The sequence below is a fragment of the Argopecten irradians genome, chromosome 5 (genome assembly GCF_041381155.1).
Source record: "Argopecten irradians isolate NY chromosome 5, Ai_NY, whole genome shotgun sequence".
In the NCBI taxonomy this organism is placed as follows: domain Eukaryota; kingdom Metazoa; phylum Mollusca; class Bivalvia; order Pectinida; family Pectinidae; genus Argopecten; species Argopecten irradians.
In genome coordinates, this window is record NC_091138.1 from 2,332,136 (window position 1) to 2,476,314 (window position 144,179).

Consider the following 144,179-nt stretch of genomic DNA (forward strand, 5'->3'; position numbering starts at 1 on the left):
ACCTTCTGTCGCTGTAATAAGAACAATCCCCTAACCTTCTGTCTGTGTAATAAGAACAATCTCCTAACCTTCTGTCTCTGTAATAAGAACAATCTCTGACCCCTCTGTCTCTGTATTAAGAACAATCCCCTAACCTTTGTCTCTGTAATAAGAACAATCCCCTAACCTTCTGTCTCTGTAATAAGAACAATCCCCTAACCTTCTGTCTCTGTAATAAGAACAATCCCCTAACCTTCTGTCTCTGTAATAAGAACAATCCCCTAACCTTCTGTCTCTGTAATAAGAACAATCCCCTAACCTTCTGTCTCTGTAATAAGAACATTCGCCTAACCTTCGTCTCTTATAAGAACAATCCCCTAACCTTCTGTCTCTTTATTAATAACAATCCCCTAACCTTCTGTCTCTGTAATAAGAACAATCCCTAACCTTCTGTCTCTGTAATAAGAACACTCCCCTTACCTTTGTCTCTGTGTATTAATTCTATAGATCTCAAATTTCACGCATTGCTTCTATTCTCCAATTACATGATCAATTTTGGTTATCAACACCATGGAAATTATGAAGAACAGTAGTGTGAATAAGTTCAATTATCACCTTATCGTATTCTATATAAGATAAAAATATCACCTAATCGTATTTCTATATAAGATCAATTATCACCTTATCGTATTCTATATAAGATCAATTATCACCTTATCGTATTCTTTATAAGATCAATTATCACCTTATTGTATTCTATATAAGATCAATTATCACCTTATCGTATTCTATATAAGATCAATTATCACCTTATCGTATTCTATGGTGGCACTCCCTCTGGGAGTTCTCCTATATTTACATACCGTACAATACATGTAATTACAATTCACAGATCCCATCAATAGAGAATACATAGCCAATGTCTTAAAAATAGAATTTGTATTTTGGCGAGGGTTAAGAAAGACAACAGTGGGGAGACTCTAGTGAGCCTCTTTTGTCTCTGTCCTGAGCCAAACTACAGCTCAAGTATTACAGGACACTGACCATGTATTCTTTTTATCCTGCAACACTACAAAACATGCATAATGTGATTTTTATATTTTCGTATTATAATGTTCAACACACATGTCTGACTTTCACACCATGGATCAACCAATAGGAGATCGATGGATTTGGCACATGTGAAAAAATACAGCCGTTTCCCTCAGTGGCGGGTACAGCAAAAATGTATGTGGTAGGTGTATTCCAACAATACCGATGCTGGTTGCAGGATAAATATGCTTTTGCACACTAAAGGAAATACATTACTTAAGAGTATATGGTAGGTTTAACATGTTTAATTACACATTTCCTTTGCAAAGGTCACTCCATCGTAGTGTCCTTGGATACGTTGGAGCTGGACAAGTAAAATATACAATTAACACTTTGTACTTACAATGATATAACAGGTACAGTTATCAATAACTACGTTAATCAAGTCCTGGTTCATGGTGCTTGTCACACAACAATGGATCAATGCAGCTTAATCATCGTCCCTGATAACCTGGAGAAGCAGCCCCGATCTTAAGATACTAATAATATAATAATCAATGCTTTGTCAAAGGTTTGGTATCGACAGCACAGCCATGTTAGCCTTAGAAACTGCCAATTATTCTTAGAATGTATCATTATCTACCAGAACCAGAATCACATAGCACCAGTCATCAGTGAGGGAAACTTAAGGTCAAGCCATCAACAGTTTTTTATCTGTGATGAGGAATCATAAAAGTGCTTCGACGGCCTTAAGCTCATCCCTAGTCAGGGAATTAAGGCTGAATCCTTTAGCATCCTCTTTGTGTTCCAAGTCTCGGAGTTTGTTCACTTTCGGCTTCAGTCCTTTGGTAACCTCAGAGATCTCTGTATCTAGTCCATTGAAATCTGAAATATATGAAATAATGTACACATTACAACACATGTAATGTGAAAAGAACAAAGATATCAGAACCCTGAAAACTATTTAAAAGTATGTACATGTATTCAATTAATATACAGCTAGTATCTGTTCATATTTAAGCATTTTGAATTCCTGTTCTTTTAGTTGTGATAGATAATAAACAAAAGGCCAGCTTGACCAACTTCTGCTTTCTAAGGGTGGCTTAACTGCTTCTCTGCATCATTGTTTTCTGAATGAAGTTAACAATATGTCAGAACTTAAATGTGATAGTACAAGTCTGTATAAACTACTACTTCTGAATTTGCTGTTAAAGATCTATCTGCCTCTGCTGATTTTTTAAAAGAAGTTGCTGAAAGCTAAAAACTTGGCAAGAAGTTTGTCTGACACACAAACTAGGTGGAAGAATGGTTTGACAATAATACTTGTTTAAGTAAACCTTATAATCATCTGGTCTCAGGATCATGAAACAGACTTAAGTCTAAAACTGTCATAATTCTAGACAATCAAAGGTGATGTTACAAAATGTTACATCAATTATGATTGGTTAAGTCAAAACTCAAGTCCAAGATTATTTTGTGATCCTAGAGGTGAGTAAACATTACGGATAGATACATTTCGGCAGAACTCATTTAAAAATGACTTCATTTGTAAGCACCTGGAGCTCCTTATGAGTCGACCATGGTAGTTAATATCCCGGGTGTGAAAAGGTTATTGTGTGATCACAACCTTCACAGATTCTGGGGTAAAGTCAGTAAGTTATTATAGATTATGAATGTTTAAACTACTCAAGGATGATAAACAATACCAGGAAGTAAACAGATACAACAATAGTAAAAGCTGAATAGTGGTGAAATCAATGTAGGAACATAAATATTTGTGCATTCTGACTGGAATCTATTAGTAAAGTTCATAGTTTTGTGAACATAGAATTACTGTGAATGACATAAGCAACTGTTAACAGAGATAATGGAGAGTTTTATCAATAATACATAACTCCGGCAGTCTGTATTGAACATGTCATTTAGCTCTTTGTACACTGTCCTTAATATTGACCTTGTAAAGCTCAATAATGTGTTGTCTCCTATTCATTTCTTCAGGCAGTTGATGAAGTCAATATACAGGTTCAAGAACCTGGTTTTCAGACAATCTGAACATATTCCTACTAAATTTGATGAAAATTATAGCTGAAATTTACTTTGAAGGTCAAAGTTCAAAATATAGGTGACAGTGACCTACTTTTTATATATATTAGACTTGTGTGTTGCTCAAATGTAATCTTTATTGGTGTTTAATTGGTTGTATTATCGGAAATGGCATTGAAGGATTGAGAGTTGACAGCCAGTTAATGTACCAATGTTGATCAACCAAATTTATGTTGATACTCCATACAACAAGAGGTCCAGAGGCCTGTATTGCTCACCTGGTTTGTAATGACAAGTAATGTTCTGAATACAGGTTCACAATGTTTCTTTTCTGAAGGAATGTGAATATTTACCTCTAATTCCCCTATTTGGCCCCACTCTTTCTGCTCCAGGGTTTACCTCTATTACCTATTGGGCCCCAATCTCCTGCCCCCAGGGAGTGAGACCCAAAATTTAGGCAAAACCTATTCCCCTTCCCTCAAGGATGTTTCTAACCAAATTTGGTTACATTCCATGCAGAACTCTAGGACTAGTAGTAATTTAAAGGATTTACCTCTATTTCCCCAATTGGGCCCCGCCCCTCCTGCCCCAAGGGGGTCAGAGCAAATTTTCCCTATTGGGCCCCACCTTTCCTGCCCCCGGGGGGCATCAGAGCCAAAATTTACACAAACTGTTCCCCTTCCCCCAAGGATGCTTCTGGCCAAATTTGGTTACAATCCATGTAGAACTCTATGACTAGTAGTGATTAAAGGAAATGTTGATTGACGGAGGATGGGCCAGGTGAGCTAATAAGCATATCTAAATACCAAAACTAATGGTTACCACCAGGCCTTGTACATAATTGTAACCTTTAACGATTTATTACTTTCACTTCAATCTTCATTTTCTCTAGTCCATTCTAGGGGCCGCGGTGGCCGAGTGGTTAAGATTTCCCGACATTTTACCACAAGCCCTCCACCTCTGGGATGCGGGTTCGAATCCCATGTGGGGCAGTTGCCAGGTACTGACCGCTGGTCGGTGGTTTTTCTCCGGGTACTCCGGCTTTCCTCCACCAACAAACCTGGCACGTCCTTACATGACCCTGGCTGTTAATAGGACGTAAAAATAAATAAACTCTAGTCCATTCTGATCAGAAAATGCCAAAGTACTAATATAATTGTTAGCTTTCTTTGCCAGCAAACCAGACCATCTCTTTCTCTATCTTTTAGCTATATAGGTATTAAAAGAAAAATCTCAAAAACACACAACTCCCAAGCCTGGATGGTAAACTCAATCTGTTTCAGATCATAAGGCGTTGAACTTAGAACATGATACAGAATAAATAACTCCCCATGTTTATTCTTAGTACAAACTGATTCAGAAACTGAAAAGTACACATCGATAATGTTTGGGTCAATATCTTACATAACAAACTAATTATAATATAGTGGATTACAGAAGATAATTATATCATACTGGATTAGGGAGAGATGATTATAATTTACTGGATTGGGGGAGATAATTATAATATACTGGATAAGAGGGAGATCATTATAACATACTGGATTATGGGGAGATAATTTTATACTGGATTTAGGGGAGATAATTATAATATACTTGGTTAGGGGGAGATAATTATGATATACTGGATTAGGGGGAGATATTTATATCATACTGGATTAGGGGGAGATAATTATAATATACTGGATTAGGGGGAGATAATTATAATATACTGGATTATGGGGAGATAATTTTATACTGGATTTAGGGGAGATAATTATAATATACTTGGTTAGGGGGAGATAATTATGATATACTGGATTAGGGGGAGATATTTATATCATACTGGATTAGGGGGAGATAATTATAATATACTGGATTAGGGGGAGATAATTATAATATACTGGATTATGGGGAGATAATTTTATACTGGATTTAGGGGAGATAATTATAATATACTTGGTTAGGGGGAGATAATTATGATATACTGGATTAGGGGAGATCATTATAATATGAATAAGTGGGGATCATTATAATAGGGGGAGATAGTTATAATATATTGGATTAGAGGGAGATCATTATAATATACTGGATTGCGGGGAGATAATTATAATATACTGGATTAGGGAGAGATAATTATGATATACTTGATTAGGGGGAGATAATTATAATATACTGGATTATGGGGAGATAATTACAAACTGGATTAGGGCGAGATAATTATGATATACTGGATTAGGGGGAGATAATTATAATATACTGGATTAGGGAGAGATAATTATAATATACTGGATTAGGGGAGATAATTATAATATACTGGATAAGGGGAGATAAATATAATATACTGGATTAGGGGGAGATATTATAAATACTGGATTAGGGGGAGATAATTATAATATACTGGATTAGGGGGAGATAATTATAATATACTGGATTAGGGGGAGATAATTATAATATACTGGATTAGGGGGAGATAATTATAATATACTGGATTAGGGGGAGATAATTATAATATACTGGATTAGGGGGAGATAATTATAATATACTGGATTAGGGGGAGATAATTATATATATACTAATTATATTAGGGGGAGATCATTATAATATACTGGATTAGGGGGAGATCATTATAATATACTGGATTAGGGGGAGATCATTATAATATACTGGATTAGGGGAGATAATTATAATATACTGGATTAGGGGGACTGGATTAGGGGAGAATATAATATACTGATTAGGGGAGATAATTATAATACTGGATTAGGGGGAGATAATTATAATATACTGGATTAGGGGGAAATTATAATATGGATTAGGGGAGATAATTATATATACTGGATAGGGGAGATAATTATAATATACTGGATTAGGGGGAGATCATTATAATATACTGGATTAGGGGGAGATAATTATAATATATTGGATTAGAGGGAGATAATTATAATATACTGATTAGGGGAGATATATAATATACTGATTAGGGGGATATATATACTGGGGGGAGATAATTATAATATACTGGATTAGGGGGAGATAATTATAATATACTGGATTAGGGGGAGATAATTATAATATACTGGATTAGGGGAGATAATTATAATATACTGGATTAGGGGGAGATAATTATATATATATACTGGATTAGGGGAGATAATTATAATATACTGGATTAGGGGGAGATAATTATAATATACTGGATTGGGGGAGATAATTATAATATACTGGATTAGGGGAGATAATTATATATACTGGATTAGGGGGAGATAATTATAATATACTGGATTAGGGGGAGATAATTATAATATACTGGATTAGGGGGAGATATTATATATATACTGGATTAGGGGGAGATATTATAATATATGATTAGGGGAGATTATAATATACTGGATTAGGGGAGATATATAATATACTGGATTAGGGGAGATAATTATATATATTGGATTAGGGGAGATATTATAATATACTGGATTAGGGGGAGATATATATATATACTGGATTAGGGGGAGATAATTATAATATACTGGATTAGGGGGAGATAATTATAATATACTGGATTATGGGGAGATAAATATAATATACTGGATTAGGGGGAGATAATTATAATATACTGGATTAGGGGGAGATAATTATGATATATACTGGATTAGGGGGAGATAATTATAATATACTGGATTAGGGGGAGATAATTATAATATACTGGATTAGGGGGAGATAATTATAATATACTGGATTAGGGGGAGATAATTATAATATACTGGATTAGGGGGAGATAATTATAATATACTGGATTAGGGGGAGATAATTATAATATACTGGATTAGGGGGAGATAATTATAATATACTGGATTAGGGGGAGATAATTATAATATACTGGATTAGGGGGAGATAATTATAATATACTGGATTAGGGGGAGATAATTATAATATACTGGATTAGGGGGAGATAATTATAATATACTGGATTAGGGGGAGATAATTATAAATATACTGGATTAGGGGAGATAATTATAATATACTGGATTAGGGGGAGATAATTATAATATACTGGATTAGGGGGAGATAATTATAATATACTGGATTAGGGGAGATAATTATAATATACTGGATTAGGGGGAGATAATATATATATACTGGATTAGGGGAGATATTATAATATACTGGATTAGGGGAGATAATATAATATACTGGATTAGGGGGAGATAATTATAATATATGGATTAGGGGAGATCATTATAATATACTGGATTAGGGGGAGATAATTATAATATACTGGATTAGGGGGAGATAATTATAATATACTGGATTAGGGGGAGATAATTATATATACTGGATTAGGGGGAGATAATATATGGATTATAATATACTTGGTTAGGGGGAGATGATTTTGATATAATGGATTAGGTGGAGATCATTACAATATACTTGATTAGAGGGAGATAATTATTATATAATGAATTAGGGGGAGATCATTATAATATACTGGATTATGGGGAGATAATTACAAACTGGATTAGGGGGAGATAATTATGATATACTGGATTAGGGGGAGATAATTATAATATACTGGATTAGGGGGAGATCATTATAATATACTAGATTAGGGGGAGATCATTTTAATATACTGGATTAGGGGGAGATCATTATAATATACTGGATTAGGGGGAGATCATTATAATATACTGGATTAGGGGAGATAAATATAATATTCTGGATTAGGGGGAGATAATTATAACATACTGGCTTAGGGGGAGATAATTATAATATACTGGATTTGTGGGTGATTATTATAACATACTGGATTAGGGAGAGATAATTAAAATATACTGGATTCAGGGGAGATGATTTTAATATACTGGATTGGAGATAATTATAATGTACTGGAATAGAGGGGAGATAATTATAACATACTGGCTTAGGGGGAGATAATTATAATATACTGGATTTGTGGGTGATTACTAAAACATACTGGATTAGAGGGAGATAATTAAAATATACTGGATTCAGGGGAGAAGTTTTTGATATACTGGATTAGGGGAAGATAATTATAATATACTGGATTAGGAGGAGATAGCCAGGTGTCCTTATCATGATTCAGGCTAAGAAAGAGGATTTGTCTGCAGTGGCCTGTGGTCAACGACTCAACATGGTGTGATGCTCCGTTGCTTATCCTACAATAGCGGGGTGATCAATGAAGCCTGGCACCAAGTGATTTTCTAGCTTTGAGTTTTCCATCATGTGAGAGGTGAAGCACTAAGAGATTAATTGGCCACACTTTTCCTTTGTGAGAGGTTGAAAGTATGCAGTAAGGTCTACATTGTCACACACCATGCCCTATATGTTACATCACTACCCACTGTTACCCCTAAATCATTAGATTAACTTGTCCTCATCAACTGTGTATTGGCTGTGGAACTCCCTGTAGACTACATCATTATTATGTATACTCCCTGTATACTGCATGTATACAAGTCTGAATCACCACCTGACACACTTGACCAAGCACTAATCAAACGTGACACAAGAACATCTGGTCCTTTCTCAAAAGTGCTGTTCATAATAAATTATGCTACCATAATAAATTATGCTACCATGATAAATTATGCTACCATAATAAATTATGCTACCATGATAACTCCACATAGAACTTTTAATGATGATGGTGTAGAAGAACTGGGGAAAGACATACATTCCAGTATTAGTTGACCAGGAATCGAACCCACATCTCCGGAGTTATAAACCAAGATGGCTTGATCCACTGAACCAAAGAAGATCCATCCGCCTCTTACATCAATAACATAAATAACTTGAAGCACACATATACATTAAATATTTCATACTCCACAACATCTTAAAAAGTTATTTATATAGCCTTCATTATCACAATAATTGTTTTCCTAATTAGAAATATGAGTCATTAATTGATGAAGTGCATGAAGGCATATCATGTTCACAAGGTTCAATAATTATTATTGCAAAGGGCAATAAATCTTTAATTAAGTTACTGTTGAATCAAGCTGATTTTCAAACTCGTCCCAAGATCTTTCCAATGTTAGTTTACATAAAAAGTTTCATTAAGCTCAGTTTATATTTACTCAAGTTATCGTGTTCACAAGGTCCGATAATTATCATTGCAAAGGGAAATAACTTCCTAATTTACAATCGAATCAGGCTGATTTTCGAACTCGTCTGAGATCTTTCCAATGTAAATCTACATACAAAGTTTCATTAAGCTCAAAGCATATTTACTCAAGTTATGTTCACAAGATTCAATAATAATGATTAGTGAAAAGGGCAATAACTCTGTAATTTAGAGTCAAATAACGCTGGTTTTGGAACTCAATCGAGATCTTTGCAATGTTAGTCTTAATACAAAGTTTCATTAAACTTGGTTTATATTTACTCAAGTTATCTTGTTCACAAGGTATTATAATAATTATTAGTGTAAAGGGCAATAACTATGTAAGTTACGATCAAGCCAGGCTGTTTTTCAAACCCATCCAAGATCTTTCCAACTTTAGTCTAAATACAAAGTTTCATTATGCTGAGTGCATATTTACTCAAGTTATCATGTTCACAAGACCCAATAATAATTATCAGTGCAAAGGGCAATAACTCCATAAATTACACTTGAATCAAGTTGTTTTTTGTTGCCGTTTCGAGATCTTTCCAATGTTAGTATATACACAAGTTTCAATAAGCTTGGTTCATATTTACTCAAGTTATTGCACTCACAAGTAAATGTTAACGGACAACACATGACGACGGACAAAAGACTATCGCAATCGGTCACCATGACCTATGGTTAGGTGACCTAAAAATTGTATGAAATCTAGCACTTACTTTTTTTTTGTTTACCTATGTACTTTTTAATTTTCTCTTAAAAAAGCTAAATGACACACACAAGACCAAATTGTTTTCTTTTGTTTGATACAGGATATATAAAAATTAGTATCTAAAGGGAAAATAAAAACTGTTTTTATTAATTATAGTCAGGAAATATTATAGCATCCTGTTGACTCTTATTTAAAGCTTATCCTTGGCGACAAGATACAGACGGATCTTGTGTAATGATTATATATTATACAAACAAGGTAAAAGGAAAGGAGGTGATAATAAATAAACAACAGTAATAGACCATGACTCAGATCTGTCCACGCTCGGACGATTATCGCTTCATCCTGTTGACGTCTTTTTTTAATCCATATCCTGGACGACAATTTAAAGAAAGATCCTGTGAATGATTATATTTTGTTATAAAAAAACATCATGAAATAATTACAAACAAGTAAGAGTCTATATTAGATAAACAGCAATGATAGACTGATCTGTCAACACTTTACGATATCCATGTTTAAAAGACAAATTCTGAAGCCTACAGACAAAACAAGTTAATTAGCTACAGTAAAATCCCAGAGGGCTGACGAGCCATACCTGGACAGTTGTGTCCAATATTGTTACTTAATCAGCCTGACTAAGTACCTGGACAGTTGTGTCACTGAGAGCCAAGTAGACCAGGTTGGTAGTGGTACAGCAGCTGACACATGGCCTGGAAGTCGTACACCTTGGAGCGGTATATAGCAGAATACAGATTGTGTTATCAATCAGAGAGACAGCTCTACTGCCATAGGTCATACACATCAGCCAGTAAAACAGTTTCATTTTCACAATTTAGAGGATATAATCATACAACAGGTGATTTAACAGATGTATTGAAGCACTCGGATTTGTGGAAATATTTAACAGTGGTCAAAACACATCAAATCGTGAAGTGGTGAACTTACGGCTATAAACAGGATTGGAGAAATGTATGTTATCTTAAAACTGTTTTATAAACACTTCAATTTGCAGCTTTTGGAGTTTTGTTGTGGAAAGATCACCGTTTAACAGTATGTGATCAAAATGCATTAAAGCAGGAAGAGTCTATCAGCGATAGTTAGGAACAGTGCATAGAAATGTTAAAGTGAATTTTAAAAACGAAAATTTACTAAAATTAAACAGTAAAAAATGATACACTTGTCATTTTTGAGTACCACCCAATGCGGATGCAATAAACGTCTGAGGAATTGGTCATTGAGTTTGATAAGGTGATGGTTTTAATACCAGAGATAAGCTGTAGTGATATCAGCAACACTTCACAGCCTGGAGTCTGGAGTAAAGCCAGTGTGAGATTCTGACAGCCACTCTCAGCACAGGCAAGTACTGTTTACTTTATACTTGTATAGGAAATAATTAATCCAGGTATGGCAGATACTTTATAGAGAAACAACAACAGTTTAATAGAGATCTGGTATTAATCGTACAGTTTAATATAGATGATGTTAAGCCTATTCATTATAGCTGTCCAGAGCTATTAGAGTTAGATGTATCAGGAGATTCCTGTTGGCCTGGAACATATACGTAGGTGTAAAGATGTATCATACTCACTATTCCTGGAAATAAATCCTGTCATATTGAATTATCACAGACATAAGGAGTTCGACCCATATTAAAGGTGAAAGAACCTACGTCAAAACTGCATATAAACATACCACTTGTACACAGTCTAAAGAAACAATGTTAGAAATTTTAGTATATCTTTAGGTACCATTAATACAGTATGTATATGCAGTAATTAGTTGAATAACAATTATGACTTGTTTTATGTACAAAAGCTCTACAATCCTCAGATTTGATAAACAAGAGATCCCAGAGGGATCTTGCCACCCACCAAAGAATGATCTATGTCTGACCATGGAAAGAGGTATCTTTTCCCTGCTTTTCAAACTTTTTCAAACATATACTACATATAAAATTTGAGATAGATCGATTCAGTACTTTCTGAGAAATAGCGGTAACAAACTTCAATGATGAAATCCAAGATGTCGGCTGGTTGGCCATCTTGTTGACCGATCAGTCCCAAAAGGCATTATGCACAACTAGGGCCCAAGAGGATCCTACGTATGGAATTTGAGAGAGATCCCTTCAGTAATTTGACTAATTTTTGAGAAAAAAACTAAATTTTTAGATACCAGGTATAAGTTTAAAACCATTTGATTAAAAAGATTTTGATTGTCTTTTTGTTTTTCTTATGTCCGGTCTAAGTACATTTTATCTGGAATGACAATTCTGTTATTCTGATTTTGTTTATTGGTTTGACGTCCTATTAATAGCTAGGGTCATTTAAAGATGGGCTTCACTTAGAATATAAAATAATGACCCAAAGGTGGAGGGCTAAATGTGGTAATATGTCGGGACATGTGTCGACCACCACAGCACCCCTTTCTGATTTAGAATGATCCTGATAAGTAAAGATCATACTAAAGCTTTGTTTACTGTTTATGTGGCATTCATAGCCAGGGTCATTTAAGGACATAACAGCATGGTTGAAGAGTACTCCAGCGATAAACCACCACCCTACAGCCAGAGGTGAACTGGTAGTGTGTTGGGACATCTTTACTACTATTGCCTCAATAACAGAGTTTCTTGCCTTTATATTGAATAGAAATCTAAATGTAGAACACAACTGTTGATGGGTTTCTGATAAGGTTTCTCATGTAAACATCAACTATAGGCCATACTTTTGGCAAATTATCCTCATTTTGTATGAAATATAATGATAGGCTGGGAGTATTGGGTGTAGGGAGGGAGGAGGGGAGGGGGAGATACCAAGTGATGGTGGCATGGTAGGGGAGGGAGGTTACAGGGGATATGGAAGGCACATAGGTAGAGAGTAGAAATGATCATCATGTTTCCACTAAAATATACCTACTTTTATGGTATTTTGAAATAGCTAACAAAACATTTCCAGACACAAATGCATGCATTCCATATGTTAAGGTTTTGTTTAGTTTTCTTTTTATAATTCTAAAATAATCTATAAGTTATGAGTGATTATAGTTCTTTAAAATCAGCCAAAAAATAATACAGCACATAAATTTGCATCAGTGAATTAAGTTAATTTGATATTCATTGAACTCTGCCTTAGGTTGAATGTGATTTTATGTTCCAATAATCTTTTTATACCATTTTGAAGTAATAATTGACAATCTTTTGTTTCAATCTTACTTTTTCTTACACAATCAAGCCCCTTCACCCACTCAGTTGCTCTAAGCCTAATACAGCAATTCTTTATATAGTTCAACTCATGCATGAGCAAAGGTTAGACCATTCACTATGCAGGCTCCAAATACAGCATGCATTTTGATGTGAATCAATGTTGCAAAAAATAAAATTACACTTTATATTTAAGATAAAAAGAGAAGAGTTTTCCATTTCAACTGGATTCCAATCACCATAAAATCAGAAAATTTCTATTAGCTGTTCCCAAGACACTCAAAATTTTCTGACTGGAAAATATTTTGATACTGAAAAAACTTTTAAAGCCCGAGAGGAGATTGGAAATATATATTTTTTTGTGATGAAGAAGATGTGTTTTTTTGTGGTGGTGGTGGTAGTGGAATAGGGTATGTAGTGATTGATGATTGACTAGTTCATGACCACCACATGTGGTAGATTGTACATAACACTTATATCATCTCTGTTAGAGGGAGCTCTGTAGGCAGCAGAGAGAATCGGTATTATATACACTTTCTACCTGAGAGTTGTGTAAGTACAAACGATTAGTACGAGTTTGTTAATAACAGACCTGTTACCAAGACATTAACAGTAAATGATACAACTGAGGTTTACAGGGTCAAAAACACTCTTCTAATTACCGACAGTCTGCCAATATGGCATTCATATAAAACAGACATCACAATACTCAACAGATCCTAATGACTGTTTTTATCTTTCCAGCAGTGATAGCCTTTAATAATGAATTAGAAAACTTCAGGGAGAAAAAGGTCAACGACAAAACAAGGAACAATGAGAACATGGATCAAACAACAAGGTTCTGTGCCAAGATGTGATATGTGTCAGATATCTCATGATTACAACAAAAATCTGGACTACATTTGTTGAATAGTTGCCATAATCAACTCATAATTTTCAGCAATTATGACTGCCAACGCCAGTGAAGTTTTTTTCACCCTTCAGGAGATATCGGACGTGGAGTCCAAACAAAGACTGCCCACGGTTGTGTATTTGTGCATACTCATTGTCCTTGGTGTCCTAGGAAACAGTGTCGTTTTATTTGTGTACCTATTTCAGCACAGTCGCTCCGACCTACGGCTGTACATCCTGTGTCTAGCAGTGCTGGACATGCTTGCTTGCTGTGTAAGCATGCCCGCTGAAGTGGTCGACAACCATTGGCCATACATGTTTTACAGCGATGCATTCTGTAAAATACAGAGATTTATCGGCAATGTTGCTAAGATCGGTTCAGCTTTTGTTATTACTTTGATGGCGATCGAGCGTCACCGTCGCGTCTGTGGCCCTGGGTTTACCTGTATGCCCCCTAAATACACCTACTACTATTGTGGCAGTGCCATTGGCCTGACTCTTCTGATATCCTGGCCCAAGGCGGCCATCAGTGGCACCATTATAGAAAAGTTCCCTGGTAATATCACCGGGTATGACTGCTCTATTGCGGACAGTGTGAGAAACACCAAAATACCGTTTATCTATACCGTGATCCAACTGGTGATTTTCCTGCTCAGCTTTGTGTTACTGATCATTCTGTATTCCCTCATAGTGAGAAGTTTGTATCGTCATTCCACACGACCCGCTCATATGGGCAGTGAAAGAGGCCTCAGACTGATACGAACAAGTAGAAAAGTCACTAAAATCATGATGGCCATCTCCATGGCATTCCTCGTGAGTTATCTCCCTCATTTTGTGATAACGACCTTATCAACCCTGAAACAAACCAAGAACCTGTTGGCTCCGAGTCAGTTGGTCCTAGGCGCAATGCCCCTTCTGTACAGATCATACTTCATCAACAATGTCGTTAACCCAATCATATATCTCGTAGGGGACGAACACTTCCGCTCTATCTGTATAGACAATTTCTACTGTTTACTTTTGTGGAAAAAACAAGGAAAAGGTACAGTATTCAGACAAAAGGAGGATGGTATTGTACGAAATGCCATGCTGCCAGTAAAGAAAGATGAAGAAACTTAAACAAAATTGGTGTGGAAAATTTCAAAATAATTCTAGGAATATACTATTGACAGTGATGATATAAATGGCCACTTAAAGAGGACAACACGTGTTATAGTATTATATATATAATTAATGTGCCTTCATTATTGTAAATGGTAATACATTTTTGTACATGTATATGCAAGCTTGTTTACATTCCAGGAGTGAAAACAACATAGATAATCCGAGTTCAGTACCATAGTAGAATCTAAAATTAACTCAGTGACCTTGACATTTCAGTCAGTATAAATATCTGAAACCTACCGTTATTGTTTTAAATGTGATTCTTGGAGCCTAATCAAGACTTTCAATTTTGTTATTTTAAAACAACACAAATGTTTTAATTAATATATATCTTGTCTGTTTAAATGAAATGTTTGTGGTAGTTTTGATTTAGTTTTAATTTATATCTTAAGGAGGAGGCATTTGTGTCTAATAGATTTCTAGTTTCCTTCAACATATATGTAACCCTGGTCAATTACTAGCCACGATAGATCCCTCGAGAGAAGGCGACATTCTCTTTAGCTCTTTCGGGTGAATATCAGACTGGTATTGACCAGGACCCGATTTCTCGAAATAAACTTAAGTCCAAAAATGACTTAAGTCTAAAGTTTTCATATAAGTTACATAAGGAGAAAAACTTAAGTTTTGACTTAAGTCTGCACTTTTGTTTCGAGAAATCGGAGCCAGAGGTCCTGAGTTTGTTTTATATTTGATGTACAAAGAAACATTATAAGTGAATTACAAGGAGCAAGCTGTAGCTTCTGTAAGCATAATATTATTTTGACCAAAGCTTCAATGTCCCAATAGCCTCCTAAATCATCACAGTTATGATGCACTGTCAATGAGATTTAAGTGGCCTCTTGTATAATTAAACAGCCAGGAAATCAGCAGGATTGTTTTGAATTATTTGATATGTTACAAGATAAGTGGCAATGCTCATCTTAAATTCTGAGTGACTAAAATTTGTACCAACTGGTATCAAGCATTTTTATGGAATATTTCCTGCTTTACATCAGTAAAACAATTGAGAAAGTTTAAAACATGTTTAATGATGCAATGCTGGGTGCATTACATAAATCTGGTACATACTTTCAAGTGTCAGGAGATCATCAAATTATTTTCCAGAATGTTAAATTATAAATAAAACAATAGAAACTCAACTTCAATATAAGATTAGTAAAAGATGATTAGAATTAATTGGTATCATTAAATAACGTACAAATATCTTAATCACTACAGTGTAAGGAATACAAGTATTCATCGCTGATTTTTATACATTTATCAATGTTTAACAATTACATGTCTACTGCTCCCACACATACCTCATCCTGTCTGCGTGGTAACGTTTTATCAACATCATCAGCATTCTCTCGTTATCACTACAGTATTTCCCTAGGAAGATTCAATGATGACTATTGTACCGCTTAAATCAAACAGCATAAATAATTTAATGGTCCAATGGTGTGGAACCACGCACAGCTGAATCAAAACAATTTGTTACATGCGAACCATGTCAAGATATTATCACCAAATGAATATTGGAGTTGTGCGCTTGTCAGTTGGGCATACTATCTTTATTGTTTATGTAACAGGAAAAACAAATATGAAAATACTCTCATCATTAATTGTCTCTCAATACTTGATTTGTCCATGTTTTAAACATCAAAGTACACAAAATATGAAAGCTCAACAAAATCCACATATAACTACATCTTAACAGCAATTACTCTGTAATTATCCATTAGGTTTTCTTTATAATGCAGGGCAGCATGCTTCACGTACTTTTTACTATTATTTTTTTTATGAATTTCTTTATTGTTTGTGGCATCTAAAACTTTGGACCTCTGGAGACCAACAAAATCACTTTATTATAAACCATAGTTTTGTTATACATCATACATCTTGTTTAGGAACCGTTGATTAACCAGGTTTGGCGTGTTCATATAACATGGGGGGGGATTTTATTGTTCTACAGTTTATAACCAGGAATCTGTTGTAGGCGTGTTCATTATAAACATGTTTTAGTGTAGATTTCTATTGTTCTACAGTTTATAACCAGGAATCGTTGTAGCGTGTTCTATAGAGGCGTGTTCATTTATAAACATGTTTTAGTGTAGATTTCTATTGTTTATAACCTTAACAAAGGTCAATATAAGGTGGTGAGACAATAACAGACAAAATGAAATCAAAGTGCAATATGTAAACCTTGATTGTTTTTTTTATTTTTTTTTTAATTCAGTGTCATTAAATACTATTCAGGGCTATTTCAGAAAATTAGATTAAGACATTAGTGCACTATCAAAATTGAATGCAGCTTCCATGAAAGTATTAAAATGAAAATATTTTCAGTTAACTATTAGACATATGTAAAACCTAAGCATTGACAACCATAATTATGATGTACGTCATACAAAATGTACATAACAGGACTTCAGACAAATAATCATTATAAAGTCATTGACATTTTTTACAATTTGTTTCCATTCCTGTTCAGTGTGTTATACTCTAAAACAGAACAAAATGATGTTTTATTTACCTCTATTTCCCCTATTGAGCCCCGCCCCTCTTGCCCCCGGGGGGTCAGAGCCAAAATTTATACAAGTTCTGTTCCCCTTCCTCCACTGATGTTTGTGGCCAAATTTGGTTACAATCCATGCAGAACTCTAGGACAAGTAGCGATTTAAAGGATTTACCTCTTTTTCCCCTATTGAGCCCCGCCCCTCTTGCCCCGGGGGGGTCAGAGCCAAAATTTATACAAGTTCTGTTCCCCTTCCATCAAGGATGTTTGTGGCCAAATTTGGTTACAATCCATGCAGAACTCTAGAACAAGTAGCGATTTATAGGATTTACCTTATTTCCCCTATTGGGCCCCGCCCCTCCTGCCCCGGGGGGGTCAGAACCAAAATTTATGCAAGTTCTGTTCCCCTTCCCCCAAGGATGTTTGTGGCCAAATTTGGTTACTATCCATGCAGAACTTATGACTTGTAGCGATTTAAAGGAAATGTTGACGGACGGACGACGGACGACGGACGGACAGACGACAGACGACGGACGCTGCGCCGTGACATAAGCTCACCGGCCTTTTGGGCCAGGTGAGCTAAAAAACAAAGCCAAAATTTAGATGTTTCTGGCCAAATTTGGTTATATTCCATGCAGAACTCAATGACTAGTAGCGTTTTAAAGGAAATGTTGACGGAGGAACGCAACGGACGCCGCCATGACATAAGGTCACCAGCCCTTCGGGCCAGATGAGCTAAAAATTCTTAACTTCTGCTCAGCAACAATCATAACTTCATTGCTGGCCAGTTAAAAATGAAGGCATGATTATAATACAAGTATAAAGTTTCAACAGCAGCTGCACAAATTATAATTAAGAATTAAATCATTGTAAATATTCTTGGTATTTTTAACAACATCTGCGAATGGTATCAATATCTAGGGTTGTATGTAGGGTTGATTTTAACTTTTTTCAGCAGCCTTAAGTTACGCATCAGCTTGGGACTTTAAAAAATGAATGATATACATAAATTGATGATCTTCCTAAATGTCAATTTGTCTGTGGTAACTAGATGTCAAATACACACATAGGAACTGATATTAACAAAATGATGATCAATATAATACCCTCTCTATATTATACACTAGCATTTCTCTTTGTTCTATATACACCCCGGTAACATGTCATGTTAGTATCCAGGCTGTCTCCAACACCCCGGTAATATGTCATGTTAGTATCCAGGCTATCTCCAACACCCCGGTAATATGTCATGTTAGTATCCAGGCTATCTCCAACACCCTGGTAATATGTCATGTTAGTATCCAGGCTGTCTCCAACACCCCGGTAACATGTCATGTTAGTATCCAGGCTATCTCCAACACCCCGGTAATATGTCATGTTAGTATCAAGCCTATCTCCAACACCCCGGTAATATGTCATGTTAGTATCCAGCCTATCTCCAACACACCCGGTAATATGTCATGTTAGTATCCAGCCTATCTCCAACACCCCTTTAATATGTCATGTTAGTATCCAGCCTATCTCCAACACCCCGGTAATATGTCATGTTAGTATCCAGGCTGTCTCCAACACCCCGGTAATATGTCATGTTAGCATCAAGCCTATCTCCAACACCCCGGTAATATGTCATGTTAGTATCCAGGCTGTCTCCAACACCCCGGTAATATGTCATGTTAGTATCCAGGCTATCTCCAACACCCCGGTAATATGTCATGTTAGTATCCAGGCTATCACCAACACCCCGGTAATATGTCATGTTAGTATCCAGGCTGTCTCCAACACCCCGGTAATATGTCATGTTAGTATCCAGCCTATCTCCAACACCCCGGTAATATGTCATGTTAGTATCCAGGCTATCTCCAACACCCCGGTAATATGTCATGTTAGTATCCAGCCTATCTCCAACACCCCGGTAATATGTCATGTTAGTATCCAGGCTATCTCCAACACCCCGGTAACATGTCATGTTAGTATCCAGGCTATCTCCAACACCCCGGTAATATGTCATGTTAGTATCCAGGCTATCTCCAACACCCCGGTAATATGTCATGTTAGTATCCAGGCTATCTCCAACACCCTGGTAATATGTCATGTTAGTATCCAGGCTATCTCCAACACCCTGGTAATATGTCATGTTAGTATCCAGGCTATCTCCAACACCCCGGTAATATGTCATGTTAGTATCCAGGCTATCTCCAACACCCGTAATATGCCATGTTATATTCAGGCTATCTCCAACACCCCGGTAATATGTCATGTTAGTATCCAGGCTATCTCCAACACCCCGGTAATATGCCATGTTAGTATCCAGCCTATCTCCAACACCCCGGTAATATGTCATGTTAGTATCCAGGCTATCTCCAACACCCGGTAATATGCCATGTTAGTATCAAGCCTATCTCCAACACCCCGGTAATATGTCATGTTAGTATCAGCCTATCTCCAACACCCTGGTAATATGTCATGTTAGTATCCAGGCTGTCTCCAACACCCCGGTAATATGTCATGTTAGTATCCAGGCTATCTCCAACACCCCGGTAATATGTCATGTTAGTATCCAGGCTATCTCCAACACCCCGGTAATATGTCATGTTAGTATCCAGGCTATCTCCAACACCCCGGTAATATGTCATGTTAGTATCCAGCCTATCTCCAACACCCCGGTAATATGTCATGTTAGTATCCAGGCTATCTCCAACACCCTGGTAATATGTCATGTTAGTATCCAGGCTGTCTCCAACACCCCGGTAATATGTCATGTTAGTATCCAGGCTATCTCAAACACCCCGGTAATATGTCATGTTAGTATCAAGCTATCTCCAACACCCCGGTAATATGTCATGTTAGTATCCAGCCTATCTCCAACACCCCGGTAATATGTCATGTTAGTATCCAGCCTATCTCCAACACCCCGGTAATATGTCATGTTAGTATCCAGCCTATCTCCAACACCCCGGTAATATGTCATGTTAGTATCCAGCCTATCTCCAACATGTAATATGTCATGTTAGTATCCAGGCTATCTCCAAACACCCCGGTAATATGTCATGTTAGTATCAGCCTATCTCCAACACCCCGGTAATATGTCATGTTAGTATCCAGGCTATCTCCAACACCCCGGTAATATGTCATGTTAGTATCCAGGCTATCTCCAACACCCCGGTAATATGTCATGTTAGTATCCAGGCTATCTCCAACACCCCGGTAATATGTCATGTTAGTATCCAGGCTATCTCCAACACCCCGGTAATATGTCATGTTAGTATCCAGGCTATCTCCAACACCCCGGTAAATATGTCATGTTAGTATCCAGGCTATCTCCAACACCCCGGTAACATGTCATGTTAGTATCCAGGCTATCTCCAACACCCGGTAATATGTCATGTTAGTATCCAGGCTATCTCCAACACCCCGGTAACATGTCATGTTAGTATCCAGGCTATCTCCAACACCCCGGTAATATGTCATGTTAGTATCCAGGCTATCTCCAACACCCCGGTAATATGTCATGTTAGTATCCAGGCTATCTCCAACACCCCGGTAATATGTCATGTTAGTATCCAGGCTATCTCCAACACCCCGGTAATATGTCATGTTAGTATCCAGGCTATCTCCAACACCCCCGGTAATATGTCATGTTAGTATCCAGGCTATCTCCAACACCCCGGTAATATGTCATGTTAGTATCCAGGCTATCTCCAACACCCCGGTAATATGTCATGTTAGTATCCAGCCTATCTCCAACACCCCGGTAATATGTCATGTTAGTATCCAGGCTGTCTCCAACACCCCGGTAATATGTCATGTTAGTATCCAGGCTATCTCCAACACCCCGGTAATATGTCATGTTAGTATCAAGCCTATCTCCAACACCCCGGTAATATGTCATGTTAGTATCCAGCCTATCTCCAACACCCCGGTAATATGTCATGTTAGTATCCAGCCTATCTCCAACACCCCGGTAATATGTCATGTTAGTATCCAGGCTATCTCCAACACCCGGTAATATGTCATGTTAGTATCCAGGCTATCTCCAACACCCGGGTAATATGTCATGTTAGTATCAAGTCTATCTCCAACACCCCGGTAATATGTCATGTTAGTATCCAGGCTATCTCCAACACCCCGGTAATATGTCATGTTAGTATCCAGGCTATCTCCAACACCCGGTAATATGTCATGTTAGTATCCAGGCTATCTCCAACACCCCGGTAATATGTCATGTTAGTATCCAGGCTATCTCCAACACCCCGGTAATATGTCATGTTAGTATCCAGGCTATCTCCAACACCCCGGTAATATGTCATGTTAGTATCCAGGCTATCTCCAACACCCCGGTAATATGTCATGTTAGTATCCAGGCTATCTCCAACACCCCGGTAATATGTCATGTTAGTATCCAGGCTATCTCCAACACCCCGGTAATATGTCATGTTAGTATCCAGGCTATCTCCAACACCCCGGTAATATGTCATGTTAGTATCCAGGCTATCTCCAACACCCCGGTAATATGTCATGTTAGTATCCAGGCTATCTCCAACACCCCGGTAATATGTCATGTTAGTATCCAGCCTATCTCCAACACCCCGGTAATATGTCATGTTAGTATCCAGGCTATCTCCAACACCCCGGTAATATGTCATGTTAGTATCCAGGCTATCTCCACACACCCCGGTAATATGTCATGTTAGTATCCAGGCTATCTCCAACACCCCGGTAATATGTCATGTTAGTATCCAGGCCTATCTCCAACACCCCGGTAATATGTCATGTTAGTATCCAGGCTATCTCCAACACCCCGGTAATATGTCATGTTAGTATCCAGGCTATCTCCAACACCCCGGTAATATGTCATGTTAGTATCCAGGCTATCTCCAACACCCCGGTAATATGTCATGTTAGTATCCAGGCTATCTCCAACACCCCGGTAATATGTCATGTTAGTATCCAGGCTATCTCCAACACCCCGGTAATATGTCATGTTAGTATCCAGGCTGTCTCCAACACCCCGGTAATATGTCATGTTAGTATCCAGGCTATCTCCAACACCCCGGTAATATGTCATGTTAGTATCCAGCCTATCTCCAACACCCCGGTAATATGTCATGTTAGTATCCAGCCTATCTCCAACACCCCGGTAATATGTCATGTTAGTATCCAGGCTGTCTCCAACACCCCGGTAATATGTCATGTTAGTATCCAGGCTATCTCCAACACCCCGGTAATATGTCATGTTAGTATCCAGGCTATCTCCAACACCCCGGTAATATGTCATGTTAGTATCCAGGCTATCTCCAACACCCCGGTAATATGTCATGTTAGTATCCAGGCTATCTCCAACACCCCGGTAATATGTCATGTTAGTATCCAGGCTATCTCCAACACCCCGGTAATATGTCATGTTAGTATCCAGCCTATCTCCAACACCCCGGTAATATGTCATGTTAGTATCCAGGCTATCTCCAACACCCCGGTAATATGTCATGTTAGTATCCAGGCTATCTCCAACACCCCGGTAATATGTCATGTTAGTATCCAGGCTATCTCCAAACACCCGGTAATATGTCATGTTAGTATCCAGGCTATTCCTCCACACCCCGGTAATATGTCATGTTAGTATCCAGGCTATCTCCAACACCCCGGTAATATGTCATGTTAGTATCCAGGCTATCTCCAACACCCCGGTAATATGTCATGTTAGTATCCAGGCTATCTCCAACACCCCGGTAATATGTCATGTTAGTATCAAGCCTATCTCCAACACCCCGGTAATATGTCATGTTAGTATCCAGGCTGTCTCCAACACCCCGGTAATATGTCAGGTTAGTATCCAGGCTATCTCCAACACCCCGGTAATATGTCATGTTAGTATCCAGGCTATCTCCAACACCCCGGTAATATGTCATGTTAGTATCCAGGCTATCTCCAACACCCCGGTAATATGTCATGTTAGTATCCAGGCTATCTCCAACACCCCGGTAATATGTCATGTTAGTATCCAGGCTATCTCCAACACCCCGGTAATATGTCATGTTAGTATCCAGCTATCTCCAACACCCCGGTAATATGTCATGTTAGTATCCAGGCTATCTCCAACACCCCGGTAATATGTCATGTTAGTATCCAGCCTATCTCCAACACCCCGGTAATATGTCATGTTAGTATCCAGCCTATCTCCAACACCCCGGTAATATGTCATGTTAGTATATCCAGGCCTATCTCCAACACCCCGGTAATATGTCATGTTAGTATCCAGGCTATCTCCAACACCCCGGTAATATGTCATGTTAGTATCCAGGCTATCTCCAACACCCCGGTAATATGTCATGTTAGTATCCAGGCTATCTCCAACACCCCGGTAATATGTCATGTTAGTATCCAGGCTATCTCCAAACCCCCCGGTAATATGTCATGTTAGTATCCAGGCTATCTCCAACACCCCGGTAATATGTCATGTTAGTATCCAGGCTATCTCCAACACCCCGGTAACATGTCATGTTAGTATCCAGGCTATCTCAAACACCCCGGTAATATGTCATGTTAGTATCCAGGCTATCTCCAAACACCCCGGTAATATGTCATGTTAGTATCAAGCCTATCTCCAACACCCCGGTAATATGTCATGTTAGTATCCAGGCTATCTCCAACACCCCGGTAATATGTCATGTTAGTATCCAGGCTATCTCCAACACCCCGTAATATGTCATGTTAGTATCCAGGCTATCTCCAACACCCCGGTAACATGTCATGTTAGTATCCAGCCTATCTCCAACACCCCGGTAATATGTCATGTTAGTATCCAGCCTATCTCCAACACCCCGGTAATATGTCATGTTAGTATCCAGGCTATCTCCAACACCCCGGTAATATGTCATGTTAGTATCCAGGCTATCTCCAACACCCCGGTAATATGTCATGTTAGTATCCAGGCTATCTCCAACACCCCGGTAATATGTCATGTTAGTATCCAGGCTATCTCCAACACCCCGGTAATATGTCATGTTAGTATCCAGGCTATCTCCAACACCCCGGTAATATGTCATGTTAGTATCCAGGCTATCTCCAACACACCCCGGTAATATGTCATGTTAGTATCCAGGCTATCTCCAACACCCCGGTAATATGTCATGTTAGTATCCAGGCTATCTCCAACACCCCGGTAATATGTCATGTTAGTATCCAGGCTATCTCCAACACCCCGGTAATATGTCATGTTAGTATCCAGGCTATCTCCAACACCCCGGTAATATGTCATGTTAGTATCCAGGCTATCTCCAACACCCCGGTAATATGTCATGTTAGTATCCAGGCTATCTCCAACACCCCTGTAATATGTCATGTTAGTATCCAGGCTATCTCCAACACCCCGGTAATATGTCATGTTAGTATCCAGGCTATCTCCAACACCCCTGTAATATGTCATGTTAGTATCCAGGCTATATCTCCAACACCCCTGTAATATGTCATGTTAGTATCCAGGCTAATCCAACACCCCTGTAATATGTCATGTTAGTATCCAGGCTATCTCCAACACCCCGGTAATATGTCATGTTAGTATCCAGGCTATCTCCAACACCCCGGTAATATGTCATGTTAGTATCAAGCCTATCTCCAACACCCCGGTAATATGTCATGTTAGTATCCAGGCTGTCTCCAACACCCCGGTAATATGTCATGTTAGTATCCAGGCTATCTCCAACACCCCGGTAATATGTCATGTTAGTATCCGGGCTATCTCCAACACCCCGGTAACATGTCATGTTAGTATCAAGCCTATCTCCAACACCCCGGTAATATGTCATGTTAGTATCCAGGATATCTCCAACACCCCTTTAATATGTCATGTTAGTATCAAGCCTATCTCTAATTTCAATGTTTTATTGATGAGGTACACCGTTACTACATTGTGGATTGGAAGTTGTCATCTATAAAAGAATAATTTTAGGATCAAAAGGAAGTTAGAATGCCAAAGTCTGATGTCGGGTGCTGGGAAGAGACTTGGTTACATCATGTTAGCTATCTGAATGAAATGTCTGTCTGCCGAGTCAAGTCCAGAGGAAACTTGGGCCACATATGGGTCATCCAAAAGAAATGTCTAAGTGTGGTATTAGGGTGAGAGGAAACTCAGACTACACCAGCTATCCATCTTTTATTAAATATGTCCAAGTGTGGTATCAGGGTGAGAGGAAACTAAGGCTACACCAGACATCTATTCATTATTAAATAGGTCTAAATGTGGTACCAAGGTGAGAGGAAAGTTGGGCTACATCTCCCAATAATCCATCAATCTGTAATTAAATGTCGGAGGTCCAGACCTGAGGAAACCTGTTGATTTTATATGACAATTAGTAAGTCTTAATTCCCAGAAGACTTGCATACAATTAATGAATATTAATAAATGGATCAATTTATTATTCCAGATTCTGATATACCCCCCGAGAGTAATGGATTCCAGGCTTTCTAGGCTGGAAGTGTTCATATGAACCTGAAGTTTGGGGACACGTAATGATGGAGAATTCAATATTCTCTTGTTGTTCCCCAACCTATCAAAACAGAAACAGATCAAACAAATCAAAAACACATCAAAAGTTATAAGGCAAGAATCCTGTGTATATATTTTTCATCTTTCTCATTATATTTGAAAAGTCTCCATCAGCTGCATACACAAACGCCATCTTTTTCAGAAATATATTTTGCTATTGAGATGCCATGCTAGATGGAGTATCTCCTAGTAAATGATTTTTAACTTTTTATGTAACAATGAATGTACCGGTATATAATATATTGTAAGCATTCACTGACAGGGCAAATGTCAGAGCATACAGAAAATGTGGTACCCCAGCGGTTTGATTGACAGCTAGCAAAGCATCAATATGGAAGCACATATTGAGGATAGCTGTACCGGTTATAAATAGGGATGCTATTTAGGTAGAATGTGGTATCGTTTCTCCCAAGGATCATATCATCCAGTGTACATTTGGTTTGGTTTATTTATTTTTACGTCCTATTAACAGCCAGGGTCATATAAGGACTCGGCCACCGCGGCATGTACATTACAAGACTGCATGGTCAATATAAGGGCAAGGTAGACCTCCAATTACAAAAACATTGATTACCGATAATAACTTGTCATTGGACATCAGTGTCCACCTTATGTCTATAGTGTAGTTTGTTATCGTGTAATAGCCATTTGTGGATTTTTATCAGTGGGATACTAAGAATCAGTTGAATTATATATACTAACTTGAAGCCAAATTGCTGAATTTTAATTTAGTTTTATGTCCACGGCCAGCCCATCCCTTGAGTCAGTATAAGGTTGACTGTAATATAATCTATCTCCAGTGGCCAGATCTCCTGTATCCAGTAATGGGACACCATTATAGGATTATAGTCACTCACCTGATCTGTAACTGAGAGCTGAAGTAGAAGATCAAATATTACCACTGATTCAGTAATGTGATCATTAACCAATGTTTGAGCTTACAAACATAAATATTGAAGACTATATTGATAAACACTAGACCATACTGATCCATTTTCCTGTCCTGTATCATTTGGTGGCCAACAGAATATTCACCAAGATCTAATATTATTACATGTATTGAGTGATCTTTGTAGGAGGTAAAATGTTACCAGACCTGAAGTGTCTGCCAGTAGGATATTACATAGTTACCAGGATATTGCATTCTCAGCTTCTGTTATGTATAATTCCAATCAGGGAACATATCAAGTACTTTTAACAAATATATTACTCAATTAAAATTCAAGTTGTGTTTTTTTTTAGGAAATTCAACAAACTACCACGAAAAAAGGTACCAAGGGAATCTTGATCTAATGATGTCAATCATCATTGAAGTTTGATGCAGCAGAATGATTTTTTTTTCTACTTTTCATTTCTTTCCCTTTTCTACTAATATATACTGCACATGAAAACAATATAGGGAAACTATACATGAAGTAAGCATTATTCAACTTCATTGAAATAACATAAAGCCCGTTGATATTTTTGCAATTTTGCAGTCATTGCTATGATTGCGAAAATTTGATCCGATTGTATAAATATTGACAGATATCAAAAAAAGGTTGAGTCATATATCCTTAAAGCAGATTATAAAATTTTAAACCTGCAAAAATTTAATTTAATTTTTTCTATTTCAAATCACAAAAAATTTAGACTTGTGAAGATAACCGTTACTAAAATTCAATATGGCTTCTCGCCTTCTCGCAAGTCATTTTGATTGTCCATCGGTTCCGAAATACAACATTGCAATATAACCAACGAATGAAATTTGGGGCAAACTCTCCAATATTTGAAAAAGAATCCTACAGACTTACTGAGCTATATATTGGTAACAACAACTGTAAATAGCAGGAAGGACAGACATAGGCAAGATTAAGTGAATGGATGCATAGAATGAAAGGACAAATGAACATGTCCCTAGACTAGAGCTGTATGATACATGAATTAGATCAAAGGTCATTTAAGTCACTGTTTACCAATGAATCAAATTTTCCCTGACAAGACATTCCAATTAAATGGTGTTTATGACAGCTGAGGGTAAAATCACCAATTATGCACATTTTCACACAACATTCACTCGATCACAATCTTGGCAGCTTTACCGCCATGTGAGGGGTGACATAGTTATGTATAACAGATCCACACGCAGGGTTTATCCAGAACTGGAAGATCTTAATACACTGTTAAAGGCACAACATCATTATGTCTGCCAAGTTATGGTGACACATTCTGTCTCATTTCTGAAGAAGTTGACAGATCACGATTCCAAGAGTAATTTCTGGTTTCAAAACTCTCACAAAAGCATAAGATAAAATATCTATTTGGAAGAAAAACAAGAGGCCTTCTGGGCCTTAACGGTCATTTGACTATTGGCACAATACAACACATCAAAGAATATAGTAGTGGCAAACAATTTAGGTAACACAAAAAAACTGTTTTAATAGAAGAAGTTCAGGTTCTAAACTTATGATGAATTAGACCTTGAATGAATGAAGATCAAGGTCATTTATTTGAAAAAAAACCTAGTTGGTAGCCATTTATCCCAGTATGTCACTGGCCCAATATCAAGTCTCTAGACCTCTTAATTATTCACAAAAAGTTGTTTAAGGTAGGTCCATACTTTTGAAAACAGCGCCAATTCATATGACGCTAAACCGGAAGCTGCCGAGGTTGTTTTGAATTCCAGAATGGTTTCCGATGCGCTACGACATTCCACTTGGATATTTTTTCAATAAGTGAAAATTGTCTACATATAATATCAAATGTTTGAAATCATTAAATAAATCAAATAAAAGCAATGAAGTGAATATAACATGCTATCTCTGAGGTTTTTGCGGTCCCTATCGTAAATGGGAATGGACTTTTAAAACCGGAAGTAACGTTCGTCGCAATAAATCATAAGAGGGGACCCGTCCGGGCTGAAATTCTGGAATTCTTAAAAAAATCGCCTGCGGATTTTCTTAAAATACAAAATTTGGAGAAAATCATAAATAACCCCAGACATAAACCAGATAGAATATGACAAAAACATATGAATTGATGTAGAATGTTTTTTTGTGGCATGATTTTCAAAAAATAGTCAAATATGACCAATCTTAGCACTGGATGAAATAAGGGTAGGGTTGTGAGTTACAAACTTTAAGCTTACAAAATTGTGAAAATTTGATCGAGGAACCCATGTTTTTATATGATATTTGAAAAATATATTACCTTGGACATATCATATACAAATATTGTGAAATTGACATGGGTTTACATTTCTTTTTTTGCCTATTCATTGTTTTTTCAGGGGCGAAAACATGGCAAAACATGATAATTATGTATAGAAACGGTCCTCAGAAATAAAGAAAATCAGTTAGCATTTGAAAAAATACAATAGTTTTGTATATCGTTTTATCGTTAGAAATTAATGACAAACAAGAGGCCCAAAGGGCCTTAACGGTCATCTGACTACATTGGCAATAGTAAAATTAATTTCATATGGTGTCACTTTGTCAGGACCATGTCAGGATCATTTTCCATTTCTTTCAACAAATTTTATTTCAAACAAGAGGCCAAAGGGCCTTAACATGTAGGAAATTAATTAGATATAGTGTCATGGTAGCCATCTTCGATTTGGGATCAACCAGAGATGTAACAACACTTTGTCGGGACCATGTCAGGATCATTTCATGCAAGTTTCAGCCAAATCGCACCGGTAGAACTTGAGAAGAAGTTCAAAATGTGTTTTCAAGATGGCGGCTTTGGCGGCCATCTTGGATTTCGCATCGACCCGAAAAATAGCAACACTTTGTCGGGACCATGTCAGGATCATTTCATACAAGTTTCAGCCAAATCCAACCGGTAGAACTTGAGAAGAAGTTCAAAATGTGTTTTAAAGATGGCGGCTGTGGCGGCCATCTTGGTTTTCGGATCGACCCGAAAAATAACAACACTTTGTCGGGACCATGTCAGGATCATTTCATGCAAGTTTCAGCCAAATCGCACCGGTAGAACTTGAGAAGAAGTTCAAAATGTGTTTTAAAGATGGCGGCTTTGGCGGCCATCTTGGATTTCGCATCGACCCGAAAAATAACAACACTTTGTCGGGACCATGTCAGGATCATTTCATGCAAGTTTCAGCCAAATCGCACCGGTAGAACTTGAGAAGAAGTTCAAAATGTGTTTTAAAGATGGCGGCTTGGCGGCCATCTTGGATTTCGCATCGACCCGAAAAATAGCAACACTTTGTCGGGACCATGTCAGGATCATTTCATACAAGTTTCAGCCAAATCCAACCGGTAGAACTTGAGAAGAAGTTCAAAATGTGTTTTAAAGATGGCGGCTGTGGCGGCCATCTTGGTTTTCGGATCGACCCGAAAAATAACAACACTTTGTCGGGACCATGTCAGGATCATTTCATGCAAGTTTCAGCCAAATCGCACCGGTAGAACTTGAGAAGAAGTTCAAAATGTGTTTTCAAGATGGCGGCTTTGGCGGCCATCTTGGATTTCGCATCGACCCGAAAAATAACAACACTTTGTCGGGACCATGTCAGGATCATTTCATGCAAGTTTCAGCCAAATCGCACCGGTAGAACTTGAGAAGAAGTTCAAAATGTGTTTTCAAGATGGCGGCTGTGGCGGCCATCTTGGATTTCCAATCGACCCGAAAAATAACAACACTTTGTCGGGACCATGTCAGGATCATTTCATGCAAGTTTCAGCCAAATCGCACCGGTAGAACTTGAGAAGAAGTTCAAAATGTTTTTTCAAGATGGCGGCTTTGGCGGCCATCTTGGATTTCGGATCAACCCGAAAAATAACAACACTTTGTCGGGACCATGTCAGGATCATTTCATGCAAGTTTCAGCCAAATCGCACTGGTAGAACTTGAGAAGAAGTTCAAAATGTGAAAAGTTAACGCACGGCGCACGGCGCACGGCGGACGGCGGACGACGACGGACGAAACATGACGACTATAGGTCATCCTGACCCTTCGGGTCAGATGACCTAAAAATCAACAGGATTGAGACTACATTCACCCTAATATTACGGAAAACATATTTTTATGAATTTTTCTTTTTGCGGCCAGCAAATTTGTACTGATGGTATATTTCAAGCTCAAATATCTCAAAAAGTAGTTTGAGAACCCCCATTTTTCTATACAGATTTGAAATCTACATGAAAAATGCAAGAACATAAGCACTATTAGAAAAAAATGACATGGGTTTTACCAAAAGTATGGAGCTACCTTAAATATATTAGCCTATTTGACCCCTAGCTGTGTTTATCCTGTGACCTTGAATAGATCAATGTTTATAAAATGTTTTGGACTGTATCATGAATGATCTGGCAGGTTTGATGGTCTAATGAATGATCTGGCAGGTTTGATGGTCTAAGAAATTAATCCAAGGAGACTGTCATCGACGTACAACAAATCATGGATGACGAACATTATGTATTTCTAGCAAGAAACGGCTGTAACGTTAGTTTTGAATGACGTTCCCAATACAAATACCAAATTTCTGACGTGACACCAACTGTATCTTTGGTTTCGACGTGCCCGGTTTACATTAATTATGGAACACTTAAGGCATTACATCATCACATGTCTATAAAACAATACTACAGGGCTTTCTGGTGTTTAAACTAATTTTCCTTATACAAACATTGACTGGAGTTGATTCGAGATGATTTAGTATATTCCATATTTCACGCCAATTGGAAATCTCGTAAAAAATGTAGCAGAACAAACTTTTTAATTATCATCAGAGATTTATATTACATGATCAATGAAGTGATAGAGGATATGTGTTACATGTGGGCTGACCTAGATCACTAACATAACAGAAAACTGATCATGTCCAGATGTCCCTTTGTATTTCCTAGAGGACGAAGAAGGTAAACATGGAACGCGGTACACGATATCCGAGTCTAGTGGTATAATGAATGTATATATACAATATAGGGTGTTTACTTGGTCAAACAGTTCCATCTGATTGATTGTAATACTGAAGGCATATATTGCAGACCAATGCGTGATTTATTGAATAGATATAAAACTAGACCACGCATGCATGGGTATAGTCAAATACATAACAGTAGAGGACTTCACAGTAGAAACACAAACCCAAAGGTATGCCTTTACATTTATCTGGACAACCAGTGAAATTCTATAGAAAATATTGTGGCTTTCTGGGGTCACTTGGGATTTGGATTCCTCCTACACAAAGTTAACATAGCCGATAGACACCTCTGTCCATTCTAACAACAGAGTAGGTAGATATCAATATTTACAATCATTGTGAGTACTTTATAGATTTTCCTGTTGATAAGACAAAGTAATAGATACATTGTATGACCACAAACTTCACACAAGTTTAATTATTCTGAACTTGACATCCCTCTGAAGACAGGATGACGTCAAAGTCTACACCACATAACCTTATCCCAATAACACAACATCATCAGTTACTAATGATGTGATATCACTGATCGGAGGACCTTTACAATAAAATATAAACAAGAAAGTGTGGGCTATCATTTAATACTCTAGCGTGTAATTACAGTAAAGAGATTTACCAACACTATCCAAAGTTTGTAGTTAAACTTATTGATGATTAAATTTGCAGTTCATTGTGATAAAAAGATGTAGATAATACTACATGTATCTAAGAGTGGGAAATAACATAATTACTCCTCATTTTGGAATGTAACTTGGAATGATTTACCAACAACATCACTAAATGAAAATCAGCTAAATAGCAGGTAGAGCTGGGATTAAAAAGGAAATATTTTCTAGATTCTGTTAGTTTAAAACTGGGGGTTTATTAGTTTAACGTCCTATTAACAGCCAGGGTCATGTAAAGGTTAATAATGTGTGAGGAAAGCAGGAGTACCTTGAAAAAAACAACCGACCAGGGGTCAGTACCTGGCAACTGCCCCACATTGCATTCAAACTCGCGACCAAGAGGTGGAGGGCCTGTGGAAAATATGTCGAGACATCTCAACCACTCGGCCACCGCAGCCCCAGTTAATTAAAAACTATTGGAATATAACAAAACATTTACAAATTATTATATAAAACCTCTTTTCCTAAAACAAATTAAGGATATTTACATGCAATTGAAATATATTTCAGCCTGGATTGCAATTCGGTACACAAAAAGGACAAATAACATTACAGCAAAGAAATATTAACCAGAGCTCAACTGGATTTGCACTCTTCTAAGAAGAGAAGTCTTCTCAGAAGATATTCCAGCTTATAGACGAAAGAGCTTTCAAAAGAAGAAGAGCTACAATCGAATGAACGAAAGGTATATTCTGGAAGTAGAAGGCAAATTGAGTTAGACTTTGGGTAAAATTAGGCATGTTGTAAGGGAAACAACTCCCATCAAATGTTGTTGAGCAAATTGGAAAATATACCAGGTAAATTACACACAGAGTCACACCAACATTGAATCTAAGCCTTTCTCCAACCATACCTACATGCACATGTACTATAACATTTCAATTAGCTGGTACAAAGGAACTGACCTTTCTCCAATAACTTCTTGGTATCTGCCACAGGTAACTTGATGAACATGTTTCCAAAACACACCCAATTTTTCTGTGTTTTCTTATCTTTTGACAACAACCTAAAATAAGAACTTATCAGCATGAAACAACTTATATTATACATTTGCTTTTTCTTCTTTCCTTATCAATGAATAAAAAATTATATTACATGCAAGGGGAGGTTAGAATCCGGGATTATAGACAGGCGTCCTTGTAGACAATTAGTCATTATAAACAGGGAGTCTTGAAAGTAGATTTGAATGTATTTATTCTTAAAGGCCCACTACCTTTCCGAAACGGTTTTTGATTTTTAAAATGGGAATGTAAAACGAGATTAATAATTTTGTCGCGTGGCAAAAGTTATTAACTTAACGTTAATACTAGACTTATTGTCACCTCCTAAACAATTTAATTAAAATAAATAAAATGTTAATTTTCATAACGCGGGTCGTCTTATGTTTTCCCCGTCGTCCTAAATACCGCGCGGTAGTTGACTATCACTGCGGCAGACGGTAAAACAGCGAAATGACTCTCCATTGTTATCATATATTATGCAGGAAATCTTGCATATGTTTGGTGTTGTAACCTCATCTTAGGCCATCGGTATATATTTTCTGAGGTAATTAATGTTTTTAAGAAATCTTTATATTTTGTTCCGGAAAGGTAGTGGGCCTTTAACACTGATCATCACTACAAAACAGTTATGCAACTTAAACAAATAAGTTTTGATGGCAAGATGTAAGTACATGAGGACTGCTAAGACTTGGAAGAGTGCCAGGAGAAAACCACATGATCGATCAGGTGACGGTCGACACCTGACCTCTTCACATCCGTACTGAAGATCAAACCCTGGCTGGCTAGATACAAGGCTTAGAAAACATCAACATCCCATAACCAAACCTTCTATATAGCAAACAAAATATTCTAAAAAGCAATTTGTTAAAGGACAAAACAAATTTTATTGCTAAATTGTAAAGTTATTCAACAAATGAAACTTTACGGTTCTTTTTTTTAAACTTTCCTCATTGCCCGTCTTGTTTTCTGACTTTTTTCCCCACTTCTGCTTTCTCATGTCAAAATAAAAACATCCTCCTACCAAAGTTGTCTCCCTTCGTTTGACTATTAATACTTTTCTTTTTTAATACCTTAACTTTTTCAGTTTTCCATGCAATACATAAGTGTTTTCCTTATAATGACTAGCCTCCCTTAAATGCTTAATAAACGTATCTGTCTAATTTTATTCATGATTTAGAAGAATTTTGAAAAAAGAAATCCTGTTGTAAATCATGCAGAGACAGGAATAGACCGAAGTCAAGATGAGCAATAATGATTCAGAAACTTTTGATAAAAAATCAAACAAATATTGAACATACATATCGCTAGGTAGTTCCCATTTAGTCAAACAAGCCAAAGTTAGCTGACATTGTAACGTCATTGCCAAGAAACTCACGTGACTATCGTTACTACGTAACGTCTCTAAGAATTCTTCCGAGAACGGGTCATGAACTTTCCGACATCCGTTCGGAAATAATCGTAACTTCTATGGCGACCAGTTTAAAATGAAGGCATGTTTACAAGTATCGACTGTCAACAACTGCTGTACCAAAGTTATTAAGAAATCATTATAAATATTCTTTGATCTCACTTAATTTTAATTACATCTACAAACACTAATAACATAGGCGTCAAATCTAACTTGACATTTTGTTGATAGTTAGTTATAGTGTGATTTTAAATTTCAATGTATAAGTACTATTTTCTTTCAATCACATTATATTTTCAGACAATAAAGCTATGATACTGCATTATTCTAATTGCCTCCCTTCTTTTCTGATACTATAATTGAACTGTTTACACTGTTTATCTGACAGCAAATGCTAGTGTAAAAAGCTAAAAAGCAATGCTGGCTTTTCAAATGTCCAGTTCTACCAATGATTAATACTTACCTGATTGCCTCCCTTGTTTTCTGTCGTTTTTTGTCCAGCTCGACCATCTGGTGTTTATCGGAGATGATGTCTTCAGCCAGTTCCTCAATCTCTGCCATATGAAGCAGCAGCTTATTGGTCTCCATGTTGGATCAGGCATCACCCGAGGAAACCTGATAATACTGCTGGTAACAAATAGGTATACTTTATAGTCAAACTGGGCAAAAATTCATTATTCAATGTGATATAAATCAGTACCTCATATGACGTCCATTGTATACAGCTGCAGGGCTTTTTATCTAGCCTAATTTCCCCATGGCAAATCCTCTTAATTTTTCCCAATTTAAGCCCTAAATTTCCCAAAAGTTTATTGAAGACTATCCAAAAACATTGCATGTACTTAGTTGGCTAAGGCTTTAGCTATTTGTGAATTGGCTTCAGAAAAGTACATAAACTACACTGGAAATGAAAAGTCTTATTTGTTATGCTTTATTTCATATTTCATAATTTTCCCCAAATCTTGGATTTGTTGCACATTTTCCCCAAATTCAAAGCCACGGGCCCCATTCCCAAAGGAATGAAAAAAAGCTCTGAGCTGTATGAACTGTGGATAAGTACATTCGAAGATATAAATGTGCATTAAATTTTTATTCACGCTTTCTAAACTCAGCCCATTTAAAGCTTACCAACACTTTGGTTTTATTCTGACTTTTTAAATAAACACATGATTGCCTTATGGTTGTGCAGACTCAGAGCCTGTCAATGTGTTAATATGGTCACTGGACTGCTTCATTGAAAAAGAGGTCCTTAGGGGTTTAACGGTCATCTGACAACCTTGTCAGCATTAAATGGAAAAAGAAGTAAAAAGTTTTTCAAGATGGTGATTTTGGTACTGTATTTATGAAAATGAGAAAAAGTTCAAAATTTATTTTCAAAATCGTGGTTGTGGTGGCATCTTGGATTTTGCTTCAACCCGAAAAATAACAACAACACAAGGTCAGAACCATATCTGGATAATTTCAGCGGTCATGGCGGCCATTTTGAATTTCTAATAGACCAAAAAATAACAGCACATTGTCAGGATCATGTCAGCACAAATGTTTTTTTAAGATGGCTGGTGTGGTGGCCATCTTGGATTTTGGACTTATCCAAAAAAAATTCAGCACTTGATCTGAGGCAAGTTTAAGCTCAATCCCATTGGTGGAATTTGGGAAGACGTTGTATCAACAGCTGATGGTAGAGAACAAGGGACAAAGCCTGATGACTATAGGTATCCTGATTTAATGACCTAAAAACCTTCAGTACAGATCAGGTCATATAGTCGGCAAAGCCGTATTTTTTCATGTCAAAGACTCAGGTTTGATTCAAGTTCAAGGCACTCGACAGGAATATGAAGTTTGCATGATAGAAATGTGAAGTCTAGTCTACATACATGTATATACTGTACATCAGTAAAAACGTTTATGTTGCTGGACACACTAACACATTGTAGAAAAGAGTCAGTGATCAATAGTGCTTGAAATTCTGACAAAAATAAACATACTGTCATTTAAAAAAAGACTTATTTGATAGTAATAGGCTTATTTTTAATAAGCTATAATGTTTTATCGCACCATGGACAGAAATGTCCCCGAATGATTGGCAGAGAGCCGTCACGTGGTGACCCCCTATCACTTTATAGGGGGTCAGTAAATTTTATTATGGTGCAATATGGCGGCTCTCGCCCTCGCTTCAAAATTTAAACACATTATCTTCAACTAAATATACCACTTCATTACCATAAAAACTATATATTACTTGTTAATTTTTTTGTGTAAAAATAACTTTAATCGTTTTAATACTTCAAATTACATGAAATGCATTTTTTTATATACGAGTTGCTTCCCCTACGCCAGTTTGAAAGTTGATGACGCGGCGAAAGTCAAATGTAACAATTCAAGCGTTTTCTAGACTATGATTATAAACAAATGGAGGTGTTCGTACCTACAGATTAATCTTCACTCTACAATCAATTTATCGGCATAACTTTTAAGTGATTATCTCAGCGAGAATGCACAGATGATCAAGGAGATTGTGCTTAAAATGTTAGATGGATGTTTGTGTCACTCTTGTTTGTGATGCTTTCAAAATACAGACGGTCTGGTGTCATATTGAAGTAGGCCTACTGTGCACATAGGAATGCCGAAATTATTGTTGAGCAGGTTCCTTATACAGTACATTTGAAAATTCTTGAAAGAAATACAAAGATAAATATATAGCCTAGGCCAATTATTTTAAAAGTGGCGATGGTTTGTTATCATTCGCGTCAGTATTATTTAAGTTTTATTTCAGATTCTTGACCAAACAAATAGGAAACAAAGAATTAATAAAACAAATAAATGGTCCTCGTTGCGATAAATTCGTTATATAGACTAGTCAGTTACTATGGCCCCATATAAAGGCATAGAGGGTCAGTAGGAAGTATAGGAGGCTCGGGCTACGCCATCGCCCTATAAATCTTACTGACCCTCTATGCCTTTAAAGGGGGTCAGTAATTGACTATATAACTAATAATAATATTTCAGTAACACTTACTGTACATAATGTACAGTTAGTACAATATTAGAACTTCAAACACTTGTGTTTTGATCATTTACATATACGAGTAACAACACGAATGGAAATATATGCATCAATTGGTTTGTATTTTAGATGACGTACCTGTTGTGGTCTGGTGATCGTTCTCGAGCTCCGTGCAACTTAACACAACGTGTGTGCCGCCATTGTAACCTGGAGAATCACGCGTAGCTGTTATAATGCCTTAACTGCGTTAAATGATATCGTTCTACTTTCACTTTCGTTTAGCATCATCAGCTATACACGTTTTTAGTTCGACAAACATCAGAAAAATGTTAAGATTTAATACACTGGAATCATGTACCCTATAATTTCATGTAGGAGCGATATAGCGATGTGCAATCAGCCGGGAACGAACCCGCGACCACAGACTTCAGAAAATGCACACTTACTAATAGGAGTTGCTTCCCTTAGACTGAATTGATATCGACAACATGCAAAGTTACGGCACACTATATCTTTTGTGTAAACATAGAATGATTTAATTCTCGCAACGGGTGTCCCAACAACTGAAGGGATCTATTACTACAAGAAAATTGCCTATATCATAGCTAATATTATGCTATATCATATTTCTACAACATCAGTCCGATATAAGCCTGCCTATATCATAGTTTCTACAACATCAGTCCGATATAAGCCTGCCTATATCATAGTTTCTACAACATCAGTCCCATCTAAGCCTGCCTATATCATAGTTTCTACAACATCAGTCCGATATAAGCCTGCCTATATCATAGTTTCTACAACATCAGTCCGATATAAGTCTGCCTATATCATAGTTTCTACAACATCAGTCCCATATAAGCCTGCCTATATCATAGTTTCTACAACATCAGTCCGATATAAGCCTGCCTATATCATAGTTTCTACAACATCAGTCCGATATAAGCCTGCCTATATCATAGTTTCTACAACATCAGTCCCATATAAGTCTGCCTATATCATAGTTTCTACAACATCAGTCCCATATAAGTCTGCCTATATCATAGTTTCTACAACATCAGTCCCATATAAGCCTGCCTATATCATAGTTTCTACAACATCAGTCCGATATAAGTCTGCCTATATCATAGTTTCTACAACATCAGTCCCATATAAGTCTGCCTATATCATAGTTTCTACATCATCAGTCCCATCTAAGCCTGCCTATATCATAGTTTCTACAACATCAGTCCGATATAAGTCTGCCTATATCATAGTTTCTACAACATCAGTCCCATATAAGCCTGCCTATATCATAGTTTCTACAACATCAGTCCCATATAAGCCTGCCTATATCATAGTTTCTACAACATCAGTCCCATATAAGCCTGCCTATATCATAGTTTCTACAACATCAGTCCGATATAAGCCTGCCTATATCATAGTTTCTACAACATCAGTCCGATATAAGCCTGCCTATATCATAGTTTCTACAACATCAGTCCCATATAAGCCTGCCTATATCATAGTTTCTACAACATCAGTCCCATATAAGTCTGCCTATATCATAGTTTCTACAACATCAGTCCGATATAAGCCTGCCTATATCATAGTTTCTACAACATCAGTCCCATATAAGCCTGCCTATATCATAGTTTCTACAACATCAGTCCGATATAAGCTGCCATATATCATAGTTTTCTACAACATCAGTCCGATATAAGTCTGCCTATATCATAGTTTCTACATCATCAGTCCGATATAAGCCTGCCTATAGCATAGTTTCTACAACATCAGACCGATATAAGTCTGCCTATATCATAGTTTCTACAACATTAGTCCGATATAAGTCTGCCTATATCATAGTTTCTACAACATCAGTCCCATATAAGTCTGCCTATATCATAGTTTCTACAACATCAGTCCCATATAAGTCTGCCTATATCATAGTTTCTACAACATCAGTCCGATATAAGTCTGCCTATATCATAGTTTCTACAACATCAGTCCGATATAAGTCTGCCTATATCATAGTTTCTACAACATCAGTCCGATATAAGCCTGCCTATATCATAGTTTCTACAACATCAGTCCGATATAAGCCTGCCTATATCATAGTTTCTACAACATCAGTCCGATATAAGCCTGCCTATATCATAGTTTCTACAACATCAGTCCCATATAAGCCTGCCTATATCATAGTTTCTACACATCAGTCCATATAAGCTGCCTATATCATAGTTTCTACAACATCAGTCCGATATAAGTCTGCCTATATCATAGTTTCTACAACATCAGTCCCATATAAGCCTGCCTATATCATAGTTTCTACAACATCATCAGTCCATATAAGTCTCCATCTAATATATAGTTTCTACAGCATCAGTCCCATATAAGTCTGCCTATATCATAGTTTCTACAACATCAGTCCGATATAAGCATGCCTATATCATAGTTTCTACAACATCAGTCCGATATAAGCCTGCCTATATCATAGTTTCTACAACATCAGTCCGATATAAGCCTGCCTATATCATAGTTTCTACAACATCAGTCCCATATAAGTCTGCCTATATCATAGTTTCTACAACATCAGTCCCATATAAGTCTGCCTATATCATAGTTTCTACAACATCAGTCCGATATAAGCCTGCCTATATCATAGTTTCTACAACATCAGTCCGATATAAGTCTGCCTATATCATAGTTTCTACAACATCAGTCCCATATAAGCCTGCCTATATCATAGTTTCTACAACATCAGTCCCGATATAAGTCTGCCTATATCATAGTTTCTACAACATCAGTCCGATATAAGCCTGCCTATATCATAGTTTCTACAACATCAGTCCGATATAAGCCTGCCTATATCATAGTTTCTACATCATCAGTCCCATCTAAGCCTGCCTATATCATAGTTTCTACAACATCAGTCCCATATAAGTCTGCCTATATCATAGTTTCTACATCATCAGTCCGATATAAGCCTGCCTATATCATAGTTTCTACAACATCAGTCCGATATAAGTCTGCCTATATCATAGTTTCTACAACATTAGTCCGATATAAGTCTGCCTATATCATAGTTTCTACAACATCAGTCCCATATAAGCCTGCCTATATCATAGTTTCTACAACATCAGTCCGATATAAGCCTGCCTATATCATAGTTTCTACAACATCAGTCCGATATAAGCCTGCCTATATCATAGTTTCTACAACATCAGTCCCATATAAGTCTGCCTATATCATAGTTTCTACAACATCAGTCCCATCTAAGCCTGCCTATATCATAGTTTCTACAACATCAGTCCGATATAAGCCTGCCTATATCATAGTTTCTACAACCATCAGTCAGTCCGATATAAGCCTGCCTATATCATAGTTTCTACAACATCAGTCCGATATAAGCCTGCCTATATCATAGTTTCTACAACATCAGTCCCATATAAGTCTGCCTATATCATAGTTTCTACAACATCAGTCCGATATAAGTCTGCCTATATCATAGTTTCTACAACATCAGTCCGATATAAGCCTGCCTATATCATAGTTTCTACAACATCAGTCCGATATAAGTCTGCCTATATCATAGTTTCTACAACATCAGTCCCATATAAGCCTGCCTATATCATAGTTTCTACAACATCAGTCCGATATAAGCCTGCCTATATCATAGTTTCTTACAACATCAGTCCGATATAAGTCTGCCTATATCATAGTTTCTTTCATATAACTAACATAGTCTACACTCAGTCCATATAAGCCTGCCTATATCATAGTTTCTACAACATCAGTCCGATATAAGCCTGCCTATATCATAGTTTCTACAACATCAGTCCGATATAAGTCTGCCTATATCATAGTTTCTACAACATCAGTCCCATATAAGTCTGCCTATATCATAGTTTCTACAACATCAGTCCCATATAAGTCTGCCTATATCATAGTTTCTACAACATCAGTCCCATATAAGTCTGCCTATATCATAGTTTCTACAACATCAGTCCCGATATAAGCCTGCCTATATCATAGTTTCTACAACATCAGTCCGATATAAGCCTGCCTATATCATAGTTTCTATCAACATCAGTCCGATATATAAGCTGCCTATATCATAGTTTCTACAACATCAGTCCGATATAAGTCTGCCTATATCATAGTTTCTACAACATCAGTCCGATATAAGCCTGCCTATATCATAGTCCCATATAAGTCTGCCTATATCATAGTTTCTACAACATCAGTCCCATATAAGCCTGCCTATATCATAGTTTCTACAACATCAGTCCGATATAAGCCTGCCTATATCATAGTTTCTACAACATCAGTCCGATATAAGTCTGCCTATATCATAGTTTCTACAACATCAGTCCGATATAAGCCTGCCTATATCATAGTTTCTACAACATCAGTCCGATATAAGCCTGCCTATATCATAGTTTCTACAACATCAGTCCGATATAAGCCTGCCTATATCATAGTTTCTACAACATCAGTCCCATATAAGCCTGCCTATATCATAGTTTCTACAACATCAGTCCCATCTAAGCCTGCCTATATCATAGTTTCTACAACATCAGTCCGATATAAGTCTGCCTATATCATAGTTTCTACAACATCAGTCCGATATAAGTCTGCCTATATCATAGTTTCTACAACATCAGTCCGATATAAGCCTGCCTATATCATAGTTTCTACAACATCAGTCCCATATAAGCCTGCCTATATCATAGTTTCTACAACATCATCCATATAAGCTGCTATATCATAGTTTCTACATCATCAGTCCATATAAGCCTGCCTATATCATAGTTTCTACAACATCAGTCCGATATAAGCCTGCCTATATCATAGTTTCTACAACATCAGTCCGATATAAGCCTGCCTATATCATAGTTTCTACAACATCAGTCCGATATAAGCCTGCCTATATCATAGTTTCTACAACATCAGTCCGATATAAGCCTGCTATATCATAGTTTCTACAACATTAGTCCGATATAAGCCTGCCTATATCATAGTTTCTACAACATCAGTCCGATATAAGCCTGCCTATATCATAGTTTCTACAACATCAGTCCGATATAAGCCTGCCTATATCATAGTTTCTACAACATCAGTCCGATATAAGCCTGCCTATATCATAGTTTCTACAACATCAGTCCGATATAAGTCTGCCTATATCATAGTTTCTACAACATCAGTCCCATATAAGCCTGCCTATATCATAGTTTCTACAACATCAGTCCGATATAAGTCTGCCTATATCATAGTTTCTACAACATCAGTCCGATATAAGCCTGCCTATATCATAGTTTCTACAACATCAGTCCGATATAAGCCTGCCTATATCATAGTTTCTACAACATCAGTCCGATATAAGCCTGCCTATATCATAGTTTCTACAACATCAGTCCGATATAAGCCTGCCTATATCATAGTTTCTACAACATCAGTCCCATATAAGCCTGCCTATATCATAGTTTCTACAACATCAGTCCGATATAAGCCTGCCTATATCACTAGTTTTTTTTTTCTTCAGTCCGATATAAGCCTGCCTATATCATAGTTTCTACAACATCAGTCCGATATAAGCCTGCCTATATCATAGTTTCTACAACATCAGTCCGATATAAGCCTGCCTATATCATAGTTTCTACAACATCAGTCCGATATAAGTCTGCCTATATCATAGTTTCTACAATCAGTCAGTCATATAAGCCTGCCTATATCATAGTTTCTACAACATCAGTCCCGATATAAGCCTGCCTATATCATAGTTTCTACAACATCAGTCCGATATAAGCCTGCCTATATCATAGTTTCTACAACATCAGTCCCATATAAGCCTGCCTATATCATAGTTTCTACAACATCAGTCCGATATAAGCCTGCCTATATCATAGTTTCTACAACATCAGTCCGATATAAGCCTGCCTATATCATAGTTTCTACAACATCAGTCCGATATAAGCCTGCCTATATCATAGTTTCTACAACATCAGTCCGATATAAGTCTGCCTATATCATAGTTTCTACAACATCAGTCCCGATATAAGCCTGCCTATATCATAGTTTCTACAACATCAGTCCCGATATAAGCCTGCCTATATCATAGTTTCTACAACATCAGTCCGATATAAGCCTGCCTATATCATAGTTTCTACAACATCAGTCCCGATATAAGCCTGCCTATATCATAGTTTCTACAACATCAGTCCGATATAAGCCTGCCTATATCATAGTTTCTACAACATCAGTCCGATATAAGCCTGCCTATATCATAGTTTCTACAACATCAGTCCGATATAAGCCTGCCTATATCATAGTTTCTACAACATCAGTCCGATATAAGCCTGCCTATATCATAGTTTCTACAACATCAGTCCGATATAAGTCTGCCTATATCATAGTTTCTACAACATCAGTCCCATATAAGCCTGCCTATATCATAGTTTCTACAACATCAGTCCGATATAAGCCTGCCTATATCATAGTTTCTACAACATCAGTCCCATATAAGTCTGCCTATATCATAGTTTCTACAACATCAGTCCGATATAAGCCTGCCTATATCATAGTTTCTACAACATCAGTCCGATATAAGCCTGCCTATATCATAGTTTCTACAACATCAGTCCGATATAAGCCTGCCTATATCATAGTTTCTACAACATCAGTCCGATATAAGCCTGCCTATATCATAGTTTCTACAACATCAGTCCGATATAAGCCTGCCTATATCATAGTTTCTACAACATCAGTCCCATATAAGCCTGCCTATATCATAGTTTCTACAACATCAGTCCGATATAAGCCTGCCTATATCATAGTTTCTACAACATCAGTCCGATATAAGCCTGCCTATATCATAGTTTCTACAACATCAGTCCGATATAAGCCTGCCTATATCATAGTTTCTACAACATCAGTCCGATATAAGCCTGCCTATATCATAGTTTCTACAACATCAGTCCGATATAAGCCTGCCTATATCATAGTTTCTACAACATCAGTCCGATATAAGCCTGCCTATATCATAGTTTCTACAACATCAGTCCGATATAAGCCTGCCTATATCATAGTTTCTACAACATCAGTCCGATATAAGCCTGCCTATATCATAGTTTCTACAACATCAGTCCGATATAAGCCTGCCTATATCATAGTTTCTACAACATCAGTCCGATATAAGCCTGCCTATATCATAGTTTCTACAACATCAGTCCCATATAAGCCTGCCTATATCATAGTTTCTACAACATCAGTCCTATATAAGCCTGCCTATATCATAGTTTCTACAACATCAGTCCGATATAAGCCTGCCTATATCATAGTTTCTACAACATCAGTCCGATATAAGCCTGCCTATATCATAGTTTCTACAACATCAGACCGATATAAGCCTGCCTATATCATAGTTTCTACAACATCAGTCCGATATAAGCCTGCCTATATCATAGTTTCTACAACATCAGTCCCGATATAAGCCTGCCTATATCATAGTTTCTACAACATCAGTCCGATATAAGCCTGCCTATATCATAGTTTCTACAACATCAGTCCATTAACATGCCTATATCATAGTTTCTACAACATCAGTCCGATATAAGTCTGCCTATATCATAGTTTCTACAACATCAGTCCCATATAAGCCTGCCTATATCATAGTTTCTACAACATCAGTCCGATATAAGCCTGCCTATATCATAGTTTCTACAACATCAGTCCGATATAAGCCTGCCTATATCATAGTTTCTACAACATCAGTCCGATATAAGCCTGCCTATATCATAGTGTCTACAACATCAGTCCCATATAAGCCTGCCTATATCATAGTTTCTACAACATCAGTCCGATATAAGCCTGCCTATATCATAGTTTCTACAACATCAGTCCGATATAAGCCTGCCTATATCATAGTTTCTACAACATCAGTCCGATATAAGCCTGCCTATATCATAGTTTCAATACAACATCAGTCCGATATAAGTCTGCCTATATCATAGTTTCTACAACATCAGTCCCATCTAAGCCTGCCTATATCATAGTTTTTCTACAACATCAGTCCGATATAAGCCTGCCTATATCATAGTTTCTACAACATCAGTCCGATATAAGCCTGCCTATATCATAGTTTCTACAACATCACCCATATAAGCCTGCCTATATCATAGTTTCTACATCATCAGTCCTATATAAGTCTGCCTATATCATAGTTTCTACAGCATCAGTCCGATATAAGCCTGCCTATATCATAGTTTCTACAACATCAGTCCGATATAAGCCTGCCTATATCATAGTTTCTACAACATCAGTCCGATATAAGCCTGCCTATATCATAGTTTCTACAACATCAGTCCGATATAAGCCTGCCTATATCATAGTTTCTACAACATCAGTCCGATATAAGCCTGCCTATATCATAGTTTCTACAACATCAGTCCCGATATAAGCCTGCCTATATCATAGTTTCTACAACATCAGTCCGATATAAGCCTGCCTATATCATAGTTTCTACAACATCAGTCCCATATAAGCCTGCCTATATCATAGTTTCTACAACATCAGTCCGATATAAGCCTGCCTATATCATAGTTTCTACAACATCAGTCCGATATAAGCCTGCCTATATCATAGTTTCTACAACATCAGTCCGATATAAGCCTGCCTATATCATAGTTTCTACAACATCAGTCCGATATAAGCCTGCCTATATCATAGTTTCTACAACATCAAGTCCCGATATAAGCCTGCCTATATCATAGTTTCTACAACATCAGTCCGATATAAGCCTGCCTATATCATAGTTTCTACAACATCAGTCCGATATAAGCCTGCCTATATCATAGTTTCTACAACATCAGTCCGATATAAGCCTGCCTATATCATAGTTTCTACAACATCAGTCCGATATAAGCCTGCCTATATCATAGTTTCTACAACATCAGTCCGATATAAGCCTGCCTATATCATAGTTTCTACAACATCAGTCCGATATAAGCCTGCCTATATCATAGTTTCTACAACATCAGACCGATATAAGCCTGCCTATATCATAGTTTCTACAACATCAGTCCGATATAAGCCTGCCTATATCATAGTTTCTACAACATCAGTCCCATATAAGCCTGCCTATATCATAGTTTCTACAACATCAGTCCGATATAAGCTGCCTATATCATAGTTTCTACAACATCAGTCCGATATAAGCCTGCCTATATCATAGTTTCTACAACATCAGTCCGATATAAGCCTGCCTATATCATAGTTTCTACAACATCAGTCCGATATAAGCCTGCCTATATCATAGTTTCTACAACATCAGTCCATATAAGCCTGCCTATATCATAGTTTCTACAACATCAGTCCGATATAAGCCTGCCTATATCATAGTTTCTACAACATCAGTCCCATCTAAGCCTGCCTATATCATAGTTTCTACAGCATCAGTCCGATATAAGCATGCCTATATCATAGTTTCTACAACATCAGTCCGATATAAGCCTGCCTATATCATAGTTTCTACAACATCAGTCCCATATAAGCCTGCCTATATCATAGTTTCTACAACATCAGTCCGATATAAGCCTGCCTATATCATAGTTTCTACAACATCAGTCCGATATAAGCCTGCCTATATCATAGTTTTCTACAACATCAGTCCCATATAAGCCTGCCTATATCATAGTTTCTACAACATCAGTCCGATATAAGCCTGCCTATATCATAGTTTCTACAACATCAGTCCGATATAAGCCTGCCTATATCATAGTTTCTACAACATCAGTCCGATATAAGCCTGCCTATATCATAGTTTCTACAACATCAGTCCCATATAAGCCTGCCTATATCATAGTTTTCTACAACATCAGTCCCATTAAGCCTGCCTATATCATAGTTTCTACAACATCAGTCCGATATAAGTCTGCCTATATCATAGTTTTCTACAACATCAGTCCCGATAATAAGTCTGCCTATATCATAGTTTCTACAACATCAGTCCCATCTAAGCCTGCCTATATCATAGTTTCTACAACATCAGTCCGATATAAGCCTGCCTATATCATAGTTTCTACAACATCAGTCCGATATAAGCCTGCCTATATCATAGTTTCTACAACATCAGTCCCATATAAGCCTGCCTATATCATAGTTTCTACAACATCAGTCCCATATAAGCCTGCCTATATCATAGTTTCTACAACATCAGTCCCATATAAGCCTGCCTATATCATAGTTTCTACAACATCAGTCCGTATGCCTATATCAAGTTTCTGCCTCAGTCCGATATATATCATAGTTTGTACAACATCAGTCCCATATAAGCCTGCCTATATCATAGTTTCTACAACATCAGTCCCATATAAGCCTGCTATATCATAGTTTTCTACAACATCAGTCCGATATAAGCCTGCCTATATCATAGTTTCTACAACATCAGTCCGATATAAGCCTGCCTATATCATAGTTTTCTACAACATCAGTCCCATATAAGCCTGCCTAATATCATAGTTTCTACAACATCAGTCCCATATAAGCCTGCCTATATCATAGTTTCTACAACATCAGTCCGATATAAGCCTGCCTATATCATAGTTTCTACAACATCAGTCCGATATAAGCCTGCCTATATCATAGAGTTTCTACAACATCAGTCCGATATAAGCCTGCCTATATCATAGTTTTCTACAACATCAGTCCCATCTAAGCCTGCCTATATCATAGTTTCTACAACATCAGACCGATATAAGCCTGCCTATATCATAGTTTCTACAACATCAGTCCCATTCTATTTTTAATGGGGGTACTCTGAGAGTTGTGAATATTACCCGGCTTGTCTTCTAGAAAAAAAAACAAAAAAAACTCACACACACATTCGTCCCTTACACCTGTAGTTAGTACATGCCATTGGCGAAGCTTCCTTACGATCCTCTAGATCTAGCATTTGTAATTGTTTGTGACGATACCTTGCAGTAATGTAAACTGGGAAGCCGTCCTGACATGACAGGCTGTTGCAAACAAACATTTAGCCTCTATTCATCACGCCACGCACAAAATGTACTATTGCCCTCAATATTCCTTGGTGTAGTACAATCAAACATTTTAAACATCAACATCATCTTGAAATAAAAATGCTGACCATATGATCGTTAATTGTTTGTTTGTGTCAACTCTCAACATACGTTGCTTTGTTGATTTAAAACTTACGTGATCTTACCCGCCAAATTACGTAATAGTCTTGTATAGAAAAGGTCAATCAGTCCCCACTGTTTAATGCGCGGAGCGTTGTCGTCTCGTGAGTTAGGCCCGACGCCAGGTCCTGAGACTGGACTCACGTGATCTTTGTAACTTAAAACAATGACATTTTTACAGCAGACAGTGGTTTGTATGCGTTGGATTGATTTCTCATCCAAACAATCGGCTCAAAGTTAGACTATATTGTTTACTGTAGACTCATCAGACATAGTCCTGGTATACGATGTCTGCCTTCAACCAGGGAAATGTACAAATGTTTTGTTCACAAGAGTAACCAACATCAGCCCTGCAGGTAGGGCATTAGAATTGTACCTGCTGCCCCTATTGCATGATCGTAAAAGGCGACTAAATTTAGGATCTTATCTTTTCTATTCTTCCTAACTAACTTTATCTTTCCTAATGCCTCCCTTGGCACCGCCTCATTTTTGGCCTTGAGTTGAGCGTTCGCCCCTGTGAGGAAGGCTCTGGGTTCTGTCCCCTGGCCGAGACACACCAAAGTCTATAAAAGTGGTAGTTTCTGCTCCTGCTTAGCGCTCAGCAAAAAGGGAGTTGGACGACTGGTTCGCCCGTTGTCAGTATAATGTGACCGGGTGGGGTGTGTTGCTTGGTGTCTTCGGCGGTATGCTCCAGTGATATAGCACTATAAAAAGGGCAAAAGTTCCTCTATACAAGAAGACACTACATGAATATACCGCAGTCTCCGAAACACGCACCTCGCACAACATACACGCGGCACACTGCATGCATGGGAGGCCGTCCTTACATGACCATAGCTGTTAATAGGACGTTAATTAATCAAACAAACAAACAAACAAACAGTTTCATAGTCTTGATTTAAATTTAAAATGGGGAAATCCCAACGTTCCAACCTAACATGATTAAATATCTGTGAGCAACAATAATAATTGCAGATATTCCGAACGTTCTAAAATCTTTGATATCGTCGACCCTGATTGCTATTTTCGGAAAAATTTGAACATTGAGCAAATTAAAGTGTGTATCTTATTTGTTATGTAGTTATTCTCCCTTACTCGGTTACCTTGCCTCGAAATTATTTTCCACATTGAAGTTTTACGTGTGTGCGCATGTCCTATTTAAGATGTATTTCTAGCTTCCCCGAATCAAACGATATATACATACAGGTAGATATTTTTACGTGGAAAGCTGTGGTTTTACTAAAGTCAGACCTTCGATGAATAATAGATGAAGATCACTGTCAGAAATCAGACGTATCATATATCAAAACAGACTTTTCTTTATAAAAATTTTAAATGTCCGCAAGCAATGTTCGAAACATTAGGTCAGCCGAGAAGAGACACACTGTCACCCGTAAGCAGGACATTGAATCAATGTGCTACACAGTGATCTACTTGTAAAATGTAGATTATTATATCGATCTACTACAGCTTTTGGTTTTTACGTAGTTCTCTTTCAATTAAGTTTAGCGTTGTTTTGTTGTATTTGAATTTTTTCCTTTTTTTTTTCTCACACGATAAGCATAGATCAATATAGATATTAAAGATTATGAAAGTAGAGATTATTTTCCTCTATTTCAGCCTTTCTTTGAGCATTGATTTTGGAGTACATTGCTTTGCTTCGCTGACGACGATTCCTGTAAGGAGACGAAAGTCGTGCCATATGGAAGACGAGTTGTATGTAGTCCCTACCACCACCACCAATGCGATCTAGTCGAAAAGGAGGGTGTCAACTCTACCCTAGACTATAAAGGGGAGTTCTATGGTGTCAGTAACACCACACAAGGGAAAAGAGACCAGTTGGACGCGGACTAGATTAATCATTGTACCTTTTAACAGCGCTAAGGGAACTTAACCAATGGGTCATAGAAAGACCAAACATCTGTGCGGCGTCCCCTGATATTTGTGTTGAGTTCCAGAAAGACAGTTGTATGATAATGTCGCAGTTGGTCACTGAATCACACACTCGCTTTTTTGCTCACAACGTGTTTATATCCAAAGGGTCGTCTGGAATGGTTCTCTCCAAATGACTAGTTATGTAAATGAAAATATCTCTTTTGTAAAGCAGACATACTTCCATTGATATTTTGAATTTTGAATTCTCTCAGGGCTTAATATTTTGAAATAGCAATTCTGTTATGTATTTATTCAATCAGACTTTGTCAGCTATGGATTTTTATTGTAGAAATCACAATAAACTGACCGATTCTATATGAGGGATTTGAATAATACGTGATTGCGCAATGAGTATGACAAAATGTGGAGAATACTGATTGTCTTATGTAAAATATTTGTGACAATGCACTGCCCGCGTTTAATCCAACAAATAATCAAAAACCAAAACAAAAGGAACTTTTAGCTTAATACTTTAGCATTACATTGTTTAACTTGATAATCTCTTGGATGATAAAACGCTAACTACACAAAGGCTTATTTAATGAAGCGTGCTTCATGTTCAAATTGTCGTTGCATCCCATGACTGCTGGGGTGAAATTGTAAGTGGTCAGTAAGTGTGGAACTTATGCAGTCTTCTGCGTTTGGTAAGAGTTACACAATAGGGATGTGTTGAAAAAGTAAATATTAAATAATCGTGACAAACGTAAAACCAGATTATCTACATATCACGTATCATTTCAAAGGCAGAATTAATTGGTTCTCAAACTATTCATGTAATGTAATTGATAAACACTCTTTCTTAAAATATAATTTCTGTATTTTCCTGAGGATTACAAAATGATATTGATTAATGATCATATTGAGTATGTATGATCTAGACATTAACACCGATGGGTGACCACCCATCACATTTAATTTGGAAGAACGTCAGCTGTCAAGCACCATTTTAATGCTACTATCAAGCATTTCCTCATATGTTAACCATCGCGGACGCTCTCCTCCGAGTGTTAATGTCGGGCGTTGAGTTACAGAAAGCACCATTATCAGAACTGTTCAATCTATCCCTACGCCTGTGAATGTCCTCCACTGGCGTGGACATCTCGTAACTCTCGTTATCCCCACTTTGGAACTGAATCTCGAGTTCGTCCGCACAAAGTGAGGAATGATTATGTTTAGAATCTTTTGGATATTCTTTTGGAACCGGAAGTTCAGCGTCGATCATTTTCTTAAGATCGCATGCGCTTACACACTGGAGTTGTCAGTGCATGCGTCTTGTGAAAATTTGCAAAATTTAAAATGTAAGCACCCGATTTATTTACTTTCGTCCCCTAGCGTATCGAACCTGTGGCCCCACAATATATCCCAAGGGAGGAAAGAAGTCTGGGCCTGAAAAGGCATACTGGTGGCAGCCACGGTCCCGTCCAGGATCACAACAAGCTCACAGTTATACCGTTTGAGGTCATCACGTGACAAAGTCCACAATGGCGACTTCTCATCTATCACGTGGACAAGCTGCGTCGGCCACGCGAGAAGATCTGCAGACTACTGTCCTCACCTTTGAACGTCATAGGATGGTATTTTTACTGGATAGCTCCTTTCCTGATTTGGCTGCCTTTTGGAAGAAATAGCCTTTTACCTGAACATTGAGTATGAAAGACTTTCTCATGTCACCTACTCTAATTACTAATTTCATCTTGATCGTCTTCCTCTACTATACACGCTACGGTACTGAACAATATTTGTTCTCGCCCTCTTTCTTAGCTCTCCTAATCTTGGCTACGACTAGACCTGCGAGAGCCGCCTGTAGTCCAGCACCCACAATGGATTGTATGAAAATACCCAAGGTATACAACGGGACAATCCTCCGTAACATATCGCGAACCATAACCAATGGTGGTCTGGGTCTCAATGGAAAACAAAAACGTAGATGCGAAAGATTTTACATCGGTGATGCATGGACTCCATTCAGGTGTCGTATAATTTATGAAATCACCATGTAAATGACACACTAACCATAGAATAGTCCGAACAGTAACCACGACGTGATTGTAAATTTGCGATCGTAATCACGTGGCTATACTTTTTTTTTTTCAATTCGTTTTCACTAAATGACTTTAGATCGATGTTGAATATTTCATGTGAATCTTGACATGATCTGCTTCAAACGATATTACATCCTAGAGTCACACGGGGTGGGTGACGAGGATAAATAAGGTTATATTCAATGGATGGTATTATCTGTCACCTAAGCACATTTTTCATATTTAAATTGTTTTACGAGAGACTCACAAGCAACTCTTTGTTACATATACTACAAGCAGGACCCTGTGAGGTAGTCTCTGGGTTCTGTTCCCTGCCGTGACACACTCTAGTCCGTAAAAGTGACAATTTCTGCACCTGCTAAGCGATCCGCATACAGAGAGTAGGACGACTGTCAGTATAATGTGACCAGGTGGGGTGTTTGCTTGGTGTCTTCGGCCCTTTTTATAGTGCTATATCACAGAAGCATGCCTCAGAAGACACCAAGCAACACATCCCACCCGGTCACATTATACTTACAACGGATGAACCAGTCTTCCAACTCCCTTAATGCTGAGCGCTAGGCAGGAGCAAAAACTGCCACTTTTATAGAGTATAGTGTATCTCGCCCAGAGGAGAGAACCCAGAGTCTTCCTCACAGAGGCGAGCGCTCAACCGAAAGCCAAATGTGAGGTGGTGTCAAGGGAGACGTTAGGAAGAAGAAAGTAAGGTAGGAAGAAAGAAAAGATAAGGTCCTAAATTTAGTCGCCTTTTACGTTCATGTCATAAGGGCAGCAGCAATAAGCTTCAATTTTCATATTTTCACTCGCTTTTGACCAATCGGAATGCAGCATTGCTAGTGCTAAAAAATACGACGTATTAATCACAAGGGCAAATGACTCTGTAAAATATAATGGCGCTATAACATTTGGGCGAAACTAGTAGTGATGATCTTCTGTAAATGGAGCGGGGAAAATGTAATAAATAGAATATTCCTTGTTTCTTGATGAATACCGGTAATATATCATCACGTGAAGTGGAAACTTCGATGTTTTTCGCGGGACATGTTTCCACCTCACTCGATGAAGTACATGTATAACTGTATTAATCAAGAGACAAGGAATATCCTCTATCAATTGTTTTTGCTACATTCACGCAATTAAATTCCAAATTTAGTCGCCTTTTATGCCATGCACAATTCTAACATTATTATTGCAGTGTTTGTGTTGCTTGAGATTCTCTCATCAATAAAAATAAACTGAAATATTTTAAAATCCCGTTTTATACATGAAATCCCCCCTTGAAGATGCCCAGCCCATGTTACTCATCATCTTAAGAAAATCATGTCAAGTTCCATATGCAGCGTTGAAGATCAATTTCAAGCTATCAAAAAAAAAAATGAATAAAAAGATCGAAGAAGTCATGACATCATGATCCAAAATAATCGCCTTTACGTTAGTTGGACATTAGGCTAAATTTTAATATCCTACCCTCATTATATGGGGTGACCGGGGGATGAAATCATCTATGAAGAACGCATGAAGTGCTAATTATCAATTTCAGAGCTATCAAATCGCAATTCAGTAAAATTATTAAATTTTCATGCTAAAAAAGAAACAAATGCTGATGTCCTGCGAAAGAGGATTAGGGCCACGTGTATAGAACAAAAAAAAATCGTTTTTTCATGTAAGTAACTCGAAATTTCGAGATACGAACTCGAAATTCGACTTACTAACTCGAGTTACTTACTTGAAATTTCGACTTTTTGATTCGAAACTTCGACTTTTTAATTCGAAACTTCGACTTTTTAATTCGAAACTTCGTCTTATTAACTAGTTACGCTTGCTGGATTGTGTACTTCAGTTTTTTAATTTTTATTTTTTAATTAATTTGCAATATGCACTATCCTTATGAAAAAACGTTACTGACGTTATTTTTCTCAATGAAGGTAGTCGTCTCCATAATGACATATACGCAAAAAAATATGCGCAGTATGAATTGCCATTCAAGTAGGCTGGTCGCAAGGGAGGTAACTAAGGCTGGAATAATGCCTCCACAATTTTAGTACGTAAGGCGAAATTTTCGAATTAGTATGTCGAAATTTCGAGTACGTATCTTGAATTTTCGAGTTTATAAGTCGCCATTTCGAGTAAGTTCCTCGAATTTTGGAGTTTATAAGTCGCCATTTAGAGTTAGTAAGCCGAAATTTCGATTCAGTAACTCAAAATTTCGAGTTAATAAGTCGAAATTTCGAGTTAATAAGTAGGAATTTCGGGTCACTAACATGAAAAAAGCGAATTTATTTTTTATACACATTACTCTAATCTTTTTCCGTGGATGTCTATCCTTTGTGGTACAATTCTTGTAGCAGCACCCTAAGTGTAAAACTAGTCAAATTGTTCTTCCGATGGCGTATGTATCTTTTCATGTGCACGATATTGTCTAAAACATAACTAACAAAAGAGTCTGCTAGATATTTGTTTCTATGGTATACCTTACGGGAATCAAGCTCGGGTATATATATAGCTATACGATTAGGAATTTCAATTTAAATCACGAACAGTGCCGTGGAATTTGTCAGTCAATATATTTTTCATATAAAAGGATGTAGAACAATAGTTTGATACAGCAGTTTACTTCATGCTTATGTGGCAATAATTTATTTCGCCTTGTTGGCCCTTCAAGCATATCCGCTAGAATGTATGTAAGACTGTGATTTGGAGAAAATCGTTTGCAAGTGAACACAAGCAGATATCAATGAATGCCAGCCCTATACGGTCATTGGTTCTACTGAACATTAGAAATACTATAATTAAAATACTTTTTGAAATGATCGGCTAACTGAACACAAGGTAATGTCAAGATACGCACACAGCAGCTGGTTGAGACCGATTATCACATTTATCACATTTCTCGGCTTGACTGTTATAGTAACATTGGGCTGTGGTTGAGTAAAAATTAATAATTACGTCCATATACCGTGAAATTAGGTAAATAGTTGTTACAAAGCATAACCAAAATTAGTATACTACGTCAGCACCGATTACAGGGGAGGCCATCATTAGATGACCCTGGCTGTAAATTGGACATGACCTTTATTACAGCATTACTTCACTGTCCCCCTACTTTCTTGAGTCATTGTTTGTTTCTACCTGTCTCTGGTTTGTAGGGTCACGGTGGGAATACTATACATATATTCTCTATTGATTTTCACACGCTATCTCCGATCAACATTAAAAATTTATGTATTTGACTACTTATATATTCTATAAGCATAAACAAAAACACTGATCACACCAAGATAAAAACATGCAACTGATAAAATGACACCATGCTTAACGTCTATAATAACTGAAGGCTCATGAACAGGGCAACGATCAAGTATTAGTCTTGTCTATTGTTCTTCCTAGAAATAAAAAATAAAACTTTTGTCTTCTTAACAAACACTATATGTGTGTGTGGGTGTGTATGCGTGTGTGTATAAAAGAAGAGAGACAGACTGTGAACACCTGTCACAAGTGGGATAAAAACACTACTGTGTCAGATTACTAATTATAGAAATCTACCGAAAACGTTTTAAACACAACAAATGCTTATTACCATTCAGCCAAACCCATACACCTGGGACCATTCGAGTGTGTTTGCAAAGACAACCACACATATAAACATATATATTGCATATATATATATATCTTCTTCGCCATACACACAGCTTACCTTTCTAATGAGAAAACAATAAATCCAACTTTACACCTTATTGACAATCATATCACATCTTTTAAGAGAACACTTTTGCGGAACTGACTGTTTTGTACAAATATAGACTAATCTACGTCCATACTGCGAATCCCCTACAGACGATAGCCAAGCGATCGATGGTTGTGTGTTTGGTAAACCCTCAATAACGTCCGATCATCGACTAGCTCGACATTGGAGACCCATTGATTGTGTTTAGATGCTCACAGTTCGAGACCTGTCACGACTGGAACCAAATATCACGCCTTAATTCTCTAACAATTCAAGTACGTATACTTTGTTTCCTTCCAAATCAATGATGTTGGTCTTTCACGGCGAGGATCTCTTTGTAAACTATATTATTTATAATGTACCTATAACGTAAGGCTTTTCAAAGATCGTACACGGGGAGATGGCATAACACTACAAAGAAAGGTATTAGCAATGTTGTTTGGAATAAACTCGTTTGGCCTTTTCTAGAAATGTTAACGATTTTTACTGGAGGTTGGGGTGGGGCGAAAAACAATAATAACCACAGGGAAATACAACTTGAAGGAAGAGTTCTGAAAAACGAGTGGGGCATTTACACTTCTATTGAATGCTCAATCATAGTCATTGTTCAAATCGATAGAAAGAAGAGGGTGTAGGAGAACAACAAGGCCATGTGATCAGGAAGTCTAAGCGTCTCCCTGCAGGTAAAGGGTTAGCATTGTATCTGCTTCCCCTATTGCATGATCGTAAAAGGCGACTAAATTTAGGATCTTATCTTTTCTCTTCTTTCTAACTGACGTTATTCTTCCTAATGTCTCCCTTGACATTGCCTCTCTTTTGGCCTTCGGTTGAGCGCTCGCCCTTGAGAGGTAGGCTATGGGTTCTGTCTCCTGGCCGAGACACACCAAAGTGTTAAAAAGTGGTAGTTTCAGCTCCTGCTTAGCGCTCAGCATACAGGGAGTTGAATGACTGGTTCGCCCGTTATCAGTATAATGTGACCGGCTGTGGTGTGTTGCTTGGTGTCTTCGGCGGCATATAGTGCCAGTGATACAGCACTATAAAAAGGGCAACAGTTTCACTATACAAGAAAACACAACACGAACATACCACAGTCTCCCAAAACATGCACCTAGCACTACATACGCGTTGCACACCACATATATGGAAGGCCAAACAAACACACTTCTGGTTCAACGAGGAGTTATTTTATGGACCCAGGTATGGATGGATCGGCCTGTTATATTTGAAAAATAGTTGGCATGATGTAGAATAAGGACATGTCCTAGAATTATGAAATAGCTGTGCCCCGGATATCCGAATGCTAATCTTACATTTTGTAGTTGGGTAAAAACAGAATGTGTTGTTTTATATTTCTCTTCAGTCTTTAGACTACAACGATCGTCATTACCAACACACGACACTGCCATGGAGACAGTGTTATCAGGACAGAAATAGACACCAATATTTGGAGAGGCAATTATCGTTCATACGAGCTTGCTCTATCACCATATTTGTTGTATAATGCTGTAGTAAGAAATGATTAGATGGTTATTTTTAGCAATTTAATGATAGTTCTCATTATATTACTGAAAGATCAATGGTGGTTTTTTGTCTAATCGACGACTGCCCATACATTGTGTACTGATTAAAATATGTCCCAAATGTCTTTGATCACGGAATAAAAGATCATATTAAAGACTTCGATGAAAAGAAATGAATTATGTGCTTGAAGATTATCAAAATTATAATTGATTTAGTTTTTGTTAAGAGCGTAACGCTGAGTTTAAGACCAATTGAAATCATTATTCACCCGCTATCGAACTAACAATTGGTTTAAAAAAAATTCCACCTACACCACATGTATATATTATATCAAACATAAATATCTAGATAAGACGTCTCTCACAATAATTCCGTTGCTAGCTCAGAATAGACATACACTTTTTGTATCAGATTTAATGACATGATTTCTAACCTTATGTTTTTGTTTTGTTTCGGTATATATGGGCGAACAACATGCCAATTCTTTCGAATAAAACGATTGCCATGGTAACAAAACGGAGGCCTCTGGCCAACATTCAGATGTCGTTCTGATATAGGGAATACTGAACGATGTGAGAACATTATTGGTAAATTCTGATATCCCCTTAAAGGTCCTATGGATTTTCATCACCTATTGGCGTTATAGTATATAATTGGATAGATAATCACTCAATCACAAGATCACGAGGTAATCGGTGCAATACACCAACAAATCATGTGATAGAATAAAGCCATGGTTAAAGATGAAAAGCTCCAACAAATTGTAACAGAAATGTTCCAACAAATTGTTTGACAGAATAAAGTCATTATTAAAGATGAAATACACCAACAAATCGTGTGATAGAATAAAGTCATGGTTAAAGGTGAAATGTTCCAACAAATCGTGTGACAGATTAAAGTCATTGATAAAGGTGAAATGTTCCAACAAATTGTGTTACAGAATAAAGTCATGGTTAAAGATAAAATGTACCAACAAATTGTATGGCAGAATTAAGTCATGGTTAAAGATGAAAAGCTCCAACAAATTGTGACAGAAATGTTCCAACAAATTGTTTGACAGAATAAAGTCATTGTTAAAGATGAAATACACCAACAAATTGTATGGCAGAATTAAGTCATGGTTAAAGATGAAATGTTCCAACAAATTGTGACAGAAATGTTCCAACAAATTGTTTGACAGAATAAAGTCATTGTTAAAGATGAAATACACCAACAAATTGTATGGCAGAATTAAGTCATGGTTAAAGATGAAAAGCTCCAACAAATTGTGACAGAAATGTTCCAACAAATTGTTTGACAGAATAAAGTCATTGTTAAAGATGAAATACACCAACAAATCGTGTGATAGAATAAAGTCATGGTTAAAGGTGAAATGTTCCAACAAATCGTGTGACAGAATAAAGTCATTGATAAAGGTGAAATGTTCCAACAAATTGTGTGACAGAATAAAGTCATGGTTAAAGATAAAATGTACCAACAAATTGTATGGCAGAATAAAGTCATGGTTAAAGATGAAATGTTCCAACAAATTATGTGTCAGAATATAGTCATCGTTAAAGATGAAATGTTCCAACAAAGTCATCGTTAAAGATGAAATGTTCCAACAAATTATGTGTCAGAATATAGTCATCGTTAAAGATGAAATGTTCCAACAAATTATGTGTCAGAATATAGTCATCGTTAAAGATGAAATGTTCCAACAAATTATGTGTCAGAATATAGTCATCGTTAAAGATGAAATGTTCCAACAAATTATGTGTCAGAATATAGTCATCGTTAAAGATGAAATGTTCCAACAAATTATGTGTCAGAATATAGTCATCGTTAAAGATGAAATGTTCCAACAAATTATGTGTCAGAATATAGTCATCGTTAAAGATGAAATGTTCCAACAAATTATGTGTCAGAATATAGTCATCGTTAAAGATGAAATGTTCCAACAAATTATGTGTCAGAATATAGTCATCGTTAAAGATGAAATGTTCCAACAAATTATGTGTCAGAATATAGTCATCGTTAAAGATGAAATGTTCCAACAAATTGTGTGTCAGAATATAGTCATCGTTAAAGATGAAATGTTCCAACAAATTGTGTGACAGAATAAAGTCATGGTTAAAGATGAAATGTTCCAACAAATTGTGTGACAGAATAAAGTCATGGTTAAAGATGAAATGTTCCAACAAATTGTGTGATAGAATAAGTCATGGTTAAAGATGAAATGTTCCAACAAATTGTGTGATAGAATAAGTCATGGTTAAAGGTGAAATGTTCCAACAAATTGTGTGATAGAATAAAGTCATTGTTAAAGATGAAATGTTCCAACAAATTGTGTGATAGAATAAGTCATGATTAAAGATGAAATGTTCCAACAAATTGTGTGATAGAATAAAGTCATGGTTAAAGATGAAATGTTCCAACAAATTGTGTGATAGAATAAGTCATGGTTAAAGATGAAATGTTCCAACAAATTGTGTGATAGAATAAAGTCATGGTTAAAGATGAAATGTTCCAACAAATTGTGTGATAGAATAAGTCATGGTTAAAGATGAAATGCTCCAACAAATTGTGTGACAGAATAAAGTCATGGTTAAAGGTGAAATGTTCCAACAAATTGTGTGACAGAATAAAGTCATGGTTAAAGGTGAAATGTTCCAACAAATTGTGTGATAGAATAAAGTCATGGTTCAAGATGAAATGCACCAACAAATTGTGTGATAGAATACAGTCATGGTTAAAGGTGAAATGCTCCAACAAATTGTGTGACAGAATAAAGTCATGATTAAAGGTGAAATGTTCCAACAAATTGTGTGACAGAATAAAGTCATGGTTAAAGGTGAAATGTTCCAACAAATTGTGTGACAGAATAAAGTCATGGTTAAAGGTGAAATGTTCCAACAAATTGTGTGACAGAATAAAGTCATGGTTAAAGGTGAAATGTTCCAACAAATTGTGTGACAGAATAAAGTCATGGTTAAAGATGAAATGTTCCAACAAATTGTGTGACAGAATAAAGTCATGATTAAAGGTGAAATGTTCCAACAAATTGTGTGACAGAATAAAGTCATGGTTAAAGGTGAAATGTTCCAACAAATTGTGTGACAGAATAAAGTCATGGTTAAAGGTGAAATGTTCCAACAAATTGTGTGACAGAATAAAGTCATGATTAAAGGTGAAATGCTCCAACAAATTGTGTGACAGAATAAAGTCATGGTTAAAGATGAAATGTTCCAACAAATCGTGTGACAGAATAAAGTCATGGTTAAAGGTGAAATGTTCCAACAAATTGTGTGACAGAATAAAGTCATGATTAAAGGTGAAATGCTCCAACAAATTGTGTGACAGAATAAAGTCATGGTTAAAGGTGAAATGCTCCAACAAATTGTGTGACAGAATAAAGTCATGGTTAAAGGTGAAATGCTCCAACAAATCGTGTGACAGAATAAAGTCATGGTTAAAGGTGAAATGTTCCAACAAATCGTGTGACAGAATAAAGTCATGGTTAAAGGTGAAATGTTCCAACAAATTGTGTGACAGAATAAAGTCATGGTTAAAGATGAAATGTTCCAACAAATTGTGTGACAGAATAAAGTCATGGTTAAAGGTGAAATGTTCCAACAAATTGTGTGACAGAATAAAGTCATGGTTAAAGATGAAATGTTCCAACAAATTGTGTGACAGAATAAAGTCATGGTTAAAGATGAAATGTTCCAACAAATCGTGTGACAGAATAAAGTCATGGTTAAAGATGAAATGCTCCAACAAATCGTGTGACAGAATAAAGTCATGGTTAAAGATGAAATGCTCCAACAAATCGTGTGACAGAATAAAGTCATGGTTAAAGATGAAATGTTCCAACAAATCGTGTGACAGAATAAAGTCATGGTTAAAGATGAATCCAACAAATCGTGTCATAAAGTCATGGTTAAAGATGAAATGTTCCAACAAATCGTGTGACAGAATAAAGTCATGGTTAAAGATGAAATGTTCCAACAAATTGTGTGACAGAATAAAGTCATGGTTAAAGATGAAATGTTCCAACAAATCGTGTGACAGAATAAAGTCATGGTTAAAGATGAAATGTTCCAACAAATCGTGTGACAGAATAAAGTCATGGTTAAAGATGAAATGTTCCAACAAATCGTGTGACAGAATAAAGTCATGGTTAAAGGTGAAATGTTCCAACAAATCGTGTGACAGAATAAAGTCATGGTTAAAGATGAAATGCTCCAACAAATCGTGTGACAGAATAAAGTCATGGTTAAAGATGAAATGTTCCAACAAATGTGTGACAGAAAAACAAAAGAAGTCATGGTTAAAGTGAAATGTTCCAACAAATTGTGTGACAGAATAAAGTCATGGTTAAAGTGAAATGTTCCAACAAATCGTGTGACAGAATAAAGTCATGGTTAAAGGTGAAATGTTCCAACAAATTGTGTGACAGAATAAAGTCATGGTTAAAGATGAAATGTTCCAACAAATCGTGTGACAGAATAAAGTCATGGTTAAAGGTGAAATGCTCCAACAAATTGTGTGATAGAATAAAGTCATGGTTAAAGGTGAAATGCTCCAACAAATCGTGTGACAGAATAAAGTCATTGTTAAAGGTGAAATACACCAACAAATCGTGTGACAGAATAAAGACATGGTTAAAGGTGAAATGTTCCAACAAATCGTGTGACAGAATACAGTCATGATTAAAGGTGAAATGTTCCAACAAATTGTGTGATAGAATAAAGTCATGGTTAAAGATGAAATGTTCCAACAAATCGTGTGACAGAATAAAGTCATGGTTAAAGGTGAAATGCTCCAACAAATTGTGTGATAGAATAAAGTCATGGTTAAAGGTGAAATGCTCCAACAAATCGTGTGACAGAATGAAGTCATGGTTAAAGGTGAAATGCTCCAACAAATCGTGTGACAGAATAAAGTCATGGTTAAAGATGAAATGTTCCAACAAATCGTGTGACAGAATAAAGTCATGGTTAAAGGTGAAATGTTCCAACAAATTGTGTGACAGAATGACGTCATGGTTAAAGGTGAAATGTTCCAACAAATCGTGTGACAGAATGACGTCATGATTAAAGGTGAAATGCTCCAACAAATCGTGTGACAGAATGAAGTCATGGTTAAAGGTGAAATGTTCCAACAAATCGTGTGACAGAATGACGTCATGGTTAAAGGTGAAATGCTCCAACAAATCGTGTGACAGAATGACGTCATGGTTAAAGGTGAAATGCTCCAACAAATCGTGTGACAGAATGACGTCATGGTTAAAGGTGAAATGTTCCAACAAACTGTATGACAGAATGACGTCATGGTTAAAGGTGAAATGTTCCAACAAATCGTGTGACAGAATGACGTCATGGTTAAAGGTGAAATGTTCCAACAAATCGTGTGACAGAATGACGTCATGGTTAAAGGTGAAATGTTCCAACAAATCGTGTGACAGAATGACGTCATGGTTAAAGGTGAAATGTTCCAACAAATCGTGTGACAGAATGACGTCATGGTTAAAGGTGAAATGTTCCAACAAATCGTGTGACAGAATGACGTCATGGTTAAAGGTGAAATGCTCCAACAAATCGTGTGACAGAATGACGTCATGGTTAAAGGTGAAATGTTCCAACAAATCGTGTGACAGAATGACGTCATGGTTAAAGGTGAAATGCTCCAACAAATCGTGTGACAGAATGACGTCATGGTTAAAGGTGAAATGTTCCAACAAATCGTGTGACAGAATGACGTCATGGTTAAAGGTGAAATGTTCCAACAAATCGTGTGACAGAATGACGTCATGGTTAAAGGTGAAATGTTCCAACAAATCGTGTGACAGAATGACGTCATGGTTAAAGGTGAAATGTTCCAACAAATCGTGTGACAGAATGACGTCATGGTTAAAGGTGAAATGTTCCAACAAATCGTGTGACAGAATGACGTCATGGTTAAAGGTGAAATGTTCCAACAAATCGTGTGACAGAATGACGTCATGGTTAAAGGTGAAATGTTCCAACAAATCGTGTGACAGAATGAGTCATGGTTAAAGTGAAATGTCCAACAAATCGTGTCGAATGGTTAAATGGGTGAAATGTTCCAACAAATCGTGTGACAGAATGACGTCATGGTTAAAGGTGAAATGTACCAACAAATCGTGTGACAGAATGACGTCATGGTTAAAGGTGAAATGTTACAACAAATCGTGTGACAGAATGACGTCATGGTTAAAGGTGAAATGTTACAACAAATCGTGTGACAGAATGACGTCATGGTTAAAGGTGAAATACACCAACAAATCGTGTGACAGAATGACGTCATGGTTAAAGGTGAAATGTTCCAACAAATCGTGTGACAGAATGACGTCATGGTTAAAGGTGAAATGTTCAACAAATCGTGTGACAGAATGACGTCATGGTTAAAGGTGAAATGTTACAACAAATCGTGTGACAGAATGACGTCATGGTTAAAGGTGAAATGTTACAACAAATCGTGTGACAGAATGACGTCATGGTTAAAGTGAAATGTTACAACAAATCGTGTGACAGAATGACGTCATGGTTAAAGGTGAAATGTTACAACAAATCGTGTGACAGAATGACGTCATGGTTAAAGGTGAAATGTTCCAACAAATCGTGTGACAGAATGACGTCATGGTTAAAGGTGAAATGTTCCAACAAATCGTGTGACAGAATGACGTCATGGTTAAAGGTGAAATGTTCCAACAAATCGTGTGACAGAATGACGTCATGGTTAAAGGTGAAATGTTCCAACAAATCGTGTGACAGAATGACGTCATGGTTAAAGGTGAAATGTTCCAACAAATCGTGTGACAGAATGACGTCATGGTTAAAGGTGAAATACACCAACAAATCGTGTGACAGAATGACGTCATGGTTAAAGGTGAAATGTTACAACAAATCGTGTGACAGAATGACGTCCTGTCTTGGAATGACATACACCATCACACATAATCATACTAAAAACGAAAATGAAAAAAATGTTCCAACAAATTGTGTGACAGAATGACGTCATGGTTAAAGGTGAAATGCTCCAACAAATCGTGTGACAGAATGACGTCATGGTTAAAGGTGAAATGTTCCAACAAATGTGTGACAGAATGACGTCATGGTTAAAGGTGAAATGTTCCAACAAATCGTGTGACAGAAAAAGTCATGGTTAAAGTGATGAATGTTCAACAAATCGTGTGACAGAATGACGTCATGGTTAAAGGTGAAATGTTACACCAACAAATCGTGTGACAGAATGACGTCATGGTTAAAGGTGAAATACACCAACAAATTGTGTGACAGAATAAAGTCATGATTAAAGGTGAAATGTTACAACAAATCGTGTGACAGAATGACGTCCTGTCTTGGAATGACATACACCATCACACATAATCATACTAAAAACGAAAATGAAAAAAAATGTCCTTTGATTGTACAAACTTATATTTTCACGGGTTCCTTTCCAGACAGGTATGTAATTTTGACCATTCTACTATCTTAAATAATACATTAATGTTTATTCTAAGAAACCAATTTGTTATATATTTTGTTTTATACTATTTATTTAAAGTTAGTCTTTGACAGGAATCGTTTATTAATTTTATTATACAATGCAATGGTTTGACATTAATAATAACGATTACATAACCGTATAAATATCCATAAACGTCCACTTTACACAGACGAAACCACTGCGTATCCATATTCAATAGATATAGCCAAATTCAGTGATATGGACACGACGTGTATTGATAACGGAAATATGGAATTACTATCGGAAGTAACACCAATTGACTGGGAGAAGGAATAAACCAGACATTTAAATTGTATCCCCATACACATGTGGTAGTATTAGTTGTCTTATTTATACCATTCACAGACTAAATAAGGTTAGATGACATCAAGGTAAATACATCTCATGGTTATACATATAATTGCCAATAGAAAGGTGACGACAAGAAGTATACAGATGTAAAGGCTCCAGAAAATAGAAAATTAAAAAGATAAATTTGTATATTTCCATGGAAACAAAAGGACATGAAGATAAACCAAAGGAAAAATTCACGCATCTCTCCTATTCGTACGAATTCATAAATGCACATTTTTGAAACTCATGAAAAATCTATCAACCTTGCCCTATTTGACAACTACACATGAATGACACCAGGACCTTCATATTGTAGTTATAGTTAGGAATGTGAAGTGTACAGCTGGAAAGGTACAAGCAAGAAGTTTAAACATATGTGTACATGTAACAATACAATGGATGAAAACATTTTGAGGTGAAAAGGTGGACCCGAAGGAAGTTTGACCTAGTCTGTAAATTATGTAATAGATAAAGCTAGACTCTAGATTTCTCTTCGTCCTGGCACTAGTCGTATGTTGATATTCACATAGGAATTTAGTGACAACATAGACCACTAACTACATCCGAGAATGTGTAACAGACCCGACCAGCCCATTGTAATGTGTTTGTTCACTGATGTATCGGACTTCTAACTTCTTTCTGTATTTAGAAGTGTGTCGCCATTTTTAAAATCCATCACTTGGACTAAAATAACAATAACCATAGACATCTATCGACACATAGTCTATATCTTATGGGAAATACCATTTGAATAGCTTTATCTACGTGCTTACTCAGCTACTGGGAAATACAACATGAACACAAACGTAAAGTATACGTCTAACTGCTCTATTGTGAGGACAGAGTAGGTTGGATAGGTATGATACATTAGGTTTTGTTATGTGCATCTTTACAGGAGTGTAAGTGATTAAGTTTTAGTTAATTAAAGTGGTAACATGCTCAGGATTTATATGTAGCACACCAGCTAGATACTAGCAGCTTTCAAACCCATCAAGCTTATAGAATCAATCTGATGAAGTCTGTTTGTAACGACATCTAAGAGTAAACTAGAGATAGCTCAAACATCTACGTAAAGTATTACTCCAAATGAGTCCTAAAGGGACAAGACATTTCCGAGAGACATTTAGAAATATAATTGAATCTCTAAAAGTCCATATACTGTCCAGCGTATAAAATAGATAGCAGATCTATCAATACATCGGCGATATAAAATTAACTTACCTGTATTTCACCTGTAAATCCACTGTATAAGGAGTGTTTTGTTGTAGTCTGTAAGATGATGCTCTAGTCCGCTGTTAAACCTGCTTTTGGTACACATGTCTCCTGCCGCCTATTGCTGAGCGACCTTCACTTTATGCTCCCTAAACCTGAATACGGGTACGACATTAAAATACCCTAGATAAACCGAGCTGGACTCAATGGGGCATTATGCAGCCGTGAAAGCAAACACACCCGGTAACAACGTGTACATGTGTTTATATCCAGATGTACTGACGAGGAATGTAAACAGTCTATACTCTAGACTCTACTACTTAATGCAGTACACCCATGCCGGGTTCTGGGTCACCCCATGTATGGCCTACTGTCGTAGTATAACTTGTAGGCATATATTCTCTCCAGCTGTAATAGTTATAATTAGAGAAACTATGTATACAATAGGAAGCCAAACAGCTCTTTTCTCGTCAAATCGGTCAAGTTGCACCAAGACACAAGATGTACACAGATTCCCTGATGCTATTGATCCTTGTATATTTAGATAGGGTTTCCGATGTCATCATCCTATTCTCGTGTATGGTAGAGATTGTAATAGGCTGGTATGACTGATGTCGTTGATAGAGAACGGTCGCTATTTGGGGACACCTGGTCCTACTATCGTATGTTTTAGATATTTTCATTCTTAAAAATTAATCTTTAGTTTGGATCGTAGCTTCGTTCAATAAATAATCTTGAAACCAGATCACAACTAACATACAAATCAACAATTCAGGTAAACAGACATCTCGATTTACTTCGTGTTTACACTGTACTCAAACCATTGACATGTTTATTTATAAACTAATCACAGGAGTAGAGTATTAATATCTTGCGACAAATTGCTAGTTTATATTTTACAAAACTAATTTTCATCTGGAGCGAATTATACAAGACTTTTACTTTTGCACTGGATTTCTCTTCTTCTTCAACGACGGTATCCGACAGACACATCTATTCTGATTGGGGTTCAGTACTGTTTTCAAAGCATCAACGAATTTACTTGACTTTTACTGTAAACATAAATAGTTCATTTAAGGCTCTAGAACAGGTTATGATAATCACTTAGCAGGAATGACGTGAATTAAACGTATATATTTATTTTATTCTTTACAATTAATATGTGCTCTGCCGTGTACAAAAATAATGTTTTTGTTATGATTAGTAATATTGCAACGTTCTAAAATCATAGTTTGTGATGATAAACATGTTAAGATCTATATAGAATTTGCATTAGGTTAAAAATCATGACAACAGCATCATTAGACATCTTTTAATGTAGGTAAAATAGTCGTGTATCGTCATACGCGGTGTACTTACAGCACTGAAGTAAATACCCTGGTTTTATATAAAATAGTCGTGTATCGTCAAACGCGGTGTACGTACAACACTGAAGTAAATACGCTGGTTTTATATAAAATAGTCGTGTATCGTCAAACGCGGTGTACGTACAGCACTGAAGTAAATACCCTGGTTTTATATAAAATAGTCGTGTATCGTCATACGCGGTGTACGTACAACACTGAAGTAAATACCCTGGTTTTATATAAAATAGTCGTGTATCGTCATACGCGGTGTACTTACAGCACTGAAGTAAATACCTTGGTTTTATATAAAATAGTCGTTTATCGTTATACGCGGTGTACGTACAACACTGAAGTAAATACCCTGGTTTTATATAAAATAGTCGTGTATCGTCATACGCGGTACCGGTGTACGTACAACACTGAAGTAAATACCCTGGTTTTATATAAAATAGTCGTGTATCGTCAAACGCGGTGTACGTACAGCACTGAAGTAAATACCCTGGCTTTATATAAAGACAGTATATGTAAAGTTACTAATGACTTAGTTAAAGACATACTCCTATGGTTGACCTACAGACCACGGAAGCTGTTAGTTCAAATGCACATATGGATGTACATCGTAACCAGGCAACCTTTAGACATCTGCAGCATCTTCTTTCGTTTTATATATTAGAGTCTGTCAACCGTAACGTCTCGTGACTGGAAAATGTTATAAATAGTTCACGATGGTTATATAAAAGGCATTAAGATAAAAACCAAACATTTTAATTTTTTTTTCAACGTAAAAGGTTATGGAGCAAAGATACAATTAGTCATGAAACCGTCAAACCCCGTTGTTCTTAAAATACAAGGTAAATATATATCCTATTCAAATAGAGGATTTCAACGCCAAGCTCTAGTTGAAGTAATCTGGATTTACAATATACGATTACAAACGATTACATAACAAGTGAAAGTGGTAGAAATATACAAATATATACAAGACTACCTCACCTCTATTACCACAATAATTTGTTTAATGGAACATGATGTTGACTAAAGTATTTGATTTACAGATAAGTGAACATATCATCAGTCGTAAGTGCACATATCATTACTCCCACAGGTTAACTTCAATAAGTCTAATTATCTATGTATGCCTTAAGTTCACCAATACAAATCACAAACCTTATAGTGATATAGTTTTGACTAAGCACCGGTATATTACCTGCACTTGTAAAAACGTTACTACCTCGAATCACAGGTATAACTGTACTAAAAACGTTACTACTCGAATCACAGGTATAACTGTACAGTAAAAACGTTACTACCTCGAATCACAGTGTGTAAACCTGTACAGTGTAAAACTTACTTAAAAACATTACTACCTCGAATCACAGTGTAAACCTGTACTGTAAAAACGTTACTACCTCGAATCACAGTGTAAACCTGTACTGTAAAAACGTTACTACCTCGAATCACAGTGTAAACCTGTACTGTAAAAACGTTACTACCTCGAATCACAGTGTAAACCTGTACTGTAAAAACGTTACTACCTCGAATCACAGTGTAAACCTGTACAGTAAAAACGTTACTACCTCGAATCACAGGGTATACCTGTACTTGTACTCAGTTTTTTACACGAGTTGAATCTTATATTTCATATGTTCTATATAAAACCACATATATTACAGCTAAAGAGAAATAATTCTAACTCTGTTGATATATAGTGTATGTCATAAACACTAGTTTAATACTGGATAATACAATGTGCTATTGCAATTACTATTTCCATGCCGAAGACTGGTAAGTTTTTCGAAAGGAGGGACACATTGAAAGACAGTTGACTACATGCCAAAATCAGCAGCATAGCCAAGGCCATCTCCACGTCCTCGGTAAGTACAAAGAGGTTGGGTTGACAAATATAGCCAAAAACGAAAAATCCCACAAACGCCCATGGGAATCAAGTGTTATGAATAAATGTACATAGGAATCAAGTGTTATAAATAAGATGTGATAGAAATCCATAACTAAAAAATGAAAATAAGAAAAATAGAAATAGTAAGAAAAGAAATAGCTAAAGAAGCATAAATCAAGTTAGGACATTGTACTCTAAATGTAAGAGTTGTGTCCCTTTTTACTTTGGAGTTGTTGATGAGCACTATTGAACCTTTAGGCTGTTATCTTTTAGTTACCAATTTTATTGCTATTTCCCCGTTTTGGTATGTGGCTTTAGATATCACAATGATTCATCAATAGCACTACAACTGTTCTGAGATCAAAATTATAAGTATCGTTTAGGAATTTAGGATAGAGGACATTTTGAAACCGAAACTGAACTAATCTGTATTTCTGATACACGGAATTAATAATAATCAATGATCTACTGGTATGAAGCAAGGGGCCTCTAATGTGACATCCGAATGAAATGATAACGTCTTAATTAACGTACATGTATTAATCATCAATATGTCATATAACACATCATTTACTTGTCGGCTAGGTGGAATAAAAAGATAAAAATAAAACAATCGCATTCATATTTATATTTAAATTGTGCAAAGCGCAAATTTAACTTTTTTTTTATTAAATTGATTCCTTCTTCTAAAGAAAAGTTTCCATAAATATTTATACGTTTTTACAGTATTTGTATATATATGTTTGTTTTATTTCAAAATGCAGTTGTGTTATCATGTCGGTATTCACAAATCATAAGCAATTCTATGTGTCTATCCACCGTTTATATGAATTATCTATAATGTCATGTCGTAAACACTAATGAGGATAACTCACATGTGAATGGCAGCACTTTGAGGAGACACACTTGGACAATCATGATTGGAAAGGTCTGATGTTGTGTACCTGATGCCCCTATTGTATGATCGTAAAAGGCGACTAAATTTAGGATTTGATCTTTTCTCTTCTTCCAAACTGACTTAATCTTTCCTATTGCCTCCCTTGGCATCGCCTCACTTTTGGTCTTTTGACCTTGAGTGGAGCGTTCGCCCCTGTTAGGAAGGCTCTGGGATCTATCTCCTGGCCGAGACACACCAAAGTCTATAAAAGTGGTAGTTTCTGCTCCTGCTTAGCGCTCAGCATACAGGGAGAGGAACGACTGGTTCTCCCGTTGTCAGTATAATGTGAACGGGTGGGGTGTGTTGCTTGGTGTCTTCGGCGGCATGCTTCAGTGATATAGCACTATAGGCCATGGGCTAGGGGGGTCGCATGTAAAAAGCTAGGGGGGTCCCACATGCGACCCCCCCAAACCTCCGAACCAATATTTTTCGTAACCCTTATGACCCACTGATCACAAATCAAAATGTTAACATTGCATAAATTCGGATGAACTTCCGGTTATGACGTCATCAAGATGGCCGCCATCTCAAATTTCACTAAAAAAATGAAAAATAGTCATAACATTGACATTTTTCATCCGAAGTAGACAAATGAGGTATCAAAATGACCACAATAGAACACGAAAAACATATAAGGACCAAATAACCAAATATATGTAGTGATTTTTACGCAGGAAGTGAAAAAAATAGGAATTTAAGCTCAAAAATGGTAATTTTTTAGTAAATTTTCATATTTTACTTGATTCAGCAAAAATGTTTTCCAACAGCAAACTATTATTTTTATAATTGTTTTTTTGTAAACTTATAAATCAGTTTAAATAAAAACAACAACAAAAACCAATGTTAACATTGTATAAGTTCCGGTTATGACGTCATCAAGTTGGCCGCCACCACGAATTTCGGTTCGGTATTCGATATGAACGGCCCAACATCGGGTGATAAAATTACAATCCATGATTGGGCAAACATGTAAACTTAGACTGTTTATATGTATACTACCTTTGAGGATCATGGGGTATTTACTTGGTGGATTACCATGTATACAACCTTTTGCTGGATCTAGTACTTTGTGGTGACAATTCGAGCGTTCAAATAACATAATTTGCTCACAAATAAATTTACACGTTTTTGTCCACACGTATCTTACCCGGTTTACCCCGCACCTTAATGGACACACCATCGTTTATGGTCATTGAATGCTCTGAGACATTCACCCATCCTTTCAACTTCAATCTCATATCATATTTCCCCAACACTCCTCGGCTTTACGGAAACACCCAGAGTTCCTGTTTTGATTGGGGTTACCAATGCCCAGATCTGTCATCCAACGGTAATGCACTGGCCTATACAAATGTGTTTCAAGTGTAAAAAATATAGGTTAGTTGGCAACATTATGATTACGTTACAAAAATAAGTCTTAAAACTCGTTATTACTGTCTTACTTATAAAAATGTTATTTGGACAGGTACATCTCCGTGATTTTAGACATTGCTGAAGGTTTTCAAATGTACATAACTTTAATCAGTGACGTTTAAAGACATTATAGTGATCTTAATATGCTATGACAATTTACCTATTAATAAGGTACAAAATGCTATCGTCGTTCGCAGGTATGTGTTTAAAAATACGTATTGCATTTTGTTTTCATTTGAAATTTTGTGGTTTTTTACTTTCACTTTCAGTCGTTACTGAATGACAAATACGGAAGTTAAAACAACTACTTGTAATAGCTAAACCAGTTTAAAATAAAAAATAGTCGTGTATCGTCATACGCGGTGTACTTACAGCACTGAAGTAAATACCCTGGTTTTTATAAAAAATAGTCGTGTATCGTCAAACGCGGTGTACGTACAACACTGAAGTAAATACGCTGGTTTTATATAAAAAATAGTCGTGTATCGTCAAACGCGGTGTACGTACAGCACTGAAGTAAATACCCTGGTTTTATATAAAATAGTCGTGTATCGTCATACGCGGTGTACGTACAGCACTGAAGTAAATACCCTGGTTTTATATAAAATAGTCGTTTATCGTCATACGCGGTGTACGTACAACACTGAAGTAAATACCCTGGTTTTATATAAAATAGTCGTGTATCGTCATACAGCGTACCGTGAAAATACCTGTACGTACACACTGAAGTAAATACCCTGGTTTTATATAAATAGTCGTGTATCGTCAAACGCGGTGTACGTACAGCACTGAAGTAAATACCCTGGCTTTATATAAAGACAGTATAATGTAAAGTTACTAATGACTTAGTTAAAGACATACTCCTATGGTTGACCTACAGACCACGGAAGCTGTTAGTTCAAATGCACATATGGATGTACATCGTAACCAGGCAACCTTTAGACATCTGCAGCATCTTCTTTCGTTTTATATATTAGAGTCTGTCAACCGTAACGTCTCGTGACTGGAAAATGTTATAAATAGTTCACGATGGTTATATAAAAGGCATTAAGATAAAAACCAAACATTTTAATTTTTTTTCAACGTAAAAGGTTATGGAGCAAAGATACAATTAGTCATGAAACCGTCAAACCCCGTTGTTCTTAAAATACAAGGTAAATATATATCCTATTCAAATAGAGGATTTCAACGCCAAGCTCTAGTTGAAGTAATCTGGATTTACAATATACGATTACAAACGATTACATAACAAGTGAAAGTGGTAGAAATATACAAATATATACAAGACTACCTCACCTCTATTACCACAATAATTTGTTTAATGGAACATGATGTTGACTAAAGTATTTGATTTACAGATAAGTGAACATATCATCAGTCGTAAGTGCACATATCATTACTCCCACAGGTTAACTTCAATAAGTCTAATTATCTATGTATGCCTTAAGTTCACCAATACAAATCACAAACCTTATAGTGATATAGTTTTGACTAAGCACCGGTATATTACCTGCACTTGTAAAAACGTTACTACCTCGAATCACAGGGTATAACTGTACTGTAAAAACGTTACTACCTCGAATCACAGGGTATAACTGTACTGTAAAAACGTTACTACTACCTCGAATCACAGGGTATAACTGTACAGTAAAAACGTTACTACCTCGAATCACAGTGTAAACCTGTACTGTAAAAACGTTACTACCTCGAATCACAGTGTAAACCTGTACTGTAAAAACATTACTACCTCGAATCACAGGGTATAACTGTACTGTAAAAACGTTACTACCTCGAATCACAGTGTAAACCTGTACTGTAAAAACGTTACTACCTCGAATCACAGTGTAAACCTGTACTGTAAAAACGTTACTACCTCGAATCACAGTGTAAACCTGTACTGTAAAAACGTTACTACCTCGAATCACAGTGTAAACCTGTACAGTAAAAACGTTACTACCTCGAATCACAGTGTAAACCTGTACAGTAAAAACGTTACTACCTCGAATCACAGGGTATACCTGTACTTGTACTCAGTTTTTTACACGAGTTGAATCTTATATTTCATATGTTCTATATAAAACCACATATATTACAGCTAAAGAGAAATAATTCTAACTCTGTTGATATATAGTGTATGTCATAAACACTAGTTTAATACTGGATAATACAATGTGCTATTGCAATTACTATTTCCATGCCGAAGACTGGTAAGTTTTTCGAAAGGAGGGACACATTGAAAGACAGTTGACTACATGCCAAAATCAGCAGCATAGCCAAGGCCATCTCCACGTCCTCGGTAAGTACAAAGAGGTTGGGTTGACAAATATAGCCAAAAACGAAAAATCCCACAAACGCCCATGGGAATCAAGTGTTATGAATAAATGTACATAGGAATCAAGTGTTATAAATAAGATGTGATAGAAATCCATAACTAAAAAATGAAAATAAGAAAAATAGAAATAGTAAGAAAAGAAATAGCTAAAGAAGCATAAATCAAGTTAGGACATTGTACTCTAAATGTAAGAGTTGTGTCCCTTTTTACTTTGGAGTTGTTGATGAGCACTATTGAACCTTTAGGCTGTTATCTTTTAGTTACCAATTTTATTGCTATTTCCCCGTTTTGGTATGTGGCTTTAGATATCACAATGATTCATCAATAGCACTACAACTGTTCTGAGATCAAAATTATAAGTATCGTTTAGGAATTTAGGATAGAGGACATTTTGAAACCGAAACTGAACTAATCTGTATTTCTGATACACGGAATTAATAATAATCAATGATCTACTGGTATGAAGCAAGGGGCCTCTAATGTGACATCCGAATGAAATGATAACGTCTTAATTAACGTACATGTATTAATCATCAATATGTCATATAACACATCATTTACTTGTCGGCTAGGTGGAATAAAAAGATAAAAATAAAACAATCGCATTCATATTTATATTTAAATTGTGCAAAGCGCAAATTTAACTTTTTTTTTATTAAATTGATTCCTTCTTCTAAAGAAAAGTTTCCATAAATATTTATACGTTTTTACAGTATTTGTATATATATGTTTGTTTTATTTCAAAATGCAGTTGTGTTATCATGTCGGTATTCACAAATCATAAGCAATTCTATGTGTCTATCCACCGTTTATATGAATTATCTATAATGTCATGTCGTAAACACTAATGAGGATAACTCACATGTGAATGGCAGCACTTTGAGGAGACACACTTGGACAATCATGATTGGAAAGGTCTGATGTTGTGTACCTGATGCCCCTATTGTATGATCGTAAAAGGCGACTAAATTTAGGATTTGATCTTTTCTCTTCTTCCAAACTGACTTAATCTTTCCTATTGCCTCCCTTGGCATCGCCTCACTTTTGGTCTTTTGACCTTGAGTGGAGCGTTCGCCCCTGTTAGGAAGGCTCTGGGATCTATCTCCTGGCCGAGACACACCAAAGTCTATAAAAGTGGTAGTTTCTGCTCCTGCTTAGCGCTCAGCATACAGGGAGAGGAACGACTGGTTCTCCCGTTGTCAGTATAATGTGAACGGGTGGGGTGTGTTGCTTGGTGTCTTCGGCGGCATGCTTCAGTGATATAGCACTATAGGCCATGGGCTAGGGGGGTCGCATGTAAAAAGCTAGGGGGGTCCCACATGCGACCCCCCCAAACCTCCGAACCAATATTTTTCGTAACCCTTATGACCCACTGATCACAAATCAAAATGTTAACATTGCATAAATTCGGATGAACTTCCGGTTATGACGTCATCAAGATGGCCGCCATCTCAAATTTCACTAAAAAAATGAAAAATAGTCATAACATTGACATTTTTCATCCGAAGTAGACAAATGAGGTATCAAAATGACCACAATAGAACACGAAAAACATATAAGGACCAAATAACCAAATATATGTAGTGATTTTTACGCAGGAAGTGAAAAAATAGGAATTTAAGCTCAAAAATGGTAATTTTTTAGTAAATTTTCATATTTTACTTGATTCAGCAAAAATGTTTTCCAACAGCAAACTATTATTTTTAATTGTTTTTTTGTAAACTTATAAATCAGTTTAAATAAAAACAACAACAAAAACCAATGTTAACATTGTATAAGTTCCGGTTATGACGTCATCAAGATGGCCGCCACCACGAATTTCACTAAAAATGAAAAATATTCATAACATTGACATTTTTCAACTGAAGTAGACAAATGAGGTATCAAAATGACCACAATAGAACAACAAGTACATGTCAGGACCAAACAATCCAATATATGTAGCAATTTGTACGTAGGAAATGAAAAAATAAGATTTTAAACTCAAAATGATAATTTTTCAGCAATTTTTTCATATTTGTCTTCACGCAGCAAAAATATTTCCCAACAACAAATTATTATTCGTAATCAGTTATTTGATCTCTTATCAATCAATAAATCAATGAAAACACTAACAAAAACAAAACTATATAGAAATGCAAAAGATAATTATTGTTATACCCTCATTAGGTTTACAAAACATCACCAGGTGCGTACAATGGGCATATGCTATTTTTTAGAACAAAAAACCGCTGACGCTGACCAGCGTCTCAAAAATAATTATTACAGCACAACACCTAATGATAGAGTAACAAATGTAACCTAAGCCTGTGTTTCTGTTTATACCATTTTCCAGAACGTTTGTGTCTTTGAAAATGAGAACATTCATTGTTTATTTCCTATGCATAGCATAGGCAAAATGTTAGATGGTAACTACAGTGTCACATATGTGAGCTGATGTGACAGTACATTACCAGTGTTGTTCTATCCTGTCATCTTTCATAACCCATCCTTGGCCAGAGTTCATATCAGGAACAATAGGTTCAGAGATGTAGGATCTCCCTCAGATTCTCACATATCGTATATGCTGTTCCAGACTTCTTCGGCATAATGGAAACTACATCAGATCCACATTATTCGAATGGTGGAATTGGTTCTCCTTAGCTCCCATAGCTCCATAATTTGTATGAAGTACCATTCATTAATCTCGTGGAACCTCGTGCGCCCATAAATGGCACAGGTGATATCATCGAGGTCATTAATGAGGCCATTAAGGTTCAATGTTTTTCATTGGTCTGACCTTTCCCACTCCCTTGAAGGTGCTGGTTGTGTCACATCTGGTGTATGCGTAAAGAGACCATTGAAGACTCTCCATAAATAAAGTTTTCTATAGTGCTTTTCAGACTTGGCAAACAGTGGAACTTCACTGCAGACCTCATTTATGACCTCAAAGAATCCACCTGTGCCATCTATGGTCACTGAAGGTTCACAAGAATGAGGAATCGTGCTTCATACGAAATAAGGAGAACCAGCTCAAACCTTTGCAGAATGTGGATCTGATATTCTGGAACATCATATACGATATTTGAATCACTAGGTTGGAAGCAGGAAGAGCTCCAACATCCCTGAAACTGATGTTTCTTATGTTAACTCTGGCCATAGACGGCTGACAAGCTACAACCACGATAGCAACCCGGTAATGTAATGTCACATCAGCTCATCAGCTCATCGCTATCGAAGACAAAGAACTAGTGAAAGAAATATATGACACTGTTAAGTAACCATCTGACATTTCCTGACGTTATACACAGGAAATAACACTGGATGTGCTCATTCTAAAAGGCACAAAACGTTTCGGAAAGTGTCATGGTATTTACGGTATGATACCATATAGCTATTAGTTGGCATTTAGCTGTAATAATTCAGTTTGAGACGCTACTAGTGTACAACATTTCGAACATGATATTTTATTTACTTAGATATTCAGCCAACTTAAAATTCTTTGTTAGGATTTAAATTTTCAATAGCCACTGTTATATTCAGAAAATTCTAAGACACCAGGAAACTGTAGTGTCGGCAGTTTGGGAAAAATACACTATTATATGACCTGTATACGCAAACGGTGATGCTTTGTAAACCAATTGATGGTATAACAATAATTCTCTTTTACATTTCTATATATTTTGTTGTTGTTTTAACTGATTGACAAGAGATCAAATAACTGATTATGATCAATAATAATTGATTTTTGAGCTTAAAATCTTATTTTTTCATTTCCTACGTACAAATCGCTACATATATTGGATGATTTGGTCCTGATATGTATTTGTTTTTCTATTGTGGTCATTTTGATAGCTCATTTCTCTACTTCAGTTGAAAAATGTCAATGTTATGAATTTTTTTCATTTTTTAGTGAAATTTGAGATGGCGGCCATCTTGATGACGTCATAACCGGAACTTATACAATGTTAACATTGGTTTTTGTTGTTGTTTTTGTTTAAACTGATTTATAAGTGGACAAAAAAACAATTAAAAATAATAGTTTGCTGTTGGAAAACATTTTTGCTGAATCAAGTAAAATATGAAAATTTACTAAAAAATTACCATTTTTGAGCTTAAATTCCTATTTTTTCACTTCCTGCGTAAAAATCACTACATATATTTGGTTATTTGGTCCTGATATGTTTTTCGTGTTCTATTGTGGTCATTTTGATACCTCATGTGTCTGCTTCGGTTGAAAAATGTCAATGTTATGACTATTTTTCATTTTTAGTGAAATTTGAGATGGCGGCCATCTTGATGACGTCATAACCGGAAGTTCATCCCAACTTATGCAATGTTAACATTTTGATTTGTGATCAGTGGGTCATAAGGGTTAAGAAAAATATTGGTTCGGAGGTTTGGGGGGGGTGCATGTGGGACCCTCCTAGCCCATGGCCTACTATAAAAAGGGCAACAGTACCAATGTTAAAGGAGACCCAACATTGATATACCGCAGTCTCCCAAAACACGCACCTCGCACAACATACACGCAACACACCTCATACATGGGAGGCCGTCCTTACATGACCATAGCTGTTAATAGGACGTTAAATAATCAAACAAACAAACATATGTTGTGTCAAGCATGTCGTCGGCACGCATGGTTTGCCAAAATCGTCCTTCAATTTTTTTCTGGTGAAACAAAACCTTCTCTCGCTTGAACTCCAACGATTCGACGATTCCAAGCTCCTGACATTTAATATAATATAATATACTTCCTGGTGGTTGAGTGGGGGGGGGGGGTCCTTTAATCATGTTGATATCTAATCTACGCATACATAAATGTCATCAATAAGATAAAAAGGTTCTTTCAAAGTTACAAAGTACTTTTATCTTTAAAGTTCTAATTCCGTTGAACTAGACGTGTAGAAATGTCATTATCTGTTTTGTTGTGTTTTGTTCTTTTGAATAAGAGAGGCAAATATCGGGTGCATCGTAAATATTGTTTTGCTTAAAATGTTACATTTATATTAGTTATCGACAGGTTATTAATCACGTGGATATATATAACATCCCTAGTCACATAAAAAACTTACAAGTATACGAAGCAATGTTTATTAGTAAGAATACAAGTTTTTATATAATACATAATACCATACAATGTACCCAGTGTAAATGTAGTTTGTTGGTAATTGAGAAATAATCCGGACACCTGATACCACTATAACCAGACAATAATATTTTTCTTTCTTTTTTTTGTAATTTTTTATTTTTTCAAATTTTGTAACACATTTGACATGACAAACGAGGACACTTTCATTCTTCACATACATACACATACACCTTATACTATCAAATATACACACAGTGAGACGAAAAACAACAGAAAAGAAAAACAAAGAGAAAGGAAAGAAAGAGAGAGAGAGAGAGAGAGAGAGAGAGATATAAAGGGGAGGGGTAGACAGAGAGATGGTATTTAGAGTGGCACGTACAGAAAGCGAAGATCGAAGAAATAAGAAGCTATACGGCAAAAACAAAAAAATGATATTAAAAAAAAAATAAATAATAAAAAAAAAAAAAAAAAATCTAAATATATATAAAAAAAAAATAAAATAAAATTGTATACATCTATGATTATCATATTGCGAATATTATCTTTTTCTTTCTTACCTACAGGTGTAATACTGGCTGGTCTCGGGCAATACATGTATGGCGAATCGACCTGCAGGCGCGTATTTTTTTTATTTAGTTCAAAATGGCGGATAATAATATTTATAAAATTGCATATAAAACGTCTAGACATGAGAGAAAATACTCATTCATACGTGGTTATGAAGGATAGGGATATTCTACCCTCTGGATCACAAAATGTTGCAAACCCCTCGGCAAGCATTTTGTGACCCTCGGGTAGAGTATCACTATCCTCTTACATCTCATTCTGACAAACTAGTGTATTTATATAATCAATTAAAATGTTTCTTGTTTTTGAAAATGTAAACCACGCACATCCACTGTGAACATTATCAGATATAGACATCTGGTGCCCCGAACTTAATTAGTATCTATCAAGCTGAGCGTGTTAACCCTCATTCATTTATTTATATAAAAACGAACCTTCCTTTGAATTTCAATGCAAATCTATTATTTTCTCTCGTTTTGTTGATTTTATTTAAGGAATTACTTTTATTGTTTGTTGTTTACTGGTGTGTAAACTGCATTTTTGTACAGATATTTTAAATGACATTTTGACCGACCATTTCATTAAAATTCAAATAAAAAAAGGTTTTTTCAATGTTATATGATTGTTGGAACAGCCGGTCAATTGATGGAATCCCGGAACAGCTGGCTTCAATTTGGCGGGAAATATTGTGAAATTCAGAGAGTACACAAAATATAGTTCCACATTAGCATTATCTTTTTTCATTCCATTTATACAATATTTGTTAAATATTTTTTTTGCTGATATATAATTAAAGATTTACATTACATTCAAACTTGCAGTATATTGAAGATTTGTCATACAGATACAATAGGCATAATCGGATGCCCATTCACACTACTTGCAGAAGTCATTGTTCCGGTGTGTGTATTCTTTCGCGGCAACCACTTTGTTTACGCAAGTGTATACAATTTCGCAGTTGATAAGGTTATATAGCAAAGAGAAAACGGAAATGTAAATATTTTAAAATTAGTTTTACTACAGCTTTGCTATTCTGTTAGTATTTGACAGTATTAACAAAACAAACAAACAATTTTATTTTTTTAATATTTTATTCGTAATTGAAATGTAAAATGTCTATATGATGAACACATTATATTGTATATATGTGCACATATCAGGCTGTAAAATAGAATGTTAGAATGAATACCGCTATTACCAGAAGTATACCAACAACACTTCCGACAGTTATTCTCCTGTGTGAACTGATACACGAACAGCAGCTCCGTGTGGTCACGTGATTATACACATGATCAGGCTCGGTATTGGCATTGGTCCGCCTGGTATCCGTAGATGACTGAATGTTTATTACGATATCATTTTCGTCAATGACCTTTTTATCGGAGGTCGCGTCGCCTCGCGTAACGCTGAGAGCATGTCCCGATATACTCGGTACGTTAGCTTCAACTTCCGATGGAACATTGTGACCATTTGTCAACCCCTCGGTCAAGGTGAAGCTCAAGTTATCATACTGTATTGGTGGTGACTGAAAGTTCTTAGAACGCCTTCCGGCTGAACTATCATTGGCCTCCGGTTCGGGTATGTCGATATGAACGGCCCTTTCGGGTGATAATATTACACTCCGCTTTGGTGGGAGCACCGCACTCGGCACAGTGTATACAGACCTTTGAGGATCTGGGGTCTTTGCTGGTGGATTACCAGTGTATACAGACCTTTGAGGATCTGGGGTCTTTGCTGGTGGATTACCAGTGTATACAGACCTTTGAGGATCTGGTGTTTTTGCTGGTGGATTACGTTTTGTTATTTTCTTTGGCGTCCTCATTTTTTTCCACACGTATCCACCCGGGTTACCCCGCACCTTAATGGAAACACCATCGTTTATGGTAGTGAACTTGCTCGGATTCACCCATCCTTTCACTACTTCAATCTCATAGTCAATGATCCCCAACTCCTCGGCTTTACGGAACACCCAGAGTCTCCTGTTGTCACCAGTGTACCAATGCCCATTCCGCCGCGTTACTGTCATCCTCGGTACATCATTTTCCGTGCACTGGCCACTTATAATGTCGTCAAGTGTTTCGCCTATAGGGCGGCCATTATGACTACCGCAACTGAAATAACACGCTATACTGTCCTGACTGTACCGTATGTTAGATGGACGGAGGAACATCTCCGTAGTGACTTGCTGGAAGGTTTCAAATGTACATAGACTTTAGTAGTAGACGTTTAAGACATTAAGTAGCAGACGTCTCCCTAATGCTGTCCTATTACCTATTAGATAAGGTACGCACTGCTATATCGTTCGCCAGGTATGTGTTTTATCGATTATATGTTTGTTTTCATGGAAATTTGTGGTTGTGGTTTACTTTCACTTTGCAGTCGTTACTGATGCAGGTATGCAAATAATGGAATTAAAACAACTACTTGTATAGCTAACCAGTCGAACCTGCATTTTCTCAAGCTGCAGTGTATATTTAAAGATATTAATTTTCTCTCATTCTTACGGATGTAGTACTAGTTTTTCTCATGTCACCAAAGGCTGTATTACACGCCTGCGTCATGGTTCAAACGTTAATGCTAAATTAAGTAACCAGGCTAGTATTATTGTAAAGGATGAGAACAGTATTTACGTTTTAAGATAATGCAGACAGCGTTTCATGCTTAGAAAACTGATATGCATTCGCGCTCATAACGGTCAAAATCAGAATGGCGGGATATCTTTTATAATAGCATCGACGTATGACTCTTTCATATGTGGATAAGAAGGATAGACATATTTTATCCTTAAGATGACAAAAACCCCGGCTTTAATAACATTTTGTTACCCTCAGGTATAACACTTTTCTTCATATCCACCTATTAAAGAGTATTATAATGTACTAAATCTGTATTGCCCTTCGCTGCAATCATTGCAACACATACTTATGATGTTTTAATTACATGATAATTTTTTCCTGTCCGGCCTTGGCATTTTCAAGATAGGACAATTTCATTCCAATCTAGATTTTATTTACATGTTTTTAAAAGATAAACGTTTCAAGAGTGGCGGAGTTCCAGCATCTGGAGCAAAGGGAACGTGGAACAGTGCAGGATTGGGGACCTGTCACACCGACAGATGGAGGCTTTAGTATATTACTTCATTTATGTTTTTTTTATTTAAATGTTATTTAATAACATTTAGTTTTTAATTTCTAAAGCAAACTTTTACATAGTGAATACATTTGGTAGCACAGAGTAAATTAGGATGCTTCGGTTTCTGAGCATTAATTGTATATACATACCAACTGCTAGTTTTGCTAACTCTAATCTTATTGATTGCTTTACAGCTTAGATGTTATTACATATAACTCTATTCAGAAGTGTACTGTTTAAAATATTTATTGAAATACGGTCCTGAACATAAAATATACTATTTACAACAAAATTGTATCTACTATTTACAACACTTTTACAAAACTTGGACATAAAATTGTATGTGTATTCAAATTCACTACGACATATGCAGATTTTGAATATCAATTATATGGCAATTTTGAATATGCCTAATAACACTTTTAATATTGTATGGAAAATGAATTCAATTCAAACAAATGTTATTTTAGCGTTATTTGACTATGTGATCAAACTTCAATCTGTCCAACAACAATCCAGCAGAGCCAAATCGCACATAGAATGAGTATAGAACATATACAAGATCGAGGACATCCTTCTAGTCTACATGTTAGCCATGCCATTATATGGTACAGTCTATCTATAACACCATCACGATATTTACTCACTGCTATAGGGCTAGTGGTCACCACAGAGGACATCATAGTTTGGTCCGCCGTCGAACCTGGCCGGTTATTGAGAGATGAACCCTGTAGAGTCATATCTATGCAAACAGGTTCATTGTCATGTTTCATTGTTTTATCCCAACTAGACCTTAAAGGTATAAAGGTATAATATTACTTGAGGAGAGTTTCTTTGTCCATAGTATATGTCGTTGTTCTGCTTCTTCCTCCGTAAATCCAGGGTTGACTTGTCCATTTGTTGTGTTACCATATTCATCAGTTGATCTCTGACTCCAGCTGGTTTCATATGGGTAGTGGTCCTTTTCTAAAGGTTCTAACACGTCAGAACTATCACTGACAATGTCCCACGAGGAAGGTTGAATGGGTGGATGAACTGCATGACTGTCACGAGCACTGTGGATGTCGGTGAAAGTATCAGAGTTCTCGGAAGTGTCCTGGACTGGGTCTTGTTCCATAGGAATATCACAGGCACTGTGAATGTCAGACAACGAATCTTGGACTGATGGTCTTTCTTTATGTCCAACAGCTGGGTCTGAACCTCGAAGTTCTAAATTTAATTTAGGTACATTTTCACGACCCAAATTGGACAAGTTAGTCTGCTTGATTACCTTCTCTTTCTGCATCTTTTGTCAGATTCGTTCTCCAGGGTCGCCACGGACATCTATGGACACGCCATGGTTACGGGTGGAGAATTTATAGGGTTGAACAAAACCTTCTCTCATTGGAACTTTGTCGACGATTCCGAACTCCTCACATTTACGGAACACCCAGAGTCGCCTGTTATCGCCGGTGTACCACATCCCGTCACGTACCGTTACCGTAATTATTGGGATAGCCCCAACAAGTGTCATATCCAGATGACATCAATGAAATGTGACGAAGATATCCTGGGATATAATTACATGACAGAACTCTCTTAATTGATACCAGAAACCTTGTGCTTTTTAAATGTAAAATTATTTAACCAAATAATATATTAATATAACTGCCACAAAAATAGTTAAGGTGACGACTACACATCCATTGCAATCTGTGGATTGAAAGGATGAATTGTCGTTGTTAATTTCCCAAGCAGTTTTATCACTGATTGTAATATCTGTTCTTTCCATCAGTGTCCAAACCTGACCACCAGGATCACCACGGACATCTATGGACACGCCATGGTTACGGGTGGAGAATTTATAGAGTTGAACAAAACCTTCTCTCACTGGGACTCTGTCGACGATTCCAAGCTCCTCACATTTACGGACCACCCAGAGTCGCCTGTTATCGCCGGTGTACCACATCCCGTCACGTACCGTTACCGTAATTATTGGGATATCATCTATGGTACACTTGTGTTGTACTAAGTCGTCCAATGTCTGTCCGATCGGAACGCCATTATGTCGCCCTCGCCTGAAATAATTAGCATTGCTGTCTTGGCTGAAGTAGATTTCGGACGGCCGAAGAGATAAAATGGTCATTTTGCCTTTCAGAGCTCATCAACTGCCCTTCCACTACAACCTGTGCTATTATATAATATTTATTTGTAGATTTTTCCGGGTATTCACCAAGTGTCCATCAGCCATTGGATGAGTTCATATCTTATCTGCTTATATCAGGGTAAATCATTACGAATGGATATATGCGTCTTTTATTAGACATGAAAATTTTCAGTCATGTTTAATTTTGATTTTTTTTTCATGTAAATAAATTTTAACAACTGTTTACAAGAACAGTGCTTGCTTTTACATATATATACTTTTGGCATTATATTTGAATACCATTAAAATCCATACGTTCGATTATAATCAAGGTCAAACGTGTACAATGATTTAAACATATTTTCATTTGTATCTACACAATTGGATTGGACACATAATGTATCTTTGGTATAGATGTTAGTAAAAAGACTTAACACGATACAAGAATCATAGCTTCTGGTGTTATTTCATGTTTCAATGGAAACCTTTTTTAAGTATCTTTACAGTTACTCTGATTATTGGGAAATGTAAATGAAGACAAAGTTTGACCATGTGCACCCACTTTAGGTACATACACCAAATCATAAGTTACCAAAGGTTTATCTGGTATTATCCCCATTATGGCACACGAAACTTCAATTTTGTATGCGACGCTTTCGCGGAGTACACATCTGTACATTGTGTCTCAAATCTGATACGTTTTGGTGATTTGCCGATGTGTGTATATATTTATTTGAATTGAGGTCACACAAACAGCATGACTTTTTTTATCATAGAAATCCGCTGATATATGTTTATATCATCCATCAGTATGTAACCAGCGCATGGTGTCGTATCCTATTTAAGTCAATAATCTCGTGATCACCTTTACCAGTGTCATCGAGTTGATAACGTTTTGTTTTACTTTCGGTTCCTTTTTTTCCTATTACATAACATGTCATTTAAAATGACGAACTTCCCGTCCGAATGATAGCAAACACATTGGACCCAATAGTATACGCTCCGATGGACTTGTGCTAAGGAATATACTATCTTATATTTTAATTTAAATATCTCGAACGAACATAAATCATTTATCACCAACATACAAACACTTGTATGGGAGGAAGCCTCTGTAGTGAGCTACAGCAGCATTTATTACCGACATGTTACAATCAAATCGACACGCACGAGAACAAACGGATGATTATGTCTTTTCATCCTGTCACATGGTCCAGTTTAGTGGCAAATGACACATCTGTGTCTCGACTTAGACTGATCTGTAGCACAGACACTCCCTTGCTTCTTGCTTTGTGGGCATATCTTCCAATACACACATAATCAAAACATTGGCTGCTGCCCCAACAAGTGTCATATCCAGATGACATCAATGAAATGTGACGAAGATATCCTGGGATATAATTACATGACAGAACTCTCTTAATTGATACCAGAAACCTTGTGCTTTTTAAATGTAAAATTATTTAACCAAATAATATATTAATATAACTGCCACAAAAATAGTTAGGGTGACGACTACACATCCATTGCAATCTGTGGATTGAAAGGATGAATTGTCGTTGTTAATTTCCCAAGCAGTTTTATCACTGATTGTAATATCTGTTCTTTCCATCAGTGTCCAAACCTGACCACCAGGATCACCACGGACATCTATGGACACGCCATGGTTACGGGTGGAGAATTTATAGAGTTGAACAAAACCTTCTCTCACTGGGACTCTGTCGACGATTCCAAGCACATTTACGGAACACCCAGAGTCGCCTGTTATCGCCGGTGTACCACATCCCGTCACGTACCGTTACCGTAATTATTGGGATATCATCTATGGTACACTTGTGTTGTACTAAGTCGTCCAATGTCTGTCCGATCAGAACGCCATTATGTAGGCCGTTTCTGAAGTAATAAGCAACACTGTCCTGACTGTAGCGGATTTCTGAAGGACGTAAATAAAATGGCTTGTTTTTTTCATTATCCATAAAACTCATAGCTTCCAAGCATTAAGTAATAACACATCCAAATGATTTCGTGTTGGTATGTATATCAAATCAATGTAAATTGTGTTTTATTTATAACTCCCAAATGGTTGGTTGAGCTCATTGTTGATATGTGGCGAGTGGCCATTGGTTTACGGTTGAATAACATTTTTTGTCTTATTTGATACACGCTAGTGCGACATATATTCATATTATCAAATAATTCAATTATTCGGAATTGGTAGTTAGTTTCATTTCGGTTCGTTCAGTTAGACGGTAATATGGATTATGCATAAGTAACATGTTTTCTTATTTAATAAGAAATAAGATGAATAGGCCCCGTTTCAATATGATTATTTTCAATTATCGCTATTTATTGTATAATCCGTCTGATATCCAGTGATTACCCCCTTGTAATATTTTTTTTGTATCTGTCAGTAGTATATTATACCCTCAAGGGGTATTTATTAGTTGTGCCGAGCAGGAAATCCATTGTGATGTCATGACAGAAAAAATAATAGGCCGGGATCTAGTGGGGTCCACGTGCACCCCCACCCCCCACAACTTAACGAACCAATGTTTTACTGAAGCCTTATGACCCACCGATAACGAAATCGAGAGGTAACATTGTATAAACTGGGATGAACTTCCGGTTATGACGTCATCAATATGGCTGCCATCTCAAATTTCACTAAAAATTGAAAAATAGTCATAAGATTGACATTTTTCAACCGAAGAAGACAAACGAGGCGATCAAAATGACCACAATAGAACATCAAATACATATCAGGACCATATAATCCAATATATGTAGTGATTTCTAGGTAGGAAATGAAAAAATCGGATTTTAAGCTCAAAAATGGTAATTTTTTACCAAATTTTTCATATTTGGCTTGACGCAGCAAAAATGTTTACCAACAGCAAACTATTATTCGTAAACAGTTATTTGACTTCTAATCACTCAGTAAAACGATAAATATATAGAGATACAAAAAAGAATTATTGTTATACAATCATTAAGTTTACAAAACATCACCGGTGCGTATACTGGGTATATGCTATTTTTCTAACTCCAAACCGCTGACACTACAGTTTCCTGGTGTTTTATAAGTTCCTTTAATAAGTTTGACTATTGGCGATTTATAAGTAGGACACATGAATGTAAAGTTGACAGAATATCTAGGTAGGACAAGTCACAGTTTCAATTTTTCCTATGCATAGTGTAAGCAAAATGTCAGATAGTTACCACAATGTCACATATTTCTTTCACTGGTTCTCAATTATAACTATTATCATTGTGCGTGTTTTTCCGCCTCACTGCAATATCCTCTGACGTGACTCAGCATGTCTGGTAGCGGTACATGCAGTCCGAATCAGAGTAATCGAGATATCAGAATCCAATTCGTCGAAAGCCAGAGCGTCGACTTCGATGTCGATGAGCTGATGTGACACTACATTACCAATGGTGTTCTAGCCTGTCATCTTTCATGACCCATCCATGGCCAGAGTTTATATCAGGAACAACAGCTTCAGGGATGTGGGATCTCCTTCAGATTCTAACATATCGTATATGCTGTTTGCAGACTTCTCAGGAAAATACACCAGATCTAGATTCTTCGAATGGTGAAATGATTCAAGCACCATTCATCAACCTTGTGGACACTCGTGCGACTATAGATGGCACAGGTGATATCCTCTAGGTCTTTAATGAGGTCATAAATGTTAAATGTTTTTCATTGGTCAGACTTTCCCCAGTCCCTTGAAGGTACTGGTTGTGTCGCTTCTGGTGTATGCGTGGATACACCATTGAAGACTCTCCAGAAAAAGTTTTCTGCAGTGCTCTCCAGACTTGGCAAAGAGAGGAACTTCACTGTAGACCTCATTTATGACCTCAAAGAATTCACCTATGCCATCTATGGTCAATGAGGGTTCACAAGAATGAGGAATTGTGCTTCACACGAATTAAGGAGAAGCAACGCAACCCTTCGCAGGATGTGGCTCTGGTGTCTTTTCCATTTTCCATCCTACCAGAGAAGTATGGAACATCATATACGATATGTGAATCACTATGTTGAAAACAGGATGAGCTCCCACATCCGCGAACCCGATGTTCTTGATGTTACCTCTGGCCATGGACGGTTGACAAGTTAGAACCACGATGGTAAACCGGTAATGTAATGTCACATCAGCTCATCAGCTCATTAACACTCTGGCGAGAAAGCACGCACAACGATAATGCTAAATTATCATTAAGATCTATTGAAAGAAATATGTGATACTGCAGTAACCATCTGACATTTCCTTACGTTATACACAGAAAAATAAAGTTAACAGTGGATGCGCTATTTCTAAAAGAAACAAATTTCGGAAACTGTCGTGGTATTAACGGAAACAAATGATTTCTTCAGTTTTAATTTGATACCCTATTAGTTGGCGTTGTGCTGTAAAAATTCATTTTTAGACGCTACTAGTCTACAAATTTTCAAACATGAAAATGGATTATGTTAGGAAATTGTCAAGTCCCACTTAGATATTAAGCCAACTTCAAATTCAAATGTGTTAAGATATGAATCGTCAATTGCCATTGTTATCTTCAGGAAATTCTAAGACATCCGGAAACTGTAGTGTCAGCGGTTTGGAAAAAACAGCAATCATATACCCTGTATACGCACCCGGTGATGTTTTGTAAACCAAATGATGGTGTAACAATAATTCTCTTTTGCATTTTTATATACTTTTGTTGTTGTTGTTGTTTTAACTAATTGATAAGAGGTCAAATAACTGATTACGAATAATTTTTTTTTGTTGGGAAACAATTATAGCTGCGTCAAGCCAAATATGAAAAAATTGCTAAAATATTACCATTTTTGAGCTTATAATCTTATTTTTTCATTTCCTGCGTACACATCACTATTTATATAGGATTATTTGGTACTTATATGTATTTGTTGTTCGATCGTGGTAATTTTGATATCTCATTTGTCTACTTCGGTTGAAAAATGTCTATGACTAGTTTTAACTTTTCCGTTCCGTGAAATTCGAGATAGCGGCCGTCTTGATGATGTCATAACCGGAGCTTATACAATGTTAACCTTGTTTGTTTTTTTGTTGGTGTTATTTTTACTGATTGATAAGAGGTCAAATAACTGATTAGAAATAATAGTTTGCTGTTGGTAAACATTTTTGCCAACTATTTTTCAGTCTTTAGTGAAATCCGAGATGGCGGCCATCTTGATGACGTGGGGAGGGGGGGGGGGGTGCACGTGGACCCCTCTAGGTCCCGGCCTATAAAGTGTCGCCAGGAAATATTATCTCAATTTCAACAAAATTTATTTCATAAAATTATGAAAAAGGACCAAACAACAGGCTAAGCCTATACAGGTGATCTGACGTTACGATTTCGAGAAAACCGTGACAAAATGGCTGCCTCCATTGGATTTTTGCAGTAAATGTTGGCGTCTTATAATATTTCATATTAAATCAACACTCATTTATGATACTGCGTACGGAGATTTGTTTCGTATTTGTGTTCGAGTACTACTAACAGTTGTAAAAGAACCGAAATTCTATGCCTTTTATGCTTTCTAGAGTCGTATCCAAGTATTCTCAAAATGGCCGTTCAATTCCTTGAAAACGGTAACCGAGAAAGGTACATTGTATATATTGTTGGCCAAGTCCGTGCCGTCGTGTCCCTCGTTCACGTGTTGGGGCGAGCTGGAACATTTATGTCCTACAGACATTTCTTTTTATAGAAAAAAGATGAATACTGGTTTTCTGACAATATATAAAAGATAAATACTGGTTTTCTGACAATAATATAAAAGATAAATACTGGTTTTCTGGCAATATATAAAAGATAAATACTGGTTTTCTGACATTATATAAAAGAAAAACAAAAATATCAAGAAAAAAATTAGGCACACTTTTTATTTAAACATAAATTCATAAACAACGATTAACAAATCGATCACAGAGAGCTTTTTAAATAAGCATTTACGGTCTATTTTTATACCACTTGTTTATGCTAATCAATTAATTTTAACTACACTGCTCATAAATGAAGGAAATCAATAAATACTGTATGATAATAAAAACATATATGAATGGAAAATTAAAGTGTTCAAAAATGGATTTAGCTTTGAGCAAGTAAATGACAGTAATAATAAACCCAAAACATTTTTTATATAGGATACACTGTAATAAATACTTTACTTCACTGTTGAAATAGACTGGAATGTTAGAGGAATCATATCTATATGACCCATAGTAATATTAGTTTTCTACATTATCGCATGCTCCACATAAAACTCAACACAGTGGTGTTCAAGCTAATGTTAAAAAAACCCATAGAAACTGCCTACAACCCGATTTTTTTTACACTTTGTAAAACTTCTGGTTGTTAACATGAAGAATTAAGCGTTTTTCATAAGCAAAAATTAAGAAAAAAATAAAATCGGATCGTGGGGGAATTTTGCAACAGCACCTTTGTCAATTAAAAATGGCCATCTTACAATGACGATAATATCTTATATAAAATGAGGGTTTATTAAAACTAAACCATGTTAAATATAAAAACAAAGTCATCCAATGATGACCTAGAAAATGGAATAGTCATAGCATAATGATTAGGACTCGATATTCAACCAACATGTAACTGGAGACTTTTAAAATGACCATTCCAATAAACGTTGTTACAATACATGATCTCATTCCAAACAGAGAACAATAAAAAATAAACACAAAACATTACAAAATATCCCTATTGTGGGGATTCATAAGAATTACGCCACACAGTGAAAATGCTGACAATCTTGCGCTAGTAAAAGAGTCAGCATGTTCACTGCCCTACAAAAAAGGGTACATTTAACTTTTTGTACAATTCAAATTCGTATGAGCAATATTGTACACTGTACTGTACTGTTATTAAAGTGGTAGTATATTTGTCCATTCTAGATACTATACAGGAGGTCATTCATTATATTCATTACATAAACATTCATCGTATCCAAATAATCAATTAGCTTTACGATTTATTCGCTACAACATGACGTTAATGTTGTTTGCTTGTCTCTCTAGTTAAAAAGTAAACAAACTGTTAAGTGTTTGTGTTATAGCTCTATAAATATGAAATCTCCCGTGAAAATAAAAACAAATTGTGCGAAAACCATATTTCAACATAACTGAGTTACGATTTAGATGAAATCATATCAATAAATGTAAACATAATGTTTGACGGTACATCAATAAAATGTACATAATTACAACTTCATTTCATCATTAATTCGACAGAATTATCGGTAACAAAACAACAACAACAGCTAAGACCACTACTACAGTTAACAATACGATCCTGCACCAACACTTTGATAGAAGAGTAGACACGGTACCCTGTGTTACACAAGCTTCTTTCAGCTGGTTCCCCTTCTCGACGTCAACACAATCTCCTGGTTTGTTACTCGTTGATTGGCTATAGTCAACCACAGATCTAGATGTATTGTCAGTAAGGACATCCGCCGCCGTAGCAGGCTGTCTTCCAGAGAAGTTACTAAATTCGTCTAATGTTGACATATCCACAATATGTGTGGTATCTAAATCTTCATCCTGGCTACATTGGAAACGTTCTTCATCTGGGGAAATATCCTCGGTCCGAGAGATATATGGTTGGTCCATTTCATCGTCATCAATAAATACCGGATTGTCTCGAGCTTTGACTGGACTGTCTTCGTTATCCGCTGACGAAGAGTCCTGACTCGAATCGGATTCATCAGAACTCTGGTTTTTCTGGGAATCTGGCATATTGGAATTATCACATTTGTTGCCAACATCTGGCAATTTGTCTGACGGGTCGGAAAGTTTAGGATGTAACTCAACTTTCAACGATTTGTAACGTGATTCGATTTGATATGTCGTAGCTACAGGAACATTGACCACAGCAGGTGTTGGCGGTTCAGGGTCTCTGATATCGAGTGTTTTACGAGACCTCCGTGTCCATGCCCATCCCCCAGGGTTTCCTCGGATACGTATGGAAACACCGCTGTTATATGTTGTGAACTTGGAAGGGTTAATATAGCCCTCCGTCGCCGGAACACGGTCAATGATACCAAGTTCCTCACACGTTCTAAACACCCAGAGTCTCCTGTTGTCAGCCGTATACCACACATTGTTACGTAAACTCACAGTAATTGTGGGGATATCGCCAACTTGACATTTGTTTTGTAAAAGTTCGTCAACTGTCTGACCGATTGAAGTTCCACTATATCGCCCATAGCCAAAGTAATAGGCAATGCTGTCCTGACTGTAACGGATTTCGGACGGACGCAAGGACAATATTGTCATTTTGATGTGATGTCAGTGATGATCAACTTCCAAAATGGTCCTAGTTTTAGAAGTAATGTTAACTTGACATGTTACTCGGGGAGCCCTGTACCATAGGATTATATAACAAGATTACTAGTGTCACTGGTAATTTCCACCCATTAACCATACAATGTATCTATCTGGCGTGCACCTATTGGCCAATACTTGGGTATTACCACTCTAAGTTTAGCATGCCGACTCATCGTATGTACATTGATTACTATACATTTATTTGAATTAAGAAGAAATTGTTGCTAGTTTCATTTTCGTTACATGCAATTATCGTACGAGTACGCTCCCTTTATATACTAAATAAACGGATCGTTAGCCACTTTTTGTACTGGAGAACAAGGAAATTAGTTCATGGTCCACTAATCTTATTCTTTGTCTTTGTTCAACACCTTTCATGACAAGAATGAGGGATGAAATTTTTATTTGAAAAGTGTAATTTACACGAAAGTAGAATGATATAAACATATATTGTAATACAGTAATACATAAAAGATACAGTAAGACATACTAAATACAGTTATACATAATAGATACAGTAAGACATTATAGATACAGTTATACATAATAGATACAGTTATACATAATAGATACAGTTATACATAATAGATAAAGTAATACATAATACATAAAGTAATACATAATAGATAAAGTAATACATAATAGATAAAGTAAGACACAATAGATAAAGTAATACATAATAGATACAATAAGACATAATACATAATACATAATAGATACAGTAATACATAATAGATACAGTTATACATAATAGATAAATTAATACATAATAGATAAAGTAATACATAATAGATACAATAAGACATAATACATAATACATAATAGATACAGTAATACATAATAGATAATAGATAAAGTAATACATAAAAGATAATAGATACAGTAATACATAATAATAGATACAGTGATACATAATAGATACAGTAAGACATAATAGATAAAGTATTTATACATAATAGATAATAGATACAGTAATACATTATAGGTAATAGATACAGTTATACATAATATATACAGTAATACATGATATATACAGTAATACATAATAGACAAACATGTACCAATCACTATTTAGAAAACTTAGCTCAACAATGATCAAATATGCGTTTGAATCACTGAATAATAATTTCATCTGTTTACATTTGAAGGTTACTTATTTTTAAAATATGTTTTTCTCCTTTTGTAAAATGATAAGATATACCGATTAAATGACAAAAAAACAAAAATAATTATGGTGTAATGGCAATGTCAAAAACGGATGGATTATCTTCATACATATTGATAATCAGTTACATGTACAAATATCACTATAACCTTCACAATTAGTAATATTTTGTATCTTTATTGTTTATAAAAGCTTTATTGATAAGGAAAGAACAAAGCTTGAGCTCGGTAAACAAGATGAACGAACGGAAAATAAATAAAGCATGTTGACCTAGTCCTATTACGTTTTCTCAGAATATTCTGGATATAAAAATCATAGTCCAATGACAAACTTGTCTCGGCGCGAAGAAGAATTGGAGCAAATATCTATGGTTTAGATTGTGTCAGTTGCTCAATCATAACGTGTTATTTTTGGCAACCAAACATTTACAAATTCCAATGATCACCATCTAAGTGAAGTAACGCAAACAATCTAGTTATAGTGCATTGTGTCATATCCTATTACTCTCGCCATCCGCTGTTATATAACCACATTATCCAGATGCTCATCTTACAGGTATGTTTTTAATGTTTATCATGTATATAATGTGGATTTCTGTCTTCTCCGCCTGTCTCATATATAAAAGCCATTAGGTGGTTTCCCACCAAAAATCCCAAACCATCATGATCACTGTCCATGCAATTCTCGTCATGCTACATTTACTCCCACTAACAAACAGTGCGGGTCAAAGGTCACCACACACCTATGTTAGACAGTTAAAAGGAACTGAAACCGGAAGAAAATGTAAAAGGAATCAACTGTTCGTGAGTGTTATATTGGGACGCAAGACGATAAAGCAAGCTTCTGACTGTGGACATTTTTGCTGAGGATCAACATTGATTGTGACGTAATATCAAGGCAAGTTGTAAACGTTGAAGTAGTTCAGGCAGACTTGTTCACTGTGTTCACTGAACCGTAAGTTATACATTTGTATGTAGAGTATAGCAGGGACGAGACAGAAATTAAACTGTAATAAGTCAGCCAATTAACACAACAGATTTCCCAAAGCACAGACGTGATAGGGATGATGCATTTCCAAAGCATTATCATAAGTATAAACAGTACTATCTAAGAACGAACTACGTTTTCCAAGGAAAGAGTGACATTGAGTGACATTTAGTGACATATCTCGATGTAATATAAGTAAGACACACAGGCATGAATTTCTGAATACGTATGTTAGTTCACCGAGTGTTATTGACTCCGGGGCACGAGTGTTACAGTTAAATATATGATTTCTAAGCTGTTTGACTTGCTATTTCTATAGTATAAGAACGGTATATTTGACGATTGATAACAATTTACTTTGTGATATTCAACTGATGAGTCATCAGTTTGCAAACTTATCTATGTTGTTGATGTTCCCACTATTTATGTTATTTTCGTCCCATTTCATATATCTGATGAAATAGAATATCTTGTAAAAGAAGCTATGCATATTAAAATGCATAGTGAAGTGAAATCGTAGACCATAATTTGGCTTTTTGGGATGACAGTATGTACTTATTTCAGTGCACTGTAGATGCAACTACAGCGATTTTTAACAATACTGCCAGAAATCCGTGAGGATGAAAAATACGACACTTAATTATAACTTTAATGAACTATTTTGATATAAAGATAGTGTGAATCATCAATAGATTCTTAGGTAAATGGAAGATCCAAACATTCAATGACTATATTTCATTTTCTTGAAGGAAACATTTTCCATAATTTACGCTGTTGTTTGAGGTACTATAACAATGCTATTTAGATAACAAACCTTGGTAACTAGGTCAGTAAATCGACCTGTTAACCTATCATGCTAAGCTAAGTAGATTGTATTGCCCCTCTGTATCACAAGCTACGGTACAGAAGGAGGATAATCGTTCACCTGCCACTAAGATACACAGGGTAATGTTGGGACTCAGTTTTAACATATAATATCTGACGGGTCCTGTCATCGTCTACATGTCAAATGTTTAATTTTCACAATAGGATTGGGGGATACCAGAACCGCAAAGCTTATTAATCTTTTTATAATCGTAAGTTTGACTGTTTGTCAGATCTCATCATGGATTCAATGTTTATTTTTATACTTCACTGAGCTGGAAAATATCCGAATCGCCAATAGAATCCGTGTTATTTATCAGAATCGCAAATAGTCAATACAATTCTGTTGTATATTTAGTTTTTATTGTTTTATTACAATTGAGTCACGGTTTCGATGTTTATTTTCAATCTTAACTGTGTATAAGAAGGTTGTTACAATCAGAAGTTGTGATATACAGCGGGATATGTACATGTACCCCTGTGTGTTAAACATACATTGTATCAATAGAAGCCGTGATCGTGAGCGGTGATCACGGGTATTTATCTAACATTAGGTCAACAGAATCTGAAATAGGGAAATGTACTGATGTAAAACCGTCACGATTCATTTAATCTGTGACTCCATCCTTAATGTAAGACTTTTAAGTCTAAGATATAAACAGCATAAGTCGATCACTGAATAACTGATGCTATGTGCATTGCATAGCTTGCAGTGTCTAGACAAATAGCCTGAAATATCATGATGAATGGCTTGTATAAGTAAATAAGTGTTAACCTTCTGTCTGTCATAATCTCTACACAGTTACAGTAAATAAGTGTTAACCTTCTCTCTGTCATAATCTCTACACAGTTACAGTAAATAAGTGTTAACCTTCTCTCTGTCATAATCTCTACACAGTTACAGTAAATAAGTGTTAACCTTCTCTCTGTCATAATCTCCACACAGTTAAAGTAAATAAGTGTTAACCTTCTGTCTGTCTTAATCTCCACACAGTTACAGTAAATAAGTGTTAACCTTCTGTCTGTCATAATCTCTACACAGTTATAGTAAATAAGTGTTAACCTTCTGTCTGTCATAATCTCCACACAGTTACAGTAAATAAGTGTTAACCTTCTGTCTGTCATAATCTCCACACAGTTACAGTAAATAAGTGTTAACCTTCTCTCTGTCATAATCTCTACACAGTTAAAGTAAATAAGTGTTAACCTTCTCTCTGTCATAATCTCTACACAGTTATAGTAAATAAGTGTTAACCTCCTGTCTGTCATAATCTCCACACAGTTACAGTAAATAAGTGTTAACCTTCTGTCTGTCATAATCTCTACACAGTTACAGTAAATAAGTGTTAACCTTCTCTCTGTCATAATCTCTACACAGTTACAGTAAATAAGTGTTAACCTTCTCTCTGTCATAATCTCTACACAGTTAAAGTAAATAAGTGTTAACCTTCTCTCTGTCATAATCTCTACACAGTTAAGTTAAAGTAAATAAGTGTTAACCTTCTCTCTGTCATAATCTCTACACAGTTATAGTAAATAAGTGTTAACCTTCTGTCTGTCATAATCTCTACATAGTTACAGTAAATAAGTGTTAACCTTCTCTCTGTCATAATCTCTACACAGTTAAAGTAAATAAGTGTTAACCTTTCTCTCTGTCATAATCTCGACAAAGTTATAGTAAATAAGTGTGTTAACCTTCTCTCTCTGTCATAATCTCTACACAGTCACAGTAAATAAGTGTTAACCTTCTCTCTGTTATAATCTCTACACAGTTAAAGTAAATAAGTGTTAATCTTCTGTCTGTCATAATCTCCACACAGTTACAGTAAATAAGTGTTAACCTTCTGTCTGTCATAATCTCCACACAGTTACAGTAAATAAGTGTTAACCTTCTGTCTGTCATAATCTCTACACAGTTACAGTAAATAAGTGTTAACCTTCTCTCTGTCATAATCTCTAGACAGTTAAAGTAAATAAGTGTTAACCTTCTCTCTGTCATAATCTCTACACAGTTATAGTAAATAAGTGTTAACCTTCTGTCTGTCATAATCTCTACACAGTTACAGTAAATAAGTGTTAACCTTCTCTCTGTCATAATCTCTACACAGTTAAAGTAAATAAGTGTTAACCTTCTCTCTGTCATAATCTCTACACAGTTATAGTAAATAAGTGTTAACCTTCTGTCTGTCATAATCTCTACACAGTTACAGTAAATAAGTGTTAACCTTCTCTCTGTCATAATCTCTACACAGTTAAAGTAAATAAGTGTTAACCTTCTCTCTGTCATAATCTCTACAAAGTTATAGTAAATAAGTGTTAACCTTCTCTCTGTCATAATCTCTACACAGTTAAAGTAAATAAGTGTTAACCTTCTCTCTGTCATAATCTCTACAAAGTTATAGTAAATAAGTGTTAACCTTCTCTCTGTCATAATCTCTACACAGTCACAGTAAATAAGTGTTAACCTTCTCTCTGTCATAATCTCTACACAGTTATAGTAAATAAGCTCACTGGATCTACCACTTCATCCCAGCAGCATCATATAATAATAGAAAGACAAAATAAGTCAGAAGACTGGTGGTCCACACATCTAGGGTAATGTTTTGAGAGTAATTATTATAAATGAGTTGCGTTTGATGAATTGTTTTTAATGTTTCAGATAAACCCCAATAAATCTTATTTTGTTCTTTTCACACTTTTTTTTTATAATCGGTCAACTGCACTGAAATCACCAAGGGTGTTTTGTAATACTTAACTTTAACAAAAAATAATTTGATTTTACCTAAGATGTTTCTGTAATTATTGATCTTGAGACTTTTTCTGATAAACTCATTGAACATACATTTTATTGCAAGAGAAACTCAACGACCTCTGTGAATAGGATGAAAGTATAAACGCACCCGTAAGTATGTGCTGATCGGTGGTTTTTCTCCGGGTACTCCAGCTTTCCTCCACCAACAAACTTGGCACCTCCTTAAATGACCCTGTCGTTTAATAGGACGTTAAACTGATTAAACAAACCAAACCACATTTTCCCAACGTCACGATGAGTAAATATAGTATTAATTTTATGACGAATATGTTTTTTATATATTAGATGAAAAAGAAACACAAGAAAGACAAGATGGAAAATGAGGAAATGAAAGACCTTGAAGAAAAAGATGAGAAGAAGGACAAAAAAGAGAAAAAGAAAAAGCACAAAAAGGAAAAGAAAGATAAAAAGAAGAAAGAGAATGGCTATTCTAAAGACGATTTGTATATGTTTGACCTAAGTGATGTACACAGTGCTAGTACCCCAAATATCAAACACTTACCAGAGGAAATGGAGCCTCTGCGTCCGGCCCAGCGCTCAAAGAGCCTGGACGAATTACGGGAGGAGGCTCAAGAAATAACAGATATTATGATGGACAATGTCGTTAAGATTAGAGACAGGGAAGGGAAACTCGACGACCTCTGTGAGAAGGCTGAGAGTTTAAACGCATCCGTAAGTATTTCCTGGTCATTTCAAAATGCTACCGTAAGTATTGATAACTTGTGTTGTACCATTCAATAGTACCAAGATACCATAGTGATATCCGGGAAAATCTAAGATAACAAGTGAGAAAATGTAAGGTTAAACACGAGAATGTGAGGAAAACAAATGAAGAGGGCTAAATACACTTCACCAGTCATTGCTAAACGTGACTGGGCAGATGCTAGCATCACGTTTGTTGTGTATCCCTTGATGATGGGTTGGACTGAGGTACATAAAGAGATGTACTAGACAGATCGGATTTTGTTAAACATGATAATATTTAAAGTAAATATATAAATATAAAGAATTCGAATTCAATCTTGTAGTACCAGGAGCCAACTGATATTTTTCACACGATGTCGATAAGTCGTCTATGGTACAGGTATTAAACTGAGTGTTCTGGGAGACACAATACACACTTAACTGGTGTAAAAGCAGTTCATGTGGTCAGACATCATCACATTGGGTACAGTTTTGTTTTACTGTACTGTTAAGCTACATATAAGTACTGTCCTTACTTTGGTGGTAAAACACTAGTGGATTCATACATGTATCAATACACTTTCTTCATTCCCTGAGATATCAATACAATACGTCACTTATTCGATAGTCAGTCAATACGTTGTGATGTATATCGTAACCGACGTACAGACCAACTGAATTCATAGGGAAAAAGTGGTATAATGCTGCATACCCAGATACTTGTATATACAATATATATTATGTTACCTTCATCCGAGCACACATATAGGGTTTGGACAGACAAATCATCCACGCATGAACACAGAGAAATATATCCGATGCCTAAATATACTTTGCCAGCTCGGGGCTAGATTATAAGACTCTTTCATATGTGGATATGAAGGATAGGGATATTCTACCCGAGGGTCACAAAATGTAGTAAAACCCGAGGCTTGCCGAGGGTTTTGCAACATTTTGTGATCCCGAGGGTAGTATATCCCTATCCTTCATATCCACTTATGAAAGAGTATTTTTCTTTCATACCACAACGTTTTACTGCAATTTTACAACGATAATATCCCGTCATTTTGAAATAAATTCGAAGAAATCCACGACTGGAAGTCAATTTCCATACATGAAAAATTACGTGATATTTTCAACACAAATTCCGTTGCTTGCATCTTTTATAGTAAAACCAGTCAATTTTGTGAAAAAAATGTAAAAATTTTACCGAGGAAATAGAGATTTTGTTGACGCCGTGACGTCACGAGGCTTTATTGCATGGGTAGCCATGCAATACAGCCTCAGGCGACATGAGTGTATTGCCCTAGACCAGCCAGTATTACACGTGTAGGTATGAAAGAAAATCAGATATCTACTATTTGTCGCGGATACGCTTGATTTCCTGGAATAATGTTTAAAAGCATAGCAACAGGATGACGTGGTTATACACTTAGTGGTAAAATGTGACAAGCATTATGATTAAAGCTCAAGTCTAATAGGTTAAAAGGTTATTACTTTCCTTCTGAGTAAACAGTTCACAGTGATGAATCATCCAATGGAACAATTAGCGAAATAAGTAAATGATATTTATTTGATAATCCAAATGATGGCAATATCTGTTATCTGAGGCCTTAGTGATTGAAAAGCTGATATATAATATTGATTTCCTTTTTTTATCCACAACTAGAACGAATATACGTATATATAATTTGCTGTAGATTTCCAATTATTTTAAGCGTATACATGCATTGATATATTATTTGTGTCCAAAAGAAACATAACGACCATTCTTGATATTTACTTTACCACTCAGAAGACGTCAAATTCATAAGCGTAGACTTGTTGTATAATTTTCCTTAAAAATACCATCATATTTATATGTGAAAAAATAATGTGTCTCGCTGTGATTTTGATATTTTATACGGTTCAGTTTTATTGACTACTAGGTAAGTGATATCAAACAAGCAAGATAAAATGCATACAAACGTTTTATGATGGTTTGCATAATCATTACTTTGCTCCATTATCACTAATAGGCACCAATTGTAGCTCTAAAGACGACAACATTTTCTGTCTAAAAGTCTTTGAAGCTGCAATATTGCAGCTAACCCAGAACAAGTAACCATACTTTCCCTTGCTATTGACGACTAGAATCACTTAAACCTTGTTGTATTAAAATGAATACTAAAACATAAACTATTATACCAAACAGTGTTATATAAACGTCCCCATGAATCCCGGTTTTAATTGAGTGCTCACAAATGGGCCATTAATACTAATATTAACTCTATTTTGTTTTATAGACCGAGATGTTCCAAAGGACTTCTGTACTGATGAGAAGAAAGCAGTGGTGGAGAAATAAAAAAATGAAATTAATACTAATGGTTGTAGGTGCCTGTTTCTTAGTTCTGTTTACTGTCATCATCACACTTAGTGCATCAGGAAACATTTAACGTCCCCATTGCATGTTGTTTGTAATTTTAGTAAAAACAAGAATCTCTTTAATTACGGAAATAGGAGATAACGATTTCAGATACGTCATTGGTTCAAAAAAGGTCATCACATATTGAATAAGAAAATCTTTCCATGTGTTATCAGATTAAACTTTGTTGTATGAGACTACATGTGTAGTTGTGTGCCCGGTGACGTTACGGTGACATACTTGTTTTAAAATTACCATGGTCATACTAATGTATTGTTAATGAATAGTGTGTCCGTTAAGGTTGTTCAATCTGTGTACATGTTCGCTGAATTACATTTGTTGGTATGAATCGACATCTTGTTATATTAATGTCTATTAACGTGACATGACCTTACACGTGCATGTTGAAAGATTTTGTTTTAATTAATCCTATTGTCATAGATATTAATCTTAAACATGGAATAGTTGTGGGGTACAATTTTATTGTGTTCATGAGATAATACCACGACATACTGCCTCGAACAAGTCACCCTCTGTCAGTGTGTCTAATATATTGTTCAATATCATTGTAATTGAATATAATAAAAGTAAGTGTTCTTGCTATTTTATTAGCATAATTTAGGTTTTATAAAAATATATCTAACTACTTTTTATATTGAGCCTTTTTAAAAATGTTTTAAATTTATATATTTTTTATGTAATTAGGTTTGTCATAAATGTAATTCTGAATCAGAAACTATTAATTTAAGACGATTACAATTATGTGAACAATATTTCCAAAAGAGAATAAAAACAAATGTCTTGGACATTTTATTTACAATCAATCATTGAAAAAACATATGTTTAAAAGATATCATATGTGATTGTAAATATTAATAAAAACCTGACTTTTACTAAGTTTTGATAGTTCAACGAGAAAAAAAGATGTTGCACTATCGCCCACGCCAAATGTTTGATATAGTAATACAAACGCAACAATATTTTTTTTTACTTTCATTTACTTTGATTATTAAAACCTTTGTAACATGTAATACAACACCATCATATCTTGCCTTCGTAAACATGAAAATTAAATTATCATATTCCATAAAACCTTAATGTGTTTTTCATGTTTCACATGTATGTTTTTAGCCGACTGTGTCAACCTCAAACAGGTTTGTACTGCATACATATACAATTTAATGGTCATGATAATTGACTTATCCACTTGATTATTTATTCAGATTCGGTTATTTTGAAAATGAATTATGGGACGATGCTTGATCAAATCGCCTTCTCCACAGGCACTTTTACACGATTCAGATTTTGACAAATCCAAATCTATACTTTTTCATATATGATTTATATATGTTGACAATTTTTTAATTAATATTATCAGAATAATATATGTTAAAAAGTATCCTTTAAATGATGTAGTTATATTATTAAAACAAAATAGAACTTTTCCAATGATTTGCGTTGGTTTTTTTTTATAATTCACAAAAATACACGAACAAGCACATCACCACTAGATCAAACTGAAAAGGAATACTTAATTAAAGTAATAGGCTCACGGGTATCTATTACAAATTTACATTCTAGTTCTCTTTTGTATATGAATGTAGAAATATATGGAGAAAATGTTATCTTGGTTACTTTGGAGTATGAGTTATCTCCCTTTGTACACATCGCTCGTATATTCATTTCTGTATAAAGAACAAACTATTTCCACATTTTGTCTATACTTAATTTTATCAAAAAACATGACGCAAATGAAATGAGATGTCTTTGTTTTGGATACGATGATATAATGTATAATTATAGCTTTATATTAAAAGGCGACTAAATTTGGGATATTTTTTCGCATCCTCCTGCTTAACTTTATTTTTTCCTAACATCTCCCTTGACACTGCCTCATTTTAGCCTTGAGTTTAACGGTCGTGTGAGGAGGGTTATATCCCCTGGCCGAGATATACCGTAGTTTATTAAAGTGTTTCTACTCCTGCTTAGCGTTTAGTATAATGAGAGTGGGACGACTGGTTCGCTCGTTGTCAGTATAATGTGAAGGGTGGGGTGTGTTACGGCATGCTTCAGTTAGATAGCACTATAAAAAGGGCAAAAGTTACACTACTACAAAGTGTCACAACACGAACATACACCACGTACAGTCCACACAACACACTTTATACACACAACACACTTCATATACACAACACACTTCATACACACAACACACTTCATACACACAACACACTTCATACACACAACACACTTCATACACACAACACACTTCATACACACAACACACTTCATACACACAACACACTTCATACACACAACACACTTCATACACACAACACACTTCATACCCACAACACACTTCATACACACAACACACACAACACACTTCACACACTTCATACACACAACACACTTCATACACACAACACACTTCATACACACAACACACTTCATACACACAACACAACACACTTCATACACAAAACAAACTTCATACACACAACACACTTCATACACACAACACACTTCATACACACAACACACTTCATACACACAACACACTTCATACACACAACACAACACACTTCATACACACAACACACTTCATACACACAACACACTTCATACACACAACACACTTCATACACACAACACACTTCATACACACAACACACTTCATACACACAACACACTTCATACACACAACACACTTCATACACACAACACACACAATACACTTCATACACACAACACACTTCATACACACAACACTCTTCATACACACAACACACACAACACACTTCATACACACTTCATACACAACACACTTCATACACACAACACACTTCATACACACAACACACTTCATACCACACAACACACTTCATACACACAACACACTTCATACACACAACACACTTCATACACACAACACACTTCATACACACACAACACACTTCATACACACAACACACTTCATACACACAACACACTTCATACACACAACACACTTCATACACACAACACACTTCATACACACAACACAACTTCATACACACAACAACCTACACACACATACACACAACACACTCATACACACAACACACATACACCACAACACACTTCATACACACAACACACTTCATACACACAACACACTTCATACACACAACACACTTCATACACACAACACACTTCATACACACAACACACACAACACACTTCATACACACAACACACTTCATACACACAACACACACAACACACTTCATACACACAACACACTTCATACACACAACACACTTCATACACACAACACACTTCATACACACAACACACTTCATACACACAACACACTTCATACACACAACACACTTCATACACACAACACACTTCATACACACAACACACACAACACACTTCATACACACAACACACTTCATACACACAACACACTTCATACACACAACACACTTCATACACACAACACACTTCATACACACAACACACTTCATACACACAACACACTTCATACACACAACACACTTCATACACACAACACACTTCATACACACAACACACTTCATACACACAACACACTTCATACACACAACACACTTCATACACACAACACACTTCATACACACAACACACTTCATACACACAACACACTTCATACACACAACACACTTCATACACACAACACACTTCATACACACAACACACTTCATACACACAACACACTTCATACACACAACACACTTCATACACACAACACACACAACACACTTCATACACACAACACACACAATACACACAACACTTCAATACACACAACACACTTCATACACACAACACACTTCATACACACAACACACTTCATACACACAACACACTTCATACACACAACACACACAATACACTTCATACACACAACACACTTCATACACACAACACACTTCATACACACAACACACTCATACACACAACAACAACACTCATACACACAACACACTTCATACACACAACACACTTCATACACACAACACACTTCATACACACAACACACTTCATACCACACACAACACACTTCATACACACAACACACTTCATCACCAACACACTTCATACACACAACACACACTTCATACACACAACACACACACAACACACAACACACTCATCACACAACACACTTCATACACACAACACACTTCATACACACAACACACTTCATACACACAACACACTTCATACACACAACACACTTCATACACACAACACACACACACACACTTCATACACACAACACACTTCATACACACAACACATACACACACATACACACAACACACTTCATACACACAACACACTTCATACACACAACACACACAACACACTTCATACACACAACACACACAACACACTTCATACACACAACACACTTCATACACACAACACACTTCATACACACAACACACTTCATACACACAACACACACAACACACTTCATACACACAACACACTTCATACACACAACACACTTCATACACACAACACACTTCATACACACAACACACTTCATACACACAACACACTTCATACACACAACACACTTCATACACACAACACACTTCATACACACAACACACTTCATACACACACACACACACTTCATACACACAACACACTTCATACACACAACACACTTCATACACACAACACACACACACTTCATACACACAACACACTTCATACACAAAACAAACTTCATACACACAACACACTTCATACACACAACACACTTCATACACACAACACACTTCATACACACAACACACTTCATACACGCAACACACTTCATACACACAACACACACAACACACTTCATACACACAACACACTTCATACACACAACACACTTCATACACACAACACACTTCATACACACAACACACTTCATACACACAACACACTTCATACACACAACACACTTCATACACACAACACACTTCATACACACAACACACTTCATACACACAACACACTTCATACACACAACACACACACAACACACACCATACACAACACACTTCATACACACAACACACTTCATACACACACACACACTTCATACACACAACACATTCACAACACACTTCATACACACACAACACACTTCATACACACACAACACACTTCATACACACAACACACTACATACACACAACACACTTCATACACACCACACACTTCATACACACAACACACTTCATACACACAACACACTTCATACACACAACACACTTCATACACACAACACACTTCATACACACAACACACTTCAAACACACAACACACTTCATACACACAACACACTTCACTTCATACACACAACACACTTCATACACACACACACATCATACACACAACACACTTCATACACACACAACACACACAAACACACTTCATACACACAACACACTTCATACACACAACACACTTCATACACACAACACACTTCATACACACAACACACTTCATACACACAACACACTTCATACACACAACACACATCATACACACAACACACTTCATACACACAACACACTTCATACACACAACACACTTCATACACACAACACACTTCATACACACAACACACTTCATACACACAACACACTTCATACACACAACACACTTCATACACACAACACACTTCATACACACAACACACTTCATACACACAACACACTTCATACACACAACACACTTCATACACACAACACACTTCATACACACAACACACTTCATACACACAACACACACTTCATACACACAACACACTTCATACACACAACACACTTCACACACAACACACTTCATACACACAACACACTTCATACACACAACACACTTCATACACAACAACACACTTCATACACACAACACACTTCATACACACAACACACTTCATACACACAACACACTTCATACACACAACACACTTCATACACACAACACACTTCATACACACAACACACTTCATACACACAACACACTTCATACACACAACACACTTCATACACACAACACACTTCATACACACAACACACTTCATACACACAACACACTTCATAACAACACACATACACACAACACACTTCATACACACAACACACTTCATACACACAACACACTTCATACACACAACACACTTCATACACACAACACACTTCATACACACAACACACTTCATACACACAACACACTTCATCACACACACATTCATACACACAACACACACAACACACTTCCATACACACAACACACTTCATACACACAACACACTTCATACACACAACACACTTCATACACACAACACACACAACACACTTCATATACACAACACACTTCATACACACAACACTCTTCATACACACAACACACTTCATATACACACAACACACTTCATACACACAACACACTTCATACACACAACACACTTCATACACACAACACACTTCATACACACAACACACTTCATACACAGGAGGTCTGTATTTATATGACTTCATAGTCTACATCATCCAGCCAATCAAATTATAATTTATTAGGTTTTTTTTTTGGAACAATCTTAGTCTTTAAAGATGCTCCACTGCCGACAGAGTATAAACGATACCCATCACTTGAACAATAAATGTATTAATAATTGTGTATATATGTGTCTAATTAACACACAAAAATACATATGAATTAATTTATTTTACTTTTGGTGCATACGCAAATCATAACTTCATGCCCATATAAGACACAGTGTCGTGATTTAAACCTATGTTTGTGTTATTTTAAACCTTAACCTTAGTTTGGTGTTTTGTACTGTCCTTAAGTCTTAGTTTGGTGTGTTTGTACAGTGTCCTTAAACCTTAGTTTGGTGTGTTTGTACTGTCCTTAAGCCTTAGTTTGGTGTGTTGTACTGTCCTTAAGTCTTAGTTTGGTGTGTTGTACTGTCCTTAAGTCTTAGTTTGGTGTATTGTACTGTCCTTAAGACTTAGTTTTGGTATATTGTACTGTCCTTAAGACTTAGTTTGGTGTGTTTGTACTGTCCTTAAGCCTTAGTTTGGTGTGTTGTACTGTCCTTAAGTCTTAGTTTGGTGTGTTGTACTGCCCTTAAGTCTTAGTTTGGTGTGTTGTACTGTCCTTAAGGCTTAGTTTGGTGTGTTGTACTGTCCTTAAGTCTTAGTTTGGTGTGTTTGTTTACTGTCTTTAAGTCTTAGTTTTGTGTGTTGTACTGTCCTTAAGCCTTAGTTTGGTATATGTACTGTCCTTAAGTCTTAGTTTGGTATATTGTACTGTCCTAGTTGGTAAGTACTGTCCTTAGCTTAGTTTGGTATATTGTACTGTCCTTAAGCCTTATTTGGTTGTTGTACTGTCCTTAAGACTTAGTTTGGTATATTGTACTGTCCTTAAGCCTTAGTTTTTGGTATATTGTACTGTCCTTAAGTCTTAGTTTGGTATATTATGTGTACTGTCCTTAAGACTTAGTTTGGTATATTGTACTGTCCTTCAGCCTTAGTTTGGTGTGTTGTACTGTCCTTAAGACTTAGTTTGGTATATTGTACTGTCCTTCAGCCTTAGTTTGGTGTGTTGTACTGTCCTTCAGCCTTAGTTTGGTGTGTTGTACTGTCCTTAAAGTCTTAGTATGGTATATTGTACTGTCCTTAAGACTTAGTTTGGTATATTGTACTGTCCTTCAGCCTTAGTTTGGTGTGTTGTACTGTCCTTAAGTCTTAGTTTGGTGTGTTTGTAATGTCCTTAAGTCTTAGTTTTGGTATAGTTTGTACTGTCCTTAAGTATTAGTTTGGTGTGTTGTACTGTCCTTAAGCCTTAGTTTGATGTGTTTTACTGTCCTTAAGCCTTAGTTTGGTGTGTTGTACTGTCCTTAAGTCTTAGTTTGATGTGTTGTACTGACTTAAGACTTAGTTTGGTGTGTTGTACTGCCCTTAACAGCCCTTTCAGTTTGGTGTGTGTTGTACTGTCCCCTTAAAGTCGTTAGTTTGGTGTGTTGTACTGTCCTTAAGTCTTAGTATGGTATTTTGTACTGTCCTTAAGACTTAGTTGGTATATTTGTACTGTTCCTTCAAGCCTAAGTTTGGTGTGTTCAGTCTGTCCTTAAGTCTTAGTTTTGGTGTGTGTTGTTACTGCCCTTAAGTCTTAGTTTGTGTGATTTGTATTGATTTTACTGTCCTTTAAGGCTTAGTTTGGTGTGTTGTACTGTCCCTTAAGTCTTAGTTTGGTGTGCTGTACTGTCTTTAAGAGGGTCTTAGTTTTGTGTGTTATTGTACTGCCCTTAAGTCCTTAGTTTTTGGTAACTTCATTCCATATAAGACACAGTGGTCGTGGTTTCTTTTTAAACCTTTGTTTGGTGTGTTTTTACTGTCCTTAAGCCTTAGTTTGGTGTGTTGTACAGTCCTTAAGGCTTAGTTTTGGTGTGTGTTGTACTGCCCTTCAGCCTTAGTTTGGTGTGTTGTACTGTCCTTAAGTCTTAGTTTGGTGTGTATTGTACTGTCCTTAAGTCTTAGTTTGGTATTTTGTACTGTCCTTAAGACTTAGTTTGGTATATTGTACTGTCCTTCAGCCTAAGTTTGGTGTTGTTGTACTGTCCTTAAGTCTTAGTTTGGTGTGTTGTACTGCCCTTAAGTCTTAGTTTGGTGTGTTTGTACTGTCCTTAAGGTCTTAGTTTGGTATTTTGTACTGTCCTTTAGACTTAGTTTGGTGTGTTGTACTGTCCTTAAGCCTTAGTTTGGTGTGTTGTACTGTCCTTAAGAGTCTTAGTTTGGTGTTTATTGTACTGTCCTTAAGCCTTAGTTTGGTGTGTTGTACTGTCCTTCAGCCTTAGTTTGGGTGTGTTTGTACTGTCCTTAAGTCTTAGTTGGTATATTGTACATGTCCTTAAGACTTAGTTTGGTATATGTTGTACTGTCCTTCAGCCTTAGTTTGGTGTGTTGTACTGTCCTTAAGTCTTAGTTTGGTGTGTTTGTACTGTCCTTAAGTCTTAGTTTGGTATATTGTACTGTCCTTAAGTACTTAGTTTGATGTGTGTTGTACTGTCCTTAAGCCTTAGTTTGTCCTTAAGTGTATTGTTTACTGTCCTTAAGTCTTAGTTTGGTGTTATTGTACTGGTCCTTCATGCCTAGTTTGTGGTGTTTGTACTGTCCGTTCAGGCCTTAGATATTGGTGTGGTTGAACTGTCCTTAAGGTCTTAGTAATTTATATTGAAGTACTGTCCTTAAGACTTAGTTTGGTATATTCTGTACTGTCCAACAATGCCTTAGTTTGGTGTGTTTTTACTGTCCTTAAGAAGTCTTAGTTTGGTAGTGTTGTGTAATGTCCTTAAGTCTCAATAAAGTTTGGTATATTGTACTGTCCTATAAGTATTAGTTTGGTGTGTTGTACTGTCCTTTAAGACCTTATTTATATGTGTATTTACTGTCCTTAAGTCCTTAGTTTTGTGTGGGTTGTAACTGTCCTTAAAAGTCTTATTTTGATGTTTTTACTGAGTGCTAAGACTTAGTTTGGTATATGTACTGTCCTAGGAAGTTTCTTAGTTTGGTATAATTTGTACTGTCCTTAAGTCTTCCACAATTATTTGGTGTGTGTGTACTAGACTTAAGGTCTTATGTTTGGTTGTATTCATATACACGGAGGTCCTCGACCAAAACAATGTCACAATCTCCTTGTAAGCTTGATTTTGGTAAATACCCAAGTCATTTTTTTCTAACAATGTCTTAAACTAAGTTCTAAAGATGGTTTAACTTTCACCTATAAGTTTAAAATCATGTACGTGCAAAAGGTAAGTGTTTCTCGAACAGTTCATAACTTTTTTGAGATATTTAATATCTGAAATTATGTCTGTTCCATCATTATGTATTTTGCTCTCCCGAATGTGTGTGTTTAAAGATATCCTAAAATTATGCTATTGTTTTTTAGGGTGAATGTCTGTCTCGATCCTGTCCCGTCTATATTGATTTAAGCGTTCTTAAGAACAGAACGGTGTTTTTTCCATTCCCCAATGACAGGGGAGCAAAAAACATTAGCATATAATTTTTACTTCGCACTGCTTTTTTTTGATTTAATTTAATGATTTTGTGTTCAATATTATATGTTGACATATTTTTCAACCTATTGAAAAAAAATCCATGTAGTGCCAATGTGTGGCGATATCGGAAACCATTCTGGTATTCAATTGATAACCGCAAGGTATAAGCGTCAAATATGATATAAAAACCGACGATTTTCACGATGTAATGGACCTTGTAAGTCCTGTACTGCCCTTATCTAGTCTTAGTTTGTTTGTGTTGTACTGCCCTTGAGCCTTAGTTTCGTTGTGTTGTACTGTCCTTGGTGTTTGGTGTATCTGTACTGTAATGTCCTTAAGTCTTAGATTGTTGTGTTGTACTGCCCTTGAGCCTTAGTTTCGTGTGTTGTACTGTCCCTTAAGACTTAGTTTGGTATATTGTACTGTCCTTAAGCCTTAGTTTGGTTGTTGTACTGTCCTTACGCCTTAGTTTGGTATATTGTACTGTCCTTAAGTCTTAGTTTGGTGTGTTGTACTGTCCTTAAGTCTTAGATTGATGTGTTGTGCTGTCCTTAAGTCTTAGTATGGTATATGTTGTACTGTCCTTAAGACTTAGTTTGGTATATTGTACTGTCCTTAAAGACTTAGTTTGGTATATTGTACTGTCCTTCAGTCTTAGTTTGGTGTGTTGTACTGTCCTTAAGTCTTAGTTTGGTGTGTTTGTAATGTCCTTAAGTCTTAGTTTGGTATATTGTACTGTCCTTAAGTATTAGTTTGGTGTGTTTTACTGTCCTTAAGCCTTAGTTTGATGTGTTGTACTGTCCTTAAGCCTTAGTTTGGTGTGTTGTACAGTCCTTAAGTCTTAGTTTGGTGTGTTGTACTGTCTTTAAGTCTTTGTTTGGTGTGTTGTACTGTCCTTAAGCCTTAGTTTGGTGTGTTGTACTGACTTAAGTCTTAGTTTGGTGTGTTGTACTGTCCTTAAGTCTTAGTTTGGTATATTGTAATGTCCTTAAGTCTTGGTTTAGTGTGTTGTACTGTCCTTAAGTCTTAGTTTGTTGTGTTGTACTGCCCTTGAGCCTTAGTTTCGTGTGTTGTACTGTCCTTAAGTCTTAGTTTGGTGTGATTTACTGTCCTTAAGCCTTAGTTTGGTGTGTTGTACTGTCCTTAAGCCTTAGTTTGGTATATTGTACTGTCCTTAAGCCTTAGCCTTTGATATGTTGTACTGTCCTTAAGTCTTAGTTTGGTATAATGTACTGCCCTTAAGTCTTAGTTTGGTATATTTGTCCTTAAGTCTTAGTTTGGTATATTGTACTGCCCTTAAGCCTTAGTTTGGTATATTGTAATGTCCTTAAGCCTTAGATTGATATGTTGTACTGTCCTTAAGTCTTAGTTTGGTATAATGTACTGCCCTTAAGTCTTAGTTTGGTATATTTGTCCTTAAGTCTTAGTTTGGTATATTGTACTGCCCTTAAGTCTTAGTTTGGTATATTGTACTGTCCTTAAGTCTTAGTTTGGTATATTGTACTGTCCTTAAGTCTTAGTTTGGTATATTGTACTGTCCTTAAGTCTTAGTTTGGTGTATTGTACTGTCCTTAAGTCTTAGTTTGGTGTATTGTACTGTCCTTAAGACTTAGTTTGATGTGTTGTACTGTCCTAAAGCCTTAGTTTAGTGTGTTGTACTGTCCTTAAGCCTTAGTTTGGTATATTGTACTGTCCTTAAGCCTTAGTTTGGTATATTGTACTGTCCTTAAGCCTTAGTTTTGATGTGTTGTACTGTCCTAAAGCCTTAGTTTGATGTGTTATACTGCCCTTACGCCTTAGTTTGGTGTGTTGTACTGTCCTTAAGTCTTAGTTTGGTATATTGTACTGCCCTTGAGCCTTAGTTTGGTGTGTTGTACTGCCCTTAAGTCTTAGTTTGATGTGTTGTACTGTCCTAAAGCCTTAGTTTGATGTGTTATACTGCCCTTACGCCTTAGTTTGGTGTGTTGTACTGTCCTTAAGTCTTAGTTTGGTATATTGTACTGCCCTTGAGCCTTAGTTTGGTGTGTTGTACTGCCCTTAAGTCTTAGTTTGGTATATTGTACTGTCCTTAAGTCTTAGTTTGGTGTATTTTATTGTCCTTAAGCCTTAGTTTGGTGTGTTGTACTGACTTAAGTCTTAGTTTGGTATATTGTACTGCCCTTAAGTCTTAGTTTGGTGTGTTGTACTGTCCTAAGTCTTAGTTTGGTATATTGTACTGCCCTTACGCCTTATTATGGTGTGTTGTACTGTCCTTAAACCTTAGTTTGGTGTGTTGTACTGTCCTTAAGCCTTAGTTTGGTATATTGTGCTGTCCTTAAGCCTTAGATTGGTGTGTTGTACTGTCCTTAAGTCTTAGTTTGGTATATTGTACTGCCCTTAAGTCTTAGTTTGGTATATTGTACTGCCCTTAAGTCTTAGTTTGGTATATTGTACTGTCCTTAAGTCTTAGATTGATGTGTTATAATGTCATTAAGCCTTAGTTTGGTATATTGTAATGTCCTTAAGCGTTAGTTTGGTATATTGTACTGCCCTTAAGTCTTAGTTTGGTATATTGTACTGTCCTTATCTTAGTCTTAGTTTGGTATATCTGTCCTTAAGTCTTAGTTTGGTATGTTGTACTGTCCTTAAGTCTTAGTTTGGTATATTGTACTGTCCTTAAGTCTTAGTTTGGTATATTGTACTGCCCTTAAGTCTTTGGTTTGGTATATTGTTACTGACTTTAAGTCTTAGTTTGGTGTGTTGTACTGCCTTAAGCCTTTAGATTGAAGTGTAGTACTGCCTTAAGTCTTAGTTTGGTGGTGTTGTACTGTCCTTAAGCCTTAGTTTGGTGTGTTGTACTGTCCTTAAGTCTTAGTTTGGTATATTGTACTGTCCTTAAGTCTTAGTTTGGTATATTGCACTGTCCTTAAGTCTTAGTTTGGTGTTTGTACTGTCCTTAAGTCTTAGTTGGGTATATTGTACTGTCCTTAAGTCTTAGTTTGGTATATTGTACTGTCCTTAAGTCTTAGTTTGGTATATTGTACTGACCATAAGTCTTAGTTTGGTGTGTTGTACTGCCCTTAAGCCTTAGATTGATGTGTTGTACTGCCCTTAAGTCTTAGTTTGGTGTGTTGTACTGTCCTTAAGCCTTAGTTTGGTGTGTTGTACTGTCCTTAAGTCTTAGTTTGGTGTGTTGTACTGTCCTTAAGCCTTAGTTTGATGTGTTGTACTGTCCTTAAGCCTTAGTTTGGTGTGTTGTACTGTCCTTAAGCCTTAGTTTGGTGTATTGTACTGTCCTTAAGCCTTAGTTTGGTATATTGTACTGTCCTTTACGCCTTAGTTTGGTATATTGTACTGTCCTTAACGCCTTAGTTTGGTATATTGTACTGCCCTTACGCCTTAGTTTGGTGTGTTGTTACTGTCCTTAAGTCTTAGTTTGGTATATTGTACTGTCCTTAAAGCCTTAGTTTGGTGTGTTGTCTGTCCTTAAGTCTTAGCTGTATATTGTACTGTCCTTAAGCCTTAGTTTTGTGTGTTGTACTGTCCTTAAAGCCTTAGTTTTAGTGTGTTGTACTGTCCTTAAGCCTTAGTTTGGTGTGTTGTACTGTCCTTAAGCCTTAGTTTGGTATATTGTACTGTCCTTAAGCCTTAGTTTGGTATATTGTTGTCCTTAGCCTTAGTTTGGTATATTGTACGCCTTAGCTTAGTTTGGTGTGTTTGTACTGTCCTTAAGTCTTAGTTTGGTATATTGTACTGTCCTTAAGCCTTAGTTTGGTGTGTTGTACTGTCCTTAAGTCTTAGTTTGGTGTATTGTACTGTCCTTAAGTCTTAGTTTGGTATATTGTACTGTCCTTAAGCCTTAGTTTGGTGTGTTGTACTGTCCTTAAGTCTTAGTTTGGTATATTGTACTGTCCTTAAGTCTTAGTTTGGTGTGTTGTACTGTCCTTAAGTCTTAGTTTGGTATATTGTACTGCCCTTACGCCTTAGTTATGGTGTGTTGTACTGTCCTTAAACCTTAGTTTGGTGTTGTTGTACTGTCCTTAAGCCTTAGTTTGGTATATTGTACTGTCCTTAAGCCTTAGTTTGGTGTGTTGTACTGTCCTTAAGTCTTAGTTTGGTATATTGTACTGTCCTTAAGTCTTAGTTTGGTATATTGTACTGCCCTTAAGTCTTAGTTTGGTATATTGTACTGTCCTTAAGTCTTAGATTGATGTGTTATAATGTCATTAAGCCTTAGTTTGGTATATTGTAATGTCCTTAAGCGTTAGTTTGGTATATTGTACTGCCCTTAAGTCTTATTTGGTATATTGTACTGTCCTTAAGTCTTAGTTTGGTTATTGCCTTAGTCTTAGTTTGGTATTTGTACTGTCCTTAAGTCTTAGTTTGGTATATTGTACTGTCCTTAAGTCTTAGTTTGGTATATTGTACTATCCTTAAGTCTTAGTTTGGTGTGTTTACTGCCTTACTGCCCTTAAGTCTTAAGTCTAGTTTGGTATATTGTACTGACTTTAAGTCTTAGTTTGGTGTGTTGTACTGCCCTTAAGCCTTAGATTGAAGTGTAGTACTGTCCTTAAGTCTTAGTTTGGTGTGTTGTACTGTCCTTAAGCCTTAGTTTGTTGTGTTGTACTGTCCTTAAGTCTTAGTTTGGTATATTGTACTGTCCTTAAGTCTTAGTTTGGTATATTGTACTGTCCTTAAGTCTTAGTTTGGTATATTGTACTGTCCTTAAGTCTTAGTTTGGTATATTGTACTGCCCTTAAGTCTTAGTTTGGTATATTGTACTGTCCTTAAGTCTTAGTTTGGTATATTGTACTGTCCTTAAGTCTTAGTTTGGTGTGTTGTACTGTCCTTAAGTCTTAGTTTGGTATATTGTACTGTCCTTAAGTCTTAGTTTGGTGTGTTGTACTGTCCTTAAGCCTTAGTTTGGTGTGTTGTACTGTCCTTAAGCCTTAGTTTGGTGTGTTGTACTGTCCTTAAGTCTTAGTTTGGTGTGTTGTACTGTCCTTAAGCCTTAGTTTGGTGTGTTGTACTGTCCTTAAGCCTTAGTTTGGTATATTGTACTGTCCTTAAGCCTTAGTTTGGTATATTGTACTGTCCTTAAGCCTTAGTTTGGTATATTGTACTGTCCTTAAGCCTTAGTTTGGTATATTGTACTGTCCTTAAGCCTTAGTTTGGTATATTGTACTGTCCTTAAGTCTTAGTTTGGTGTATTGTACTGTCCTTAAGTCTTAGTTTGGTATATTGTACTGTCCTTACGCCTTAGTTTGGTATATTGTACTGCTCTTACGCCTTAGTTTGGTGTGTTGTACTGTCCTTAAGTCTTAGTTTGGTATATTGTACTGTCCTTAAGCCTTAGTTTGGTATATTGTACTGTCCTTAAGCCTTAGTTTGGTGTGTTGTACTGACTTAAGCCTTAGTTTGGTATATTGTACTGCCCTTAAGCCTTAGTTTGGTGTGTTGTACTGTCCTTAAGCCTTAGTTTGGTGTGTTGTACTGTCCTTAAGCCTCAGATTGATGTGTTGTACTGTCCTTAAGTCTTAGTTTGGCCTAAGCTTAGTTGTGTACTGCTTAGCTAGATTGATGTGTTGTACTGTCCTTAAGTCTTAGTTTGGTATTTTGTACTGTCCTTAAGCCTTAGTTTTGTGTGTTGTACTGTCTTTAAGCCTCAGATTGATGTGTTGTACTGTCCTTAAGTCTTAGTTTGGTATATTGTACTTAAGTCTTAGTTTGGTGTACTGCCCTTGAGCCTTAGTTTGGTGTGTTGTAATGCCCTTAAGTCTTAGTTTGGTATATTGTACTGTCCTTACGCCTTAGTTTGGTATATTGTACTGCTCTTACGCCTTAGTTTGGTGTGTTGTACTGTCCTTAAGTCTTAGTTTGGTATATTGTACTGTACTTAAGTCTTAGTTTGGTATATTGTACTGTCCTTACGCCTTAGTTTGATGTGTTGTACTGCCCTTGAGCCTTAGTTTGGTGTGTTGTACTGTCCTTAAGTCTTAGTTTGGTATATTGTACTGTCCTTAAGCCTTAGTTTGGTGTGTTGTACTGTCCGTAAGCCTCAGATTGATGTGTTGTACTGTCCTTAAGTCTTAGTTTGGTATTTTGTACTGTCCTTAAGCCTTAGTTCGGTGTGTTGTACTGTCCTAAAGCCTCAGATTGATGTGTTGTACTGTCCTTAAGTCTTAGTTTGGTATTTTATACTGTCCTTAAGCCTTAGTTTGGTGTGTTGTACTGTCCTTAAGCCTTAGATTGATGTGTTGTACTGTCCTTAAGTCTTAGTTTGGTATATTGTACTGTCCTTAAGTCTTAGTTTGGTATATTGTACTGTCCTTAAGTCTTAGTTTGGTGTGTTGTACTGTCCTTAAGCCTTAGTTTGGTGTGTTGTACTGTCCTTAAGCCTTAGTTTGGTGTGTTGTACTGTCCTTAAGTCTTAGTTTGGTATATTGTACTGTCCTTACGCCTTAGTTTGATGTGTTGTACTGCCCTTAAGTCTTAGTTTGGTGTGTTGTACTGTCCTTAAGTCTTAGTTTGGTATATTGTACTGTCCTTAAGTCTTAGTTTGGTGTGTTGTACTGTCCTTAAGTCTTAGTTTGGTGTGTTGTACTGTCCTTAAGCCTTAGTTTGGTGTGTTGTACTGTCCTTAAGTCTTAGTTTGGTATATTGTACTGTCCTTAAGCCTTAGTTTGGTGTGTTGTACTGCCCTTAAGCCTTAGTTTGGTGTGTTGTACTGTCCTTAAGTCTTAGTTTGGTGTGTTGTACTGCCCTTAAGCCTTAGTTTGGTGTGTTGTACTGCCCTTAAGTCTTAGTTTGGTGTGTTGTACTGTCCTTAAGCCTTAGTTTGGTGTGTTGTACTGTACTTAAGTCTTAGTTTGGTATATTGTACTGCCCTTACGCCTTAGTTTGATGTGTTGTACTGCCCTTGAGCCTTAGGTTTGGTGTGTTGTACTGTCCTTAAGTCTTAGTTTGGTATATTGTACTGTCCTTGAGTCTTAGTTTGGTATATTGTACTGTCCTTACGCCTTAGTTTGATGTGTTGTACTGCCCTTGAGCCTTAGTTTGGTGTGTTGTACTGTCCTTAAAGTCTTAGTTTGGTATATTGTACTGTCCTTACGCCTTAGTTTGGTGTGTTGTACTGTCCTTAAGCCTTAGTTTGGTGTGTTGTACTGTCCTTAAGCCTTAGTTTATTGTGTTGTACTGTCATTAAGTCTTAGTTTGGTATATTGTACTGTCCTTACGCTTTAGTTTGGTGTGGTGTACTGTCCTTAAGTCTTAGTTTAGTGTGTTATACTGTCCTTAAGTCTTAGTTTGGTGTGTTGTACTGTCCTTAAGTCTTAGTTTGGTATATTGTACTGTCCTTAAGTCTTAGTTTGGTGTGTTGTACTGTCCTTAAGCCTTAGTTTGGTGTGTTGTACTGTCCTTAAGTCTTAGTTTGGTATATTGTACTGTCCTTAAGTCTTAGTTTGGTATATTGTACTGTCCTTAAGTCTTAGTTTGGTGTGTTGTACTGTCCTTAAGTCTTAGTTTGGTATATTGTACTGTCCTTAAGTCTTAGTTTGGTGTGTTGTACTGTCCTTAAGTCTTAGTTTGGTATATTGTACTGCCCTTAAGTCTTAGTTTGGTATATTGTACTGTCCTTAAGCCTTAGTTTGGTGTGTTGTACTGTCCTTAAGTCTTAGTTTGGTATATTGTACTGTCCTTAAGTCTTAGTTTGGTATATTGTACTGTCCTTAAGCCTTAGTTTGATGTGTTGTACTGCCCTTAAGCCTTAGTTTGGTGTGTTGTACTGTCCTTAAGCCTTAGTTTGGTGTGTTGTACTGTCCTTAAGCCTTAGTTTGGTGTGTTGTACTGTCCTTAAGTCTTAGTTTGGTATATTGTACTGTCCTTAAGCCTTAGTTTGATGTGTTGTACTGTCCTTAAGCCTTAGTTTGGTGTGTTGTACTGTCCTTAAGTCTTAGTTTGGTGTGTTGTACTGTCGTTAAGTCTTAGTTTGGTATATTGTACTGTCCTTAAGCCTTAGTTTGGTATATTGTACTGTCCTTAAGCCTTAGTTTGGTGTGTTGTACTGTCCTTAAGTCTTAGTTTGGTATATTGTACTGTCCTTAAGTCTTAGTTTGGTATATTGTGTTGTACTGTCCTTAAGCCTTAGTTTGGTGTGTTGTACTGTCCTTAAGTCTTAGTTTGGTATATTGTACTGTCCTTAAGTCTTAGTTTGGTATATTGTACTGTCCTTAAGTCTTAGTTTGGTATATTGTACTGTCCTTAAGCCTTAGATTGATGTGTTGTACTGTCCTTAAGTCTTAGTTTGGTATATTGTACTGTCCTTAAGTCTTAGTTTGGTGTGTTGTACTGTCCTTAAGTCTTAGTTTGGTATATTGTACTGCCCTTAAGTCTTAGTTTGGTATATTGTACTGTCCTTAAGTCTTAGATTGATGTGTTGTACTGTCCTTAAGTCTTAGTTTGGTATATTGTACTGCCCTTAAGTCTTAGTTTGGTATATTGTACTGTCCTTAAGTCTTAGATTGATGTGTTATACTGTCATTAAGCCTTAGTTTGGTATATTGTACTGTCTTTAAGCCTTAGTTTGGTGTGTTGTACTGTCCTTCAGCCTTAGTTTTGTATATTGTACTGTCTTTAAGCCTTAGTTTGGTATATTGTACTTTCCTTAAGTCTTAGATTGATGTGTTGTACTGTCCTTAAGTCTTAGTTTGGTATATTGTACTGTCCTTAAGCCTTAGTTTAATGTGTTGTACTGTCATTAAGCCTTAGTTTGGTATATTGTAATGTCCTTAAGCCTTAGTTTGGTATATTGTACTGCCCTTAAGTCTTAGTTTGGTATATTGTACTGTCCTTAAGCCTTAGTTTAATGTGTTGTACTGTCCTTAAGCCTTAGTTTGATGTGTTGTACTGTCCTTAAGTCTTAGTTTGGTGTGTTGTACTGCCCTTAAGCCTTAGGCTAAGAAAGTATGAAATGATTAAACAAACATAATCTACTTTTCTAATAATGTGAATATTGCTTTTTTCAAAAGAGATGACGTCACATTTGATAAAGACTACCAAAGATAACTCATTGAGATAAATGCAGTTACACAATGTTTTCTAGATACCACTCTTAAAAAATTGCTAGTTATTGAATGGAGTTTCCTTTCAACTGGAATACTGCTTGTTAGCGAACAGAATCAAAAATGCTTAATCTAGACCATCAGTATACCCATTAATCTTCAGTTAATCAAATAAAATCTGAAATACTCATTAACCTTAGCTAAAGTATCATGTACACCATTGATATCAACCACGTTACACGAGGACGTTGAACGGTGTTATTATAACATTATGTATTGTATAATTCGCAGACGGTTATTTAGATAAACTATCTTACACACAATTACCCGTTAGCTTACAATATTATGACTCTCTTTATATAATTAACATTGGAGAAGACTAGACTGGACAGATTATCCGTCGCTTGTAATCAGTCTAGACAGGCCTAAACTAATTGTTAACGTACTACCTACTGACGCAGGTACACTGTAGACTAAAGCCAGACACACATTGCTGTTCTGTAGTCTGACAGGTTGATGCTGCTGGGTCTGTAGGTAACGATGACAGTCGATCGTAAGTCAGTACTGACTCCTTAGTTTATGACATTACGGAGAACAGAAGCCATGTACGATCTACTTACACTGTAAATACCAAAGTCTCGAAAGGGAACCAGATCTTTTCACTAATGTTTTTCTAAGTTTGTGACTATTAATTTATTTTTTCCCCTGTGATCTAGAATCTACAGGTATCACTTTACGATTACATGATATAAACAGCTATGCCATATGTTATAGGCTAAGCATCATTAGATAAAGACAGAATGGCACGAATCAATGTATATATTAACCGAGACAACAGCGAAGGAGACATCTGTGTGATCCGTGTATCGTTTGATATCATTACATTGGATTGCCAACGTCAGGTATAATCACATTGTTGACAACTTTATGAAGATTTGGAATCCAGGCCAGGAATCGTTGGAAGGCAGCCTATATTAGAAATGTACCATCTGTTAGTTATGGTAGTCAGTACAAATCCTTTATTTACCTACTGGGTATAGCATGTACAACGGCACGTGTGCGAAAACATGAATATAATAGATTTGTTATCTGAAGTCATTCTCGCTTAAACAGTGGAAGCTATCAGTAGCCTATATATCATCTTTAATAAGTGTATCTGGTGTAAGAAATGTTCGATGTCATTACTTTGTGAGCGAAATTCATTTGTGAGCCCATTTATCTGAAAGAACCGCGTATAAATTCATGACATCACGATCAATACGTACCCGCAAGTGGAGATAGATAAGTCTGTATGCAACCTAAAGAATGCTTATCGTTCATCAATATTCTAACTGATCACTGATGTGTTTTCATACAAACTTATGGGAATCAACACTAAAATGCGCTAATGAACGAGAAAGCCTGTGTGGATAGCTTGACTCCGACGTTAATGTAGAATTAAGTAACTCTGATAGGTGAACCTACAAGTCTGTGGGTTTTTTTTTTATCATTAACTAATGTACACTAGTATCAGTTATAACAACCTTTAATCGATTACAGTTAAGCTAATGATGGCGACGAACGGAAGTTAATTGCTATAAGCAGATGCTTCTAACGCGATTTTATTGTAAAGTGCATCCGCTGCAGACGACCGCAGATTATCGCCCTTTGATAAAAAAAATATATATAAACTCCATCATTTTTACAACTGTGGGTGCTTTCTGAAAAGGTATACTTTACAGATTTCATGTTATGTGTACGAAAACAGATTCTAAACTCAGTTCAACAATCTGTATAGCAATAGGACTTCCCTCACTGCCTCAAGCGTCTGAAGTACTGAGACAGTCATACGCTCTACCACACTGTGACGCCAAACTCACATCCCATCCTCAGTGGCTATGGTACCCAACAAAGTGTTAAGGTTAGGGTTGGGATTTTTACTCCCGCAACGAAACTTGTGGGCATACTCAGTCTTTGTCATATTACTGTAGGAAAATTTGATTTAATTACTTCTAATTCAGTACGAGTTATCTTTCTTTGTCCTTTCTAGTATTTGTTGTTTCGATTTGGATTCTTGGTATAAGATATGGCGGCGCCACGAAAAACGTGCTCCTGTACGGAAAAAATATAAGGAAAGCTCCTCCTTCAGAGTAAGTTCTTTTCCCGTCCCATGTCAGATTGTTTAGTAATTGTAGTTGTGTGATATTTACGCATGTTGTTAGAATCTTGCAACTGTAATTCTGCAGATATGTTTATACGGTGAAGCGGCCCAGGTGCTATTTTTAGAATGTTGATATCTGAAGGCCAAAAACATAGCGTTGTATGTTTTTATGATAATTACATTAAATACTAAGCTGGCCCTGCAGGTAAGGCGTTAGAATTGTACCTGCTACCCCTATTGCATGATCGTAAAAGGCGACTTAATTTAGGATCTTATCTTTTCTCTTCTTCCTAACTGACTTTATCTTTCCTAATGCCTCACTTGGCACCGCCTTATTTTTGGCCTTGACTTGAGCGTTTGCCCGTGTGAGGTAGGCTCTGGGTTCTGTCCCCTGACCGAGACACACCAAAGTCTATAAAAGTGGTAGTGCCCGTTGTCAGTATAATGTGATCGGGTGGGGTGTGTTGCTTGGTGTCTTCGGCGGCATGCTTCAGTGATATAGCACTATAAATAGGGCAACAGTTCCACTATACAAGAAGACACAACATGAATATACCGCAGTCTCCCGCAACACGCACCTCGCACAACATACACGCAACACACCGTATACATGGGAAGCCGTCCTTTCATGGCTATAGCTGTTAATATGACGTTAATTACACACAATTTTACCTCTGTAAACGGCCCAGCGAAATTTCAAGATTCTTGAAAAACGTATTTCGGACGCTTACTAAATTCTTTAATACATGTTGTAAATTTCCTTTTGTACCCTTTTCCTGTAGACGGCTGCTAGTTCTGACATAATACAATTTGATCATTAGTATCAAACCAAACAATAATGGATTCTTTTGCGGATACACTAGATTTACTTGTAAGTAAATAGTCACGATTTGCATAGGACGTCCGCCGTTTCAAAAATAATCACTGTGACGTCATATACAAAGGGGGCGCAATGTATTAAACAATCAGCATGGCGTAATATTCTGTGACCCGATGTCAACAGACGGCCAGTTCGTGATTGATATTACCCCAGCGTGATGTTGTTTGGTGTTAAACGTTATTTACTTAATTCATAACAAAGTCAGTTTTGACAACAGGACTAAAGTTTATTGGAAGATATATGTACGGTAGTCATGTTGATTATACAGATTTGTAAATTTAAAGTGTAAATTTTGATAAGCAGTGTTTGAATGTCAATTATATGACATATTGACAATTTGGATATCTTGGCAATCTTGACAATTTTGGCAAATCTTGGTAATTTTGGCAAATTTAACATTACATTCTAGAAATGTATGTACATTTTACTGACAATTAGTTTATTGTATTTTGTAGATTTTCACCTGCCAATATTTTCTATTTTCAAATTGTCAGAAATCATACTATAGCGTTGCATTGATGCAAGATGCTCTCTGTAAATGTTTAACACACTCTGAGCAAATGTGCAATAAGGAATTGTACATTTAACAAATGCTCCTGGCGGTAACCTGGGATTGTGAGCAGATTTGTGAAAAACCCATTACAAACCTTATCACGGTAACCAGGTTACCGCCAGGAGCATTTGTTTAATGCACAATTCCTTATTGATAATTTGCTCAGATTGTAAACATTTACAGCAAACCTATTTGAAAAAAACTAACATCAAAGTCTATAAAAGTGTTGTTTTCTGCTCCTGCTTAGTGCTCAATAACGGTAATTAACACAAACAAACCAACAAAATCATGACAATGACTCCAGCACTTGTATCTTGAAAGATTCATTAAAATACAACAATGACAAAGAGGAATATATATAACGTCTAAGGTAGTTTGCCACATTGACGTTGCTTGTGATAGCCCAAACTATATTTCAATAAGTTACATATAATTGTTCTCCCAAATTTCTTTGTAAGTATTGACATATAATATTTCAAATTAGTAAATGATTGTAAACAAGCAATAGCCATATCATTGGCTTAAAACGAGGAGCATGAAGTACCTTATCGCTCACCTGTTCGATGTCCTAACTGATTTACTTCTTATTTCCCAGTTAGATCCGATCACGTCTGCCCAAGGGTTTCAAAACTATGCTTTATACAAACTCTGTTCTCCTTTGCGCAAGGATGTTTCAAGGCAAAATTGGTTAAAATCCATTTAGTAGTTTATTACAAGTAGCGGTTTGAATGATGTATGTATTTTCAAAATAGAAATTGGTAAGAAGATTATGATGCTAAATGTGGTTTTTTTCACGTGTGTTTATGATACCATGTGGAGTTACAGGACTTCTGGCACGTCAATGGGTCTGTAATAGTAATTGGTACTTGGATATACTCTGGCAGAGACAAAACACCTTACAAGTTCTGTGGTCAATTTAGCATATCATGATATCAAATATTAAAATAACATTTTCCCGGAAACTTAGGTATGGTAGTTAGAGTATACATAACACAAAATGAACTGTCTTAACCTATAAACAAACAATATGTAAAATCATGTATCTCGTAACCAACTGTCGCCCATGAAATGAAATTTGTTGGTAGAAATTTGATTTAAGAAATGGTCTTGTACCAATCTCCAAAGATGACGAAGCAATAATGTAAGAGAACACTACGTGGCGCAATCTAATAGATAAATGGCGACGTCCCCTGTATCTTACTGCAGTCAATCGTACGTTTCCACAAATTGGACAAAATTGCAAGACATTGCTGCAGAGTAAATATTGGGTCTTATCGGTCTGTTCACGGAGTTGGTAGAAACATAAGGAAGCCTATTACGAGGCTAGATTATTGACGCAATTTTGTAAGGGGCTTATCTAGTTTCCAAGACGAACAAAGCATTTGATGTTTACGAGCCATATGTTTCTCTTCCTGCATAAAGTTTCTGACTGAGATGGAGTAGGTGTGTCGGGAGACAAAAGGAAGTTCATTTCCTGATATAATAAATAGAATGGGTTAACATACGCGTGGAATCAAAAAATCCTAACATACCATGTTCATTGTCCTACGGAATTTTTGTTTGCTATAAGATTGCTTTGAGATGTATAGTAATAGTAAAACCCTCGATATATTATACATGAAGTTATACTTTAAACAATGCTTAATGCCATGTTTTATGGAATTGAACTTTCTTCCTAGGATCCTTCCCAAGAGACGTGTTTGTGTAAGTAGGGGTAAGTAAGATATATACCGTAGTAAAACAGTAGTTATATTTTATCAGTTACTGGAAATACAATAAATGTGATGGACACACTGACCGAAATGTTTTCTGCCCTACATGGGTTGCGATGACCTTCTGTGATTGTGAAACACTCTCCGTGTATTGTTACGTAATAAGTTCGACAATTTGAAATGATAGTTGTATTTACTCTAACTTAAAAGATAGGGAGAGTATAGTGGGCGTCGAGACGACCTTAGATTACCCTAGTATAGATATCAGGTTCAGACAATCAGGCTGTATATTGAGGAGACATCCAAAGATCACTGAAAGGTTTGCTGATTGGGGTCAAGCTTGATATAAACCATCTGGTACCGTATAGTTTCCTCTTCTTGTAATGAGTACAATACTTGTTGACTATTCAAGCAAAAGAAACAAGATGACAGAAATGACAGAGATGGGTTTTGTCTACTTTATCCAAAGTCATCAATCAAATCTTCTCCTATGGTCACATTTGCTGGGTCACGTGTATAGATTAGGTCACATTCAATGAATGCTACTATCTGTCAACTAAGTATTCTCTGGAATTGCAATGTTTAAAGCAAGTGTTTATGCCATTGCAGTTTGTTTATATTAAGCAACACATACATTGCAAGCATGATGATAGAATTGTACCTGCTGCCTTATTGCATGATCGGAAAAGGCGATTAAATCTTGGATCTCAATTCTAGTGGCTACCTAGATCAAACTATATTGGATTTCTGTCTCAAATATCATATAGGTTTCTTTCTCAGGAAAACTTTCCTGTCACTACCAACCAGCTTATAATAATAATACTCTCTTATGGTGAACACCAGATGTTAGATACATGGTACTGTTTGCTAGAGCAACGAGATAAAGGTTCCATATTTAGTCGCCTTTTACGATCAGGAAATAGAGCAACAGGCACAATTCTAACAAAATGCTTGCAATGTACATGTTGCTTGAAATTATCTCATAAAACAAACTTACATATGTAAATGGCATATATACTTACATAATATACAGAAAATCCAGAAGATACGAAATTGACAGACTATCCCTTTCATTGAATATGACCTAATTAATCCCCGTCACCCAGCTCATATGACCCTAATCTGCCATCATCTTAAAGCTCTACAAATTACTCTTTAGCTATGGAATTATTGATAATTTAAACTATTACCATGAAATTAAAATTCCAAATTTAGTCGCCTTTCACAATCATGTAGTGGCGCAACATGCAAAATACTAAAATTCTACCTCAGTGAAGGCGTTTTTTGAAATTAAGCTCATAAAACAAGTCTAAATAATTTAAAACCATGCTTTAAACATGGGAAAACAGCATATGCTTAGTGGACAGATGATACCATTCATTGAATATGACCTAAGATGTAATCATCTTAAGCAGGTCATATCAAGATCCATATGCAGTACTAAACATCAACTTCAAGCTTTCAAATCTTTGAAAAATCCTAGTTTTCAGCAAAAATATTAAAGTTTTTAATGCTAAAATAGAATAAATGCTTATCTAGGTCACTGTGACCTACCTTTTGGAATTTTTCAACGCCTGCAAAAAGTTGTCTCTATTCTAATATTTGATTGATGAGGACTTAAACAATGAAATGTGAATTTTCATCCTTTGACCTCTAAAATCAGAAAAACGGATATTTTGAATAGCATACAATATGCAGTTGACCCTAATGTATCTTCATGCAAAATATTTGCTTATCACTGAGTGATACCCCTCCATTATATCTTGAAAAACCCGTTTAATTTCTAATTGTGTAATTGAAAATAGGATGTACTCCAGTTTACTGTTACTAAACAGATAAGTCCCGATCGAGAAGCTACTTTATCAGAGGTACACAGACGAGCTTATCTTTTCTATAAATGGCATGTGGTACATCATACATTATTGAATCATAGAATGCCTCGCCTGTTACAATTTTACATTAAAATTCCTTCAGATGCTTCAAATGGAACATTTTATGTAACATTCATCAGTCTGTGTGGTTTTTTTTTTAATTCAAGACATTTAAAATCCAATGATATCATTATGTATTTTGTAAAATTCTACTACATATTCACGCATGATAAAACCTCATTTCGCACAATCCTAACATATTGGTATATCTGTCAATTAACCTACAGCTGTCATTAGGATCACCTTGAATATAACAACGTTAGTCTGTGCAGTAACCAAAGTTCTCATTCAAATGTTTAATACGTATAGGTACATATGTACTTACATTGTATTAAACACTGTCTCGGATTGTTGATCGTTTGGTGTCTGCATGTGACCTTGGACTTTGGTTTCTCCATCATACCACCTCATGTTACCTTAGTAGTCGCGCTAAAACCACAAACACAACACAAAATTGACAATTTCCATTACACGTTAACAGTTGTAGTCTCATTAAACCTCTTGTTTCACTTGCAGACAAATCACACTCGACATGACGGTACCATTTTCTTTGACGTGAAATAAGTGTCTAGTAATGAATACGCAAGTCGTTATCTTTGGCAATAGTGATCTAAACACTACCATCCGTATAACAGTTGCCCGATTTTATCATGTATTAATAACTATAGTGTTAAATCATAATTCATGTTATTGATATATAAGTGTGAAATTAACTTTGCGTTACATTAAAATTCACAATCAAGGGCCATAGAGATATGTAGACACCTACCAATCACTTGGTGACAATGACACATGCATTGGGTCCTTTTAGCACTTAAAAGTACACAAAGGTTACGAAAAGCAATCAAAATGTAATGTTTTATATTCTTTTATTATCTCCTGGATCTGTAGGCTTTCCTCTAAATTGAAAATTCCATACATCCTTTTATCATTTTAGGGATGGGATGATTGGGGAGGACCTATAAAGATTTATATTTCTAAGCGTTAAAGAACGATTTCACTAATTTTATTTCTAACTTTAACCAATCAAGTTTAATTTTATAGCTTTTAACTGTAAAGGAGGAGTGTCAATTTGGGCCCTCTGGTGGCCATGACCGATAAGAAATATTTTTTTGTTTACAGATACCCGGGGCTTAGGACAAAATGATATGACATATGATTAAGGTCAGGTCGGAGTCCCTTATGAGTTATGGGGGTTACACAGGAGTTGCCTTTTTTTTGACCCGTTTGGTTGGAACCAAATGATATATTTGAGTGATTTTCATAAACAAAACATTTTAGAAAATATAACTTAAAGCTGACAATGCAAGTTAAAAACATGCATTTGAAATTTAAAAAAAAAATATAACAAAATTTTTTTTTTCGGAAATTGTTTCTGAGACATCCCCTAGTTATGACAGTGTGGTATCTAAGGAAGTGGCAGCCATTTTTCTTTTGCTCTGCTTAGTAACCTTCAGTGGCCAACCCCCTATATAAAGCACGGGACACTTGACACACGTGTGTCATTCTAAACATGTCTTGTCTCAGATACACATACCCCGATATTGCAAATAACAATGTCAAATTGAAAATAAACACTGCACTCACCTGACAATATTTCATTGAAGTAATAGATGAATGTGTTGTCAGCTATATCCCAACATATGTCCAATACGAACTAATAAAACACTTCAATATACACTAGGTTTTACACGTACATGTACATCGACACGTGTGTGTGTCCTTGATAGTTGTCGCTCGTTCGGGTCAGGTACTATAGTCACGTGTATATGGTCAGTTGAGTGCATCGAGTACGATGATATACTTGGAGATATGTGGACGGATTATTGTTTGGATTTCTATTCACAATTTTATTTTGAGAAACATCTAAATGACAACTTAGAGGAGTTGGCATGTTTTTTTGCTAAAACAAGTCCCATATAGTTTTACAGGTGAGGGTTTTATTGACCTATTTGTAGGTGATATATACTGTGGACTGCTAGGTGTATATGTACATGAATGAGCGCACGTGTGTCGATTCACGCGCTTTATAGGGGTCGGTGAGTCGTCGGAATGTAAAACAAAAATGGCTGTCCCCAATCGGGGAATGTCTCATAAACGACTCTTGAAATTTGAGTATACTTATTTAAAAAAAAAAAAATCATTTTAATAATTTTAACTTGCATTGTCAGCTTTAATGTCAAAAAAAGGTCACAGTGACCTTATTTTGTAAAATGTCAATTATTCAAGAATAAAGTTCATTTGGTGCCATAATATACAAGAAAAAGTGTTATATATATATATCATTACATAACGTGGCTTTTTATCGAGTTTTCATTGGCTCAGCCCCCGGGCACTATTTAGGCATATTCCCAAGACTTTGGTTTGGTGCGCTTTTTGTTACGAACGTCATATTGACGAAAATGACGTCACTGTCGCTATCTGCGCTGTTCACTGACAAACAAGCTGTGTGCGGACGACGTTTTGCAAAACATAAATCTCTCGGTTTGGAAACTTGAATGCTGACGAATTAACAAAAGAAAAAAAAACGCAAATTGAACTGAGCAGGCAACGAAATATGCAATGAGTATTTTCAAAGATTTTTGCCTGGAAAAATGTATTTAGACGCCTCCCACCATGACATTTATAAACGTTAGACGTGGCCTCACTCGTTTAAATAAATTTGCTGATCGTTCATAATTGTTTGTCTTATCATTTTTTTTCAATTCGTTTTGTACTAAAATCATTATTGCCTTCTTTTGGGGGCACTATGGTCTCATAGTGTTGTCTAATGATGTCATAGTACCCGAGCCGGAGGCAAGCTCGAGTAGGTACTATGCCATCCCTCGACAACACTATGAGACCATAGTGCCCTCAAAAGAAGGCAATAATATATAATTACATTGTATTGAGCAATACATTTGCATATTATTAACTTAGACAAAGAATATTTAGAATGATATAGGATTGGGGGGAGGGGGGGAGGAGGAGGAAAGGGGGGATTTTTATCTTTTTAGATATTTGAGCAAGTTCATATTAATTCTGAACATAACAATACATTTATTGGTCTTTTAAAGTTTGAAAAATAAAAATCCCTCTTCCAAATATTCTTTACCTAAGTTATATGCAAGTATATTGCTCAATGCAATCTTATATGATATATAACATTTTGTCTCTGGTATATTATGGCACCAGATGAATTTTATTCTTACATAACTGACATTTTACCAAACTAGGACACTGTGACCTATAATTTGACACTAATTCATATTTTCCAAAATGTTTTATTTTCAACATATAAATACATTATTAATAATGAAAAATCATTCAAAAATATCTTTTGGTTCCAACAAAATTGGACAAAACAGAAAATTGCCCTCCTTTTTAACGCCCCCCCCCCCCCCCTCCTATAACTCTTAATCGTATGCCATATCATGATGTCCTAAACCCAGAGCATATGTAAACAAAAAATAATTCTTATCGGTCATGGCAACCAGAGGACCCAAATTGACACGCCTCCTTTCAAATTAATAATAAAACCATATTTCTGATGATTAAGGATAATGATATTAACAATTGCAGTAATGGAAGTTTTCCATGTTTACTTTGAAGTGTATCAATCTGAAGATATGGTAATCCGTATATATAGAATAATTTTGAAGATTCATGTACGGAGTAAAATACAATAATTATAATAGTCGCTAAACAATCAGATGGGATACTGAGTACACATGGATTTACTGACGGGCACACAAAATGATAAACAAAAATTCGCTTGAGTAATGAATGAATGACCGTTATCATTATAATTGTATAATATCTCTTTTGTAGAATAGAAATAAATTTACACAGTATATATGGATGCCGAAGGCAGAGGATTAGTAGTGTTTTGAATAGAAACATTCAAGTTTCTAACTTCTATAGATACTCATCGTAAGATACAAGTATACTGATTTTTATCCGGAAACAGGCAAACAAAATACGAAAATAAAATTGCGGGAAAATATTTCATTTTTTTTATCAAAATCCTTACTTATAATATGAAAGATGCTATTACGGCAAATATTCGATTTCAATACAGTATCATATAAATATTAAGCTGGTGACAAATGGTTTTTATGTGCTTTTTGTGATCAGGGTATACCTAAAATCAAAATATTAAAAATAAACGCAATCCTTCAGAGGAAACCAGAAGGGACGGTCTACCTTATCCGACAAAATCAAACGTTGTACTAATAACGTGTTAACTTGACATTTCCTCAATAGTTAGTGTTATTCCCCGTACTGAATGTTTTTATCGAAAAAGTCCCAGCTTTGATATAGATATGTTTACCTTGAATGAGCCAATAATGTGGCAAAAAACGTCAGAACAAACAATCAGTGTCGACCCACTATCGATTTAAAGTTTTCAAGCTGTTTTCTTGAGACACCTGTTCTTAGAAAGTCCTGTGTACTTGGCAATGTTACACAGATGAATGCACTATTATCCGCGTGTTTTGGGTATACATTTTCATACACTAGTCTTATCAAACAGAACAGCATGAAATTTTAGGTACGCTCCACCTGTCACATGAGATAAGGTTAGAATATCCTTGGAAAGTGCAATTGAATAATTAGCGTTATTGAGCATTATTCAGAATACTGATGAACGGAAAGGAAAACAGGTGTACATCGTATGTGCATACATCACATCTGCCATTTATTTTAAACACATTCCTATCAAAAACCAACAACAAAAGTGAAAATAGCGACTGCAGATTAATTTGAAACTAAATGAATTTGGGTTTTGTTTAAAGTAAAAATAAAACGAAATTCCAACAAAATCAGGCACAATAAACAATGACGAAAGATATTTACTTCTACGTCATAGTTTATGTAAGTGTTTATAACAAACATGCCAACTATTTACCAAAGACACCTGCCTCTATGTGACCTGCTTCTTACCTAGGTCCAAACATTGGCATTTGGTAGTTTTGGTATAAACTGAAAATGTTGCAGACATGATAATCACATTAGAGATACAAGTTTTTATCAAAGGAAGTGAATACCACCTGTTTCCATTATTGGGAGAGTGCCCGACTTACCTAATATATATAATCAACTGTTTAGTAGGTGAAGTGAAACATGATTTTCATTGGTTGATGAAGGTGACGTACGTGTGCCATTATAATCATGTGGGTTTTATTGTCATGCAGATCTAACTGACCCAGTTTAACCACAGTGATTGGATGACCTAGTTCAACTTTTTCTTGAGTTTTTTTGGTAAGATTTATTTTAATCTAACGTCCTATTAACCGTCAGGGTCATTTAAGCACGTGCCGGATTTAGATGATGGAGTAAAGCCGGATTACCCGGAGACAAATCACCGACCGGCGGTCAGTACCTGGCAACTGACCCGCATGGGATTTCAGTTCGCAACTCCGAGTTGGAGGGCTTGTGACAATAAATAAAAAAAATTGTATTAACCACTTGGTCATCGCGACCCTATTTTTTCTTGAGAAGTCCAGATGAAAAAGTAGATATATGTAACGCTTTCTACTTGATATTGTAACAAACATCTCGCACAGATGAGCTTTGGGTGCGGTTTGCATTCAGTGTCTTGGGAAGTTATCTCCAGTGAGATAGCAAGTTACAATGGGAAAGTGGTTCACAATTACAAGAAAAAAAAAGCAATGTGAACATGCTGCATTCTCCCAAAACGGTAAAAAGAGGAGATTGACATTGATTCTTGTGAGTGTTTGCCAGTCTGACCATACTATACAGCTGTCCATCACTGCCTTATCCCCAAACAGAAATATCGACCGGTTCTCTAATGATTATCCGGACTCAAGCTGACTGATTGGAGGATGCAAAAGACCTGTATATATTTTTTTTATTTAGTAGATTTATTGATTTTAATAATTTGAATTTCTCAATTAGAACACTTTAGGATTCAAAACCAAGTCACGATTAGAATCAGTGGCAGCTGTAATTCACGCACTCCATTAATGATGTAGTGCGTTACGTTTTCAGCTCACATTCTCACCATTTAAATCTGATCAGACCACGCAATATTACAATTGCAAATTATTTCTGGAAACCAGTAATAAAATATATGACATTTAAACAGGTAAGATATTTGATATCAAAAGGAATTTTTAATGAAGTGTAAATGTTGTTTGCAAAAACGTAAGGCAGTGAGGTTGAACCCATATGTAGGGATAACAGATACCGATAAAAGTAAAAATGTATTACGATGTGATGATATCATTTTATGAGAAATTTAATAATTAATATACATGTACTCTATGTCCAAATATTGTAGATATTAAACGTTGCATATACAAATTTTAAAGTGAATAGTCGGGCAAAGGAAACCAGTCTAAATGCGTTCTTTGGCCTTCCAAAAGTCATTGTATACCATAATGATGGTCAAGTTCTGCTTACGGTGTCCAGTTTTGACCATTGAAATTTTGGGGAAGCCCCGTGTAAATTTAGCACAGTTCTAAATATAAATTCGCCAAACTCTTTGAAAACGAGGCTGCGTGGAAATGTCAACATGGACATGTGTTTCTCAGTCGTGTCGGTTTCGTTTCGTGTGATAAACCACTAATGCGGTATGCAAATTGTTGTTTTGAGATGATACATTTGATGCAAATGAAGTATTCTTACATTAATGACAATGCTTTGTAATCATTTTTCGATAAAAGCATCTTGTACATGGAAATCGACACAAATATTCGGCCGATGCAGAGATGGGGCCCCGGCAAGGGGCAATTATTGCAGCATCGCATTCGTCGTATTTTACATCAACCGAATCATGAAGGTTAAATACAAATAATCGTAACATAATTTCCCATTTAAAACCACACGAAAACGTTCCATAGAACGTCCATGCATGTAGCTGTTACAGATGTGAAAATAAATTAGCTCATACATGGATATTTTACAAGTACAATATATGTGTTCAATTATTCGTGTAGTTTTTTGCAGAGATTTAATTAAATTATCTATGTCTCTGGTTGTTTTTTTTTTTTTTTTTTTTTTTGTAAACAATATTTGAGTTCTGGAGAGAGATGACATGAATGTCCAGCTGGAAGGAAAGAAACTTTTATGATGTATATGTATCGTACAATGTATATATGTAAACGTACATTCCATGTAGCAGCTATAGAATTACAACTAGGAAATTCTCTCAAACATTGATAATATTTAATTCTTTACATTCATGTAGGCCTATGCTGTGAGAATTAACACATCATATATATATTTCCAGAAAACATATAGGCCTACATGTATGTTACTTTCCTTTTCTGTTGTTGCCTGTTCTTTTTTGTGCTCTGGAGAAAAAGATGATTGAGTTGAAGAAAAGTAATTAATTAAGAGAAATGTGTACCACAGTACTTTGTCTGTAGCCGAGGGGTTCTATACTGTTTTAATAGTCCAGTAATTAATAATTAAATTGAAAATTTCAAAATTAAGATGAAATTGTAAATTCCATTTTTGAATGAAGTGGTTCCCCTCCTTTGAGAGTACACAGTGTGTATACCCTTTTTGGTTTTTAGGAATAATACCTGAATAGGAACCTGAAATAACATGACAATCAATCAGGTATGTGTGTGTTGGGGGGTGGGGGGGGGGGGGGGGGGGGGAATAAAAGACAGAAGAATCATGAGGTTGGGAAGTTGTAACTTGAGTGGGGGTTGAAATATAGAATAGCTACAGATAACTGGAAGTGGAAGGGTGCTTTATCATTGATCTGGTCATTGCATATTTGGGGTTTACATGACTTTTTTTTTTTGGTTATTTAGTCTCATTGATTTTGGAGCAATTTTGAATCCATATGGTACTGTATATCTTTCTTTTTCCCATGTGTAGCTATTTCTTCTGTATTTCACCCTTCGCCCAAGTCACAACTTCCCAATAGGTACCACTTTTTTGTTTAGAACTCAAATCAAAGACAGATGTACATAGTACTACATACTACATTTTAGTCTTTGTAATCACTGTTACTACAGTATTAATACATAAATGGTCTATGTACAAGTTACACATAGACAATAAATGTGAAATTTGGTTCAGACAAAAAGATTTTTAACATTTCAGATAACTTGCTAGTTTTATGGTTTTATTTATATGTTGAGTCTACTCTCTTGTAAAGTAGAATTTAGAAATCCTAAGACAATGGTATCTATATTGCTATATGTAAAAAAAATCCTTATATTTTAAAAGTAATTGAAAAGCTATCTCACAAGCCCTGACAAACAAATGGGCAGGCATATGGATGCAAGAATTATAATCACTGGATCTAGAGGACTAATATAAACAAATATTTCTACAAAGTTAAACAATGAAAAAGTATTGCATCATAATTTTATTTAATGATTACAGTTGAAAGGAACATTTAATAAATTAATACTGTTTAAATGTTCTGTTCATGATCTTCTAGGTCCATATTGGAAAAGTTTACTTTCAAGAGCACTCAATTTCAACATTCTTCAGTCTTCATATGATGCTAATTGTATGTATATGTATACATACACTTGTATACAGGTCCAAGGGATGAACTTTCTGTATTCATGTCACTATGCATGCATGGTGCCTGAAAAAAAGAACCAACAATTTTTTATATCTGTTGAATGTGACAAAAATTGAAATGATCAATTTCAAATATATATAAATGAATAAATGTAGGTTCATTCTACAGTTGTTTTTTTTTATTTTAGAGAAAACATTTTATAAGTTGTGAATGTGTCACTGATGCATTTGATAGAATAAAATATTGTTTCAAAAAAGATACAAAAATCATTATCTATAGTTCCAACAAAAATTCAGAATAATTATAAATGATACATGGCTGCAGTACCAGAAATATATATACATGTATATATGTTTCTGGCAGTACATACACATGTACAAACACTATTTATTATTATGACCAGAAATAATACTGTATGTGTCCTCCAAATATATCTAAAGAACAAGCTAAAACCTACATGTACATATGTATATGTGTATATCAGAACATATACAATACAATTTTACCAATTAACCTACAATGTAAATCCTATATACAATGTATGTGTATAACACTACCAGAACATGTACGGAACAAAAATTTACAAATTAAAATTCTATAAATATATACATCAGAACTGTATGAATTGACCGGTAGCATAATATTATAGATTAATTGAAACAAATCTTAGCTTGATAATGCACTAGCGGTTACATTCTAACTGTACATGCATTACAACGGTACATTTTATAAATATACAGGGCATTCATTACCCCTAAAGAGGCCCCACTAAAGAACCGCTATTTACCCCAGGGTTACGTTTTACGCGATTGGGGAACAGGTATGAAACATGTGACCATATGTGACCACTCATTTATGAAAAAAATACTGCTAGGGACTATTTACATAATGATCAAAATACGAAGACTCACTCACTATCAGCTGAGCAGGGAGTACCGGGTAGTAGGCCTAGGTACGTACAGTAGCGGTCCGGAGCCGCGTGCTCGTTTGAACTGTTCTCTTCACTATAACAAGTTGTATTAACACTGTCCATGCGTTGTAATGTTTACCGAGTCAGTTGTTGGGATTGTCGCTGCTCCATTGACTTTCCTTTCGCATTTTAGGTGAGTCAGTTGGTTGTTTTGGCGGAAACATTTTGGTTCAAAACTACGGTAGCCATGTTTTGTTTACTACGGAGAGTGGTGGGTGTTGCGCATGCGTTAAGGTTGAACTGCACTCATAGCCGGTCGGGAGGACTTTTAGGATTCCCATAGATATTATTATTTTCTTCGCATGTACAGCGATTTTGACGGAAAGTTTTATTTTTCTAATTCATAAGAAATTATACCGGATATATTAATACCATTTTTACCGATTTTACAGTCACTTGCCCGACTATTCGCTTTAATGGAATCACCCGGCGGAATATTATCGCATGTTTGATACATAACACAGCTGGAGCCATGAACCGTTGACGGCTTATATTAATCAGGTAATTATCATCATTACCTTCACGCTGTTGTACTCGATCATTTGCCGTTTATCAAATCAAATTTGATTCTAATCTCATCTTCGTTACCCGAAGGGATTAGTAATCCAAAATACGCTTGATTATTTCTTATTAAAAAACCTGATCTGGACACTTTTCGAAATGCCAAGCGGAAGTGACCATTTATAATTGATATACGACGTAATTGTCCAATTAAATTAAACGTTATTGATTGATATGACATAGACCAAAGACAAGAGACAAATGAAACTTATGCCGCGATTTGATGGGCGAATCCATTAATGAATTAAGCAGAATTACACAAATGAAGTACCGTCAATTTTGTTTGTTGGTGCGTGTTTTGGAAGACTGCAGTATGTTGTGTGTATAGTGCGTGTTTTGGGAGACTGCAGTATGTTCGTGTGTGTCGTGCGTGTTTTGGGAGACTGCAGTGTGTTCGTGTGTATAGTGCGTGTTTTTGGAGACTGCAGTATGTTCGTGTGTGTCGTGCGTGTTTTGGGAGACTGCAGTATGTTCGTGTGTATAGTGCGTGTTTTGGGAGACTGCAGTATGTTCGTGTGTGTCGTGCGTGTTTTGGGAGACTGCAGTATGTTAGTGTGTATAGTGCGTGCTTTTGGAGACTGCAGTATGTTCGTGTGTGTCGTGCGTGTTTTGGGAGACTGCAGTATGTTCGTGTGTATAGTGCGTGTTTTGGGAGACTACAGTATGTTCGTGTGTGTCGTGCGTGTATTGGGAGACTGCAGTATGTTCGTGTGTATAGTGCGTGTTTTGGGAGACTGCAGTATGTTCGTGTGTGTCATGCGTGTATTGGGAGACTGCAGTATGTTCGTGTGTATAGTGCATGTTTTGGGAGACTGCAGTATGTTCGTGTGTGTCATGCGAGTTTTGGGAGACTGCAGTATGTTCGTGTGTGTCGTGCGTGTTTTGGGAGACTGCAGTATGTTCGTGTGTGTCGTGCATGTATTGGGAGACTGCAGTATGTTCGTGTGCATAGTGCGTGTTTTGAGAGACTGCAGTATGTTCGTGTGTATAGGGCGTGTTTTGGGAGACTGCAGTATGTTCGAGAGTATAGTGGGTGTATTGGGAGACTACAGTATTTTCGTGTGTGTCGTGCGTGTTTTGGGAGACTGCAGTATGTTCATGTATAGCGCGTGTATTGGGAGACTGCAGTATGTTCGTGTGTATAGTGCGTGTTTTGGGAGACTGCAGTATGTTCGTGTGTGTCGTGTGTGTATTGGGAGACTACAGTATGTTCGTGTGTGTCATGCGTGTATTGGTAGACTGCAGTATATTCGTGTTTATTGTGCGTGTATTGGGAGACTACAGTATGTTCGTGTGTATCGTGCGTGTTTTGGGAGACTGCAGTTTGTTCGTGTGTATAATGCGTGTTTTGGGAGACTGCAGTATGTTCGTGTGTGTCGTGCGTGTTTTGGGAGACTGCAACTTATGTTCGTGTGTGTCGTGCATGTTTTGGGAGACTGCGGTATGTTCATGTGTATAGTGCGTGTATTGGGAGACTGCAGTATGTTCGTGTGTGTCGTGCATGTTTTGGGAGACTGCAACTTATGTTCGTGTGTGTCGTGCATGTTTTGGGAGACTGCGGTATGTTCGTGTGTATAGTGCGTGTATTGGGAGACTGCAGTATGTTCGTGTGTGTCATGGGTGTATTGGGAGACTGCAGTATGTTCGTGTGTGTCATGCGTGTTTTGAGAGACTGCAGTATGTTCGTGTGTATAGTGCATGTTTTGGGAGACTGCAGTATGTTCGTGTGTATAGTGCGTGTTTTGGGAGACTGCGGTATGTTCGTGTGTATAGTGCGTGTTTTGGGATACTGCAGTATGTTCGTGTGTATAGTGCGTGTTTTGGGAGACTGCAACTTATGTTCGTGTGTGTCGTGCATGTTTTGGGAGACTGCAACTAATGTCGTGTGTGTCGTGCATGTTTTGGGAGACTGCGGTATGTTCGTGTGTATAGTGCGTGTATTGGGAGACTGCAGTATGTTCGTGTGTATAGTGCGTGTTTTAGGAGACTGCGGTATGTTCGTGTGTATAGTGCATGTTTTGGGAGACTGCAGTATGTTCGTGTGTGTCGTGCGTGTTTTGAGAGACTGCAGTATGTTCGTGTGTATAGTGCGTGTATTGGGAGACTGCATTATGTTCGTGTGTATAGTGCGTGTTTTGGGACACAACAGAATGTTCGTGTGTATAGTTCGTGTTTTGGGAGACTGCAGTATGTTCGTGTGTATAGTGCATGTTTTGAGAGACTGCAGTATGTTCGTGTGTTTCGTGCGTGTTTTGAGAGACTGCAGTATGTTCGTGTGTGTCGTGCGTGTTTTGGGAGACTGCAGTATGTTCGTGTGTATAGTGCGTGTTTTAGGAGACTGCAGTATGTTCGTGTGTATAGTGCATGTTTTGGGAGACTGCAGTATGTTCGTGTGTATAGTGCGTGTATTGGGAGACTGCAGTATGTTCGTGTGTATAGTGCGTGTATTGGGAGACTGCAGTATGTTCGTGTGTATAGTGCGTGTTTTGGGAGACTGCAGTAAGTTCGTGTGTATAATGCGTGTTTTGGGAGACTGCAGTATGTTCGTGTGTATAGTGCGTGTATTGGGAGACTGCAGTATGTTCGTGTGTATAGTGCGTGTTTTGGGAGACTGCAGTATGTTCGTGTGTATAGTGGGTGTATTGGGAGACTACAGTATTTTCGTGTGTGTCGTGCGTGTTTTGGGAGACTGCAGTATGTTCGTGTGTATAGTGCGTGTTTTTGGATACTGCAGTATGTTCGTGTGTATAGTGCGTGTTTTGGGAGACTGCAACTTATGTTCGTGTGTGTCGTGCATGTTTTGGGAGACTGCAACTTATGTTCGTGTGTGTCGTGCATGTTTTGGGAGACTGCGGTATGTTCGTGTGTATAGTGCGTGTATTGGGAGACTGCAGTATGTTCGTGTGTGTTATGCGTGTATTGGGAGACTGCAGTATGTTCGTGTGTATAGTGCGTGTTTTAGGAGACTGCGGTATGTTCGTGTGTATAGTGCATGTTTTGGGAGACTGCAGTATGTTCGTGTGTGTCGTGCGTGTTTTGAGAGACTGCAGTATGTTCGTGTGTATAGTGCGTGTATTGGGAGACTGCAGTATGTTCGTGTGTATAGTGCGTGTTTTGGGACACTACAGAATGTTCGTGTGTATAGTTCGTGTTTTGGGAGACTGCAGTATGTTCGTGTGTATAGTGCATGTTTTGAGAGACTGCAGTATGTTCGTGTGTGTCGTGCGTGTTTTGAGAGACTGCAGTATGTTCGTGTGTGTCGTGCGTGTTTTGGGAGACTGCAGTATGTTCGTGTGTATAGTGCGTGTTTTAGGAGACTGCAGTATGTTCGTGTGTATAGTGCATGTTTTGGGAGACTGCAGTATGTTCGTGTGTATAGTGCGTGTATTGGGAGACTGCAGTATGTTCGTGTGTATAGTGCGTGTATTGGGAGACTGCAGTATGTTCGTGTGTATAGTGCGTGTTTTGGGAGACTGCAGTAAGTTCGTGTGTATAATGCGTGTTTTGGGAGACTGCAGTATGTTCGTGTGTATAGTGCGTGTATTGGGAGACTGCAGTATGTTCGTGTGTATAGTGCGTGTTTTGGGAGACTGCAGTATGTTCGTGTGTATAGTGGGTGTATTGGGAGACTACAGTATTTTCGTGTGTGTCGTGCGGTGTTTTGGGAGACTGCAGTATGTTCGTGTGTATAGTGCGTGTTTTTGGATACTGCAGTATGTTCGTGTGTATAGTGCGTGTTTTGGGAGACTGCAACTTATGTTCGTGTGTGTCGTGCATGTTTTGGGAGACTGCAACTTATGTTCGTGTGTGTCGTGCATGTTTTGGGAGACTGCGGTATGTTCGTGTGTATAGTGCGTGTATTGGGAGACTGCAGTATGTTCGTGTGTGTTATGCGTGTATTGGGAGACTGCAGTATGTTCGTGTGTATAGTGCGTGTTTTAGGAGACTGCGGTAATGTTCGTGTGTATAGTGCATGTTTTGGGAGACTGCAGTATGTTCGTGTGTGTCGTGCGTGTTTTGAGAGACTGCAGTATGTTCGTGTGTATAGTG

General features: G+C 36.5%; 5 protein-coding genes and 1 pseudogene across 10 annotated transcripts; 2 read left to right on the forward strand and 4 right to left on the reverse strand.

Moving 5' to 3' along the window:
* Positions 1 to 1,300: 1,300 nt before the first annotated feature.
* LOC138322647 (p53 and DNA damage-regulated protein 1-like) lies at positions 1,301 to 38,456 on the reverse strand. 2 transcript variants are annotated; one of them, XM_069266646.1, is made up of 4 exons: positions 38,308 to 38,456; positions 35,629 to 35,792; positions 33,662 to 33,762; positions 1,301 to 1,896 (listed from the first exon to the last, which is right to left on the reverse strand). In XM_069266646.1, exons 2-4 carry the CDS (start codon positions 35,751 to 35,753, stop codon positions 1,739 to 1,741), a joined length of 384 nt encoding a protein of 127 aa, XP_069122747.1. In that variant the 5' UTR covers positions 35,754 to 35,792; positions 38,308 to 38,456; the 3' UTR covers positions 1,301 to 1,738. The 2 variants fall into 2 exon arrangements, with proteins under 2 accessions (XP_069122747.1, XP_069122748.1); XM_069266647.1 differs by having other exon boundaries at positions 35,629 to 35,789; positions 38,308 to 38,454.
* LOC138322646 (neuropeptide FF receptor 2-like) lies at positions 10,039 to 15,993 on the forward strand. Of its 4 annotated transcripts, none has more exons than XM_069266642.1 (3): positions 10,039 to 11,235; positions 11,691 to 11,779; positions 13,816 to 15,993. In XM_069266642.1, exon 3 carries the CDS (start codon positions 14,017 to 14,019, stop codon positions 15,079 to 15,081), a length of 1,065 nt encoding a protein of 354 aa, XP_069122743.1. In that variant the 5' UTR covers positions 10,039 to 11,235; positions 11,691 to 11,779; positions 13,816 to 14,016; the 3' UTR covers positions 15,082 to 15,993. The 4 variants fall into 4 exon arrangements, with proteins under 4 accessions (XP_069122743.1, XP_069122745.1, XP_069122742.1 ...); XM_069266644.1 differs by having other exon boundaries at positions 13,819 to 15,993; XM_069266641.1 differs by having other exon boundaries at positions 10,039 to 11,779.
* Positions 38,457 to 52,076: 13,620 nt separating the features above from the next.
* Positions 52,077 to 55,262, reverse strand: LOC138324194 (G protein-activated inward rectifier potassium channel 2-like; annotated as a pseudogene).
* A 27,078-nt stretch (positions 55,263 to 82,340) lies between these two features.
* LOC138324486 (uncharacterized) lies at positions 82,341 to 83,514 on the reverse strand. Its single transcript, XM_069269550.1, has one exon. It carries the CDS (start codon positions 83,383 to 83,385, stop codon positions 82,372 to 82,374), a length of 1,014 nt encoding a protein of 337 aa, XP_069125651.1. The 5' UTR covers positions 83,386 to 83,514; the 3' UTR covers positions 82,341 to 82,371.
* An 8,762-nt stretch (positions 83,515 to 92,276) lies between these two features.
* Positions 92,277 to 94,921, reverse strand: LOC138322648 (uncharacterized). The gene has a single exon (XM_069266648.1). The coding sequence runs from the start codon at positions 94,779 to 94,781 to the stop codon at positions 93,723 to 93,725; it is 1,059 nt and encodes a 352-aa protein (XP_069122749.1). The 5' UTR covers positions 94,782 to 94,921; the 3' UTR covers positions 92,277 to 93,722.
* Positions 94,922 to 96,648: 1,727 nt separating this feature from the next.
* Positions 96,649 to 105,200, forward strand: LOC138322649 (vesicle-associated membrane protein 3-like). 2 transcript variants are annotated; one of them, XM_069266650.1, is made up of 3 exons: positions 96,649 to 96,951; positions 100,946 to 101,332; positions 103,630 to 105,200. In XM_069266650.1, the coding sequence occupies exons 2-3, from the start codon at positions 100,946 to 100,948 to the stop codon at positions 103,777 to 103,779; spliced, it is 537 nt and encodes a 178-aa protein (XP_069122751.1). In that variant the 5' UTR covers positions 96,649 to 96,951; the 3' UTR covers positions 103,780 to 105,200. The 2 variants fall into 2 exon arrangements, with proteins under 2 accessions (XP_069122751.1, XP_069122750.1); XM_069266649.1 differs by having other exon boundaries at positions 96,652 to 96,894.
* Positions 105,201 to 144,179: the final 38,979 nt, after the last annotated feature.

Coding starts and splice junctions, on each gene's coding strand:
- LOC138322646 (XM_069266641.1), top strand. CDS start 14,017: ATGACTGCCAACGCCAGTGAAGTTTTTTTCACCCTTCAGGAGATATCG.
- LOC138322647 (XM_069266646.1), bottom strand. CDS start 35,753: ATGGAGACCAATAAGCTGCTGCTTCATATGGCAGAGATTGAGGAACTG. Junction 33,763..35,628: donor AAAACAAGGGAGGCAATCAG/GTAAGTATTAAT, acceptor TTCTTATTTTAG/GTTGTTGTCAAAAGATAAGA. Junction 1,897..33,661: donor CAAGAAGTTATTGGAGAAAG/GTCAGTTCCTTT, acceptor CATATATTTCAG/ATTTCAATGGACTAGATACA.
- LOC138324486 (XM_069269550.1), bottom strand. CDS start 83,385: ATGTTCCTCCGTCCATCTAACATACGGTACAGTCAGGACAGTATAGCG.
- LOC138322648 (XM_069266648.1), bottom strand. CDS start 94,781: ATGACAATATTGTCCTTGCGTCCGTCCGAAATCCGTTACAGTCAGGAC.
- LOC138322649 (XM_069266650.1), top strand. CDS start 100,946: ATGAAAAAGAAACACAAGAAAGACAAGATGGAAAATGAGGAAATGAAA. Junction 101,333..103,629: donor CTGAGAGTTTAAACGCATCC/GTAAGTATTTCC, acceptor TTTGTTTTATAG/ACCGAGATGTTCCAAAGGAC.